Below are 143,404 nucleotides of genomic sequence, written 5' to 3'. Positions count from 1 at the left end.
TTGCTAAACTAAAGAAGTCTCTTGTGAAAATAGGGCTTCCTTTTCCACTGAGAGTCTTTATAGCTTCCTACTGTGTTCACTCTAGTTGGCAAGCAGTATGCAAGGTGAGGACCAGTATCTTCCCCTGTGACATTCATACTTTCCTCTCCTCATTGCATTTGTTATAATTTCACCTGCCTCTTTCACAGACAAGTCACACTGGTGGCTGATAATCTTACTGAGAATGAATATATATATTTGGTTTCTCTTTTCTTCTGTCATTTCCTACCACTAAATCCTGACTTGCAGAAATTCTTGCTGTTACTCCCTCAGTGTATAACTTTATATCTTGCAGTTTTAAATTTAATCTCTTTTCTATTACTTCAACCTTCAGGATCTCCCAGTTCTTTCTGGGTGATATTCTGAGCCTCCTCTGTAATGATGAGGTCTCCAGACTTAATTTTGCCTCTTTGTCTAATTTTGTCTGCACTTTACTACTATAGTTGTTAATGAGAACACCAAATAAAACTGGTCTCAGGATGGATCTTGGGGAACTGCCTGTAACCTCCCACCACCCAAAAAATCCAGGCAATACAACCAGCTCCTGTTTAGCAAGTTTCTCACTAGGTTGCAGTTTGGTGCAGGCTTCCATCTTCTTCCCTTTAACCAAGGGCTTCCTATGAAGCACTACATACTTTCTCACCTCTGTCTAGAGAATGGTTAAATATCAAGGGAAAACATCATCTTAGAATTACCTTGGGTAAACTTGCATCACGTTTTCATTCTTCTCTATTTAATTGGTGTTTATAATCATTCTCATTCTTGTCTTTTTTTTTTTTTCCTAAAGCTTTTCAGATTACTGAGGACAGCCACAGGGGATCTGTAATTGCTCAGGTCACCCCAGTTGGATAGATTTATTTATATCGTGGGTAATGGACTGTGCCAGTTCTTCTACTATTCTGGGTGATTTTTTTCCCTCTGTACACTGATTTCAGCATATTGAATCCTCTGAGTTTTCCTCCCACCTCAGATGTGGTAACCTCCATTCCTAGCCACTCTTTCCTATTAGCTGTCCAGCCTTTACCCCATATTCTATATACTCTTACTTACTGAAAACACATGCAAAGTATTTATTTAATTTTGGGAGTTATACTTAGTTTCTTTTAATCTCAGTGCTATCCTTACTTCATAGCATCCCCACATCTTCTTTTCTTGTTCTCTTTTTATTCTTCTGGTTAAAGAACTTTTGTTTATTTTAATATCCTTTGCAAGGTCTAACTCAGCTTGACTTTTGGCAGTTCTCACTTTACCCCTATGCTTGCTGACCTCTAAAATGCAGCTTCCTTTGCAGATTCATCTCTTTTTCCATTCCTTCCAGGCTCTCTACGTATCCCTGACGTCCTTTATGAGGGGAGTCAGTTAGCTCTGAACCCTTCAAGTTTTTCCTCTCTTACTTGCAGTGTGAGCTCCCCATCACTTTCCCACTTCTGGTGAACAGAATTTCCAAACATCCAGCAAATACAAGTCACCAAAAGCTTTGCTTGAGCTGATTTTGCTAATTAGTCCCATTAACTCTTTGAAATAAAAGCAAGCAAGCAGACATGATAGCTGAAACTTTGGGGGTTTTATTTCATTTCATTCATACAGTCAGCTCACATTGACTGAAAGTCTGTTCTAATTCTCGATCTCCTCTTTTAGAAGGTCCTTTCTAAGTACAAGAGCAAAGTTTAAAATAGATTTTCCTTTTGTGACTCTCTGGTGAGGGAATCCATCGGTGATCGCATCTAGGAGTAATCAGCCCTTGCAACTACTAGCAGTGTTTGTTCTCCAATGTGTACATGGCAGTTATAGTCTCACATGTTGAAATAATTCCCTGTTGTGCTACCCTTTCTAATAATATTTCAGATCTTTACCCATACCAAACTCTTAAATGGGAGTGATTTTCTGTGAATTAAAATATATGGCACTTCTATGAGCTTAGCACTACTGCCATGATGATACGTAACATGGTGGACCTTAAATAATGGATCATGGTATTATGAGGGAATGAACTAGGATGTTATGAAAGAAATATAATAAAGCTATCTCTGATTCAGGAACTTACCAACAAATTCTCCCAGTTTCAGCATTAAAGTTGAGAAGAAACTTCATATGATCTGGCTGTTTACGTCCACTGTAACTTGAGTTCCTGTGCTTAGAGAATAAACACAGTTACTCTCTAAATCTCACATGCACACATTTGTATAGCAAGACCAGGCTGTATAATTAGTGGCTTCAGAAATGCTTTCTCACTTGAGCAAAGAGCTGTTCCACTGCCTGAAAGCAATAACAGCTTCCCTGCTTGAAAGTTCTGCAAGATAGTCTAATGGCTTGATCTCTGTAAGGAAGTAAAGAAATGAAGTTACTTGTTACTTGCTTGAAAATATTCCTTCAAACCACTATTTAACCAAAAATTAAAGGTTTTAGTTCAGTGAGTTTTTGTGAAAGGTGTCTGCTTTGGCGGGTGCCTTCACTTTTAATTAAAAGCTTGCCTTTTTTTAGTTATTTTTCACTTTTAGCATTTTCATTTTGCTTTTATGGCAAAGGTTTGTAAATGCATGAGTAATTTTTAGGAAAATCAAAACTTTTCTTTTTTGTCCTTGGGAAGAGAATGTGCTCTTCCCCAAATTCTGCACTGGACTGAGCTCCACTTTTCTTTTCCAGTGACGCTAGTGCACTCAGTGGTGAAGAAAACAGAGCAACACACAGCCTGTGTCCTACAGAAACGCCAAATTGCAAATGAAGCGGAGCAGCTGAAACTCCCATTGAGATACATGAGAGCTGAGGTTGCACAATCATGACATAATCCTATGTTACTATTTGTTTTATGCTTGCAAAATCTGAATAAATATCCAGAGATCATATTTATTCAGCATCTCTGCCACAGAATGTTGTGGGGGCCAAAAGAATGCATTCAGGAAAGGATTAGACAAATTAATGGTGGAGAAGTTCACTGGTGGCTACTAAACATGAGATTCTGGATGCAATGTCTGGTTTGCTTAGTTCCTAAGCTGCTGGAAGCTGGAAGGACAAACCTGGGAAAGGATCATTCTGTTCTTGCCCTTGTTTTTAACTTTTTTTCCTTAAACAGTAACTGTTGGCTGCTACTAGAGCCAAGACATTGAGATAAGGCCATTGCACTTTCCCTATATTCAACTTTAAATAGTCACATAATGCTGTGATAAGTCCAGAGGCACTTTCTTGCAAGCTGTATGCTAGTGAAGTCATCTCCCTTAGTTCTTACTGCCCAGTTGCCTGGATCGTAACATGGACTCAAGATTGAATAGCTGCATATTTTTTTTTAGTGATATAAATGTTTTCATTTGCTTTACCATGAAGCTTGCTTGTATCCTCTTGTTAGCTCCAGTCTTTTAAGGTGACCTCTGAATATATCAATGGGTTCCTTGCAAAGCTATGAAGTTCTACTTGAAGAATATGGGCATCACATCTCTTTTATTTGGATCTTGCTTTTTTTTTAATCCTGGAAAAGATTGGCCTTTTATTATTATTATCGTTCCAAATGACCCATGTGTAATTTCAAAGTAAAAGTAACACTGTACTGCTGTATCTTCAGGCACATTTGTATTTTCTTATGCCTTCTGAAATTCTGAAGTCTTCATATCAAGACTGGGTTCTTCAATCATACCTAATTTTATCAGAAGAAAAATGATTCACAATAGCACAGTGAATGACGTCTCAATCCCTTCTGACTTTGAAAATCTGTTACTGTAACCTCATTAGAAATAAATCACTTTTATCATTGCTCAACCATGGAAATGTTTATATGGAGGCACTTCCTGATTTTGACGTCATCCAGATATTCTTGGAAGCTATCAGTAAAGGGCTTGATCATCCAGCTGTTATTTACCCCATTTCTTCTGTCTTACGACTACTTTACCAATTTTACTCTAATAGCTATGCTGGGATGGATTTCCCATTGTCCTACCAAGACAGCCCCATGATCATCAAACACCACTTTTCAGCCTAAAATGGTTTGATGTAAACATTAGTATGACAATAGGTTGTGATGGAGTTCATTATGATTATGAATATCTTGTCTTTTTCAAATAGTGCTCTTTAAGTTGCCTTTGAGAAAGCATTAAAGGAGGCGAGTTTGGCATTGATGTCTCTTCTTTTCTCTGTAAATCGGAAGTGGTGTTGCCACCAAGCCCCATTCAAGAAGTATCAGATTGAGCAAGGTGTAACTAGAAAGTTGTTTTGGAGGAAAAAATGCCAATTTTTCACTGGTGGAGAAAAATATAAAAATTTCTATTAATAAATTCCTACAAACATTCTGAGTGAAACATTTTTGAAATATGGAACACTGCTTTTGTTTATCTGTGTTTTCAAAATATGTCTATCCATTTTTTTTCCAATCTTTGTGAAAAGATGTCAATCCCAGGACTACATTCTTCACTACTGCAACTTGATCAGCTAAAAGGAAGAGACATAATCCAAACCCAATGGGACTTGAGCAATATTGATGAAAAAACAATGGTAGATACCAACTATCTGATACAGTAGCAGTAGTTCTTAGAAAAGAAAAGAATTAAGAAAATGTAATTTACAGCCAGCCCACATGATTCTATATCTCTCTGTATATAATGGTTTCATACTTATCCCTGAAATATATAAGTGTTTGCAGTACTTTACTCAGATTATTAAAACTGCTTTCAGAATATATAATGAGTAAGTTGGTTTCTGGTTTACCAAACAAAAACAGAGCAGGAAGAAACCCCTTCTTTTTTTAACTGGCTAACATCTAGCCAGACAAAACTGGATTGGCAACCACAAAATATCATTATAATCAAATCTGATATTAACAAAGATTTTTTATTTGCTAAATACCACTGGTATTTTTATGCCCGCCAGCAGATAAAAATTAACAATAAATACCCAATAGTTCCTGAAATATGTTCTTCTGTTGGCTCATGGAGTATCTATGAGCAGTTTGCAATGTCCTTGAATGTATTTGTTCTCCTAGTTTATTTGATAGCAATCTACATGGATTTTTTATTCCATCAGCCCATAAATCTGTTCAGAAATGCTGAAATTAGAACTGTGTTGCTCACTTCTGATAAACCACATAGTGTTTTTCACTGAGAAATTGCAAGGATATTTGAACACACAAATTTAAGGTCTGGTTTCTATAATACCTTGCAAATTGCTTTCCACAAATATTCTCCCAGTAAACTTCAATTCTTATAGTCCCTTATTAAGCAAAGTGCTTAAAGATTTATTTAGATGCTGAAATGTTTTGATGAGCAGGAGATGGACTTAAGAACATGCTTAAAGTTAAGTACATAGGTAAATAGTTTGCTGAAGAAGCCCAAATGATTGCAAAGTGTGATTTTTCTTCCTAAATTCAAACGAATACTCACAGAAATATTTTGCATTAATTTCCCATATGGTATTTGGACAAGGAAGAAGGGAGGCAGCACAGTCTACTGTGCCCACAAGTAAATACTGTAAAGAAGGTTTCATGCTCTGGATCCTTTTTTAATACTGACAGACCATTTGGGGAATAGGGAATCCAGCAGGCCCAAAGGACTGCCTTAGCTTTGCTGACCATTAGTAATTACCTGGTCACCACCAATAAGGAACATTAGCTTGATCCAAAGAAGATGCATGCAGAGATTTGTAGATATAGTAAAATGTATATATTCAATAGGACTTATTTAAAACAATGGTCATATGCATAAAATTAAGATTATTTAGATAACTTGCTTAACTGGGACCTAATTGTGTAGCTAATTACTATGCTTCCCAATGCCACTACTATATAGTTTCCTGTATCATTGCACAGGAGCCATAAAATCATGGCCTTGCTAGAATGAATGTTAACCAGAAAAGTAGGATTTAGCTTGATGGCCTTGGGCCCACTAATGTCATCCTCATTCGGGCAAGCTTTCTGTGGACTCCAAGAGCATTTTGCCTTAATAAAAGAATAATTAAGAGCTTCAGGATCAGGCCCCGGGCTGCTTCCAAACAGCACAGCAAGTCTTTTCGAATGACTTAGTCTGTCGTACTTCCCCTCTGCCAGAAGTTTGTTTTGCAGCCCCTTGGTGGAAAGAGAGCAGGAGGAAGAATTTCATTCCAGAAAATGAAAGATTCCTCTAATCCTTTTGCAGTCTGTCATGCTCAAAGCATAGCAGCTCAGGGTTTCTCGTGTTCCTGCTCCTAGAACTGGGCAGTGGTCGTTCACTGCTTTCCTTTATTAAATTGGAGACCTTGGTGGGCTGCTCGAAAAAAGAGATTGGAAAAGGGGTACCAGGGAGGGGGCACTGAGTGCGTGAGAGAACCACATGTTAAAGTTGCCTGTGTATAAACAGCAAGCTTTCTGGCTTGACATTTATTGAAAAAATAGATCTTACACTGTATCCACCCAACACCTGTTGAGAAACACTGACCCCATTACAGAGGTTGGATTTACACTGGCTCTGTATAACACCCTATAAAGGAGGCCACTGGTGCAAAAGATTAAAGAATGCTGTTAAGTAAGTTGTTTTATTTCTTTTGAGACTGAAAGAAAGCTGCAAAGTGAGAGAAAGCTTTCCTCGGTTATTTACTCTTCATTACTGGGGATCTTGAAGGGCCTTATATAAACTGCTCTAGTCGGGTCATGACAACACTTTATAAGGTGCAAATGTTGAGGTGGAGCCAGTGCTATACTGTAGGGGAAGCAAATGGAACAGTCCCTCCCGACTAAATGGAAAGTTAGTGCTAATAAAAGCTCATGACTTTGGCATGGCTTCCAAGGCACAAGGGGCCTATGAACAAGGGTTTGCACCAGTCCTGTAAAGTCCCGAGCAAGTGCCTGAGTACAGCATATGGTCGAAGACAGTACACAGTACAGTTGGTGCCTCTGGTGAAGTTTCTCCACGTGAACTTCATAAAGTCCTCGTCGGAGCTAAAAATCATATGTTTAAGGGCTGGGGAAAAATCCCTTCTTTTTTACTAGCTGCTTCATAATGAATAGCCCATTTCAAGGAATGTGTGAGTTCCTATTAGGGCTGAGTGAATGTTGCAAAATATTTTCGGTCAATATGTGTCCCAGTTTTCAAACAAATGGCTTTCTGTGTATTCGTTCCCCTCTGCTCTCTGCCTTCCCCAGCCATTTGTGAGATCTGGTTCTACGTCTGCAAATGCTCATGGAAACAGCTTGCCTGCTTCGACCAGCTGTGGGCTAAGGCTGCATCTGCTCCTGACCCCCTTTTCATTCTGCGAAATATTGGTCATGATGAGAACCTCAAGTGTTTTGGAGGAGAGCGAATGGTCTGGAATCGGCAGCAAGGCTTTCAAGAAGTTGCAGACACTGCGTAATTGCATCCAAGTTGGATGGAGGATTGACTCTGACCCAGTCATAGACTTTGGGGGCTTGAACGTAGTGCCTGGCGACATCCTGAAATATCTGAGACACCTCCATGGGACTGCCAGATTTGATACAGGATCTGTGGGGGACCCATGTCCCTCAGGAATACCTGTGGAGGCCAGGTAGGCCCCTGAAGACATATCAAATGACATTACACACCCACTTGTGGGTAGCTACCTTGAGCCCTTTATTACTCTCTGTCCAAAAGCTGTCTGGAAATGTTGAGGATCAGAAAATCCCTAGCCGAAGAAGATGATAAACAGAAAAGAGATGTGTCCACTGCTAGAGAGAGGAAAAAAAGGAGGCACAGAGGCAGGAGGTGTATGCTTTCATCAGCAACGCTGAAAGAGTTTGGAGCGGGGAGAACTCCAGCAGGAGACTGTGTTTCACTCAGTCATTGTTTAGCAGAAATCTGCAGCTCTACCTCAGAATAAGCTCCTTGCTTTGGAGCAGATATTATGCAAAGCCTAAATTCCTTTCTCTGTCTGTCCCATGTGTCTGAAAAACGGGACCACAGCTAACACAAGGTCTGGAAAAGCATGCAAAGCAGTTCAGATGCTCTGGGAGGTTCTCTACTGGCTTTGGGGTGTCTCGCATTTGAGCTGCAACACGTTGCATCAAAAGGGCCACTTTAGGCAATTAGTTCCTGTCCATCCCCCCCGGTCACAAGTGCTCTGTCCTGCTGCAATCAGAGATTTATGGGCTCTGGGCAGCAGATGTCAGAGTGTGAGAAATTCTCCCTTTATTCAGAGGCTCTTTGAGGCAAACTTTTTCTCACCCCACCCTTTCCATGGCTCTGTTTAGACATAAACAATTTTTGTGTAAGAATAATTCCTTCTTGGCCAGGAAGCATACAGTCAATAAGACTTCTTTTAATCCAGTTTAGTCCTCCAGGGCTTTGAATAGACCCTTATTTCCCCCATAGAGATGTATGGCCGGCATGTGCTCTGCATTGCAATATAGTCAGAGCAGCTGTGTGAAGCTTGCGGAGTTGGGTTCCTTGTGCATTTGGAGAACTAAGCCCTGCAGGTTCAGTTAATAGGTTTTGGACATGAACCAAGGCCTGACGATCCCCAGGCTTGTTTTAAGCAAAGGAAGGTGGCCACTGGAGAAGAACGAGACCTGCCTGGGCCTTAATGCAGCTGGGGACACACAGTGACACTCTGAAAAGCCTCAAGTCTGGAACCCGAGTTCCAATGGCTTTGGAGCCAAAAAGTCACATTGCTGGGACAATAAACAAACAAGAATGGTCTGTGCAGATGAATGCCTTGTTTTTTGATTTGCATGGAGCTTAAATCCATGTCTCCCAAGTCACAACCCCCAGCATTTAGTTAAGTTTTTTAATGAGAAGGATGAACAGCATAAATTTTCACAAAGCAGGAGAAGGGCGGGATTAATAGTAGAGAAAAAAACAGTGCTTTTCAGACACTTAAGGGCCCATCAAGTTTAAAAGTTTTTCCATTACTAATTTCAGTTAATTCCCCTCTTAAACAAATAAAGACCTTGGTTACTAGGATCAAAGGCTGGTGCTTCAAACTAAGGCAAATTCTCTTGAAGTCACAGATTTGGAAGAGGGCCTAAATACACAGTGGGAAGCCGGTGATGCAGAAGGACAGGGAAGGTGAGCATCATGACAGCTGACAGGGAAGACAGAGCTGGTACCGCACCCCTCTTCACCTTCCATGTGAGGCATCGACATGCTCCCGTGTTGTTTTGAACACATTGCAATGCAGAACAAATCACAGGGATATTTGCTGGCTGCTGTTTGATTAGGTGTTTCTGTTCTCATCCTTCCCTTTAAGCCTCTGCATTTTGGCTCTAGCAAAACCCAAGTTGAGAGCAAAATGTACTCAGTTGTTGATGACTGATGACTAATTTGGGGTGAAAAGTCCTGCATAAGGAGTTTTCCACCCATGAACCTAAATCCTCCACTCTGGCACTACTTCTCTTAAAAGAAGTCCATTCAAAAGTTAGATTTCAGGAAGAACTGACTGAGCAAGAGGAAACTGGGATGCTTGTTGAATGTTTAATTATTGTATCAGTACAAGGAGGAAAAGACAAGCAGGCGGGAGGCAAGGAGGGAGGAAAAGAAATACTCTGGGACCGCTGGGAAAAACACAAGTTTTTATTTATTGACTCTATTTACTTTAAAATGCATCCAACTGGAACACTAGATGCAGACACAAAAATTAAAATAGAAAACATCCTGGGCCAGGCTCTTAGAGGATGTAAATTGGCACGGAGTTCCCATGGCTTCCAGCGAAGTCCAACGCATTTACACCAGCTGCGCTCGGTTGCTCTTCGTTAAATCAAATAAAGTCAGCTCCACCACTGCCGTTGATTTTGCAAGGAGAGAGGGAGAAAGAGAGGAGGTCTCTGAGGTACCTGTGAGCTAAACCATTCGGGGCACGATGGGTCTGAACTGCAACCGGAAAGGAATTGGAAGCCAGCGCAGGTCAAGGAGCACAGGTGTGCTCCAGATACCAGAAGTGCTGCTAAGCAAGCCAGCAGCTGTGCTCGGCTCGCCACGGTTCCTGGGTGGTCCAGAGGTGTAGTTCCACGCAGGGCTCGTTGCAGTAAACCAAACCCATGCCTCCTGGACCTACCATTGACTCCAGGGAAGCAAGTTCAAGTGGGGTCACCAGAAAGAATACGGTCATTGAGTGGTAACAATGCATACAAATTACCAACAGACTGTAAAAGTCAGCCTCAGTCTGTTAAAAATGCTGGAAATGCGAGCAAAAAAAAGAGTGGAGTTAAACTTCAAGTGCCCAAAAGGTGATATTGAGGCCATTCTTAAAGTTGGCACTATATTTGTTGCATATTATTTATACAGTATTTAATGGAGGAATCCCAAATTTCATTACAACATGGATTAATCCCATGCCGAGGGGCCAGGCTGTGATGGGCCTCTGTGGTGCACCAAGAAAGCCTCCAAGACTGCAGCAGGCCTGGCAGATTTTGACGATCACACGTGGCCAGATCTGCAATGGGAAATACATTTGCTCTCATCTCAAACAGGCAGGAGTCTCTGGGGAGACTGGAGATGGAGAAAAGCTGTTTTCTGCAGGAGCCTGGATTATAAATCATGTTTTAGGATCATCTGGGTATTTCCACCAATTTATAAATACTTTGTCTTTCTCCTAGCAAGGCTTTTAAATTTGCTGTGGGATGCTGGAGAGCTTTTCACAGGGAGCATGTGGACCTTTCTGGATTAATCATCTGTTACAGAGGTGCTAGTGGCTGTGAAGCACTGAAACTGGGACACCCAAAAAACGCTTTACAAAATGAAGCCCCTCTTGTTTTCAGGCAAAGCAAAGTGGACTATGTGAAACTGAACAAAAGATGTAATAAATAGAATATTTACATTACAGAAAAGGCTCAAACGAAATTACGGTCAGTGAACATTTGATCAGTTTTGCCTGCTTAATGCACCTTTATTAGCTGAAGATGAGAGCCAGCCGACTGCACTTGCAATAACACAGTCACAGAAAAATGCCCCAGTGAACTCTCCCTGTGATAACATCTTCGATAATCTTTCCGGTGTTAAATAAACAGCCAGAAAGGAAAACAAGAATGGATCCAAACACTCATTTCTCCCTGGCAGTTGTGTTTTGGGGAGTGGAATGGTTCTGGATGGAGGATCCTACACATGGCTTAGTTAATGGATCATGATATAAGTGAAAATCTTCCTGAACAGGAATTTTAAAATGACGGCTCGAAGCAGAGACTTTCTTGTCATAATTTATGGGTTGAATGATTGCTTAAGGAGTGCAAATAATCCTTCACAGACACAGTTGCCAGGAGCCCGTTGACATCTATGGAAATAGGCATTACAACCCTGAGAGCTGGATTTGGCCTGAGATAGATATTAGAGAAAGGTGGCTACATGTGGTAGTGGCTTTAAGGAAACTATTAGCTGAGGAAGCAAGTCACAATTTTCTAATTTTATTAGTATTGGCCAAATCTGGGAGTTCTCACCTAGACTTTAACTGGCCAAAATTTCTCTTGAAGTTGGTTGGAATTTGCCCAAGTTAGGGTCTGTGTAACAGCTGAAAAAGGTCTTCAGGAGTAAAACCTGCTGTCCTTTATTGTACCAGATGCTCTGATTAAGTGTCAAGAAGTTCCCACAGGGCAGTTTATAGGCATGTAAAGTATACGGGTTTGTCAAGCTGTACAACCACTGTGGCTGACAGTGAACAATATTTTCCCCTATGTCTGAACACTATTAAAGGCAGAAAGGAAGACAGAACCATACTTTAAAATGTGGAGCAGAAGCAAAAAACGATGGTGACATCTCTGGGTCTGCCAACACCATTAAGAACACATATTTTGTGTTTCACCTCCATTTCTACCATTTCCCATAAGAAAAAAATGTTAAATTATTCTGGCCCCCATGAAAAATAGCAAGCTAGACAGGTAGATCTCTACTTAGGGTGAAGACAGAGAATATAACCTGCATGAAAATTAACCTTTTGAGGAGCAAGAAGAGTAATTCTTGTTCTTTCTTTTTTATGGGGTTTCAGATTTTTCATCTTTGTGATCAAAAAGTTGATTCTCCAAACAGTACCTTCAAAGAAGAAGGGATTGAGAGCCTGTGGGAAATAATCTACGCCCACGATCCTTCAAGTACTAAAGGCAGTTTATCTGCAGGTGGAGTTTTCTCCTTCACAGGCACATTTGTAGAAGGGGACAGTGCATGAAGTCCTCAATATACTCAGTCCTTTCAGGGATTCCTCTGAGTTGGAGGTGAGTTAAGGTTATATTCATTTATGACAGAGCCAAACTCATGAACCTTCTCTCAAGCAAGATGCCGAAGTGAAGACTGCTATCCATTTTTAAAGGAAGGTTCCAAACTTAGAAACCTGCATCCCATTTTTTTAAAATAAAAGCCTAAATGATAAATGACAATTTGAAAATGAAGAAAACTAATCAGAAAGTGGGAAATTTTGGCAAAATCTGGAGAAAAGATTGGGTGAAAATTATCAAGAATTTATTTTTTTCTCACTGAAAGCAGTTATAATTTGGTGTCTCCCTGGAAGCCACTTATATCTGACATTGGGGGCCTTGGAAATTGGTCCACAGTAGATCCAAATAAACAAATTTGGAAGGAAAATGTTATGGGTACATTTGGGATTTGTGATGAAATTTTTTAAAGACTTTTAAATAATGTTAGGCACAGTTTCAACTCCTTTGAGCTATACTACTCATACCACTTTTATGCTTGACCTAAACAGCTGTTTGATAGCTTGTATTTCAGCATGTTTTATGCACTGATTTTTTCATTTCCCCATAGATTTTGGTTAGCAAAACATCAGTGCATGTGTTTTGATTTAAAAAAAACTAAAATGCTGGCTTACATTGGTTATTTTAAATGGTTCAGCCTTGTTTAAATGCATGGAACTTTCCTTTTCTATGGAAAACTGTAGGAAATTAAGAAAGTGTTCTCATTTTGGACTCCCTAAGCTTATATGTTAAGATTTGGGTGTTAATCATGTGTAAGTATTATGTAGGTATACATATATATATATATATATATGTATGTGTGTTTGTGTGTGTATATATATATGCATGTATGTATGTATATGTGTACATGTGTGAATAGAGGAGAAGAGCCTTAACATTTCAGTAATTTCCCAGCAGTAGAAGTAATAGACTATTTCTTTAAGACTTTTATTGGGATCTTTTTGGGGGCTAAGGTGTGAAACTTGGCAGCTCACTGTATTTTCTGACAGACTGCTGAAGATTGGCTAATTAGAAATCATGTTTTATTCCAAGTCAAACAAGCTGAGGCCACTAAGTCTTCATAGGGTGTTTGTCTGAAACTTTTCAGTGAGCCTTAATATTTTCAGAAAGAACAATTTTATTAACCCATGTTCACAAGTGCGGTGCTTGTGTAAAGCACTTGTCGTAAAGCAAAACTGGTATAAAATCTGCTTTATGTGAGTGATCAGTCTTCACAATCCTTCCAGCCAGGAAATAAAGCCCAGACCACATGATTTGTTTGTTATTTATGTAAGTGATAACATTGATTTAAATGCAGAAGCTGGCTTTTTAGCACGGTCCTGACGGTCTATTCCGTTTCCCAGCTGGGGTGATTAAGGTTAAAGGATTCCCCAAAGGTTGCAAAATTCAGTGATGCATCAGCCCTGGTAGAAGCCCGCATCCTCCGCCGCCCGGCATTCAGCCTGCTCCTCTGTGCTCTAACAAGCACCACACTGCTTCGGCTGAGGACAGGATTTTGGCCTAGACTTCCTGACCTTACTAATTTCAAAGCGTTCTTCAGCTAAATATATACTGCAGGCTTCATGAATCCACATTCTGGCCTGAGAGATCTGGGGGACAATGAAATAATTTTCCCCGCAGAAATGGTGGAAGCCTCATAACTCACACCATGCAGAACTGGGTCTGACAAAGCATGGGAGAACATGATAGTGTGAACAGTTACTTTGGCAGAAGGAGTCAGAGCAGAGGACTTAATAGGCAACATGCTCTCGTGCACCATTACTCACCCTGTGGTCTGCGAACCACTGGTGGTCCATGAGGCATCAGAACAAGGCCCACAAAATGATTGCAATTTTTTTATATGTAAAAGCACATTCTAAAACAAAAATAAATGGAAGGGAAGGAAATGCAAGCCCAGAGCACTTAAAATTCAGCCTCATTTTTATTTGGTTGTAAAGAAAAAACCTCATAGCAGCACCACACAAGATGGTCCTTAGATTTTATTTCCTGTAAAAATGAAGTTGTCCTTGGATTAAAAGATGCTGAAAAGCACTACAGCAGGGTGGGTGAAAATCAAGGCTGGAATGAAAGAGGCCTTCTGCTCTCCTCCTACCACTGGTCACCAGGAGTGATATCAAGCTATTCAAATGACTGGGCTTGTGTCATTTCTGAGTTCATGTTACAGCATTGGGTATAATATTACATCAGTTTTGGGAGTCAAGAGTTTGCTTTCTTCTCATTATGGCTGCTTTAACTTGGCCTGTCGTTTATACAACTTCTTGTGGCTCTATTTGCTTGTTGTAAAATCAGAAACATTTTGGTGATGGTCATATCCTCCAGCTGTTCTGAGGACTGGCTAAATTGTGCAGACCATCTGAAAACATCTGGCATGCTGTTGGAAGGTCTCATCCAATTGTGCTGCCTGAATCTCTAGTGCATCACAGTCCTTTAATATTATGAACAATGCTGGCCAAAAGTTTCTGGCAAATCTGGATTTGGTGGGCAAGGGAGATTGGTGGGAAAAGCGAGATTATTGTGAAAAGGAACGTTGACAATTTTTACTGCCAGTAAGCTTTGCCACAAGAAGACTAAATAATAATTTCATGAATTGTGATGTCTACCTGGATTCACAATAGCAAAACAGTGGGGAACATTCTAAAGTATTTTAAGAATGAAACAAGACTTTAACTGGAGGAAAGCAAATAGGGCAATTGTCTGTCCCTGCGATCAGCTGTTCTTATTCATTCAGTGCTTATACTGAAGCCACACAGACAAATATATGCGTTTTTTCACTGGGAACAGTTAGCCAGAATAATGTCAAAAGAACAGGATAATCCCCCATCCTTTCACATCAGAGCTGTCTGATTCCTTAAGCTCTGTACATTAGTATACTAGCTGATGATATTAAAGGGTCTTTAATGTCATGGCCACTACGGGGCAATGCCGAGGTGGCCTCGGATGCTATTTGCATTCTCGAGATGTGTGGTCTGTACCACGCAGGCTTAAGAATGTTCTTAATGGAGTATATGTTAGCCTTAAGCATGTTTTATTTATTCTGACCATTTAAATCACTATCTCTTTTTGAACATAGCCATTTTTAATAGATTGTGGAGATCATTATTTGTATAGTAAACTGCTCTCTTTTTCATTTTTAACTGTTTTTCTTATATACATATGAAGTACTTTGGATCCAGCAGAGTTCATAGAGTACAAAGACTTGTGCTGGAAAAAAATATTTGCATTTCACTAGTATTCAAGAGAAAGGTCAATAAAATAAAGCAAGAAAAGAAATCATAGGGTGAAATCCTGGCCCCACTGTAGTCAACGGGAGTTTTGCCATTGACTTTAACAGGGGCCAGAATTTCACCCACGTTGGCCTAAGATATGGAGAATGACTCCTTTTTATCCACATATTTCAAACCTTAGGAGGCAAATGAAATAGAAATAAATCAGTATCCCATCAGAAATGCAGATTTCACCTTGTCCTCTATGTTTCTGAATCCATAAAACATAAGTTCTGGGTAAACTTTGAACTCTACATTTGACTTGGATTATTGTTATTCCTTTGGATTTCAGGAAGGCTGAATATTACCGAGGTTGCCTGGACAGGCTCTATAGGTGGACCAACCTGAAAGACAGAAATACATAACATTCTTATAAGATGAAAGCACTCCTCTTATAGATCCAGGACTGGACAGGCTGTCTGCTGCACACAGTAACAAAGAATGAAACCATATTGGCCTGGTGCCTGATACAACACTAAATGCTTCCCTGTGGCTTTCTACTCCCAGGGAGAAAGAGCAAAGAAATCAGCAGGGAGACCAGTGGAAGTCATGGTTTGACAACATCAAAGAACAGCTTGGACCCAATCCTTATAGAGAGAAAAAGGCTGCCAGGATCCCATGAGTTGGCTGACTAATAAGTGAAGTGCTGCCAATGCTCCGATTCAGGACGACTTGGGGTGACCCAGTGAGTGATGACCATTGCTGGTGGAATAAGCTAACAGAAAAAGCAGAGAGATAAAGAAAAATAACCAAGCAAATACAGGAACTGAGAATCCATAGGAGCACAGGGGGAGTTGCCGCGTGAATCAGAAACGTCTGTATTAGTAGTAAGGTCAACAATCACATCTGAGAAGGCATTTGCAGTGTACGTTACCACTTCTGTCCTCTGACAGAGATACATTGGTGAGTGGGGTTATTTGTCTTGTCCACACTGCTCAGAATAATAGACAAGATGGGGAAAGGAAGAAAATACGTAATTTAAAAACCAGGATGATCAGATGCAGGTTTGCACCAGGACTTCAAGTACTGCATGCGGATCAGACTCTTCTTGTTATTATAAAGGATCTTGTGCTTCTTTATGAAGACCGGTTCCCCAGTTAGGCCTGAACGATTTGATTTCTTTGTGTGAGAGAAAGCAGTAACAGCACATGGAAGTCCAAGTCACACCAGTATAGTCAAGGGTTGGGCAGCTGCCTCTGGGCAAAAAAAAAGCTTAGTGCTGTTTATTGGGTGAAGGACTGCCCAGAGTGAGTAGAGAATGTTTCCTAGTTTTCCTAAGGTTGAAAAATCCATAAAACAAGCATAAAAGGAAATGGATTAAAAGCATCGTCATCTTGAAGATTTTCTGAAAGGAGGTATTTAGGGGGACATGACAAGCTGGGTGGCTCCCAGTTTGTTGTAAATCATTTCTCTTTCTGAAAAATGCTCTGATGTCAAGCACCATGTTAAAATACTCCTCTCACCTCCCCTTCCTTTGATCACCCTTGGTCCTGTCTGTCCCCTCAGCTCCTGACTTCCAGCTCATGCTGGAAGCATTGCAAGAGCCTGTTTTCCCTGAAGAGGATCCCAACACAGTATCAATGCCAATGTCTAAGAAAGAGAAATGGTTTTACTAGAGGGGCACTATGGCCACAGGCATGCACAGGTGTGGCAGATGGGTCTGGTCTTCAGGTGGACCACGAGCTGGCCAACATGATAGGAAAGGAGACGTGTGCTCTGCTCCCAGGCTTACATGTTTGGCAAATCACTTCCCTGTATTTGCATACCTCCAACTTTTGTCTTAGCTGTTCAAATTATCAGCTCTTCAGAGCAAGGGCTGCCTGGTTTTGTACAGCAGCTATTGCACCAGCACCTTGATCTCTTCTGGGGCCTCTGAACACCGTGGTAATATAAATAATAAGAAGGCATTTATCAAAGCATAAAAAGGAAACTCTCTGTGCTTTGATTTAAACCATGTAAAATGAGTCTTGGAAAACATTCCTCCGAAGGAGTAAAGGATTAATTAACACTTGCCCAGCCCGTTACAATCACAAGTGGTGTTGGAAGCTCTCGGCACCCCCTGACTGACCACCATGAAGAGCTTTTATCAAGATGGGCACAAAAAGATACTGTATCTTACAGGGCATTGTGGAAGTAATGGTATCACCTTGCTTTCACTGGATTTGCTTTTCTGCACACAGAAAAGAACACAAAAGAACCCACAGGAAAATCAAGTGGCACAAAATTACTTTTTATTTAAAGAAATCAGGAAGGAATAGTTTAGCATCCTTGAGATTTAGGCTGCTCATTACCAAACTTCAGTGCCCTGCTGCATATTTAATTAACAACTTCCTTCACAAATCTAAATCAGTGCATCTCCTCCCGGGTAAGCATGCTGCCCAGCATAGGGCAGGGTGTCTGGCTCTGGCCCCACAGCTTCTCAGCTGTAGGTTTGAGCGAGCTGCACCGTGGCTCCGGGCGTTATCTGCGGAGACATCAGGAAACCTCGCAGCTGCGGAGGACTGAATTCCAAAACGCCGTTTGGTCAAAGTTCATCAGTCTTCCTCGCTGAAAGACTTGAAGTTGGAGTTTATCGTCTCAGCTGGTTCAAATTGCAGAGCACAAGAAGGGAAAACCGTTTTCCAGATTTTAAGCCAGGATAATTTGTTTGCTTTATTTTTTTTTATTGCAAAAATGGTTTAAATCCATCAAGTCACTCTTCAGAGTTACAGAGCTGCAATAAACCCTAATCTGTTTGGACTCAGTTTCCGATTAATTTTTTTGCCAAGCACCCTAATAAAAATGGATTAATTTAAAGCTATGCAGAGAAAATATATATAGAATTTTACAGCAGCCATTTCTTTAGCTGGACTGAACATTTTTGTATGCATGTTTGAATCATTATAATAGCAATAAAAAGAACAGGTAATTACTTTGCCTGTAAAAAGTCATTAGACAGGAATGGAAATTTATAAAACCCCACGATTAAATGGTACGTGAATGCATACACACACACGCACACGCACACATATGTATTGAAAAAATATTAATATGTAAGGTAATTAAGGGGTATGGACAGGAAAGGAGACTGCTCTAAGGACTAAACAAATTATCTTTCGGGATTATGGGATTCTAGTGGTCTTGAGGAGCCTCATATATTCCTTAAAAATGAAATTCATTATTGTGCAGAAAAAGAAGGCAAAGTCTACACACCATTTACCTCCTATTTTGAGGGCTTCAGTGGAGCACTGACCCAGAGTTCTGCACAGGCCCTAAGTCCATCAGCAATAAGTTTTCTCCCCAGCAACTACCGAAAAAAAAAAAAAAAAAGGAAAGAAATAAATCACGTGATGATCTTCAACCAGAGAGAAGATGGAAGAAATTTTTTTCTGACAACCGACATGGACTTTTGTTCCACATCACAAACACAGACTTTTAAAAACCCAAATACAGCTAGAATTAGCCATTTTTTTTTAAGGTAAGTCACAATACATCTCCAGGGTCTTTTAGAGACAGTCCAAAGGCAGCTGGGCACCTGCCATGGGCCAGGTGGGCACGAGGATTTTGGAGCTGGGGAGCTGCAGCTAAGAGAGGGCTGTGGGCAGCCGGCGTGCCGGGATCGGCGTGGGCACCGGAGCGTGTGCGTGGGGCCGAGGAGCTGCTCTGCGTTCAAGCTGGAGCAGTGTCGTCGTGTTTGCTGGGAGTCGGATGGAAGTTCCCATGCTCAAAAGGAAAGACAAAACGACCAGTGAACGTGCCATGAGAGCAACCTGCCCTCATTTCTTCAATGTGCTCCGTATATAGAATGATAAAGGTCAGGGCTCAGCATTTATTGCTTGCAATCTCCATCCGTGTCGCGAATCGGGGACAGCAAGTAAACACGCTTGGCTGAAAAGACTCAGTTGTCTGCCAACATCCGAGTATTTCTCACCGAGAAAATTTATGAACCCAGGAGTGGCAGGAGGTGCCCAGCCACCGATCAGCACAAGGTTAGAAAGCCAAAAAAAAAAAAAAAAAAAAAGGAAAAAAGGTCTTGGGAGATGTGGGGAGCAACCTCTGTCTGCTGTAGGCCTTTAGCCGGGGCCGGGCCGTCCCCACCATCCCCTCGCGCAGCCCCCGGGACCCGGCGTCTCGGCATCCCCGCTTTGGTCCCGGGCAGCGGCTGCGAGCGGCCATCCCCTGCCGCCGGAGCGGGAGGGAGGCGGTGAGCTCGGGTCTTGGGAGGGAGGAAGGAGCGCGGTCTCTGTTTAACTACTCAGCTTCTCCTCCTCTCAAGAGAAACATATTCAGGAAAGATGGGAATATATATTGCTGGGAGTGAAACTGAAAAGAGATGGGCTCCCATCACCTGAGCGCGGAGCAGGGGGACCTCTGGGTTTCGCTTCTCGTAGGTGGTCTGGGTCAGTATTAATGAATAATGGGGAAATGAAAAGAAAAAGGCCGGGGGAGAAAATCATTCCTCTTCTACTCAGCCACCACGGTACAAAAGGATTATTCTTAAACTTCTATTTTAAAAGCACTGTCAGTCCTTGAAACCAATTATTAAATGTTAAAAGATGCAGCATACGCTCGAATATAAAACCTAGGGGTTCGTTTAAATGTTCAATTCAAAGAAAATAAAAAAAAAATCAAACTTCAAGAAAAATAATCTCTAACAAGTGACATTTTCTTGCCAAATTCATATCGGTTTCTCTTTTATCCAAGGGTAATGTTATTTTCCCATTTTTGGAAAAGATTTGGACTGACATTTGTTTATAATATCGTCTTAGAATTTACTAAAATATTTTCAGCATAAGACCCATGGCGTCAATTCATCTTTCCTCACTAAACCAATAAGCACGTATTAAGGCGCAACGCATTGGACTTCCTGTTTACATCAGCAGATGGCAAATTAATGCTTGCTCATTCCTCGTATGTATGAATATAGCCTTTTCCCACATAATCCATAAATGAAACCCAGATGGAAAGAATTAGTCTGCAATCTCTCCCTTTCCCCACCGCCCCAAACATGGGGGGCCATGAGTTTTGGTAGCACTGATGACACTGCAAAATTGTTCTGTGATTCTTTCAATTCTTAAGAATATTGCTATTTCTCAATACCAATATACTATTATGTAGCTAATGTAATATAGCATATAATATGTTACGTCTCATACGCTACTTGTCTGCCTTTAAGGAGAGGGATATTCAAAAGAAACTGCTGAAAATTTGTAAAGCTAGAAAACAATAGATCCTAATCCAAACCCCAGTGAATTCAGTGGAGATACTCCCAAAAAACAGACGTGGGATAAAACTTTCCAAAATCTTACAAACCTAGACTGAATTTAGATTGTAAGCTCTTACGTCGTTTATATGCCTTTGACAGTGGTCTCTCCGCATGTAAGAGTACGTACCATATTCTGCTTTCAGGGGAACGACTTTTTGTGAGATGCCTGTGATGTCTTTTATAGGCAGCTGCTTCGAAGGTTTGGATTGCTCTTTCTTACAGCATCATTGCCAGATGACAGACTATGCAATCACAGTATTATCAGTGACATTTTAGTCATGCTGACACTTCAAGTTGTTTCTGTATATGTGTTTGGTGGTTTACAGGACTTAAAGCATGATTTAACTAAGGAAGCATTTTCCACGCGAATCAGAAGTGAGACTTATGGCACGACCTTGCACCCTGCGAAGACGCACTGGGGAGAGCGTTGGGTTCAGCCCGGCGTGGAGCGAGGTAAGTCCCGTGGGGACCCTCTTTCGAGTAAATTGGTGAGCAGCCTGGCAGCACTGAATCTAATTAATGGCAACAACAAATGTGTCCCTCCTTCTCCTCCACTCCAAACTTCTTGTGCCTCTGAGGGCACCCCTGCCTATTAACAGCAGTCACCATTTCTCAGGCCTCAGGGGTATACCTTGACTTTCTGCAGTCCTCTCTCCACCTCCTGCTTCCCTCTGTCCCCTCCAGAGATGTTGCATATATCCACCCTTCACTTCTGGGTAAGGATACCGCATATTGTTCAATTCTCGTGACCGCAGTTATGTCGTGGCCAACTCCCAGTCATCCTTCCGGGGAGAGCTGAACCTTGAGTGAGTCTGTGCTTGCATGAAGTCTTTCTACACTGACAACGAATTTTACCTAGACAGAGCTGGCCAGTGCATAGCATGGGAAAAATTCATCAAAGGGGATTTAAGATCTGGTCCAGCTACACGTTAATCTCATCCCAGTAAAAGCAAAACCACAGATACATTAGTTTAATCCTCAATTATTAAATTGCTTAAAGGAGTTTACGGCACTGGGGAACTCTGAAACATTTTAAACACAATGCCAGTAATTTGTCTGAAGGTCCTGCACGCTGCTACATGCACTGAACTATCCGTGAACTTGCGATTGCTTCAGCTTTCCCAGCAGCCAGGTAATGCAGCAGGTCAGACCCAGGAGGAGTTTGAATCTCAGGGGGGAGAAATCACCTCTCAGGGACTGGCACGGGGAAACGTGGTGGCGGGCATCACTCCGAAACCCTGTGCTCAGGGTTCAGCCCCGAGCCAATACAAATCTGAGGCAAGGAGCCTCCTCTTTTCAGTTTTATATGCTCATACCCAGCTTGAAGCAGTGCATCTTCTGTGGACGTTTTACTCAGAAGTCAGGGAATGCGATGATGGGAAGACTCTTTCTTTAGTAGTTAGCTAATGGGAAAAACAGAAAGATCAAAATTAATCATCTTGAAAATTGCAATATTTTTAAAAGGTTTTTTATTTTTATGATTTTTAAGCGCCTTGATTTCTTTGAAAGCATTATAATATTCAGAAATGTTATTGCTCTGTTTGAATCTGGGTGTTTTATTTCAGAACTTTTCTTTTTTACTTGATAAACACCCCCCTCAGTGAGGAAAGTGAGCAATGCAGGCGGGCAATGAAGAAAAAAGATCGAAACCGAAAACTGAATGAAAAATAAGAATCAAAGAGAGCAAACGAAAATTATCAAAGGTATAGATGTAAATCCCAGTTTACGAATGAGCAGTGATCTTTGGCTTAACCATCGAAAAAGAGAAAAAAGTCTAGACAATCAAAATGTTTGCAAGAAAATCTCAAATGAAAATATTCATCTCTAGTTCACTGAGTATCAAGGTAGGATCTGGTGAAGGGCTCATTGTTTCTCATCCACAAATACTCTGAGAAAAAGGGTAAAAGAAAAGAGTTATGCAACTCGTGTCTGAAAAGTTAATTGTTCGAGGAAACAGAGTTTCCTCCAAGACTGATAAGTACTGTAGGATATTTCAAACAGTTGGGTAGTAAATCAAGTAGAAGAGCTGTTATATTATACAATGAAATCAAAGTGATTTGCAGAACCTTAAATGTGTCTTCGTTATCCTTAATCCTATACCATTAAAGTAAAGAGAAACTCTGATAAGGTTTTCAGACAGTGACAAGGGAAAAGGAAAACTACAGGCATTTTTATTTAAAGCATTTTCTCTCAATGTTTTTGGTTAAAAAATATAATGAAATGTCGTAAATACTTTTATGAGGTTATAATAAAAAAAAACTTAAAAAAACCTAGGGTTTATCACAAGTGGAGAACCAAACAGACGGAGTCATGCTGCTGTCTTGGATAAAGAATGAATGTTTTATATCTTAGTATGCTTTATGCTGACATAAATATTCACAGCAACAAATGCAGAGTATTTTAAAGAAACAAACCATTATTGTAAAGTGGCACATAAAGCAAATTTAAAATATTATTTAAAAAAATAGCTTTTTTGTAACCAGCATAAAAAGATAAATGATAGTATTATATCAATTATTTGTGTTTCCCTTAAATCTCAAAAAGATCTGTCGTTTGTGTTTTTAACACAATACGTAATATAGACACACGTTACACCAGATCTGTGTTGCATATAGATATGTACATAGTTGCTTATAAAGATATAATATAGTTAATACATATAGCAGATGTGCTAGGCTAGAGATCATGCCTATTTCTGTATAATCTAATTGTGTATACACATCAATATATCTCGTGTGAATGAAACTGATATGCCTCCTTTATGCTACAGACTATAGACTTAATGACATTATACATACAGATATTTTTTATGTACAACTATACACACGTGTGTAGAGAGACACAAAAAGAAATTCAGGGCATCGGGAATGACTTTACTTTCATTTTTTCAGGCTGCTGGTTTCATTTCCCTGGCAGAGAGAGGGCGTTGCTGACTTTCTGGTTCGGTCTGGACTTTGCCAACTACATGGAGATTTTCACGGTAACAGATGATTTTCTCTATTAAATCAAGACGGGGCTGCGAGTGCCATTAAGTCTGTGCAACACATGTCTCTATGCCGTTGAGCGGGACGGCGGTTGCACGGCACACCGATTGCTATCTTTCTATCCGTTTCAATGTAAGCAATCTTTTTCTCTGATTCAGTGCCACCACTCGAGCTCAGTGAGATTTGAGTGGGGCGAGGGGAGAGCGGGATTTGAATCCAGGTGTGAAGAGTGGCCCTTTATTTCCGACTTACTCCGGTGACCCTGCATGGGAGCGGCTCTCCGGGTGCGGGGTCCCGTGCAGCAGGAGCTGGCTGCGGACGAACGGTTGTGACTATCGCCGACAGTAAAACGTTGTCTGGGCAGAACGTAATCTGGACAGTTTATAAAACATCCCACTCCAGAATGCAGGAAACACTGCTTTAATTCTTCTGAACTGGATTAACAGAAACATATGCTAATAGAGGGATCGCTGTTAGTGCAGCTGCTGTATACAACCCCATGTAGTAGTGACAGAAAAGCCATAACTCACTGCTACTAGTGAGCTTTCTGCTATTTATTTATTGAGTTCAGCCAACAGACTTCTAAGTGATTTAGATGTTCCTCAAGATAAAAACAGTATAGTAGTTGGGATTTTTACAAATCTAACATTGCATCAGCAACTGAAAGAGAGCAAGTTGGAGGGCAGAGGGGGAAACGACTTCTGCATTTACGGTCACGGTTTAGTCTTCCTGCTAACTAACGTTAGCGAACACCAACAAGTTTTACCGCTATTTGGGCATGTCTTTTATTTACTTTTGATACAGCAAAAGAGATGTACATATGAACAAAGGATTTGAGTAACATGCTAGTGGAATGGTAAACGGTCTCTGAGATGCCAAATAAAAAGAAAAGTAACAAACAGCAAGAATCAAAAGACGGGAGGCCTTGGGGAAAGGGGAAAAAAAATCAATTACTAAAAGGAATAAAAATGTCACTGAAGTGACATGACCAGAGGATGACAGGAATTCCAAGCATAAGGGATTTAACGGTGAAGGACAGATTCCTTTTTCTTTTTTTTCTTTTCTTTTTTGACTTAAAGGCAAAATATAAGTTAACTCTGACGAGCATTTTTGAACTTTGAACTCTCTGACCTTTAAAGCCTCCAAAATAAACCCCAGCTGACTCGGAAGAAGGGGCAACAAAGAGCAGAGTCAGTCCCAGGGGTGGCTCCGTTCCTGCGCCCGCCACAGAGCTCGGCTCCGGGCAGCGCGAGCGCGGAGGCAGCAGCTCCCGAGCGAGCGGCCGGCAGCCAGGCTCGGCTCCCACGCCCCAGGCTCCAACTGGAGTTACCCGCCGGCTTTTTTCAGGATTATTCCAGTGTTATACGAGTGGCTGAAAGAATTAGACAGGGACGACAGGCTGTTATTATCTTTGTTTTACAGTAAATGCAAGAAAGGCCAAGTTTTGCCCTGGTTTGCACCCTTCTTGCCTCTCCCAATTTGCCCCAGTGAGGTTACGACACAGGATTAATCTCAGAAGAATTTATGCCAAGATATAAAATACACAGAGCCATTTTACATTAGAGACCTTTAAATCCAGCCTAGCTGAAAAAAGCTGTTTTCGATCACTCCTTGAGCAACTGTGGGCTCCAGAGGAGTAAAACTGTCACCCTTTCTAGCACAGTTTTAGCAAAGTTCCTGGGAGCAAACGTCCCCTCACCAGTGGCCACGCTGGTATTCGCTGCTGCCTGGGGCCAGCCTGGGATACAATCCACAGCACTTTGTGGCAATCCAAATATTTTCCGAGCAGAATTAGCTAGAGATGTTTAATAAGCATATTAACGCGTCTCTATCTTCATGTGGTAACGGGAGTTTATCAGCGTGAGAACCGTAAATGCCAGCGCTCATGTTGACCTGTCCTTAAACCTTAACCTCTGCAAAAGGCTCAGTGCAATAAGAGAGAGAAGAGGAAGCTCCACAGAGCAAAAACCTCATCTCTTGTGCCCTGGGCTTGGTGGGGCATTTTTGCACTGAGTGAGAAAGAGGAAATCTCTGTCTACAATATCTCCTGAGCTTTACGTGCTCCCTCCCTACCTGGGCTGTGTACTCATAAAGTATATAATAGTGCCATCTACTGACACCGCGTTTGAATACTCTCCCCAGCTGGCTGAGACAGCTGCAGCATACGTAGCATGAGACCTCGAGAGCTGATTTTTCTGTCCCTTCATTTTTGTGTGAACTCTCTAGCCGGGGCATGTTGCTCAGATGGTATTAAAGGAGCAGTAAACTGATAGGGGACGCAAATATAATGATATCTGCAGGGCTGTTGTAAGAGATTAAACTTACAGATGTCAGTCCAGAGACCCTAATGGGAAGGCAAAGACATAGCGGTGGTCTGCATTTTCCTCTGCAAAGTATAGGAAGACGGACCTAAGAGACATGGGGCATGAAAAGACGGTTATTTGTCTTCAGTAGTGCTCAAAAGCTCCAGCCAAGAAGGCATGTTATTGTGCAAGGTGTACATGAAATCCCTAGTCATGTTATCTAAGACAAGAGGAAACACCTGAGAGGAAGGACCAGAGACAAGGAGATATTGCTCGCGGCAGAAATGTGATTGGTGCCACCGGCATCTTACATGTGGGAAAAAAAAAACGTATTTGGTAGTTGCACACCTGGGAAAGAAGATGCATCATCTACTGTCGTCCACTGTCCGTTAAGGTACTTTGCAGAAAGTTTAGGTATTTGTAGATTTACATTTCCCAGATAAGTGGAAAAAAAAAGAGGAAAGGTAGCATGATTTCGCTGATTTCTGGTTAGCGATGCCCAGCCAACATCACTAATTAACTGAACACTGATTTCTGGTAACATCAGTCACAGAGTAAAATTGAGATCAGCTACAAAGGTAGAAATACCCTGCAGAATTTCACCAGTGCTGATAACCAGTCTATCATCCAAATGCCAATCACAATAGTAAAATAATGTACCACTTTCACAACTAATACTTCCAAAAAGTGTTTCTTTTGAGAGATATATATCTAACCCAGGTTTTCAAAGCATCTAAACTACATAGCAAAAATGTGTTCACATCCCAGGACAACCTTGATCTGGCACTAAATTTAGCTTGCAGTACCCAAAGTAGCATGTCCCAAAGGCTGGTTTTTGGAGGAGGTGTGTGTTTCCCAGAGCCCGGCAGAGTTACTGAGGACCTGGTATTTTCCGCAGTTTCTCTCGCTGGGTCAGGCGCGTCCCATGCCCCCCAGCACGCAGCTCTCCCAAGGCTGGTGTGAGCAAGCAGCGTCTCCATTCGGTGCGGGCACTGCTGCTGGCTCCTGCTCCCACCATCTAATTGCAACGAGCCTTGGCTCCTTATCCACCAGTCCCTGAGTGACAAATGAATCTGGGTAACTTTCCATTTACCAGCATCCTCAGAAAAGGATATGCAAGCACTTGATTAAAGCACGTTATCAGATACCGGCACTGGGATTTTTCCCTCTCCTGTTGTTTTTACGATGAGGATAAGTTGTTACAATCTTTATTTTACAAGACAGCAATTGTTGGCCAGGCTGACTGAGCTGGATCCCTGATTGCTGTGACTTCCCTGCAGGTATAAAGGGCAGTGATTTATGGCAGGGGAAATTCATCTTAACCATAAATATCTTACTAGCCATTTGGAGAAGAGAGCGGGCTACGCATCCAATGCAGACTAATTGCTGTTTAATGGGCAGGGATCTGCAGTATTTGTCGTAACAATGTTTTTGGCAGAGGGTGTTGCTGAGGTTATAGAAAGGGCTTTTAATCTGTAAGAGGAAATATGCCATACCGGAGCTGACTGTTGCTCGGCGCTCAGCCTGCCAGCCTGCATCCCGCATGAGCTGATTAGCTCGTGTTAGACGGAGAGACGCAGCCTCCCGCCCCTGGCCAGCAACCAGCACCGAAACACCCAGCCGCAGCGAGGGCCAGGCCTGACACCGTGCCAAGGTCCCTGTCAGCGCAGCTAAAAAAGGGCCTTGCATCAACTTGCACCTCCAGCTGACAGTGGCAGCGTTTGAGACCATTGCTTCAGCGCTGGGGATGTTGGAGCAGGGTTTGAAACTGTGCCCTTGGACCTAAGTCTTCTTGATGCCACTTGCTTCCTGTCCCAAGGAGGGACTAAATCTGTATGCAGCACTGTTTTCAGCCCAGCTGATGTGCTTCTGCAGTGCTGCAAGCCCGCTGTGCAGCCGGAGGCTTGCCAATGTAACACACCTCCAATACATCGGGTCCCTTCCATCCAGAAAGGCTTACAGGTAGTTTGCTGTGAAACTGGGAGAGGAAAGGGAGGGTTAACTCTGGGATACGGGGGTTTTCTACATGACCTTCCTGCACAGGGAGATGGGAGGGCTGCAGGCACAGCCCTGCTGTGCGCAACCACCCTCCAGGCCCTGTTTCCCAAAGGAGCTCTTTCTTACCAGGTTGCCCCACCACTCTTTCAGTCTTAATCCAGGAGACACCATTCGCTGGAGCAATGCCTTCCCCCAGGTATCTACCTCCCTGTTCCTCCCTTAGCTCAAACTTCAAAGGACCCCCATCCCTGTGGCACTTTCACTGAAGGGAGAGATAAATGAGTTTGAGGAGAGTTCTTGCTTCATAACATAAATCCCATGGCTTTTGGTTCACGGGATCTCTTTCAACCCATGGGGAGGTTTCATCTGTATTGCATCCTCTGCAGAGGTCTAAGCCAAAGGACCTCCACAGTATTTATCCCCCAAATTAAGGTATTAATGAAAATAATATGACTGTGATGTGACCCATGATTCTGTCTAGAAGCAAGATCATTTACAGTTTCTTTGAGATCAGTTGAGGTCTGGCAGGAAAACCTGCTCATATATTAAACACATCTCCTGTCTTTCTATTCAGGATTATTGTTATGAGAGAGTTGTGCACAGAAGTGAATGATGAGGAGCTGCAAAAATAGTTCAAAGGTCTAGCTGTTTCGCTGTTTAGCCACACTGTTTAATAGAGTGTAGCTGAAGACACTATTAAAATCTTCCACTATTTTAGCAAAACTCTTTGAAGTTCCCTGGTTCAAAAGGGGAATAGCTTCCTACCAGTCTTCCCTTTTCTCACTTCTGATGAATTGAAAAGCAAGAGCCACAAAATAATTGTTATCAAACTGTTTGGACTTCAAAATTAGTCCGAAGTTCTGAATAGATTCTACAAAGGCAACATTGACTAAATCCACAGACAACAGCCACTGTGTTTTTCAAAGCTGGATTTGTATTGGAATATCTGTCTTGTCATCTGGTATTCTATCTGAATTGCTTCACTCAAACACCACAGAAATAGAATTTTAGTGCTTTCCATACCTGATCTTGCATTTCTTCTTGAGGGATGACACCAGAGTAGATGCTTCAGGCAGGACATCAGTTGCCGTGTCGCTGTGAGTTCATGTGCTCCTCTGCTGCCTTGTCCGCATCGTATCCCAGCCTCCTGGTGTAAGACTTTTCTGGAGAAATATTTACGGTATTAAAGATTATTTGGATTATCTATGGTAAATGAACAGTAGGAACAGATGAAATAACTACATTCTGGGGTGATTAGAAGAGTCCCTTTCCAGGAAAAAAGAGAGCAGAGAGCTGGTGCACACTGGGAGAGCACAACAGGCTCTTTGAGATGTTCATAAGGCACCAGGTGCTCTTTAAGCTGAAGGCCAAAATAAGACATCGCCAAGGAGCACAGCGGTGAGCAAAGCACTGGTGCAGGGTGACGGATGCTGCATCGTGCTGTGCTCATTTTTCAGCCCTCTGGCTCATCCGTGTATTCTGCCTGCACAGGGGCATCTTGGAGCCAGCAGGCTCCTCGAGCACACGTCCTCAAGCACGCCAGGGCCATAAATGTGGATCATAGATGCTGGTTTATGGGACACTCACACAGGCACAAAAAAAGCCTTTCTGATAAGCACAGAAAGTGTGGAGATGTTGCTCCTCCTTCTCTACACCTCTTTTTTTCCTGACTGCTCCTTGTAACTCAGTTCTCACTCAACGCTTTCCCTTTGAGCTCCAGTATCAGCAGGCCAGTGTGTTGCTTGCAGATAATTATAATTGTTTAGGTGTTTAAGTCCTCTCTCAGTCTTCTCGGTATCACCCTGAAGAGTTTAACATGTCAGAACCTGATAGGAAAACTGCCACATTCACCACCACAACGTGTGAAACCAGCCTCTTCCTTCCAGCACCAAACCACCTGGAAAAATAAAGCCCAGGCCCAATCTGCCCAGCAGAAACCTACATTTCCTGCAGAGATACTGAGGCCTCCAGCCGAGCTCTGTAACTCTGGCACAACGCAATGGCAGATGCTGCCACCCCTCAGTGCTGATTTTCATGGGCTAAAAAGCAACTTTTTCAAATCTTCTGGAATTGAGCTGCAGTGAAAAACCTCATCAAGCTATAAGTTCTCAAAGTGAAGTCACTTGTCTGTGCTGAAGGCCAGTTAAACAACCATATTACCCACACGAGTAAATCCTATTTGGTATTATCCAGATTTTGGTGAGAGGGGAGCACTTCAGCCGTAGTACTTAATTTCTTTCTGCCGGGGTTGCACTTGTTTACACCAGGGGCTAACATTGCCCAAGGACTTTCCTTTAAAGACATTTGTTGTAACTGAACACATTTCTTCACCATCCCTATTTAGGTGATCAAAATGGGGATGGCTGCACTGCAGTTGCTCTTTGGCCTTTTGGAAGTCACTGCAAAAACACAGAGAATTAAAGTCACCTGTCATCGCCAGATGAAATGTGCTCCTGGACCGTGCCACGCCACAATCCTGCACCAGGAAACTCGAGGCCTGTGACTGGTGGGTGACGATATCATATACCATGTTCATGTCATGTTTTTTGGCTCAGCGCTCCTACACATCAGAGAGGGAGTGTGGTCCCACCCTGCTATAAAGCTCTGAGCGTACCCCTGGTGGGCACTGTGATTAATATCATGTCCTGCCCCAGCGTGTTGCTGAAAGCAGAAGGAGGACCACACACGATAGTTGCATCTTGGAGCCACCTTCCACCTCTTACTTCCAGGAGAGGCCAGCTGTGCCGTAGCCACCCCTTCCAGACCAGGGGCTGTGGGAGAGTTGATTTGTTCCGCTTTGAGGACGGCTGAGGGCCCGAGGGAGCTGGGCCAGTTTGTGTTCACTGAGAAATTGGCCTTCACTAGGTTTCTGACAGCCGGCAAAAGGTCTGATTCCAAAGCACAAATTTCACAGCAAACATCCCCCCAAAGTACTGCAGGCAGAGCCTTGTTCACTTCAAGGAGATGTGAAGTCTGACTAGTGAATAGCTTTTAAATTTTCCCTCCCTCCACAAACCAGAGATGAACACATGACGCGCATCAAGTCATTAGTTAGCTAGCACCAGCTCTGTCTAACCATTTTTTTATGGCCCTTGCCGACTAGTTTCCAGGTCAGACACCATGCGATGCTCTTTGCCCAGGGAGCAGGCCAGCCGGCAGGGCCAGCTGAGCACGGGGAGCGTGCAGATGCCTTCCTCTGGCCTTGGCCATCCCCAGAAGTCCTGGGAAGTCCCCAGAAGACCTAGAACAATGCTGGCCTTCCATGGACATTGAGGTGCCTGGGGGGTTTGCTTGTTCTGTTTTGTTTTTAAACACTGAGATAACAAATGCATTATCACGCTGTAAAATCTGAAATGGAGGTGAAGGAGGCAGGGTTTGTGGAAAGAAGTAATGGCTTTTACAAGATGGAGGGAAGCAAGGTGAGGCACCAGGCATGCTGACCATAAGGCCACCTAGATGGATCGTGCTCCACCACAGCTGAGCTCACTGAGGTTGCTCCACAGAAACACTGAATTTTCTCTTCTCCACTCTGTTTTTGCAGTGGAACAGATAATATTTAACCCAGGGGATTGGAAAGTCAGCCCTGCTGTTTTCACTAGCAAAGACCAAGACAGAGAGACAGTGGTTTTTCAAGCAGCTTTGGTGAGATACCCTCCCAAATATGTGCATCAGCAGATCTCGTTTTACCAACTTTTGTCAAAGAGCTGCAGCCTTTGAGGGAGATCTCACAAGGGCTGGCGATGCCAAAGAGGTCCAGACTAGAGGTGAAGGCAGTTTGCCAAAGGCTCCCTTGCGTAGATCTGGGGCTTCGCTCTAAAAGGCTCATCAGAACAAATATTCCTAGTGATGGTTTCCGTGGGCTAAAAGGCATTTTCTGCTTAAATATTCCTTCAGTCTTTGCCAGTGAGACTGATTTAACACCCCACCAGTGTGGTTCCCATGTCCTGGTGCCCCATGCAGACTAAAAATGCAGCCTGGATTCTGCTTTTCAGCACACTGCAGTTACAGCACATCCCTCCAGTAGCCTTGGGGACAAGAGACACCAGTTAATTAGCTAGCCACAGCTTTCTTCATCAGCTTTTCCTCTACCCCCTGGTAAATGCACAGCAAATGCAAGAGGCAGTTGCGTGCCTGCTCTGTGTGCATGCTGCGGTGTGCCTGACCTCCTCTGAAAATCTGTTCTCTGTTGCAAGAGACTTTATAGCCCAAGCCTTGTTTTTTCTTTTAAATAAATCTGACTTTAAGAATTGCTATGATAAATGCATGAGCAAATTCGTGGCATGGAGGGTAATCCGTAAGAGGGATGGAAAGAATACAGTTTGGCAATAAAACACTGGGCAGTTGGTACATAAATTTCGCACAAGCATGAAGACAACTGGCAGGCAATGTCAAAGGCATTAACACCTACCATTGAGTGTAATTATTTCAGTCTGTTACCAGTCTCAGGGTTAATATGCATTTCAAAAACTCTGCAAGAAATCAAAGCCTGGGAGGTCTGTGCAAGCCATTTCAGAAGGCTGTAAATTTTATTTAAAAAGGAAGAATTTAGAGTTGCATAAACAGTCAACCTCTTTCCACCAGAGAGCAGAGCCTTTTACAGCATCAGCTTTAGCCAATAATTGAGTCTTCTTTTGCATTAAAATGATCTTGAAATTCAAAGTTTTATGTACATTTCAGGGTAAAATACCTATAGTAAGACTAAAGCACTGAAGGAGAAATCCTCGACAAAACGTCTCCTCCCACATACATGTTTTTCTCATTAAACACAGCGTGCAGATTGTGATAAAACCCATTTGTAGATGCTTTACTCATGCAAGTCACTCCTACTCCTGAGAACAGGGATTCTCAGCTATAGCCATCTTGGCTACACACGAGCACTGGAGACTTCACGCAAGCTGGCTCATGAAAATGCCTTCTTCCAAATAACTACTAATATGATACTTCAACAATAGAGGCAACAGCAATAGGAAAAACTCAGTTGACTGCTGCAGGGGAATTATCTTCACTGACTATGTATGCTGCAGGGAAAAGCTACACTGCTCAGTGTTTTACACTAGTTTGGGCTAGTTTTACATCTGGAGCTCAATTATACCTAGCTATGGCTTGGTTTTAGTGATATCTTGAGATTTTACAACCTGGCAATATTCTCTGCAAGATTATAGTCAATCTTGTATGAGCACGCTGCCATTGCTGCAGGTAGGCAGGGAAGAGGTAATAAACTCACATCTGGTTTGGAGGGCAATGCCCCCCCCCCTCCTTTTTTTCTTTTTTCTAGAAAAATGGGAAATGGAAACTATCCTTTGCTCTGAAGGATGATCCAGGCTCATTTCTGGAGAAGTTTCTACTAAGTAAAAATGACAGAAGCCCTATCAGGGATGGCCTGTGACAGAACTGAAGTGCAGGAACTCCATGCATCAGTTATAAAGTGTCTTTAATAAACTTACACATTACAGAAGTGGCCAGAGGAGACTCGAGTAGGAGTTTTAAAAAAAACTTTTATTATTTCTCCTTCGTGAATTTCCAAAAAAATCCTGACACCCCTGTTGCGAGACGAAGCCTGACACTGCTCTTTCGCTCTTGCTAAAGAGAAACTTTTTTATGTATGAGAGAAAATCTATCATTTTTGTAGCAGTCTTCCAGTTCTTTCTCCTTTTGAAGTAAGGAATCAGAGAAAGGAAACGGACGAATCTTTGTCATTCCTTCTGCAAGACTCTTATCTGGGTTTCTCCAGTTCATTTCTGACATGGGCAGAAGCAGGAGATCTTTTCTCTTCAGCATGCAGGAGTCCCAAGGAACTTAGGGCTGTAGAAACATCAGTTGCAAAAAATTGTCTTTATTAGTCTCCACGTAACTTAATTTCTCATTTCTAAGCACATTTTTACCTGGTTCAGAGACCGCTTTCTCCAGATAACATAGTTTAACCTCTTTTTCATCTCTTATTTTTTTTTTCTTCCCAGCTTAGGACAGCAATCTGGCCACACTTAAAACACTTCACTGCCCATCTTTTATCCTTTGGAACGGGGCTTTGGGGGTTTATTGCATACTGCGATCTTATCACCGGCTACTCCGACGCAGACCTTGGCAGTAATTCGGGAGGGCATCCAAGGCCGCCGTGCTCGCCGCGTCCCACAGCAGCTGTGATCGCACGGTGGCACCAGGGCAGGAGGACCTCGCTCACCACAAGCTACTGCTGAGCACCTCAGCACCTATATATGTATCACCATTTTCAGTGTCGCCAACTTATTTCGGGACCAGGTCTCCGAATGGTCACTGAAAGAAGGTTTTGACAGGATATTTATGAGTGCTTTAAATTATCTTGCCATAGTAATGGTCATGTTACGCTGCATGGTGAAAGCCCCTCCGGCCAACGGCTGTTCAATGCTTGTAGCGCCTATGACAGCTACAGCAAAAAGAAATTCATCTCCTTATAAATTATCTGTGTCATGAATTGCCAGCATAGCCAATGGGTTCGCCTATCAGTCACCCGTGAAATAGATTAATCTCTGAAGAACAAGGTTGAATAAGGTAATAAAGTGCACTGAAAAATATCTTCATGCGCTGTGTTCAACTCCTACCCAGGATTTGTTTACGTGGGAGAGGATGTAATTTCTCGTTTTCCAGTGTACGATTTCACCAAGACTAAACATGATGAGCCAAATTCTTGTCTGACATAAGCCAGCTTCTGTGAAATAATGCTGATTTACACCAGCCACAGAACTAATCCTCTGAATCTGACCAGAAAGGTTTTTCAGACCTTTGAGGGAAATAAAACCAATGACAGTGATTTGCTTTATTATTAAAAAAAAAAAAAAAAAGGATAAAACAGGATAGATAGATTAAATGGTACACAGGAGGAGAAAGAACTCCCCCATCCAAAATCAAAGCTCAGTGCAATAGCCAAAAAGAAACGGTGTCATTAAGGGGCAGATGAAAGAACATATAAGTTCAGCATGATGTCATGGCTGTTTATACAGTTAAATCGCTCTTTATCATACACCAGACACATAACGACTTTCTAAGGCTCCCACTGGACAGATGGTCCGTCTCTGTAATAAATGTTGACAAGTTTTATATAAAACTGTATATCATTTTCAATTCCCAGTGTAGCCATTTGAACCTGTGATTAATAACCTCACAAATCTTATCTGTTTGAAAATAAGAGGAGCTGGGTTTGTTTCCTTCAGATTAGGGTTCAGGGCTTAACAACAGGAAAATAGCCTGCTGAGATCACTATGGTTTTCATGGCACATAAAAGTAAAAACTAAGAAAATAGAATTTAAAAATATGTTAAACATTCATATCACAAAGCAAATAAGATACTTCATGAGTCGTGATAACATTGATTCATGAAGTCTGTAACCAAACAATTGTTTTATATCGGGCAGAATAACTGTGAACGGAGAGATAGGCACTTGTACGTTTAAATTAAAACACTAATTGACCGATAAGATGTACCACTAAAAATAATATCTAGACTCATACTTCTTGGTGGCTTGTCAAACTGAAATGAGAAAGCTTCAGGCAAAGATAGAGAGCAAAAATGAGGTGAGAACTTGGGATTCCAGACCCGCGTTTGGCCAGGCTGTGGGCAATATCCAAGATTGCAATAAGGGGGGAAAAAACAGAAAAAGTGAACCCAGACAAAACCCCACTAACCTATTGCTACAGATTTCCCTGCTCTGTCCTAAAAATACCCAGAATCCCCAGATTTTATTGTGAGATTGCGATGGTTCGCAGACAACATAGGACCAGAGAAGAGTAATGTAGAAAGTAGTGTTAAAATTACATGGGTGGAGGAGCTGAGCAGAGAAACCCCCAGAAGAGAAAGCGTTCCTCCAAAATCCAAATTGCACCTCACGCAGAAAGCCAGGAGTTTGCTTCTGTAGCTTCGTGTCTTCACTAAGCAGAATCTCTGGGATGCTATCGTGTAGAGGACAAAACTCTGGCACTGTAAATCTGGTGGGTGCTCAGCAGCGCCTTCCACTTTGTTAGTTTGGCTTCAGCGGTGGAAGAACGTCCCATCCTCTTCCGTGATCCTTCCTGAACCGACTGCAGTGACAAATTTGTTTCATTTTACACTTGAAGCTCAGGATTGAAAGCATTCCTAGGACTACCTGAGAAAAGGTGAGCTAGCTCCGAAACTCCAAGCACTCTAACAGCTTCTGTGCTGTTCTTCTGAATTCGCCCATTATTGCTTTGGACCCACAGAGCCATGATTCACTGAGGGGCAGTTAAGAGGCATTGCTCAGCTCTTTCTCCTGCATAAAAAGGACAAAGAAGAATTAAAATGAAAGCATCAAATCTTTGTTTTTTCTCTGGCAAAACCATAACCTATTTAGCTAAAATATGTACTGCTAGTTTGGTTTGCAGTTCTCTGGTACATCACATTTTTTTCTAAGAAATCAGGCACTTTCTGCCAAGATTTTAATTTATTTTGAAATGTAGCCTTCTGCCCAAAATTGTCAACAGATTTTCTTTTAAAAGCGCCTAGAGTTATTACCATATTAAAAAGAAAAATTACCTTACCTTGGACTTTTACACGGAGGACTGCTCACAGAGTCCAGAGATAAGCACTGCAAACTGAGTGCACTTTTTCCTTCTACCTCCTTAATATAAGACTTTTTGTCTGCCTGTAGTTTTATGGGACAGATGACCAAATTTCATGCAAAGCTGGGGCAATAAGAACGATAGCCATTTCTCCTTTTAGCTTTTGCTAAGTGAAAACATCAAGTGTCACCCATAATGCCCATAAGTGAGACAAGGATGGAACTTGAAAATGAGACAGATCATGGAAAAATAGAATAACCCCCCCCAGAGAAAGCAGCTTATCTCTGCACCAGCAGATGGGTGAATAAATGTACTTTAGGAGCGATGCTTAGGAGGAGAGGGTGGATATTGCTGGGAACCACCTCCCAGGATCGCACAGGGCACTAACAGCGGCAGCATCTTGCAACACCCCCAGGCACTGCCTGGCTACGCATCCACAGTTTTTCAGGCAGGACCTAGGTTTTCTCATTTTGTTATACATACTTAGCCATTTTAACCACTTCTTTTATTTTAGAGTTGTCTCTAATTTGCCTTTCTTTTTTTTCTTCTTTTAAGAAAAGGCACATTTCTCAGCAGAGATTTTTTAAGAGTTTTCATCAGTAAATAAAAATCCAATTGCTCTTTTTTTTTTAAAGAATGTTGGCTTTCAACCATTAAGCACCTCCTGCCAGCCTGAGAAATGCCCAGTAACCCCTGGATTTCTCTCTGGCAGATGGAAATTTCCTACTTTGTGATATAGGAAAAAATCTTGAATAAAAAACAGAAATAATGAACAAAATCAAAGAATTCTGGATGAAGTGTGAGACAAAAAGCACATTCCAGATAATTTCTATTCAACAGTAAGTATGTCAGAACAGAATTTAGTGCATCTGTTTTAAATCTGCCTCCTATAACATCTATATTGTCTAAAGATAAGGATATTAAGAAAAATTCACAAAAACTCTCAATCATATTTGATAAAGGGCAGTAAAACAGCTCCATAACTTTGAATGATTTTAACAGCTACATACTACTTAAGAGTATGAAGGTCATAACATAGAAGTATATTACAGAACAAGGCAAAGTGAAAAAGTCAAAAAATGACATTCCAAATGGCATTTGCTAGATCAGCACTGCAGAACCAGAATCAGCCTTTGGGTCAGCGTAGACCTCGGATAGAAACACCAGACTTTGTAAAGGCTTGGGAGATAAATGCAGCCCATCTCTAACGCAGACGTGTAGCGCAGAGGAAACAAAAGTATTTGTCCACGAGAGGTCTCCAGAGCCCTGTATAATCCCAGGATATTGCCATCAGATCCTGTCCTCCTGCCGTGACATGACACCGATGTGTGCGTTGGGGTTTCAGCTCTGGTGGTCTGTGCATGTCTGGGTGGAGGTGGAGATCCCCGCTAGCGTGGACTCGCGTGCTGTTGGATTAACCATCAATGCTCCTGCGCAAATGTGCCTGTAAGAGTGACTGGCATTGCCGGAGGAGGAGGGCCAGGGCACCCCAGGGACCGTGGGCCAGGGCCCGCTTCTGCATCTTCTCCTGTCCCCAGGGAGCACCCCGGGCACTGTACACAGGCTTTGGGGAGCCTCAGTCTGCGGGAGGGATGGATTGGCCCCCTCCAATTCCCAATCAAGCTGCTTTCAACCCCCCCTTCCCCTCCCTGGGAAGGCTGTAAAGTTCTGTGGGGACCAAAAGGAATGAGGCAAAGAATCTGCAGTGACAAGGGGTTGCAGTCATGCTCTCCCTAGAAAGAAAAATATAGCAGTCGGTGGCTTAGGGAAGCAGCGTAAGAAAGAGAGCAGGTATTGTTCAGTCTGCCCTGCGTGCATCCCCAGTAAATTTAGAGAGATTGCATTGCTTAGTTACACATTTTACAAGTTTTAGGGCAGATTCATCACAGTCAGTGTTTGGTTTAAGGTCTGTTTTGATGCTGTTGAGGACCAGAGCAAGCCAGCATGTCACAAAGCCAAACCAGAAGGAGCAGGTCACTAAAAGCTGTCCATGGCTTTCATAGATAAACTGGGGGAAAAGGTATTCTTCCTTGGGAAAACATCTCCTTATCTAGTACCAAATAACCAGTCAATCAATGCTGGCACTGCTGGCAGTGGAAGCTGAGGGGAATATGGGATAAGTGCCAAGTCGCTTTTTTAACCTTTTTAACTGGGGATCTCTAATATGCTGGAGGATATTTGCAAAAGCTGCTGCTTTAGCAAATTAACTTTTATTCTAGCAATTTTTCTCCTGAAATAATGAGAACTCCCTAGGAGTTGTTGAACTTTCAAGACAGTCAAAATTTTCAGGAGCTTGAGCAACTTTATTATTGACACACTAATAGTGATTTTGATCCTTCTTATGAACATTTGTCCTGTATGCATCCCACAGAAATATTCCTAGAAAATACATTTTAATTTGGAACACTCAGAAGCCAAATGAAAGTAAGTTTTGGTTGTGCAATTGCCAATTATCTCTGCTTTAATTAGTTCCTGGCCAGGAAGCAGAAGAACCACTAGATGACTTATAGCACAAACATTTCTATTTGTAAATTCCAGTGCAAGAACTCTTTGTAGAGCAAACATGTTCCTGAAAGTATTTATAGATGATAATGGCTGCATTTTGAAAATCTGCTCTCAAAACATCACAAGAAAAGATTATATTCCTTCCTATTTGTCTAACTGTAAGTTGCAAATTATTTGCCAGTCTCACCATTTACTGCCTGTGGGATGTTGTTTCTTCAGTCTCGGTAACAACTCTTCTGAGTACATGAAAGAACAAAATCCAGTCCTCATATATCATTTCCACAAAATATATCTCCTTGCTGAAGTGCTGTAGCTTCCATTTTCAGCACCTAGCAAGTCTTTTCATTGCCCGTGACCAAAGACAGTATAGATGACTAAAGCAGAAGAAACATATGAACCAGATCATTTAAAAGACAACAGAACACTTTATTTTTGGAGATCTTTCTTTTGTCTATATTAATCACAGTGATTGGGATTCGCAGAGGGTATGAATGGAGAGTTTGAAAGAAACACAGAAGTCCCAGTGTGCAGAATTAGTGCCGGCTTTAACCAAGCGCAGATGATCTCTTAAAAGCAATTTAAGCATAACTGCATTGCAGATAAATGCAAGTTGTGAGTTTGGGCTATGGTTTGAAATATGAGCTGCATGCTAACAGCCCAGAGAAAATGGGAAAGTACCTTAGCTTTCTCTCGCTGGCAGGCCATAGACCAACACAAAACACTTATGAAAATAACAGAAACAATTTTTGGCTTGGCCAGCCTTTGTGACTGTTAAGTATCATCAGAGGATGTCATGAGGATAGCAGAATTTAGCTCTAGGAGTTTTAAAGAGGAATAAAATAAGTCTTTACCTCCTCTAATATGCATTTAACCAAATCCCCATTGGCTGTCATAAGTAAAGCATAAATCTCCATAGCTAATACCTTTAAATATTCTGTCTTGGAAATCTTTTTCCTTGCTTTCCTTTACCAAAAATGGAAACATATCCCTGAAAGATAAACACTGTGTCTGGGAGCATACGCCCCAGCACACCCGCACGGCTCAGTGAGCCGAGTCTCCAGAGTCGACTCACAGCACAGACTTCCTCACCCGCTGCCCCGGGAGCCCTCGCAAAGACAGAGGCCTCCAGAAGAGCCGGGCTTTGAACAATGAATGCCTTAAGTGTGGCTTTCAACTTTTTCCTGATTTGTGGATCATTAAAAACGTTCCAGCAGGGACACAGGATACCCTTTAAAATATGGAGATTTTTGTGTAGCATATGTGAACTCTTCTTTCTTACTCCCCTTTCATGGAGCCCCAGGGACCTGCTGAACAGAGGCTGGAAATCCCAGCCCTGGGAGATCAAACAAGCTCAAACTCTGTGAATCAGAGAGGGGAAACAAATTCAAGAGAAAAGGCCCTACCAGAAACACCCTCCGGGGTTGCTCTAAAAGACAAATTTGAAGTGCAAGTCGCAGCGGACTAAAGGACAAGAGACAGCAAAACCATCCCAAGCTTATGAGAGGAGAAAGCAGCAACGTGCCATGAGCAAATCGGCTGCCCGGGTGATGCTTTTGTGGGGGGCAGCATCACTGACAGCTTTTCCCAGGACTCACCCACTGGGCTGTTCAAATCCAGTTCCATCTACATTCACTCAGGGAAGGCAATGAATGCATCGGGATGCTTTCCTGCTCCTGGCACAAGTTCCTCCATGCACTTGCATGAGTATCTCCAGGGTCCTTGCCCTTCAGTCAGCATGAACTAACAAAGCGCCGTGGACTATAGCTCTTTCTAGGCACCATGAGAAATTAGTAAACGATGATAGGCAAGGCAATGGTACAAGCGCAAGGCAATGATTTCCAACCCATGACATGCAATGCAGCTAAAAAGCCTTTTGTCATTCTTTGCAGTCACAGGAAGTTTTAACTACTTGATGGGGGGGGGGGGGGGGATTGCACAGCATTTACATGGTGCAACATGCACAAGGCATCTACAGCAGGCTATACCTTGTTTTATTCCTGGGTTTGTTGTGTTTAGGGTTTTTTTCAGACTTTTCTCCTTCTTCGTTTTCCCTGTTCCATCTCCCACCCTGGACTGTGTAAGGCTGCTGTAGGTCTGGGTCACGCTCACGAGGGCCTGCTAGGGCCAGCAGGAATGTAATGACAAATGGAAAGTAAACTCTGATTTTCACATTTAAAGACTGCTCCTACAGAACTGGCTAGACCGTTTCTTCCCTGCAGTTTTCCCGTGGGTAAAACACAGGCCGTAGCTCTTCCTTCCCATGAAAGGCACTTTGATCTCCCCTGATGAAATGCTTTATGCATATTGGGAGTTAGTACAATTGACTCTGATGGCTCAAGGCGCTTCCTCATCCACAAAACTCTTCTGTGTAAAATATTTGTTCTAAAAATCTCGCATAACATGTGGCTGTTCAAAGTGCACACCAGATCAAGAGGAACGTATTTACAGCATTGGAAAAAAATCTCATTGCATATAATTTAGAATATTCCTTCCTCATTATGGAAGTGTTTTGTGCAGCTGCTTTGTCTTAATGGGAATCCAACCCCATGTAGTCACAAGGCTACTTTATATCCACAATTAGCCCATGTCTGTATAAATACCTGAGTAATTTGTCATGCAAATGGAGTCTATGCATAGCTATTATTCACCGAGGGCTGTTCTTAGGTTTGGGCTTCTTTACAAGGCTCTCTCCTGCCTTGTAAGAAGAGCAAGGCTCGAGCCTTACGAGTGTGTTCAGAGAAGCAGCAGGGCCCTGTCGCTCAGCAGTGCCTCTGCCTTTCGTATCAGCTGTCTGCCCGTCGCATGGGGCTCCATGGCAATTCCTCTTCTGAGTTCACACGCTATCAGCAAGTCATTAAACGATGGTGGGTTTCAGTGCCTACGTCTTGACTCATCTTGTGAAACAACCGGTCTGTAGAATGTGGTACTACCACGTTGTCCTGGGTCTCCCTGTTGGTTCACCCACAGGTTGTGGCCTCTTCACAGATTTCAGCTTTAGAAAAATCACTTTCCCATTCTCTGCCTCAATTTCTCCTGGTCTGGGCTTGCTACCATTCACCGGTCACTTATTTTCATCGAGCACATGCTGTAGCAAAGCACGCTGTTATTCTTCTGGACCAGCTTGCCCGACAATTGCTGCAGAAGGAGACAGCCAGGTCTCCTGGGAGGCTGACTCTGTTCACAGATAAATTGGGCTAACCATGACCTCACCCCTCTTGTCGCCACGTGAGGGTTCCCAGGACGGCGGCGTGGGGCTCGGCGCGGAGCCGGGCACGGCTGCAGCCCACAGCCAGCCAAGCAGGACAGTTCTTATCAGCACTGAGACACATAGATGCATCTTTCCCCTGCAGTTATGCCAAGCCACTCTTACCTTCTCACCTCTCTGTGAGTTATTACACTTATTTGCAAGTGTTGTTTTGGTGTGGACAGGATGGTAAACAGGGCTGTATCTGAAAACTCACTCATTTTGTTAATCTAATAGAGGAAAGAAAACATTCCTGGCATTATGGTTTTATCAGCTTACAAACATGTGATAGAAGGCTACATGCCTTAGAATAACAGCAGAAACAAGACTGGGAAAGGAAATATTGAAATCTGGATGCTTTAGTAAAGACAACCAGAAGCACAGAACATTGTGTAACCTTCAGAGCTTTTCCCACTCTTCGTCTTACCAGCTCTGCAAAACATCATTAAATATTCTTAAACGTTTGGGGCCTGTAATTAGTTTTTCCAATTCCTTATCAACTGATTGTCCAGCCCATGCTTTAAGGACAATAAAGAATGACAACAAAAACAATAAACAGTGGAATTTCCCGTCTTTCACCCAAAAGGAAGGTTTAAAAAGTTAATCAAGTTAATCAAATGAGCACGATCTGAGTTGTTTTGCAGAAGGAAAAAAATGTGGTTTCCAGGGAAAAAGGGTGAGAGGAGTTCAGTAGTTCCAGTGTTAAAAACATAGAGAAGACATGATAGCTCTCTCCTTTATAACACTTAGGATTACATCTCTCTTCTTCCCAGCTCTAGGAGAAACTCTTTTGTGTACCCTAGTGTTCTGCTCACTGTGATTTTTTTTATTGCATTATTATATACTTATAATTTTGTTAGTTGTCAAAACTATGTTGAGTTATGGTTTGTTTTGCTGAGTTTAAACTGGCTTTTTCATAAAAGATAGTCTCGAGACCCTGAGAAATAACAAAAGGGATTTGCAAGTCTCCGGTTTTGATGGTTGATAGAATGACCTTAAAAGTAATGTAACTATCCAAAAGTGTTGTGTGGTCCTCATCTGAAGATACAAAAATCATGTTTCTTCAGGCTAGTCAGGAAAACCATGGGCCAAAGCCACTCTTGAAAACACCATTCAGATGCTGGTTTTGCCTTGTGAGTGTGTTTTTTTTGCCAATAGTTGAATTTGTGCTTTGGCAGAGTGTTGGCTAAGAGCCCTTTTCAGCCCTATTTTGAAGTGTCAGACTTTACAGGGGTATAGGCAGTTATTTATACTTCCAATTGAAAAATTCTAATTAGCCTTTTATAAAGACAGTTTTATGGGGCAAGCTCTCTATGTGCTGCAGAAGGTTCCTCCATAACCGTAAAACCACAAAGGCTATAAATTTACAATGGACTTTTAGAAAAAGAAAAGGCAAAAAGAAATAGGTTTCAAGCCAAAGGCCAGGTGAGAAAAATGAGGTCAGCTCTCAAGCAGGAAAAAAGAGGGCACAGAATGAGTCGAGATGATGAGGTGCTGGACCCATCAGAGATACCCCTGAAAGCAGACAACATAGTCACTTGGTCACATGAAAAAGATGTCTCCAACCAGCTCCACCTTGTAGCATCCCTCTAGAGAAAATGCTAACTGAAACTTCACTCTGCCCCGCTTCGATCTTTCAAGAGCAGCAGAGCCCTGGGCTACACCCAGCTCTTCTCTCCTATCAGCAGCTTATTGCTCTAACTGCCCCTGGGGGACCTCCTTCTGCCAGTTATATTTCCAACCCTAGTAGCAATTGGATATCCCTTGCCTGGGAGTCCCTCTCCTGTTTTGGCTGTCCCAGGGGAGGTGGTGAGGACGGCAGTCAGGGACCATGACCAGGTTCACTGTGCACAGTGCAGTTTCTGAGTTACTCCCACCGAAGCGTTGGGGATGCGCACACAGACGTGCTGCCCCATGCACAGCTGCCAAGCAATTTAGGAGGATGCTCCAGAAGATATGGCACTCTGACGTTCCTTGCTACATCTTTCCTGGAAAACACAATAAATGTTTGAGAAAAGCTGTTGGGGCATATCAGATTTTCATCTCCTCCTCCCCCCTCCTGTGGATTAGGAAAAAACCCCGAAACTATTCACTGCTGAGCATATTTAAAAAGTCTCTTATACACAGAGCAGACACCTTTGCTTTAGTATGTCTCCATCGGTGACGTTATTTATAAGTGGACCAAACAGCTTGTTAGGCTAATTGCTCCTAGAGGGATTTAATTCTATGGAGGAAGCTTGAACAGAGCTCAAGTGTTCAGAGCACTAGCTGCCACTCCTCCCTGTGATTTACATCCCTCGTAAAATTTTATAGCCAGATTAGAATGAACTTCACTTGCACTGTGTTTTTAGTAAGGCTTTTGTGCTGAATAAAAGCTAAAATCAATGCTGTGACTAATTATAACCCCAACCAGGGAAGGAAAAACCTCCAAGAGGGGGGAAGCTCAAAAAGCCCCCCGGAATAGATCCCTTCGGAGGCACTAGCTCGAACTCCCGAGCTCGTAGTCTACGTATGTTAGGGAAGCAGCAACAATAAAAAAGCCACAATTTAGGGAAGAGCAGTTTTGGACTGAGAAAGACTAATATGGCTTTTTATGGTAAACAAGAGGGAGCGTGAGGAAGCCAGGCTTCCCGTAAAAAGGAGTGGGGAGTGCGTGGTTATCAGTCATTTTGTCGGGAAGGTCTTTGAGTCATTTGGCTGGTGAGCTCGTTTTTGTGGAGGGAAAAGTCTACTTTTGAAGCAATTGGTTGCTTTTCAGAGATAATTCAGCCATTCAGTGCATGTTTTGATAAATTATGGAGCTCCCTGGGCTTCAGTTAATCAGTCACTTTGCTTGATGGACTGTAAAGCTAGTACATAAATCCAAAGAGAAAAATGATTTTTTCTTTCTTTCTTTCTTTTTGCCAATGAAATACAGTGTCAGTGTGAATGTCCTTTATATCAACGCTATGCATACTTGAAAGATTGCAAAAAGGAAGGAGAATAAATAAGCTTGGTAAAGTATTTATCGTATTAGACATCAGTAGCCAAGGATAGATTGATGTGAAATGCTTAGTTTGGGGCTGACAGCCTTTCAATGACCTCTTTACAAGTGCCTGAATCTTGGCATTTAGCATGCTTGCGAGCTCCAGGGGGACGTGCAAGCATTTTGAACAAGTATTTCACCATGTCAGGCCCTGGCCCACTGACAGCAACAGGAATTACAGGTGTTCAGGTCCTCCCAGACATGCAAAACCCAGATGCTCGGGAGCAGCTCATCCCGAGCCTCCAGCCGCCTGCCTTCGTGCCAGACGAGAGCACATCGTACGCTACATTTCAATTCTGGCCAGGACTTTCCTCCGTTTACTGCTTTTTGCTCAAAATTAATGCTTTTGGGCTGCAGAAACATTTCCCAAGACGGATTTTTTTCCACCGAGGAAGGAGCCGGGAGAGAAGGACCACTTCATATGGTCAAAGCGTGGGGCTTGGTAGATTTATTTTAAATTAAATAAGTTCTTCCATGTGTCTTGGACACGAGCTCACTATAAACTAATTTGAAATCCACGGAGAAAAGCCCTGACAGTCGATTTCTCAGTCCTTCAAACTGAAATACCTTCTCAGTAGTTCATTACCTGGCAAATAAACCTGCCAGCTCAAAACTTTATTAATCATCTTCTGTACCCTACGTGAACTTTCCCAAGCTGGACTCAGGAGTGCTCTAATTCTGCATCCACTGGTATCGAAAGGAACAAGCCAAGAGCCCAAAGGGTGAAGGACGGCCACAGCGTCTGCTTCTGCCTCCCACGCCGCAGGACCTCAGAGGCTACAATCTGGGGGAGAGACCTGTTGTTTGTACCCCAGTATTCCAAATTATAACCCACTTTCTGCCAGTCAGGACCAGTCAGACCAGTACCTTGCTAGTGGGCGTTTCGTTTTTGATCTGGAAAGGGAATTTTTACAGCAGCTTCTCAAACTATCACTCCAAAGTATAATTAACAACCCTTTTTCTTCCTCTCATTTTCTACATTCTCTGACCTGAGTGCAAACCCCCAAAGCCACTGCTAACATATTTTGTCTTTGCGGATACGCTTGATTGTGTCCCTTGATTGTGTATTTTCTTCTTCCAAATGCTAATATTTTACCCACTGAGAAAAATGCAAAAAGGGCCTAGAGAGATGATAAAAATGCCACAGATGCTCCTGAAACCATAGTAAAACAAGCCACATATTTAGTAGGAACAAACTGTGATGTATAGCACTGTTATTTTTGTAACCTTTCTAAAATTACCTATTTGACTGATTTGTTATGTGTAAAAAGAGGCATAAGGCCTTCATATCTGTCAAAGTACCATTGTCTTGAATAATTTAAAAGCTCCCTGTTTCAGTGCATTGGGACTTCCAGTGCACAGACAGATTTAAGACATCTTTAAATTTGTGCAAGACTCCCAGGAATGTATTTCTGAATACCACCGTAACTAGAGAAGGATTTATAGGAGAAGTCAGGCTGAACTCCAAAGCGCCCGGCCAACGCCTTCCCCCGGGTGAGAATGGCCACGGGCCGCCCTCCAAGCATCCCCGCTGCATTAGAGGCAGCGCAGGGTCATTTTATTTAATGCCTGTCCTGAAAGCCGCTGAACGGGGAGCTTGGGCTTGCAGCGGTCCCTGTGACACCTTTCCACCCCCAGGTCAGGGGTCTGTCAGCTAACACGCATCCACCCCCAGGGAAAAGCTATTGCCAGTCATAAAAAGAACAACAGGCACAATGTTAATAATTAGAAAATGGTGATTTATTTCACTGGTTTGGCACAACTGGCTGCAGTGACATCTTTGGAGCAAATTCTAAGGTGACAGCTTTGCGTATTGCTCAGTGACAGGTGACTGGAGTGAAAGAAGTGGAAGGAAACCAAAGCGCCCAGCAATACAAAGGAGGAAAGATGTCTCTGTCCTCACGCACAGGTCCAGAGCAGAGTGCTGATGATACCAGCCTGCTACCTCATACCAGCCTCTGACATCACACGAGCCTCTTGCATCACACCAGCCTCTGATGTCATACCAGCCTCTGACATCATATCCGCCTTTTACATCATACCAGTGAACTCCTTCACAGCTCTCTGGGAGGAAATTATTCTGCTCCATCCGATGCTCCAGCTCTCACGTGGGGACACCACAGCCTTGGGGAGCGAGGGGCCGGGAGGGCTGTGCTCCTTACAGAAGCCATGTGCCGCACGGGAGCCTGCGACACTCTGATCTGCCCAAAGCCCTTAGGGTAACGATGCGTCCCCAGTTCGAACATGCAGTGACTGCCATTGCATGTGCAGGCTCAATATTTCTGCATCCAAGCACTAGATAGATATGTAGTCTTTTGCATATAACGTTGCTATTGCATATAACATTGCTATATAAGTTGCAAGAACTTTCTCAGAAGTGGCGTTTCTCCTTCAGCAGCAGCCTAAGCAGAATCGACTGAAGTTGCCTTTGGCCAACTACTACCAGGGACCAAGAGGGATGTTGTGATTAGTATGGCATCTTACTTTAAGTGAATGAGGAGAAATTCAGATGATCTTCTAACTCGGACTATGGGACCCTGGCTTCTCTGCAGTCAAGAGGAAAAAAGTGCTTGTGTCATTTACTTTGTTGGCCACTGTGTTAGAGGACACCTCATTCGGATGTGCTTTCTCTTACTTCTCCTAGTTCAGCCTCCCACACAGTTAGAAGGGATTATGCCCATTTTTTAATGACTAATTACTGGAGAGTTCAGAAAGAGAAATTTTATTCCAAAAACAAACCTGAAAGAACCAAAGAACTGCCAGATTGGGTCAGAGATCCATGTAGCCCAGTTTCCTGGTCTTCACCGTGGGGAGCAGTTGATACCTTAGGAAAAGTGCCAGAAGAAGACAGAGCGGAGAGTGATTCCTTCTCATGCACTCTTCCTGCAATCAGCTGTTCACAGATCGCCTTTCAATTGCTTCCAGACGAGCACAGTTAGCAGCCATTAAGAGCCGCACATCTAAAAATTTATCTAATTTATTTCCAGATCCATTTATCCTCTTGGCCTCTGCAACATCCTGTGACAAGGAGCTCCACACTCCACACTGTGCATTTTGCAGGGAATAAAATAGTTGGAAAGCTGCTGCCTGCTAACATTGCTGGGATAAGCTCAACTATATGCCTGAATTCCCAAAGCCATCAGAAAAGGTCACAGCAAGTCCTGCTACCTGCTAAATGTGCTGCTGCGAGAAGTGGGCTTTTCCTGAAAATCCACCCCGGTGCCCAGCTGCTGCCAGCGGAGACCGAGGTGCCGGGGCCGGTGCCGTCAGCTCCTCGCAGATGCGGCGGCTCAGTCGGCTCCTGCGCCCAGCTGCAAGTGAGGAACCGGCTGGGTGGCTTCATCCCTGCAAGGACAAACGGACAAGAAGTTAGCATCGCGCAGCAAAGCACGGGGACCAGGCACCCGCCCTCTAATTTCCATCGTGGTTTTGATGTAGAAGTAGATACGAGAGAGGAGCCTGCGGGAATTTTGTCGGCGTTGCCAAACCACGCCTGCCTGGGGTGGGTGTAGAGGTGTCCAGGACTGTCCGGACTTGCGCCCTGCTCATGGTTTAGCTCGTGGTTTAGGAAACCCTCCCGGCGGGATGGCTGCGCGGGTGCATTTCCCCACAACGTGGGTTTCACACCTGGCAAAGGCAACGGACTGGACACCTGGCCAACAGCCGCAGGCCGAGGGTCTCACGGTCCAGTGGGTGTTTCAGCATTTAGTGGCCCATTCTACACGCTTTAGAAGTGTCTGTTTTTCAGAAAAAGCTGAGCATTCAATCTCCCGAGAGTCCTCCGTGGCATCTCCTCTGACAGCCCACAACTGATGTTTATTTTAAAAGTAAATGACATGTAAACATGTAAACAACCAAATTTGCCTTTTTTTTCAGAAAAGACTCAAGATAAAAAAGGCTCCAGTAAAAGACTGTGATAATCATGTGAGAGGAGAATTCGCAATTCACCTAGAAGCACGTATTTTGTCACTGTAATCCTTTCCCCTAGAAGAGGCATTCCCATATCAATTTTCTCAATATTTATCTGTTCTGCGCTCTAGTCTGACAAATATTTGTGAGAGCAAATTTCATGCCATGAGTGGTTCACCTGTCGTTTGTGACAGAGGACTCGTTCTCTACATAGTGCAACAGATTGCCTAAATAAGACATTCTCCAAAATGGACCATCCACCAACTCCCAACCCTATAAGGAGAGTCCATAAGTAGCAAAGAACTGAACAAGAGCCCATGGGTGGTTTGCATGTAGAAAGTGCTTCTTGCACAATCAATCCTTTTCAGATAATACATACTACCTTTGTTAACTTAATTAACACTTTAAACACGAAATGAATAATATTTCTTTAGATCAAATAAAAGCTAACAACCTGTGCATTTATATTTCTAACACCTGTGGAGCTTATTTACCTTTTTTTGCCCGCCATTATTTTACCTGTAATAAAACTCCACCAAGCCCCAGCCTGGCGTCAACCCGTTCACTTGGAAATCTGCAATGCACTCGTGAAACACTCCGCTCCTGCGAAGGCCGTTGTACACCACGGGGCGAGCTTGCTTATCGAGCGTGGCAGACACATCAAAGCACTTGCCACCTTCATTAAGAGAAAAAAGGGAAGAATGTCTCTGACTTTCAACAGTATTTAATCCCCATATACACAAAATCTATTATTTTTACCTGTGGTTCCCTTCTTAAACTTTTCTAAAGGACAATGGCTCTCCTGTCTGCTTTGTGAATTAAATAAAAACTTCTTTGATCAATCAGTGTTTTCAAAGCGGCCAATTCCAACTCCTAATGTACGTTTTGACCCCCAAAAGTGAAAATCACATCATTTATCTGAATTAACATAAGCAAGAGTCACCACAAATAGAAACTGTAACCCTGCCTCCGATACAGCTGCCTATGGCCAGATCCTGCAATAAACAACGCGTGCCCTTGTACTTATTTGCACAAATAGTTTCCCTGAGGACAGACACACATGACTGAAGTTAAGAGTCAGTCTTCCAGGATCTAAGACGATGCATTTAGCCTTTCGAATTTGTTTCAAGAACCGCATGGGAGGATGGGAAAGAGAGAAACAACACAAAGATGGAAGAACGTAATAGCTGGGACATAAAATACAGTCAGGTGAAATAAACACCAACAAAACCACAGTTTTGAGATACAGCTTTTTACTTCTAACAAAACGCATGACCATGCCTTTCTCACTTTCACTGAACAGTCTTTCCCCCAGTCTACAGAAACCAGCTGCATGCCAAAAAGCTCAAGGTAGACATAAGCAGGCTACCTTTAACTTACCGGCACTAAAACTGACTCCGTATTCATCTCCAATAACCCCGTCGTCAGCCATCTGGGCCAGCGAGGCATTGGACCACTCAATCCCAGCCTTCCTCCCATCGGGGAAAAAGACGTAGCCTACGGTGAGGCTGAAGGGGAGAGAAATGGAGCACCGCTAAAGTTCAACCAAAATTCAGGCAGAGCAGCACGCTGGCCTTCCAGTGAGGCTGAAAGTCGAGCACGGGCTTCAGCCCCGGCCGGCAGTGGGAATAAGGAGAAATGGTTATGTGGGATGTTGTGAGCTCCAGGCAGGGGAAGCCATGCATGCAGGAGAGGGGACGAGGTTTGCAGGACGGAGGACTGTGAAGTGGGCAGAACGGACTGGCAGGTCAGCAAAGGGAACTTCCCATGAAGTCTGCAAGACGACTGCATAGCTGTATCCCTGCGGGACTCTCGGGGTTCAGCTTTTCTAACAAAACATGGAATTAGGCCTGGCAACCATCTGAACGTGCTTTGTAATCTTCTGATTTCAGATGTGGTGCACTATGGCAGCAACCTGCTGACTTCAGCCTTTACTGCCTGTTTCCAGCTTCTCACATGCATGTTTCAAAAGGCAAAAATACAGCACAAAGTATGTTCCCACCAGACAGGGGAGCACGCTGCAGAGAACCCCGAAGCACTCAGATAATAGTGCCACACCGAGATTTGAGCTGCAGCCACGCTAACATGGCTGAGTCTTATTTTGCTTCCTCCACTATGGAGAGAGACACATTCTTAAATAGCTGGAAGTGCCCAATTTGTACCTTTAAATCATATAAATGCTAAGCCACGCAGCTGCATCAGCTAAAAAGTAATTGCATGTAAATGAAGCAATTGAAGGTAAAAGCTGTCCCTGTGACGAACTGCAAATGGAAAACCAGGCAGAGGGAGTGGAGAGCATGGGAAAGAGGGGTGTGGACAGAAACCGGGCTATGCAGGTCTAAGCAAGGACGCATGCACAGTTGTCCTGCAGAGCAACTTCCGTCACATTTGAGATGTATGCAAACAGCAGTGCAGACTTCCTTGGTTACTTACTTGGTTGTGGTTGCTGGCATATTAATAACTGTTAAATGTATGGCAGTCCCATCCTGCAAGAGAGTGACGGAGAAAGAACCAAGTCTAAGTTGTGCAGGCTAATGCTGCTGATCGTATGCTGACTTTGCCAAGAGGACCCTGGGTACAACTCAGGTTATGTAGCCTGTTAGTAATTTTTACTTTCAAACCCTCTTAATACACCTTCCATGAAGGTCTTGCTATAAATAAGGGTCCAAGGACATAAACCAGGCATGTTAATTAAAAATTAAGGACATTAAGGACAATAGAAAGACCATAGCAAGCATATGTAAGAGAAGAAGGGAACTAATAAATGCAGAAACTTCACCTAGTCATGTCCAAAACTGCTGGAAAAGGTGTGAGCAACCTGATCAAAGTCGGCCCTGCTTTGACCAGAGGGCTCTTCTAACCTGTATTATGTGATGTCCGAGAGCAGCACACAGGAAAAATGTTAAAAAAGAAGCAACTGGAATCCTGTGCTTTTGTTCATTACTCCTCCACCCTTAAGCCTGAATACCTTCATGGTCCACTTGAGCTGCTTTGAGGCAAATATAAGTCTACGTTGTGACATTATACATGTACAGACACTTAGGACTCCAGCCTTCAGTCAGCGATTAACCTTAATTCCTCCTTAACAAACACTCAAATGGCATTTAATTAGCGGGGGAGACAGCAGCAGTCATTTTGAGTCCCGAGTAACTCCAAAGAAAGGGAGATGTTACTATCTGATGATGCACAGCACAGTGCACAAGCACCGTCTCATTAAAAGGCAGCCTGCATAGGTGAAATCACAGCAGCTCCTGGATCTGCACGTAGGTGGGATTTTCCAAGGTGTGTTTTTAAGCATAAAATATGGGGAAAGAACTTTTATTCTGCCTTCACGCCTGAAATGCTGCCTTTAATAGACAGTTTAGACTTCCTTATGCCTTTTCATAAGCATCTGTCAGGCTGTGTGCTGGCCAGCATGGCCAGGATTCAGGATGTCCCCAGGCTATGTGCTCACAGCAGCCGCAGAGCAGACGGTCCTCCAGCACAGCCACTACAGCAAAGCAAGAGAATTAAAGCCAAGGACAGGCAGAAATATTTGCAGACTGCCATCAAGAGGGCTTAGGATGCTGTCGGGCATTTCTGACTCCCAGCCACCAGGAATCAGCACTGCATCAACTCCATTGAGCTCTGGGCATCTGCAGCAGCCAAGAATCTGTCCTGTAAAGCTACCGATCTAATTTTTCTAAAAAGGCAAAAATAAATGGTTTCAAGTTAAGCAAAATGATTTTTTGGTTCAACCCATGTAGCAAAATCTCAGGTATTATTCATGTGGCTCTGCACGCCATGGTTCCCCCCAGTGCACTACTTCTGCATATTCAAGTATGACTGACAAGTTTAGACATACTTGCAATTTCATGGTTAAGTTGTGTAATGGCATGTTAATACCTACCTCAAAGCGTGCCAAAATCATGACATAACGGTAGATCTCAGACCAGTTCCGGATACCTGCAAAAGAACAGAACAAAATCACCAAATCTGAAGTTCACCATTGCTGGCCAATGTGAAATAATGGTACCAGACATTAACTTTTCTAAAGAAATTCTCTAGTAGTTGATAACATGCTAAGCATATACATGTCCCAAACAACAGTAGTGGAACTGTTTTTAACAGCAGAAAGAAATAAGATAAACCTGAATGAGGAGTGTTCCTCTTTCTCCATTAGTTCAAGGCCTAATGGAAAGGGAAGCAGAGTAGTTCATCAAGTCAGACTGATGGCAGGTTTATATGCTTGCCAAAACTAGGAAAATGTCACAAAACATTTTAACAGCTGCAAGTGTATCAGCGCCCTTGCAGCAGCTCATGAGACATGGATGGACCAAATTCTCTCCATCATGTCCTGTCACCGTCAGCCACAGTGACACTATGTAGTTTGCCAGGTAAGCAAATAGTTTCTAATGTTGTTACCGTAAGAGTGGCTCCGAACACCTTTGAGGGAAAGTTCTGTTTTCTCATGATTTATTTCGATTTCTCCAACAGACTGGCCCCACTGCTCATGACGAAACTGCTCCCCTTGTCTGGAAGAAAGGAAAAAGGAAGAGCGAATCAACACAGGCAAAATCAACAAGGCTGCTATTCACACTGTCCCCAGCGCCAATCTGATGCACTGAAATCCCCAAATGAAGCAAACATTGCAGAGTGTCTGGATCATGGCTATACCAGAGTCTACAGATTATCAAACACACTTTTAAATTTCCAAATTATTGCTACTTAATGCCTATGAGACACCTAGGAATAAAACAACAGCAAGTTCCCACCTTGAGAGACTATAAAAAATCCCCTCTGTTCTATAGAAATAAAATACTACCCAACAGTTGCTGCTTAGAAGTCAGCATATATCAATAAAGACAACACACTATTTGATGCACACATTTTTTTTCTTGTGTTTTCAGTTCTCCAAAGCCTGCAGAGTAATTTAAACACTCACTTTTGCCCTCCATTCACATGGGTATATTCGACCCTTCCCTTAGATACACCAATACTACTGACTGCAGAATAAGCCTAAATCAGGCTGTTAAACAATGAAAAGAGACTGAAAATGAAATATCCCTAATCCTCAAGGTTTTATGGCCCAAGACTTCAGCCTTGGAGTGGGGACATCCCTCCACCCACATGGCAGGAAGACCCCATCCATGTGCAAGAGCCTCCTTAGAGGTCACCAAGAGCATTGTGGTGACCTAACCCAGGAGATACTTGAAAGGAGCCTTGTCCTTTATTTGCTCACTTTACTAAATTTGTCTTCCAAAATCACCTGTAGCAATACAGGACAGATCCTGAAGAGGTCTGTCGAAAAACTACTATTACCCCGAGCAGAGTTTAATGTTGTCTCTCACTTGCTGAGCCTTCGGAAGAACTCAGTGCTCCATGGTTCCTCGGCCACAGCACATGCAAACGTGCGGGGGTGACTGTCGACGCTAAAGTTGAAGGCTTCTGTGAAGTTCTCCCAACTAGCAAAAGAGGGGCAAAAATAAAAGCCATTATCAGCTTCCAGGCTGTACCAAGCCAAGTCATGCACTTGTCACACTTACAGTGGCAACCTTCATATTTTATCATGCTTGGGAACTTGTGATTTTTGTCATTTTTTAGTATGTTAACAGTTTTCAAGAAATCCGTTAAAAGGAAACAGAGAACGGCAACAACACCTGCATAACAGCACAGTGAGGGTCAACAGACTGCTTAGGAAGGGAAGCTGGACAGGCAGAGCCACGAGCCACGGGTAGTCTATTCAGAAGTACACACACAGCACCACGCCAGAAATGCTCTGCTACTTGGACAGCAAATCATTTTTTGTGGGACAAATAGAGCCCATGAAGCAGGTAGTGTTTGCACTGCAGGGATGCAACAGCAGGAAGGGGAAGCAGAGGAAAGGTCTGCACACAACCTGTGCATTTAAATGCAAAGTATCTTTGTGCATATGACCCTGCGAAAACAGTAACTGTGTGGATAAATGTAGTAAAACTACAAATATGTATTTCTGAATACAGAATGTGTCTTTGTGTGCGTTATCTTGTGTACTTCTGCCTAGTCGAATGAGCAGAGCTCCTGTACAGGTTCATGCTAGAATCATTCCTAAGCTGTGTTTGTTTATTACTTGGCCTTTATTTCTACTCCTAATAGACGAAATGTAGGAAACAGGCCAGTGAGCAGCACAACTGTATTTTGAGACCACAGCACTTTCTTACAGGAGCTCTAAAATTCTTTTAAAGCAGCTTCCTTCCCAAAAACATGCCAGAAATTGAGGTCTCAGCTGTGACAATTTCCTAAATAACAAACACGGAGGTCCTGATTGTGTTGTAACTTTCGTTTCATCTATATATTCTTCAAAAAACGAACCAACCTTTAACTAGGAACTTATTACACATCCCAGCGCAAACTGAAAATGCTCTTACTGGAGGGAGAAGTTAACTGGTACAAGTTCGCCTGCCTCTTCGCTCCACTGCTGCCGATAGGGTCCTTTTCTGTAAAGCAAAGCACCATAATTTTGCATCATTCCTAAACCAATAGCAAAAATCATCTTACGTGTTTGGAAACAGATACAACAGGAGACACCGCAGAAGAAGGAAGCTGCTATGTGCTAAGGCAGAACAACAACACAATCACAACCCCATGCTGGATGCGGGAATTAGCAACTGTGACTGTTCCCTTACAGCTTTTGCTTCACGTTGGTTAAATATATTTCCAGGTAGTGTTCAAAAAGCCATGGTCTAAAGTCTAAGTTAGATTGCAAAGCTTAAACATAGATAAATGAAACTGCAGAGTGCTGCAGTACCTAAGCAGTCCCTCGAAGCTTATTTTCCAGCGGTTTTGGGGCTCCAAGTACTCAATGGTGAGCCCTCCGCCACGCCAAAGCTCTCCAGACTCATCGCTCACCATCATGTTTGGATGCTGCGGGTGCTGCGGAGACATTTCAGGAAAACATTTGTTTAATGCAGTTGTGGGGGTGAAAGGGTGAATTCCAGCTCTGGTGGGCTGTTGGAGGAGGAACATTAGACCCAGTCGGCTCTTCAGTCCTACCAGCTTTATGGAAACCACAGAATGGAGAGGAAAATTGCATCTAAAACATCCAAGTTATTGTATAACATGTTATTTTTTCAGATAACACAACTGATTTACTTGTGCGAAAGGATGCAGCCCTTATGCGGTTAGCCCAGCTAAGCAGATGCAAGGCTTTGGGGGTTAAAAGTTATTTTCAGGCTGAATTTGATGAAAATCTAAAATGAACTATATTTCTAGTGAGCACAAGACTCTTCAGCTACTCTTTGAAAATATGTCTTGTTTTCTAAACTTCCTAAAAGAGAGCTAATACCTGTTGCTGTAAGTAAGCATCTAAGAAGGTCCCAACCTTGATGGGCAGCTCTAAATAACATAGCCAAAGAGAAGTATTGTTATACTACTAAATATTAATGGAAAACCAAACAGGGCATCTCAATCTTCTCTCTTCTGGCTTTCTGCAAATAGGATGCCTCCTGCTTTTTGGGGTTCATGTCTACTTAGCAAACAAATATGTTAATGTAAAGATAGTTAGTTGAGTGCAAAGGGATTTATGCCAGATCTTTCTTCCTCCTTTAAGATGAAGTCAGCTACTGACAAAAAGAAAACCTACAGGCAAAGCATATTATTAATATTCTTCTCTTTTTAATAAGAATGAAGCGGATGAATATATAACTCCGTTAAACTTTCTTTTCTCTTAGAAAGCGGCAATTCCACAATGACTTTCATAGCATCCATTAATTAAAAGAAAAGAAAGAATAACCATAACCATGTAACATAACTTATTAACCACATGCCGCATGTTATCACGAGGACTATATGCTCAAATTCTTCACTGGTACTCGGGAACATTTTTCTTGCTTTCATGTCCGTTGCTCCTTGGTTTAATGAATCATTTGAGATGAGCTTTGCCAGGTCTCATGGCATATTTTGCTTCCAGTGATGGCTGCTACTATCACTGGAAGAGCGCTACAGAGAGATGGGGGAGCTAAGGAGGCGTTTTTTTACTGCTGAAGAATAATCAATAGACAGTAAGATGCATTCATGTTTTAAGAAGGAAGAAGAAACTGAGCATCGCTAGTGTCCTACTTACTTCAAACTCTCCTACTCCATCCACTCTGAGGAAGAGCCACATTTCGCAGATGCCACCGGGACGTCTTGCAAGACGAGCAATCACGAAAGTCTTGTTGGTCTCTGCAAACCCCGTGAAGTAAAGCGAATCCAGCGCCTAGGGAGAAGGAGGCAGATCCGAGCTCCAGCCGGAGGCAGGAGGGGAGGGGGCAAGGTGAGGAGTTTGCTTTTTCCCATGGGCTGCTTCTCTAGAACTGAATTTTACTTGCACTCAGTAATTAGTACCATTCATACCAGCCAACTGAGATATATGTACATAGGACACTTTTTATTTATGGGAAACTTAGAATTAATAGAGGAAAAAGAAAGTGAAAGAAGGATTCACAGGAAACTGAGCACTCCATTATTGTGACTAGCCATGGAGCTGGCCTTGGGCCAGTTAACAACTCATAGCTCAAGCTATCAGGCACAGAAGTCCACATCTTCAACTTCAGATGTGTATCTTCACGTAATTGTGCAGAACTCACTCAAAGTGAACTTTACAAGTTGGAATACGGAAATTAAGACTTGTTATCCATGCCCAGACATGGATACAAGTTCTGCTTCTGCAAGATTATCCATCGTGAAATGCCCCAAAATACTCATATGAGATGATTACGGTCCTAATGCACACAGGTTACCAGGTATTTTGAGGGCACAGAGTGAGCACAGTGAGGACTGCTGATCCAAAAATTCAGAGACATAATTCCTGGAAGGTTTTTCCACATCCTTTTTAGACCTTTCTTGTAAGTGTTGTTTCACTGCTCCTGCTTTGGGGAGGAGAGAGGAAACCGCAGACCCCTCGGCTATAACTCGAACCACCCTGGGAGTCTGATTTGGAAGATGAGGCCACTTTGCCCCCATCAAATTTGGTTGAGATGGGCAAAACATTTTAAAAAGTTCTTGGGAAGCAAAACAAGGCCAAACAGGCAAAATGATCTTGCAGGCCTGACTTCTGAGAAAGTCCCGCAAACCTGCAAACCAGTGAAGGCTGGTCTTCTCCAGCTGAATACCCGGCGCCCACGTCCTTCCCCGGGGCAACAGCCTCAGCTCTTCCCACGTCTGTGACCTCTCTACTTCTGCTCTGTCTCCTGTTTTGATCCTGCTTTCCTTCCCTTCTCTTTCTCCCTGAGGAGCCATGTTATAACCCTACCCTCCTCCTCACGGCACCGCCAGCCTCCTCCCTGCCAGCGGGAAGAGGCAGAGGCCAGGGCCATCGCTGCCCGGCCAGCGGGACACCAAGGGGACCTGCGGGATAACTTTCCGGGCCGATCCACTTTTCCTGGATTTCTGTACGTCTCAGGCAGGCGCTTTATGAGTAGAAAGGAAAAGCTAGGGAAACAAAAGCTTTTTTTTTTTTTAAGGGGAAACGGAGGCCCCAACACATGCAGTAAAACTATGATTTCAAGACTCCTAGAAGTCTATAGGAAATGTTAGGAAGTGGTTGATTTTTCGCAAAACAATAACTTAGGACTAAAAATCTCAGCTGGCATCCACAAGCTCAATCTTGACGAAGCAATGAAGATTGAGGGAAACCGCAGCCCACCAGCCTTTCTGCCCCCCCCTCCCCCCCCATGCACCAAATACTATATAGCAAAGCCCACCCGAACCTCTCTGTTCAGGGCAGCGAGATTGTGGCAGGACAGTGTATGAACATGGGCAAGGTAAGGTTGTAGATAGGGGGTTTATTATTTATTAAGCAGACTAGTACACCTGGAAAACTAGATTATATTCTCCAAGTGCATTGAAATAAAAGGCTTGGGTGCCCCACAGCATATCTATTTTTTCCCACCAAAACCAGCTGGCCAGATTAGAGGTAATCCCTCTCCCTGCAAGGGACACCCATGGCAACATCCCCCCCGTCTCCCCGGGGGGATGCAAGGCGCTGGGGTGCAGGGGGTGCCGGGGGATGTGAGCCCCAAGGAGTGCCAGGCACCGGGATAATGGGGAAGCAGGTCCCTGGGGGATGTGGGGTGCCGGGATGCAGGCCCTAGGGGATGTGTGTCCCTGGGGGGCTATAGGTCCCCAGGGGATGTGGGTCCTGGGGGTGTGGGTCCTGGGGGGATGCAGCCTGGCACACCAGGACGCAAGTCTCGGGGATGGGGGTCCCCAGGGGATGCAGATCCCTGGGGAATGTGGGTCCCTGGGGGATATAGCTCCTGTGAGGGAGGTCCTGGGGGATGCAGATCCTGGGGGGGGGGGGGGGGGGAGGTCCTGGGGATTGGGATCCTGGGGGAGGGGGGTGCAGGGGGTGTGAGCCCTGGGGGAATGGGGGCCCTGGGGATAGGGGCCCTAGGGGGGACACGGTGCTGGAGGAAATGTGGGTCCTGGCGATGGGGAGTGCAAGGCTGCGGGTCCAGGGCGGTGAGGGACCAAGGCAGTGGGTGCATGTGGGTGCTAAGGGAGGGGTCCCCGTGGGAGCAGGGTCCGGGGCCGCGGGGTGGGGGAAAAGGGGGGGGCACTCACGTGGGGGTCGGAGCGCAGCGTGCACGGCCGCCGGGGCTCCGCGGGGCCGCCGCCCGCCCGCTGCCGCCAGCCGCCGGGGCCGAGGAGCAGGAGGCAGCTCAGGACCCAGCGCTTCAGCGGCGCCGCCGCCCACCGCGCCCCGAGCAGCGCCGCGGCCGCCAGCGCCGCCGCCAGCGCCAGCACCAGCATCGCCGCGGGGCTCGGGGCTGCGCGGGGCTCGGCGCTGCGCGGGGCTCGGGGCTGCGCGGGGCTCGGGGCTCGGCGCTGCGCACCGCCGCCCGCCGCCGCGCCCGGCCCCGCCGCCAAACCCCGCCTCGAGGCCGCTTCCCAGAAGGGCAGGTTTGCCGGCTGGCTGCGCCCATTTCCGCGCGGGGCCTGGCCCTGTGCGCTCTGGGAAGCTGATGTTTTTCCTTGTTTGTTTTCCCCGGCGAAGCTTGAGCCGAGCCTGTTGCACCGCTCCGGAGCGGAGGCGGTCACGGCGGAGGGCGGCCGGGTCCTCTGGCTGCCTGGACGGGGCCTGCCGCTCTTCTAGGCGACCCAGGGACACGCGGCGATCCCGGTTCACCGTTGCGGTGCGAGGGAGGCGGGTGTGCGGTGCGCAGCGCCGGGCACCGCGGGCCGCGCTGGCTGCGACGGCTGCCGCCCTTCCCCGGAGGTTGCGGCCGCTGCTCCCATCGTTGGCTTGGAGCTCGGGTCCTGTTTGGGCTGCTCCAGGTGGCAGCCCGTGTTAGCCAGGCCACCGAAACACCACGGTGGGCATCCGATGGGAAGGTGCACCCCTAGCCTCTTCTGCAGGTACCGTTCCCAAAAGCTGTATTTCTGGTGGCTTTTGGCTGGCTGCAAAAGATGTATTTATGATTTTACTCCTTTTGCAACTAGCAACTGTTTCATCTCCCTACACTACCTTAAACCTAATTTCTCAGGAGTGATTTAAGCCTGGCTTTTCTTGCTTTGGACAAAGATGGGACTAAAGGATCTCTCTAATCTCATCTTTCTTCAGCGGTCTCACCTCTTGCAAGTGTTTCGATGGTGTGTTAGCTCTACAGACTTCTCTGCTCCTTGAAAAGGGGTTTTATTGTTCATATTGTTCATTCATTGTTATGTCTTGTGACAACTGTTTCTCAATTTTGTTCTATAACCACCTTTACTGTGTTTTACCTTTAACCAACCACAGTTTATGGCTCTTTCCATTTTCTGCATTTGAAGGTTAACTTCAGCTTTGGAAAAGATGCAACTTGCTTTTAATAACCTCCTTAGCCCTGCTGTTGAGCCAAGCCAGCTTGCTTTTGCCATTTATCCGGTCTTTTCTGGTACTGACATGCATTTACTCTAGGATCGTGTTTCTATCCATCCTTCAGCAGCCTTTCACGCCTTAGATGGCCCTTTCACCTTATTCTTAAAAAGTTTCCTTATTTTTACGCAGTTCCCTTTTTCTGGGCCGTCGTTGGCCGTGGACCACATCGAATCGAAAGCAGAAGGACGGGAGCTGGAAGGCAGACGGCACCGGGGAGCAAGGCGATACGGTCCGCATTTATTTCTGCCAGTCGGGATGCAGTTGCTGCTGCCGTAACATTCATTAATTAGAAATTAAATACAACATTGGCACAAAGTATTCACTAGGAAAACAAATCCACGTGGATGACATCTTCGGGGCTTTACGAGCCTGCACCTAGCTAAACCCTCAGCATCGGCATCAGCAGCTTCAGAGGTGCGGGCCGATGACAAGTGACATGTCCCTGTGAGCTCTTCCTTTCCTTCTGCTGCAAAATTTTGCCAAATTGCTGGCGTCCGTATACAAATTGTTCGACTTTCAGGGTTTGCATTTCGGAGGGCACGACCCAAGGGGCAGGAATATTTCATAAGTGCTTCTGCTCCGTGAAGCATTTGAAAAATCCCGTAGCCTACGCAGTGCCCGGGTGAAACGCCGTGGCTGTCCCGGGGGAGTCCGCAGCAGAGATAAGCCCTGTTCCTTCCTACCACAACAGGAAGCGGGGAAACAATTTGCTTTAGGCAGCGGTGCGTTTTGCCATTTCTTAGGTAATTTGTTTGAGGACTCGAAGTTATCTGTGCCAAGCGATTTGTCTTGGCAGCGGAGCGTGCTGTGGGCTGCGGTCCCAAGGCGCAGGACTCCCAGCAGAGTCTGAGTCCCGCCATGCCCGGCAGTGCTTTTAGCATGGCAAAAAACAACACTGGGTTTATTAAAGCAACTCTGCCTAAGATGTGATATATGCATCTTGTGGAGGAAAACATTTGACTGATTTATTTTTTTTAAGTTTAGGAGGAAATGAGAAACCTGCAACCGAGAGTGCTAAAATACAGATAGAAAGCAAGCTGAATTTAAGACTTTCCCGTTAGCCTAAATTTGCTGATTTGCCCTTAAGCATCTGCAATATTGGCCATTAAACTCTCTGTTGCATTTCAAACAGCACTGCCTCTTATAAATCCTTCGGCCTGACAAACGAACATGGTGCTGATAGGACTCTCCCCTGTCGGAAGAAATGGCTTCGAAATCAAGGTTACAGATGTGCTAAATCTGGGGGTAGCTCTCAGGTCCAAGCTGGTTCTGAAGATTTTTGCCCTGCCGTGCGAACTAGCCAGTCCTCCCAGCAGTGCGTGAGCACAAAGCAAAGCCAAAAAGAAAGGAAAATGCACAGCCTCTCCTCCTCTGCGACCTGCAAAGCGGAACTGGGTTTTCCGAGCGACATAACGGCAAATGACGGCAGGACTCGCATGCGCGGCACGACGTCCAGCCCTGCCTCAGCCTGGAGAAAGCTCGGGTCTGGGAGAGACCGTCTTGGTTTCAGCCGATATTTAGGTTACCTGCCATTATGTGGCTATTAAAAAATAATAATAATCCAAGGAGCTGCTTTGTCCGTGCACCTTTGCTCCGCGCGTTGGCGCCCGGAGGAGCAGTCGCTGTTCGCCGGGTTTGGAGGCTGCAGCAGTAAGTCAGGCACCATCCAGTGGGCAAACGCACTCGTTACACGGTGGGAACAGATCCCAAAACGTCGATTCCGCCGAACTGATTGCAAAACCGCAGCCGAGCGAGAGGCTCTTACTGCCAAAGCACGAGCGGGAACTGCCGCAGCACATAACAGCACGGCCAGGGCAACACGCACAGTCCTGTCGAGCCGATACTTCCAAAAAAACCCCGCAGAACCTAACGTTTTTTGTAACTCCGGAGTATTATATGTCAGCCAACCTGCAAAAAAATTTTCATCAAGAGTTCAGTTCGTTATAACCAGCCACGACGCACCCCACAAGCATGTCCGTGAGAAAATGGCTTTCCTTCACTTTTTTTAACCTCTGGATAAATGATACATATTCGTTATATTAAGCTAAACCGCGCAGGGAAAGGGAGGCTTTAGAAAAAGATCAGGTCTTCGGGTGTGACTTTGCCTCATTTATACACCCTGATTTAAACGAATCGCGTGGCCTCCACAGGCAGGTTGCCGTTGGACTAACTGGTTTCTCGTCGCGCATGAAACCTACCTGCCCGTCGGGACAGAGAGGACACGTGGCGGCTGAGAGCAAGAGCAAGCTCTCCCGCAGTCCCCGAGATCTCAGCACAGAAGGGGAAGGAAATGCAAAAAATTAGAAAAGCGCATAAACACATAGCCGGGAGACTTATGGAGCAAAAACTGACACTCTTTAACCGTATCGCTGGAATAATAATACGAACAGGGTTTAAACCGAGCCCTGTTGCGTTGCATCGATACAAATAGGGGAAGTTCTCACTGTCCCCGTTGGGGAATTGCCTCCTCGCTCTGCACCACCTGGTAAATCCACCGCTGGGATCAGCAGCCGCAGCCGCAGCCCCTCGGCCCTGCCGACGGCGCCCCGCTAGCTGGAGGTGCTGCTGATTTTTTTTACAAAATAAATAAATCTGAGAGGGAATGATGCCTGGCTCTACCAAGGGGCTCAGGGAACGCCCTGAGGAGGCAGCCGGCGGGGGGAGGCCGCGCCGGGCTCCAGCGTACCCGGCTGCGGTGCTCGGCGCTGCACACGCCGCCGGCGGGCTCCCGTGCGCATGCGCGCCGCGCCACCGCCGCCGGGCCGTACAGCCGGCACTAAGGACGCCCGGCCGCGGGCGCGCGCATGCGCGCGACGGGAGGCGCCCCCCCCCCCCCCCCCCCCGCCCGGCTCGCGGGCGCCTGCGCAGCTCTCGCGGGGGCGAGCCCCGCCTGAGCGCGGCGCCTGCGCAGTGCGGGCCGCCCGGCTTCCGTCTCCCGCGGCGCTTCCGGGACTCGGCGCCCCTCGGAGCGGCCGGGCAGGGCACGGCGGTGGCCGCGGCCCAGCGGCATGGGTTCGGCCCCGCTCCCGCTCCCGCTCCCGCTCCCGCTCCCGCTCCCGGCCCGCCGCACCGCTGAGCTGACCCCGCTCCGAGCGGAGCAGCGCCGCCGCCGCTGAGCCAACCCAGCCCTACCCGCCGGGCCGCCCCCCCGTCGCGCCCCCCCCGAGGCAGCGCGTCCCCGAGGGGCCGGCGGGGCTCGGCCGCCGCGCAGGCCCGGTCCGGCCCGGCCCCGCGGGGCCGGAGCGCCGCCGCCGCGGGGAAGGTGAGTGGGGACGAGCAGCGGCGTGCGGTGGGGTCCGGCGGGTGTGTGCTGCGCTCCCGCCGGCTTTCACGTTATTTAATAACAACAATAATAAATGGCCTGTCCGCGGTGATGGGAACAAGCGTCCCCGGTGCCACCGTGCAAGGGCGGCCGAGCTCCGCTGGGAACGGGGGGCAGCGGCCATTGGGCCCCCCGCGCCCTCAGCCGTATCCCGGCTCTGGGCCGTTTGGCTGAACTGCGGGGTGCCGGTTGCCCCCTTTCTGGAGGGGCAGGCGGCAGGTCCGAGAAGCGGGAGTGCAAACGCTCCGCACCCTGCAAAGTGAGGGGGAGATTTGTGCTGACCGGTGTGTGATGTGTGCCATAAGGGGGAAAAAAAATTGGGAGACTCCTGGCGGTTTTCCATGCTGCATATACAATTGTGTAATGGTTTCAAGTACGGAATTACACTGATGTAGCCTTTTGCTTTGAAGACATAATTAGGTTGAAGTCACTGGGGCTGTACACGTTAGCAGGTTTAAATTAAATTTTTGAAATAGATGCTCTGTGACTTTCAAGGTTTTCAGATCAAGTAGGGTGCCATACTGATTCATCAGTAGATGAAACTGATATGAAGTTTTATAGTTAGAGTTTAATAGCTGAAAACTCTTTGTGGCTAAGTGAAACTGATAATACTTCTCACCTCTCTAAAAACTTTCTTCCTTTTGCTCTGACTTAATGTATTTTGTACCATCTATAGCTGATGAAGTTCTTGTTTATGCCTTTTATGGAGATATAAAACTTTTAAGGGAAGCAAACTAACAGTGTACTGCAGCAGTCAAAAATCTGAAAACAAAGAACGGAAAGTAACCGTCAGACTTCACATGTATCAGATGTGAGGAGCCATTAAGACCATTAAATGGACTTTAAAGTTCTCTTAATCAATATTGACAATTGAAGAACCTGGCATGCTTATGAAAATAGTCTGGATTTGATTGTTATGTTTTGGCACCTGGATGGAAGACTCACGTCTGGGTGTGGATATAGTAACTGGTGGAAAAATGTGCTTGTCAGACTGATGTTGCAGTGCAATCAGTGAATGGGATAACCAAGCTATCTTCAAGTGAAGTAGCATAAATTGCTGAATACAAAAATTAGAATGGAAAATTATACTCTGGAGTAGAATTTGGTGCATCCAATTGTTATTGGCAAAAGAGGAAAACTTCCATTTTCACTTAACAAAACTGATATATGTGTACATGCCTAGCTTTCTGGAGTCTAATCTGAATTTGTTTGTGTCCCTGTTTGAAACTGGCTAGGATATGAAACCCAGCCATTACTGACATAGATTGTGCCTGTGTCCTTCTCTCAGTTAAAGGGTGATCTTTAATTCAGAAATGTTTTCTCCTTGCTGTTGTAGCCCAGTGAGCTGAGCCCATCACATATTGTATGGTGGGTTGTGCGTATTGTTGGTGGGCGCTGAAGTTCCGTGAAATATATCCTTTTTGACTTCCACATCTGTGAGAGGAGAGAATTGTTATCAAAAAAATGCTTTACTGAATATCTCAGATCCTATTTGGAATTTTGGTACTTTCTGAAACCTAACTTGGTGTTGCAAACCTGCCAAGTTTATTGCTAATGAGCAAAGTCCATTAATACATTTTATAAATATATGTTCTGAAGACATGCATAATTTTTCTTTCATTTGGCACAACTTGTTCTTTTTATCCAGAATTCTCAGTGCTGTGGTTTGAGATGTTTATAAGATACTACTAACATAAAGACATAAGTAATTAAATGACCAGCTTTCCAGTAAAACGTCCATACTTAAGTACTTCAGTTTTTCCCTTTTTTGAGATTGTAGAAGCATATCTTCTTTTCAGAGTTGAAAAGAAACACTTCCAGAGTTTTCCTATGGCCTTGTGCTTGCTTTTGGAAAGTTCTAATAAGAGATTAGTATAAGAAGAATCTTTAAAATAGCTTTAAACTTGACCATGTTAAATGCTTGCTCACTGAAAATTGTCCTTTGAATTCATAGGTAGGTGTTTACCTGTAAACAGCATCACATTATTTGTGTGCTTACACTGTAAAATAACATTAATGAGGACACGTTACTGAGGACATGGGATAGATTTGAGAATAAGTTGGCAATGACACTTTGGGGTGATATCACTGGGTGCCAGCACAAGCTACTTAACCTGCTCTTTTTCCGAGGTGTGTACACTGGTGCGCTGTATTGCTTATGTCCCAGGTTCTGGACATCAGATGTATATCTCTGTAATTACAGACAGCAAAAGTTGAGCGTGTCAGGGCTGATGTGGGATTGTTGTTGATGGATTTGCTCTCCTGAATACTTGCAACTTGAGCAGTTCTTGCATGTGCTGTGGTTTCTGACAAAGTTCAACCTTGGAGCTCTAGCACCTTTCCTTGTCCACAGCCAGGCTGCTGCTGGAGCTGAGCTGAAAGATTTTCAATACAGATATTGGTTGATGTAGTTATTGGAGTAGTGTATTTGATGCTTGCAGTGCGGCTGTTTGCTAAACCAGTCGCTGAGCAGAAGTTGAAAGCAGCCACAGTTTACTTATTAAACGGCTTTGCAGTTTGGAGTGCTTGTATCTGTAATGAAAATTTAGTCATCTAATTAAACATGATTATGTCTAGACATTAACTGGTGGATTTTTATGTCAGCAATGAATGGTCCACATTGTCCCTGGAATTGTATGCAGTACTAGGTTTACCCATTTGATTTATTTAAAAAATTTGGTGTTACTGAAACTGCTCACCCTATAACGTTTTGGTGAGACTACAGTTGTTTGACCTTGATTTGATCCTGTGCTTTCTAGGTAGGATTTAAATCCTTCATACGTAAGCGGTATCTGTTAGCGGCCCTACAACTATTGAGCTATCAGTACGCAATCAGAAAAGTTGAAATAAAGGCATTTTGTTTACGGCATTGTAACTGGAAAGGAGCAATCTTCAAAACTGTCCCTTTCACAGCTTGAGAAAGTAAGCAACCAAAAAAGATGTAAGCTTTGACAACTAATGGATTTTTAATCTGTGTTTCTATTCTTATCTGTATATCTGTTCTTATCTGTATGTCTGTAAAACAGTAGGAGTGGATTTTTCTAGAACAGTGTTTTTCCTTTCTTCCTCAAAAACAGCAGAGAAGAGGATTGTACTTACTGTGCTTCACCTGAAAGTGGGGTGGTTTTTTTTTGGTCTTTCCTTACTTTAATGGACCTTGTGTTAAAGTAGTTCCTCTCTCATCTTCCTAAAGCCTTCAGTATCCTTATTGCGCTAAACTCGGAGAAGGGAGAACTGCTGATGCAGTGAATCTTCTCTAGCCCCATTGGAAAACCCTAAATGCATTAGGAACAGGCGTTTTACAAGACGATCTTACCAGTGATCATGAGTTTGTAATAACTTCTTCCGTAGTTGTTTTTATATTGTCATGTGCTTTCTAAGCAGCCTGATTGTCATTTGTGAATATCATTGTTATTCCAGTAGTTTTTCTGCACTTTGGGCCTGCATTTCAGTAACAGTGAGGTGCAAGACAGTAAAGACATATTCCGTCCAAGAATTTCAGGTAACATCTAAGGGTGGAACTGAGTTGAAATTAGGTTTAAGATAATCATCTGTGTAATCAGATAACATTTTGCATGGAATATGTTGAATATATTAGTGTTATTACAATAGCTAAACTGCATTGCTCTTCCATGCAAACCAATAACTGTTGATGCTGCGAGACACACTGAAATATTGAACGGAATTGTACTGAGGGTTAGAGAATTAACTGAACAAATCATGAACCTGGCCGTTTTGTCAATGTATTCTGTCTTATTCATTTTAAATGATTACTCTGACTTTAGTATTTCACCTGCAGAGGGTTAGCATGTCTTCTATTTCTTGTCATCCCTGACTCAGAGAATGGGTGGGTAGCATTGCAATTTAATGTGATATGTTCAGCCGATCTTCTTTTTTAGTTTCTGCTTAGCTTCCACAAAATGCCATGTCAATGACAGCTTAATGATTACAAACTTCACAATATTGTGAAAACTTATTTAACAATGGTATAAAAGGTTCTTTATAAAGGAAAACAAAAAGCAGTCAGTAGCTTCACTCGGATACACGTACATAATAAGCATTTGCATTGCCGTGTAGGCTTGCAGTAGAGTACACAAATTTGTTTAAATAAAACAGGAACCTTCTCACTTTCAGGAGAAATCTGTCTTGGTGTAATTAGAAGGTCAAACTGTAAAAATTTGAAAACATGTAGTGAAGAACCCCATCAAATAATATTGCCTCTGAAATAATTTTTGGAACAGCTAGTTTCAGAAGCTTTCAGTTAATGGGAAGTGGCTAAGTATTTGCTATAGCTGTTGAATAGCAGAATCCTTCTATTACTATCAAAATACGAATTTAAACTAATGTTCCAAATAAAAGAATGAAGTCGCTGTGTCAGGAAGTTAATGTAAGTAATGTAAAATAACTGAGAAAATAAACCTAGATACTTTCTAGCCAGATACAAATCTGAAATTCCTTCTACAAGCTCGTCGTCTCATCCTGGGCTGTATAAAGCAAAGCAAGAAAATCCTCCTTGGCTGCCTCTTGGGGATTTAATCACAAGACACACATTATAATTGGCACTGGCAGGACTGGGTGAGACAGTGGCAATGGCACTCGGATCTCGTTGCACAGGGGGTCCCAAACCTAGTTTGCCGGGAATCAGTGCCGGCAGCAGCAGTGTACTCTGTGCGGCATGCGTGTGCTTGTCCGCTTTTTGAGCCAGGACTTCAGGTCCACACCTCTTCTGTTCTCCTTCTCCAAACAGACATCCAGCTCAGGGCTCTGTGCCGCAGTCCTGCTCCAAGTGCCATGCGGTGACTTCTGAAATTCAACTGCTAAAATTTTCAAACTTCAAAGTACTTAGTTTTCTAAGTCAAGTATGTTCCCCCTCCTCTCCTTTCATTATAGAAGGGATAATTTCCCAGACTCTTAAAATCATGATCTCTCACTTCACACTGTGTGGGGGGTTTGGGTATTACATCCTTGTAAAAAGGAAAGAATGTGATTTAAGACTCAAGTTCATGAAATATTCATGTTGTAAAATTAAACATAGTTAGAACAGCTTATGCCAGCATTTCAGTCATTTTACTAATTTGTATATCATAAGTAATATTATAATTATTATTTGCCTATGTGATGGAATTCTAGCAAAGAGAATCTTCTAAGTGCACATTTCCATAGGCATAATTTTGGGCAATCTTTTTTATATGCAGATTCTGGAAAGAGTAGCTTGGTTACTTTAAAGTAGCCACAACTCAATCTAATTAAATTTAAAACTATTCTAATTTTTCCTAGCCTATCCTACAATTATAAAAATAGTAGTAGGCGTGTTCATACCTCATTAGCTCTTACCAAGCGCCTTGCTCTAAGCTCTGAAGACAGTGGAGTAAGATTTTTCTTTTTTTGATACTGTATCTTTTTATCATACAGGAATGGCAAACATGCAAAAGAAATACTTTTTTGGATACTTTACTTTGTAATGCTAAAATATGCATATCTAACTCATCTTAAAAAAAAAAAACATGAACAGGAGTGATATACAGGTTTATTTGACATCCTGCTGTTTAGAGTTTTGTAGATTGATCAAGCTAACATAAAGAACAATCTATAATGTTTTTTCCCCAGTCAAAAGTTTGCTTGCTATATGTGCAGTATATTTCAAAGTAGTCCTATCATAGTACATTATTTGTGCTTAACATTAATTCCCTGAAGCAATAACGCGTTACTAACCAATTTGTTGATGATGTCTTTTCAGGTTACACCAGATATGACTATCTGCATATCCTAGTATAGCCTAAAGGAAGGACATGATGTCAGAATAACATACAAAACATTTGTGAGGTATATGTTTTTTTCCTGTTATTTTACCTTTTTGTTGTTTTTAATACATTTAAACAAAATGAATACAGTAGCTTTATGCCATTTCATTTTCATACTGAAATAGTTGCTTGCAAAATTAATCAAAAGTTCACATTTGTCATGGTCTGTGCAGAACTGTTGATTTTTCAGCATCTTCATGATGCATTTTCTGGACTATGATAACTTGTTGACTTGAACTGCTGAAGACTTGCTTTGATGGAAAAATCATTGCATATTTCTTCTGCTAAGATGTTACATCCTAGATGGATGGAATTCAAAATTTGTATGAAGCTTTAGAATGAGGAACTTGATTTTTTTGGTTTGTTGGTTCCTCTCAAACACTTCCAAACATCTGAGCAGCAGGAAGGCGGGGGGAGAAGGAAGTGATTTTAGACAGCTCTTTGGGGAAAAATATTAAAATTTTCTTTGGAGAAATGTTTCAAAATTACTTATGTATTGACCTTTTAAACAAAAGCATAAGTTTGAAAAAATACAATACCAAAAAGTTGAAAAATCTAATGCTTTTGCCATTAGAAATTTAGTTGAATTTACCCTAAATTTCAGTTAAATAAAAAAAAAAAAATTGCCTATGGAAAATATTTTAACAAAATGCTAACATCTGAAAGCACTGTAATTGACTGTTTTCTGCAGCAGTGCCACTTAGTTCTTTAAAGAAGGTTTGGCTCTTCGAAGCATTTCGGTGGGTATTTTGGGTGTGTTATAAATTTGCTTGACTGTCAGCTTTCATGTGCTTTAAGGCTTATTTGAAAGTTTATTATGCATCCCTTGGGGGTTTGGCAGGGTGGTGGGGGGAGTCAGACAAGAACTTCTAAGTTTTTATGTGCCCATTTTTGATGAAATAATACCTGTTTTTACTTAGCTATCTTCATATTCCAGCTGCTAATTCCACAGTCGGCATGAAATTTGACTTTTCTTTTACAAGTCTTGACCACAAGGAATGGTTGATGTCCCAGAGTGCTTTGGAAGTTGATTGGCGTACACTGTAATGTTAACTGTAAACACTGAGAAAGATTTGAGTGACTTTAAGTAGCTGAAAAGAGAGGGCCATTACTTATCCAGGTTAACTTAGGTTTGAATTGTGTATGAGGAAGGTGAAGCTTATTCTAAGGCATTTTTCTAGTGTGCAGCTGCCTTCATCCGTGGTTTAATAGCTGCATTCTAGTAAGAGAAGAGACTTTTGTGTTTAAAAAATAATTTAAAAAAAAGTTTGAATAGAAAGCAAACATGATCTACCTACTAGAAATTGTAACATTGCATTCCCTTAGTGACTAGAGTAAGTGACCAGAACTAAAGTATCTAAAAATACATAACTTCATCTGAAAGCTACCTCACATGTGAGTCTCTTTACTTGGTAATGGTCACTTTGACCGTTTGAGCCTAGCAAAGTGATACTATACTCAAGACCTTGGCATGTAACTTAGTGTCGTAAATCCTGCCAGTCATGTAGAGGCTACTGTTAATGCAGGAAAAAAACTGAGACTTCTGTTTCGCTATCCCCAATCAATACAACACTTTCAAGGTTCTCTCAGACATGGCCTTTAATAGCATGAATCAATAGGATTTTTCAAGCACAGTAACTTCTAAGGTAGCAGGCTATTCTCGGTGCCTAATGCTTAAATTATAATTTGTCTCCTGCTTGTTGATAGCACTTCAATACTGCCATTCCATATCTTTGCTTGTTAGAGATCTCTGGAAAATATTTCTGTTTTCATGAAAACTATAAAGGTTTCAAGTCTTGTTTTTGTTCCACATTTGTTCCACAACAACAACAAAGCCTTAAAAGGGTTTTCATGAAGCTAAATTAATTAATGTGTTCTTTGAAAATCTGATTCATGTAATCCATTGCTGTGCTAATTCAGCCACTGCCATTTGCTTCCCTGAAGTTTGATCTGATTGAGACCATTTTGTCAGTTGTCCAATACATTTTTGTAACAGGCTTTTTTCCAACACAAAAGCACTTTTGTCAAAAAAATTAGCTGTTTTCTAACATGCTGGTTTTTGTTGTGAACAATTAACTGGAACAGGTGTTTTTCCATTTTGTTTTTCTTTTGCTCTTCCCTGGGTTCCTGGAGCAGTTTGGAAAGACAGCAGCCTGGTGCTGTAGTTCGCTAGTTTCTGAGACATAAGCTGTAATTTAATGAAAGCTTTGCTGTTTCCTTTTGAGATAAAAGGGGGAGACTGTATTTTTAATGAAAACAGAAGAATGGTTTACAGGTATCAGCAAGGTGGAAATGAAACCGGTCCCAACTCTCTTGGTCAAACACTGAAGTTGTATGGTTAAAAGTGAAGTTATGGTGTCATAATGCTTAGTAAACAGTTAACCAATTTTTGATGAAACTTTGTAAATGATTATCTTTTGATTACAGAAATATTTCAGCTTTATGTAATCATAGAGCAGCTTTTGATCAAAAAAGCCAGGCTCAAAATAGATTAACAAGATATGTTTCATCTTATAAAAAAATGGCAGCAGCTGTATTTCAGGCTTCTTTATGCATAATAACGGCATCTGGTCTCTGCAGGGCAAGTCCAGAAAACCATGCAGTCATCAGGGCACAGATTCCGTGATGTTGAGCACCACCCGCTTCTTGCTGAAAATGACAGCTACGATTCCTCCTCCTCAGAGGCCGACATGGCAGAAAGGGTTTGGTTCATCCGAGATGGCTGTGGTATGGTCTGTGCTATAATGACATGGCTTCTGGTTGTCTATGCAGACTTCGTAGTGACTTTTGTCATGTTGCTGCCTTCCAAAGACTTTTGGTACTCTGTGATCAACGGGGTTCTCTTTAACTGCTTGGCAGTGCTAGCTTTGTCATCTCATCTGAGAACTATGCTAACTGATCCAGTAAGTATGCAATCGTTCCTTGACACTGCACTTTTCTCTCATGTAACTCAGTCAGCTGCAGAGAAATTTGAAGATGTGATGTCTGTCCCTTCCTGATAGGACTAGTTGTGTTAGTTGCACATTCCTTAAACTGGAGGGATTATATCTGTGCTTTTCCTGTTCTGGTAATGAACCATAAATGCGCTTTGACTTGAGGAGCAGGCAGTGTAAAAAGAATTATCGGGGAGGAAGGCTCCTGAGAAATACTTTTTTTTTTTTTTTTTTTTTTTTGTTGAATATTAACCTAGGCTCTGAGGAAGCTACTAAAGCCTTAGCTGTTTCTGTCCTATATTTTCTTACATTTTTTCCTAGTAATATTTTCAAAACCTAATAAAAAGTTGTGGTTTCATCCTGTTGTATCATGTGAAATATATCTTCCATTTATGGAATGTGAAGAATTTTTAGAGGTAGGTGTGCTGGAGTCTCATTCACATACTGTGATACCAAGTAACAAGTACTACATCGTAAGTTATTGCATTTAAATATATGGACTCAGTGGGAATTGAGATTTAAGCTGAACTAGCATGCAGTTGGAACAGTGTAGATGTGAGAGGTCTTAAATGGATTTATTTCTTTGGACTTCGTCAATTTAAGACTTCAAGAGTTGAAATTGTTTATTTTCTACTAAAATCTATTTCCCATTTTTAAGGGAAGATATCTGGAGACAGAGGGAAGGAAAAAGTCAATTTTCTTTAGATTTTGTGACAGTAACAGTTAATATCTAAAAGTTATGGGAGTGTTCCAATAAACACCAGGGTGCTGTAGTTAATGGTTTGCTAGATCTTTCATTCACTTCTCAGCTCACACTCAGTGGTGAGACATTGACTTCTACAGGCTGTGACAGCTATGAAAGTTAATAGCTTAAGGATAGATTGCTTAAAAATATGTACTGGAGTGTCTTCCTAGACCCAGGTTGTTCTTTATGGAGGAATATGAATTTGAGATGGATCACTGTCTTTTTTCTTTGCTCCCCTCCTCCTGACTCCCCATGTAGAAGGCAAGACAATGTGTTATAAAGATGGAAGGGAAAAGGAATAAACTGTCTCAAAACACATGAATTATAACATACTATCATAAGTATAAAAATAGATTTTTTCATTGAAAGGAATTGGCAATAGTGTGAGATTATGAAACATATTAGGGAAATAAAGCATATTTTTGTCAGCAAAGCAGTAAAGGCATGGCCTGAAGGCATGGACCTATTCCTTATCGACAGGTGAATAGGTGAATTCATGAGCTGTGTTTTATAAGCGTAAATTTATCTGGAACTGGATGAATTTGTGCTTATAGGAGTCCTCTCTGTCTTTGAGGTAGTTCGTGATGCCCACACTGAAGCAGTTTCCTGACTTCAGTGAGAACACTCATACTGCAGAAAACACTCCAGCAGCGCAGCAGGAGTGTTTAAGAAGCACTCTTTCAGCCTGTACCCATTCACAAGCCAGCTGGCTCAAGTTTTAAGCACCACTTAGCCAGAGAGCTTTGTTTTGGTGCACAAGAGTTCCTCTGGGGCAGAACTTGGACTGTGTCTCAGGCAAGGTTGTTATTCCATCCCATAGGCAACAAAAACATTCTGCTTAGGTAAAGAGGTGTTTTGCAATTCAATGTGAAATGTCTGCTAGTTGGTTAATTCTGTTCCAAAAACTTCCTTAAGGTGACTGCATAATGCAATGACGTTGCCATTGGCTTTTGTTCATTGAGAAATAATTACAGAATGTTGCAGATGACTTAAGCCAACCTGGAGAAGGATATTCCTGCGTGAAATAATACTAACTCCTGCAGGAGTTAGTGCAGAAAGGCCATTGCACTTTCATTTCACATCCCAGTTTATTTCACAATCGCTTCCTGTTGCAGATAAGCCTTTAGCTATATAAACAGAGTGACAATGGTAATTTCCATTATTTTCCTCTTGCTATCCAAAGTTAGATTCCAATCTTGCAAGACTATAGATTGATATTGTTATTGGAAGAGGCAATCCTGCTTATTCCTGTTCTTTCATCACCTTCCTCTGTATATCAGCACAGCTGTTTATGCAGCGCTATGGTGAACAGCTCAGAGAACTAATCAGCTTAAAAAATAACCTCTTTTTTCCTGCTGGATTATTTTTCTTCTGGATTGGTTCCTTCCACTGTTCACCATGTAGCTACACAAAGTTGCACAGTAGCAGAAGGGAACGTTGGGTGCAGAATGAAGAAGCTGACAGTGAGAAAGCAGTGGTGGTTCGTGCCAACAGCATCCAAGCTACAAACTTAAATGTAAAGGAAAAACGGATGACTCATGATTGTAGAGAAGTTGTATACGTAGCGGGGGCGAAATCTTGGATTTGAAGAGTTCAAAATAAAAATCTTTCAAGTAGTTTGCTTTGCTGAGTTAACTTTTGTGGATGGTTTGGCCTAATAATAGAACCTCACAGTTCTTGTATGCCACTGTAAAGAAAGCATGTCTCTCTTAGCAGTGCTTGCTCAGAGTAACTTCTGCGCAAATATTCTACCCATAGTGCTTATGTCTGCATGTAAAGATGTGTATTCCTTTGTTTTAGGTATGCTGGTAACTGCAGGTTCTATCAGAATTATGTTAATACTTGGTCGTAGATGTGTCTTGCTCGAGTGAAACAATTTGAGATCAGCCAGAGGTAACTTATTCATCTGGAAGTGGTTCTGGCTTATGGCAGACTAGCTTTAAGTAACTTAATTTTTCAGCAGTTCTACTGAGATGACTGGTATGAAATCTGTAAAATGTGCTTTTAAACACTCTCATATCATTTAGAAAGCTTTCTCTCCTTTAACTGAAATGATTTCAGGGGGCTGTACCCAAAGGAAATGCCACTAAAGAATACATGGATAATTTGCAACTGAAACCAGGAGAAGTGATCTACAAATGTCCAAAGTGCTGTAGTATCAAACCTGAACGTGCACACCATTGCAGGTATGTCATAGTTTTCTTTAAAGCAGTTATGTTTATTGGGTCTCGGGAATAATCTCCTGATATTTATGTATTAACTTTTTCCACAAATTTCTTACTGTATAATAAACTTTCAAGTTCATGTATTGCAGAATAGCTTGTATATGTAATATACTGCGATCAGAAAAGAATGTGGATCAGGGGAAAGAAGCAAGAGAGTCAAGAGTTTTTAAAACCTTACTGTGGTGTGGTAAATCTTTTTTCATCTGTGAATAATTTTTCCTGTGCATCGTTCTAATTATTGTGCCATGCTTCTGATAATGCAGGGCAAATGGAAAAATCTCAAGGAACTTTGATAGAAGCCAGTGTAAGAAATGACTCCTGCAATCTTAAATTTAGAAAGTACAGATATATTTTAAATTACCACTTTAGTTTGTGTTCTTCCTGTCTTCATCATACTTCATTTGAAATGATATGTGAATTGGTAGCCTATTTTCCCAGAGTGGTATGCATAATCAGTTAAATGTGCTTCTGTTTGTTGACAATTCATTTTAGTAAGGAAAAAAGTGATGTTCATTTGGACTTAGCATGTTATGTAAAAGGTAGTGAATCTATCCTTTTTTTAATTAATTCTCAGCCTTTGGAATTTTCAGCCACTGTGGAAACATTTGTTGTAATTATACAGGCATATCGATCTTCAATTCTCACATAATACACAAGACTTACATAAATATGTTTATCATTCTGGTGGCTCTTTCTAGGTGTGAGGAATGATGTGCATTGAAATGTGTGTCAGTATTAAATTTTACATCTCTGAGTTGGTGCCCATCAGAAGAGCGAAGGTTTTGTCAGGACTCTAAAAGTATTCTGCAAATTTGTGGTTTTTAAATTAAATGTCTCGGTGTTTGTCACTTTATCTGTGTGAAAATTATGGCTGAGGAGCTATTTCCATTACAATTACTCTGCCTTGAGGCTGAAATCTTGTTTTTATCTCAGATGTGAGTGGGTTTTGTATCTGGAGTGCGAAGGGAAAAGTTCTATATATAAATAGGCAAGTATAGAATTATCTCCAGTTAGTTTATCTGGGTCACAGATTAGCCGTGGCACGAAGGCAGATACCGGGCTCAGCTTTACGTGCAGCGAGCGTGGTCCTGGCTGGCTTTGGCAGTTCAGAGAGGGCTGTGCGAACGTGGTGTGCCGCTCGCAGGGCAGGCTCGGGTGCGGAGCTGCACAGCAGCTTTCTTGGGGCAGAATATAAGCTGTTACGCTCTGGGGATCCAGGACAGCTTTGCACAGGCTGCTCGGATGCCTTGGCACTGTGCTCCTGGGATGTGGCGAAGGGACACCCCAGAGGCTCTGCTCAGTGCGGGTTGGATCTTGCTAATTTTCTCGTCTTAGATTCAGGCTGGCTCCCACAGAGACTTTGCAGCTCTCTTTCCAAAGTGTTTCCCACGTCTGAAACGAAGACATCGTGTGTTGAGCTCTGTGTGTGAGCAGAGAAGCTGGAGTACTGGAGAGCCTGGAGCCCGTGCGGCTCTGCGTAGGCAGGGTTTATCTCCTAGACCTGGAGCTGACAACGGCACAGGCTTCAGGCAGGCCCTGCAGAGTTACCTGGCTGCATCCGGGCCAGCATCCCCAGCAGGTTCTGTGTTATCTTGGATGTTCCAGCAGCCTGTGATCACAGATAGGGCAGTATTCATCGAAATGTTATTATTTCTTCATGGAGGAGGAGTCATCTAAATAGGGACTTCAAATATGCTGTTTATAGCAAGAGTTCACGAGACTTTCCTTGTTAAAGCAGAACAAGACGGGTAGTGTCTGTAATGAAGGATATCTGTAATGCTTTCAGAGGGCTTGTTTTCACTATCCCAGGGTTAGGGACCTAACTTTGTAGGTAAATACTTTTCTGTGCCTTGGTAAAATGCACTGACATGTTCCACAGGGGTGAAAGAGATGCGTTCTGATGCTTAGACAGCACATAACTGGCTTCACAAGGTACCTAAGTGATAAGGCAGAGTCTGAAAGTGTGTGTGCCTAGCCTTTGGCAGCCTGCTCACATGTTCTTCTCTGCCCGTGGCTGTCTGGTTTAATTGCCTCAGTTTGTTACTGTTACCCATACTATATTTGCTACTATGAGCTGCTCTTAACCTTTTCTCAAGAAAAACAAAGGATGGTTTCTTTGTAATTTTTTGAATGTTGAATATTGAGTTTACCTGCATTGATAGGAAATGGGCTGGAAATCAGCTACCAGAATCTGATTCTTTTCCGTAGATTTAGCATTGCAGAAGTGTACCAAAGAGAAAAAGTGTTTATTCAGCTATGCTGCCAGCTTTTTAGTGGCTTACAAACCCATTCCAAGAGCATTAAAAGGGTGGTCTAGTCCCAAGTAGTCGAAGTGGCAATTTGCTGATAGAAGAGACTTGAAAATGAAAATTGAAGTTGGTTCCTGTTGTGAAATAGTTGCACTCAAAGCCGCAGTGCATGTTTTGAGTAGTAAATTATTAACAGAAGAGGCTCTTATGATGCAGTTATGAAAATTGTTGTGCAACACTGCACAAGAAGTTCTTTTGAGGAGGAAAAGTAGTTTCATAATACACATTAGTGGTGGGAAAAAACAACAAGAAATCTTTATTTACAGCGAAGATATCTGGCTTCAGAGAAATACATTAAATTCATTTTTTACCGCAAAGTTAACGTTTTCAAAATAAGGAAGAGACTTATCTTAAGTGAATGTTATTTAATTTTCACTGAAGGAGAGCAGCTGCCATTGTTTCCAGCCGATCCGGAGCTCCTGTGTTTGTGTATGGGAACTGCTGTGAAGAATCAAGTCACTGAGATGTTTGCATCGGTCTATCCGTGAAATTCTGTTCTCCAGACCAATTTCTCTTTTTTTGTTGTTGTTTTTATTGTCTTTGAAATGCAGTACTCAGCCGTTAGCTGTGTCTTTCTGAACACCAGCTTTGGCATTCAGAGCTGAAGCGGCACCTGTAGTTCCCTGAAGGCATTCAGCAGCAGCCGCCCCAAGTTGGAGAAGTCCTCGCTTTGCGTGCAGCTGCTTGCTCGCGCTGCCATCCTGCTCCTGCCGCCTGTGTAGGCGGGAGCATCTGTGCAGCTGCACCGGGAAATGACCCAGGCTCCAGCTAATGGCCTGACTTCCCCAAACTGTTCCCGCACGGACATCTGTGCTGCGGGGACAAGGCAGGGAACGACGCAAGTGGCCTGGGTAGGAAGAAGGCAGCACTGCTTTTTGAGCATCACTGCCAGGTTGTTGGCTGGAAGCGCTCGTGGAAGCGTGGTGTTAGATTAGAGATGGAAAAGGCAGGGTTCCAGGCAGCTGGTGGCTCGGAGAGCTCCGAGTGGGCTTGCGAGAGGAAAACGAATGAGGAAAAGTGTGTCCTGCCCACCTGACGCCCTTCAGTGCTTGGCTTGTTTGAATCTCATTTCACTCAGTACTTGCTTTAATTTTCTTTTTGGAGTGACAGTATGAATACTGTTTTACACTGAGGCATGGATATGGTGGCTATAGTTAGCCCACCTTTCCCACAAAGCTCTGAAAGTCATTGAGAGGCTGAACTTACTGGCAAGCTGAGAAGGGAAAACGTGTTTTTTGGAGAGCCTTCTGAACACCTTGTCTTGAATCATACTTGTTTCTTCTGCTCTAGGGAATGGTTGCAGTGTTTGGTTATAGTATTGTGTTTTTTACATGTAACTGGTACTATTTAAAAAGTAATTTCCATCAGAAGATGAGTCGTCCTTAATGTCCACAAAATGAGAAGCAGTGGGAATATAGAGGCTGGGCTGTGATAGCTCAGGACAACGGGAGCTTCTGAGGAGCAGGGGGAGATTTGGGATTCTCACATTACCCGCGCAGGAGTATGTTCTGCTTCTTGCTGAATTACACCATGCATATATGGCTGCTCCTAGGCATAAAATGGTTTTTAAGTATTGGGTCCCCCCCCCCTCCCCCCCGCCTCCCTTCTGAACTCTAGTGATGATCGTCTGGTTTTGCTTCATGGTTTGTCACTGCAGCACTTGTAGGAATCATACATAAATAAGCATGTGTTAATAACAGAGGATTTTGAATAATAGTACCTGAATATGTGAGGCTGATTTGACTCCATATCTGCTGAAATGAAAATGCTTAACTGTTCGGATATTCTGTAGGAAAATCTTGAAACACTGTGTGTGTGGCTACCTTGAATACAAAACTAGGGAAACAAAACATGAGCATCATTTGAACTATTCAGCACAACCTATGTTGTAACTGTTCTGCTCCTCTTGTATGACTGTTTTTGTCTGGCTGCAGGTGGACACAAATATAAGAGAAATGAGCCCTCCGATGCTTCATGGCCTAGCAAATATAAAAAAAAAAAGTTACTGAAATATTTGCCTTTTCTTTCTGGTGATAAGCTTGACTAAAATCTTTGCAGAAAGTAAGCCTTTAGTTTGGAACTAGCAAAGAGCAGTAATGTTTAACAGCATTCATTAACAAGCAGGCAAAGAATGTGTGCTGCTTATAGTTGATTTTTTGGGGGGGAAGGTATTTTATTTTGGAGAAGTGAGGTGTGACTTTGTAAGCTATTCTTTGATTGAAATTTTGATTGCAAGTGTTCTGAATGTTTAGAGATGTGTGGCTGGTTAAAACCGCCTCAAGAGGGAAAATTTCTCTCTTGATGAGACTGCTGTTTCTGACTTGTAAACCAGATCTATACATTGAAAGTCTGTAAATATGAAATAATTACTTTATCTTAAAACCTTCTCTAAAAGGGAAGGTTTTACTTTTCTAATCTGGCATCTAGAAAGGATTGCTGTTTTGCTCATTCAGTGCCACAGGTGTCTAAAACAAGTTACTAGATGTGCTTGATTCTGTGTTTAGATATGCAATGATCCTCTTCCAAGAACATGTCAATACTAATTTTCCTGTGGTCTGATTTATATAGGCAGAAGCTGAGGCATAAGTTAGTAAAAGGTTTCTTTAAAGAAATGCAAATACAGTGTTGGTAAAATCACCGTCATACAGTTCATCATGAAAGTAGGTGATTTCTGCACATTACCTTTTGGCTGCTGGGTACCCTCATTTCCACATTAAAACATGTGCAGTATTGTTTTGCTACAAAAGTCTCTTTTCCTTTCCTCCAGTATTTGCAAGCGATGTATTCGAAAGATGGATCACCACTGCCCATGGGTGAATAATTGCGTGGGTGAGAAAAATCAGAGATTCTTTGTTCTGTTTACGGTAAGTGCAAATCAACAGCAGCTTGATCCCAGTATGAATCTACCTTGATTATAGCAATTTTGGTCATGTTTATTAGTGAGTAGTATGGGCACATACTACACTATGGGCACAACAGCTTTCTCCCTCCCTCCACCTGTTCTACCCAAGATATTTTCTATGCAGGAAGACATTTTTGCCCGTATTCATTTTAATTAGTATTTTGTAAAGTGCTGTTATCTTAAATCACCTAATTTTACTGTGTTTTATATAGTAACAGTTGGTGAAATTGCAGTATTGATTGAGGTAGCTAATCTTTACGCTTTCTTAGTTGCCCACATTTTTAGATTCAAACTTGATTAGAATTTGTTTTTACATCATTTTGTTAAATTAAAAATGGAAATAGGAAAGTACATTCGCTGTACAGTGGTGAAGGCTGGCTGTAAGGAATGTCTGGTTTACTACCTGGCAACAGTCAAACGTAAGCACTCTCTCTTATTTCCAGATGTATATAGCCCTAATTTCAGCTCATGCGCTCATACTGTGTGGGTTTCAGTTTTTCTCCTGTGTCCGAGGGCAGTGGACTGGTAAGCACATACTTAACTTTCACCGGCATAATCAAGCAGATATTAAAGGAAAGTCATGGCGTTCCACTTATTTTAACCCCATATAAGAAATATTGGACTTTCCTCTTTTTAAAGTGAGGTCCTGAAAATCTTTCTGTACCTGTTTGCCAATAAGTCCAGCTAGCTTAGGTGAGCTGTGATTTTTAAAGATTTACGAAGTCTTCCATCTCTCTCTCTCTCTCTCTCTCTCTCTCTCTCTCTCTCTCTCTCTCTCTCTCTCTCTCTCTCTCTTTAATCATTCACTGTGGGAGCTGTGGTTGTCAAAGGCATTGTCACTTGCTTCCCATGCAGAGAAAATTTATCACCTCTGTAATAGGAAGAAAACGGGTACCCAGGCCTCAACCATCTCAGCACCATATTAGCTGAAGCTACCAGCTGGGTTGTGTGTCACACCACAGATCTGCGAACAGCTGAAACTTAAGCTTGTTTCCTACCTAGTTGTTTGTTTAGGGCTCTGACTTGCTTCCAATAATATGCCAGTGCTGACCTTGTGCCTTTGAGAGAAGATGGTTATCAGGAGTTCTTCCCAGTACCTAAAGCAACAAGGGAATCCATATGACTGCTTTCACTGAGTATCCTGTTAAATGGATGGTAACCTAGTAGCTTTTTTTAACCTGAAAAATTCTACTTGCTGTATGTAATCCCACTTCTTTACTCAACTGATTAACAGAGTTAATTAGTTGATCAGAGGATCTCCAGAGATGTGACTGAGTGCAAGTCATAACCTTACTGCTTTGTGTGATGCTGGAAGGAAAAAAAAAATTGCAGCAAGTTGGAAAATCTGGATTAATTAGCAAGTCAGAGCTGACAGTGGTGATGGTTTTTACAACCTTTGTCATGCATGAAACTTCAAGCTGCTGTCATCTTTGTACGTGTGCAGTTCCGAGTGCTGTTTTAAAGAGTCTTGTGCAAACATTTATTTGATATCCCGTTTGCTGTAGCCTTGACATACTGAGGCAGGAGTTCAGTGATGCAGTACCACATGCTGTATAGAAAGCCAGAAGTGTAACTTTCTTAAAATCTTTATTTCCTTGGACAGCAAATAAAGCTGCTACAGTGATAGACAGTAAAATTTGCTGTAACTGTGGTGAAATACTGTTTTAAGTGTCAAAACTACTTAGCTTTTATTGCTGTTTATTGAAGAGAGGATGTATATTACTCTGGACTTGCTCTTCAGATTTTTTTTTATAAGTACACTTATCTTTTTCACAGAATGCAGTGACTTCTCCCCACCTGTAACTGTGATCCTGATGATCTTCTTGTGCCTTGAGGGTTTTCTGTTTCTCACTTTCACTGCAGTCATGTTTGGCACCCAAATTCACTCAATATGCAATGATGAAACGGTAAGGACCACTATTTTCATATGCTTTAACAATTCTACTGGAAAGATGTGATTAGGTGTAGTTTATTTGCATGGGGGGGGGGGGGGGCTCTTATTCTGGAGAAAGCCAAAATCTGAAATAAATCATAGTTTTTATTTTCTACTGTTGTAAGAATAGAAATGTTTGTGGGTTTGCTTTGTGACAGATACTCTTGCATTATCTGCTTTTCTGACATATAATTTATAGCTAGGTCTTCAGCCACACAGATTACACAATTTCTGACTTTATTTTGGACTTGTAGTTCTAAACTGTCACATTTTTAATGTGTGTTACAAGAAATGACTACTTCCCTCAGGTGTATGCTTAAAGTAGCGATCTTAATATCAGCCCTTCATGCTGTTCTTCTGCTTTGCTGTACTTTATTAAAATATAAATATAGTTTGGACATTTGACGCTCTTGCCTGCTTCTGTCTGCAGTGTTAAGCCTTGAAAGGGCATTCTTTGTGCTGGATAATTGACTGGAAACATAAGGAATTTGAATAATGCGGCTGCTCAGAATTTTCTCATCTGATGCTGTTGAATAGTGTTATGTATTGAAGAGCTTTTGTGTGTTACCGAGTTGAAAAACAGTTGGTTAATATCCAGCCTTCATTAGTGGGAAGTCAGTACAAAAAATGATCAGAATAATGCACTTGGGAAAGCATACCTAGCTTCAGTAATTGCAGTAAAAGAATCTTCCTGGAAACCTTCTTGCCTGGTTTCGTTAACCGAGTAAACATCTTTTAGCATAGGGGTATTGTTTGCTGATCTTCTAGCTTTCACATCAGCCTTTCTGGTCATTCTTTTTTTCTTTTAGTTTGGGATATGTGGGGGGGAACCAACCTGTTTCATATTCATTCTGTGTTCGAAGTCTTCTGTACTTGCAGGGCTAAATCAGCCATGCTTATTTCTTCTTTGCTAAATAAATAACAGTAAAACTAATCTGCTCACTAGCTATGAATTAAAAGAATGCCAAATAGCTATCACTTTTGGTAATTGCTGTTACACTTCACTAAACTGTAGACTTCAGTGTGTCACTGCATGTCTTTATTTGCAGGAGATTGAAAGACTGAAGAGTGAAAAGCCAACGTGGGAGAGGAGACTACGTTGGGAAGGAATGAAGTCTGTTTTCGGGGGCCAGCCTTCGCTCCTGTGGATCAATCCTTTTGCAGGATTTCGAATCAGGCGACTTCTACTGAGAGCAAAGAAAGGAGGACCTGAGTTTTCTGTTTGAGTTTAACTATGCTGGAACTTGCAAGAATACTATATAATATTTATTTGGGGCCAGAAAGGCTGTCTACATATAATCTGTGACCAGGTGAAGCTGATACCAGACATTTGCTTGTAGCAAGCAGAGTTTTATACGTTTGTCACAGACATCTCATTAACTTTCAGAGACACAAACTGGATCTGTAATGGTCTTAACAACAAGATGACAAAGAAAAAGCACGTGGTCACACTAAAGAAGCCAAATGTTGTCATGCTACTGTAATTTATTTTATGAGATTAATTATGCATTTTTGTTAAACCCTTTTTATTTGGTAAATGTTTGGGGACTTACCTGTGTGTTTTTATAAAAATTATGTACTTAGGTGCAGTTGTCAATCATAAGGAAGAGAGTTATAATGAAAGTTGATCTCAAATGAGACCCAGCCTGCTAAATCCAGTTTTCAGGGAATAATGGTTTGTTCAATTTTAATTTATATTTCAACTTGTCCTAATAAACAGAGCTGTACTCTTGTGTCCCACTTCAGACACACATTCCTCATATGCAAATGATTTAAGGGACTTGTGCACATGGCAGCATAACACGTCAGAGGCACTGTTACACCCCTGCCAAATGTCTTCCCAGGCTCACAAAAGCATGTCTCGTGTTTGGCAGTACTAATCTCGTATGGCATTTAGGTAAGTTCTAAAGGTTCAGTAAACAATACTTTTAACTTACAACAGTGGGCCAAATTCTGCCCTCAGATATGTGTCTCCAATTCTTAGTGCATTGATTCTAATGGAACTTACGCTTAGGGGTCTGAGCATGGTATCTAGTCCTCTGTGCAGGAATAAATGGGACCAGTGACTGTATCCTCACGTGTGGGATTAAAATGAATGTACTGCAAACTGGAGTTAATTAACTGAAAGAATGGTTGTTTTTGTAAGGTCTTGCTCTGCCCCTTGCAGACTCTTCGTAGAAGGAAAGCTGTTAATGATCCCTTGAACAAAGACATCAGTGGAAGGAGGGAGATTTCTTCTAGTGCTGACAGAGCTTGCCTCCTTCTCAAGTACAACAGATCTTAAGCATAGAAGAGAAAAAATCTGCAACAGAGAGGGAATTATTTTTAATTTAGCTGTTTTCCAATCAAAACTACTTTCAAAAATCAGAAGAGAGCAGTATAGATCCAGAACTGCTTTATGTGGGCCTGACAAATAACAGTAGTGCTAAGATATATTTGTAAATTGCAAGTAATGAAATTCAGCCAGAAGTGGATTATTTAAACATTACATTTAGAATATTTTTTGTATTATTGCTGATTTGTTCTATAAATTACCAACAATGTAAAGGATAAAAAAGGAGCCTCGATGCATAGCTCGAAATCGTGCCTAGGAAGTAAACAGCTCCCAGTTCTTGGGACTTGCCTTAAACTTGTCCAGTCTTTGCTTTTGCTTTGCCAGTAGTACTGATGATCTGTCCCACCTCAAGCAGTTCAACGTGCTGAAGAATCTTGTATTAGTAAGTTTACTTACTACAGAAGTTGTACTTTCTTTTTCTGGTGACCTGCTTCTCCATTTCTTTGTAATTGTCTGTGGCATCTTGATTCCAGCTTCATCAAGTTTTATACCACTGGGTGGGTGAACTTACTAAGGGATCCATTTATTAGATATGACCCTGCAAACAAAACTGTGCAATATTGTATAAAACGCTCCCTTTGCTTGGGGGAGATGGTATGTAATACTGGAGCATTTCTAGGTGGGCACATCCGATGAAATTGCAGCCAAATGAACAAAACTGTGCGTCTCATACGAATGAGGGAAAAGTTGGAAGTTCCACAAGGATCTTTGCATATTCAGTTGCACATCTTAAAGACTGGGAGAAAATGTATCTGGCTTTGTCATGAGGCTCTTAATATGTATATTGTTTAATAAAATATCCTGATGAAAATCAGAAAATATCACTTAAAGCAATTGAACCTGTGACTTAGCAAGTGTGTGCGTGTGTGAAATCAAGTTTACTTGGCTTTTCAGACCCTTGTTACATTGTAATTTTTTAATGTAAAAAAAATAAAGTGATGAATTGAAGTCTTAAAGTTGATTAACCTCTGTATATGTCACTTTTTTGCACATATATGTGCATATTCACATATATTCGGGTTATAAGAACTTCAGGGTAGCAGTCTTGCATCATTTGGCTTCTGATCTCTATTTACATGTATATTGAGTAACAGTTGCTACTGTTTCAAATTAAAGATGCTATTCCATTTTCCTTACTGTGGGTTTTAAATTATGCTAACTATTTAGCTGCTCATAGGCTTTTCACCTTCTGCGTCCTCTTGTGTAACTGCTTATCTTTTATTAGTGCCTGTTTGTCTACGGCCAGCGGGAGAACACGGGGAACGCTTCCTATTTGAAAACTCTAATACAACTGGCTTTGCACAGTCAAGGCATTTGTGCGAAACATCACAGGTTTGGACCCCCTAGCTTTTCTGTCCAAATGTTAACTTTTTTTTCCCCCCTAATTCTGTAGTTTCAGATATGAAGACAGCTACTTCTGCAGCCTTGAAAGCAGCACTTCAGACAGATGCTTATAATTTTGGAGTTGTAAACAGAGCAACTGACCCAACGACACAGCACAAGGAGGAAACAAGGTCTGCAAAGGCACAAAAGAAGGGAGTGCTGGAAGCTGTTTATTTCTGTTGCGACAGGAAGCTGTTATTGTTGCAAACAAATCCAAAGAATAGTGTGGGGTTTTGTTTGTTGATTTCACTTATCTGTGAATGTTTTCACTATTTTCTATTGGCACAAGGTTAATAAGCAAATACTTTCAAAGTTAATGAAGAAGTGGCAAGCCCTGTTACTCATGTGTCTTCAAAATGTTCGCTGAAAGTGGATAGTATGTAATAGGTTTTTAAAGGCAGAAAGTGGAATGCAGAGTGATTCTGATATCTGTGAATAATGCCAAACTGAAAGGCACTGACCACTGCAATTCTGTGTACCTTTAAACCATTATTCCATGAATGGAGCAACAATTCAGTTTATACAATGCGAGCTGAAAAAAGTAGTAATTTGTGGCGGTATATGGTTTAGTGATTCTTTATTTATATGTTCCTTAATAATTTTTGTGTCACCTATTTAAGATAAGTGAAAGTATGAGTATGTTCTAAATTTCTTCAAGGGGAAATACTGCAAAAGCTGAATGACAGTGATTCCTGAATATATCACAGTAGCAAATAGGCTACTGGAATACAAATGACTTGCCATACCCAAATATAGCTCTGCAAAATAGCCAGCATGTATCAAAGCAAGCACAGTCTTAGTCCCCTAAAAAACATAAGTGAAACTTTGCATCTCCTGAAGATTTCTGCTCTTTCCCTTCATACTGTAGCACAGGATGAAGTTAAAATAAGACCTAGATTCAACCTTAATAAAGCCAGTGTTACAACTGTGGATGGCATTTATAAATAAAATGCATCACTTACGGCGAAATGGGCAACGCTTTACCTGAGATATTTCACATAATTTTGCAAACCAGCCAGCATCTTGCCACACCACTATAGAATCTTTTTAAACAATGGTTTTGTTCCTCTTTTCTTAACAAACTCATAATTGGAATAAAACAGAATTCTAATGAAGTAGTCACGCCTGAAGTATATTTGCACAAAAATATTAATATTTAATTTGAAGTGGGGTTTGACAGAGGGAAGCCAGGAAGAGATTTTTTTTATTATTATTATTTTTTTTAATGAAAGTCTATTCTGGCCCTAACTGTGGGCCTCTTGTAAGGCAATAAATTGTAATTACAATTTAATTACAATTTAATTACAATTGTAAGACAGTAAATTATTCTTGCTGTGAAACCCTACCAGACCAACTGAACTTTGGAGACTGAATCAGATTCTCTTTTCAAATGCATTTGCAAGATGAAATATCTGCTTCTTGTGGACAATTTTATTCTAGCAAATAATATGTCAGACTGCTAATTAATCAGTCTCAAATGAAAGCTGAGCTTTGCAGCCATCTATGATTCTTTTTTCTATGATGTGCCTGAAAAATCTCTAAAGGTATTTGCATTTGAGAAGTCAATAGAGAAATTTGATTTTGAATTAAAGGAAAAAGGCAAGCTGTCCATTTGAGAAAGGTGGACCATATGGAATTTATTTCCCCTGTAAATTTTTATTATCATTAAAAAGTATAAATTTACATTTAATGTCTAGAAAATTAATTTAATCGACATGATGGAGGAACTGGAAGCAATGTTACACAAGTACAGATGCGTCTTTCATACAGCAGGACTGTTTGCATTGAACCTGTTTTCCAGAAATACCTGTTTAAATCAAAGCTACCGGCATATAATATCAGATCAAATTCATCATAGACAGTAGAAAAATAAAACACTGTGCTCCTAGGTGAAATTCAGCCCTTGCGTATCCAGTCTTTAATGATTTTCAAGCCTCTGTGTTGTAGAGTGACAAGTCTAAAATGCCTCCCTAACCCATGAAAGATAACACAAGCACAAAGTGTTCCCCATTTGATGAAGGTTCGGATGCTCTTCAGACTCCCCTTTCGGTCAGGAAGATAATTGCATTTCCATGGTGTCGTCTATCAGAGGATCTCAAAGTGCTTTACAAGTATTAGTGGAATAAGCCTAAATCATAGCTGGGGATTGCCTTCTCGTTTTTGCCACGAAGGGGAATGCACCTGAGCTGATCTGCACAACGTGGCAGATTGAGAGCTCTGCTGCGTGTCGGACTGCTCAGGACAAGGCCGTCCGTAACGCCTCAAGCTTTCGAACAGAGGTCATCCGACCTGCTTTTCCAGACACGAACGTAACCTTTGTAGCAGCTCTTATGAATGTTTGAGGTTATATAGCCATTTTTGAGTTCATTGTACATAGCTGTAGCTTGGTTAACGGTCACCTACTGCTGATTGAGATTTACATTAAGGCAGAAACACCTTGTATTATAAACTGCAAACATTTTTGAAAACACATAGCTCACCTACAGGCAGCTTGCCTCTTTTTTTTGGCTAATTCAGACTTGTGAAATTTAGGTAGCAGACATTAAAAAGATATTTAAAGCTACAGCAAAATCATATCTGTGCACTGGGAAAAGTTTTGTAGCGCTTTCTTTAGGCCTGCTGCTTTTTCCATATATAGTTACAGTAAAAGTTCACCTAAGGTACAAAGAGGTGATTCGGTAAGTCAGCAGCTTTTCGAGCTTACTACCGTTGTGGGCTTTATCAATCAGACTTACCAACAGTGGCCTGATGTAGAGGTCCTAGGTGTTGTCTCATACTGGTTTGTTAGACTTGCGCACAAGACGGTAGAGATTGCAGCTAACTTGACCCAATGGGTGAATTCTAGCTGCTACAAGCAGGTCCCACCTTCTACGTATAGGTCACCAAGCCAAATTTCAGATGAGAATTAAGAATGCTGTTATCCATTCCTGGCTGTTTATCAACTGCAACAGAAGGGATTTCAGTACTAAATTATGGAAAATAAGAAATATTGAGACCTTGGTGTTTCTGATCATACCTGTGTCTAAATTAAACTAGGTCTGCAAATCATAATTCAGCAGCACTGACTGCTGGCTGGTTTATGTAGATTAAGTCATGTCTGCTTGGAATAAGAAAGGCTTGGCCTGCTAAGGGTTATGAAGATCATGTTCTTTAAACTACAGCAGGAGAAATGGGAGTGTAATTCAACTTTTAATGGGAATAGACTTCTCATACTGACAATTCAAGATATGTTGTACTCATTAACAATTAACAGGAGCTATAAAAGGCATTTGTTTTTATGACAGTAGTGGCTGAAGGTTTTAAAAAAAAGTGGTGATCACATGGTGCTAGGTGATAACAAATGCAATCAAACGCCCTGCTGCGAAGCGCTTACAGTCTTGGTCCTCCTGAAAAGCATATTAACCCCAATCACTCGTGAAAGGCGGGCGGTAGCGCGGGAAGGCCGGCGGCGCGGTGCCGTCGTTCTGCCGACCGGTGCCCGACGCGTTACTCACGGACGGGAAAGAGTCTGACCGACCGATCCGGTTACAAGCAGGGAATTGCTGTGCTTTGCCTCTGCAAAAAGAAAGGGCCCGTTTCATTTTCAGCAAGGTTTCCGTACAGCTCCCAGCTTCTCCTTCCACCTCAGCCTATAAAATTTCCTGCTTTGGTATAACTGTCTGCGGCAAGAGCTGCGCTACAGCGGCGGGGCCTGCGCTAGGGCCTAGTTTATAGTCTTCGCTGCCTGTGCTTGTAGAGGGAGATGGGAGGGATGCTTCAGGAGATGCTGTGGGAGAGAAAAGAAACAAAGAGTTAAAATGCACGTGGAGGCTGTTCAACAGAGCGGGGTCCAAATAAAATCGGCAAACTGTCCTATGAGCCAAGAGCAGGTGCGTGGGGTTGGGTGGGGGGCAGGTTCCTTCCAAAACCCAGGCCTCCGCTGCCTTCCTGGCTTGTGAGGAGGCACAGGGTGGAGAGTTAAGCATGTGCCAAATCTTCCAGTATTTTGCATTTGGGAAATGCTTTCCCCGGCTGCTTTTGAAGCCCTTCTCTCCTAGTCGGAAGAAAGCTCAACCTGCTGGCCACTATACTTCATTTACAGAACCAAAAATCAGGTTCAGCATCTCCCTAGGGTCCCTCGGTGCAAGGGCACTTTGGAAAAAAATGCAGAGCGAATATACGCAGTGACTATGTTTACATGGATGAGAAATAGCAAAAGCCGCTACAAGAGGTCTGTGATCATAACTAGCAGGAGACTGTGTGCATGTGGAAGACGTTATGATTACACGGCAGAGGCTGCGAAATTGCAGCTCTTGTTCTGCATTTTTTTGTAATAGCACGGTCTGTTTGCTATTACAGTGGATAAGTGCCGTAACAAAAAGCCTTTCCCCAGCAGCAGTGCCAAGAGTGGCTGACGATGGTCTTGTACTCAGGTCATATTGTGTTCTGGTTGACATTAACCAAGACGCTTTACATAGGGAAACTCTTGCCACTAATAACCGTGTGTGCTCCTTTGTGGTATTTCCTAGTGCTTTCTGTGCTCATAGAAACATACTGTCAACATTCCCGGTATTTCTTTTTTTTTTTCTTTTTTTTTTTTTTTCACTTTTGTGATGTTTGGTAGCATCTCAAAAGTCTGAGATGTGATCATCTATTATGTGAAAATCTCAGCTTATTTTTGGAAGCGTATTTCTAGATTTCACAGTAACGGAAATCAGCAAGGGGAGGATATGAACTCTGATTTGACTGTAATGCTTAAATATATAAATAAATTTAAAACTCTATTTCTTGACTGCTTCTCCTATTCAGACCCTTCACTGTGCTGCCACTAGCAGTGTAAAAATGGAGACGTACGGTCTGGAGCGGTGTGAATCACAGAACTCATGCTGCTTGGGAGAACGTGTCCTGGCAGAGGGTCCAGGGTGAGGTTGGGAGGTCCTGACTGGTACTGGAGATCGATGGTAGTTCCTGCAATGGAAGACGGAAGAGACATCGTTTTTTGCATAGTTACTAAGAAGTCAGATGAACTGTATCGAGCCTTTTTTTAGGAAGTGTGGGAGATGTGTCTATGAGTGTGGTTAATTGCTTGGTTAGTCTTTGCTTCCTCCTAGCTCCTGCTCAGTGAGACGGACCCAGGTGTGAGCCAATATTCAACCCCAGCCTTCACTTCCCCCCCTCCCAGGCCAATGTTTTGTTTTCTCTGCTATATGCACTCCTGTTTCCTCCAAAAAAAGGACCACAATCCCAGGCATGGTGCCCTGTCATGGCTTTGAAATGCAACGACTTTGCTGTTCTTTCTCAGCAGGGTTTGTACCTCCCAGCAGCATTTCCTGCAGCAAGCTGTCAATCCGTGCCACACCGAAGAGCTTCACGAACTGGACCTGCTCTATCATCTGCCAGGTGATGCTCTGAAGCGGTGGCAGGAGGAGGAGGATGTCGCTGAACCGGCCTCGTGAGTCATACTGGCGATCGTTGATGTAGTCCTCCAGGTTGACTTGGACCTGGAATCGCATGTTCTTCACCTTCCCGGGCTCACTCAGGCCTTTGCAGTCTGGGAGGGAAAGAAATGAAGTTAATTGCTGGCATGTGTCACTGAAAGGTGTTATTCTGTCAGTTGGGCTCTGTAAAGGGAAAAGGAAGAAACATCAGTGACCCTTTGACGGGGATCTCTCAGTGTCTCCAAGTTTGTCTGACAGATTAACATTGGGCTGCCGCTGTTTCATATCTGATGTGGAATAGGCTATTTGATGGGAAATAGCAAAGAGGAAGGATTTTGAACCTGAACCGTATTTATTGTCTAAGTAAATGGCTTGGATTTTTTTTCCCTGAAAACTCCGAGTCCTCCACTAAATCCATGCGGGTTTAGTGCTTCTGAAAAGCAAACCACTGACCTATTTTCTTTCATTGCATCCCTGAGGATGGAAGACCATCTTTCTGGCTAATTCACCAGCACCTGCCCCACACCACAACTTCTCCTGGACAAGGAGTTTCCTGCAGCTCCCTAACTCTTCTCCACAGGAACAGCATGGACACAACTTCACCCAGAAATCTTTACATTGCCACAGTCTTGCAAATGCTATGTAGCGTTAGATTGTTGTCTTGATTTCCTGTGTCTGACCTGTGGTCAATCTATTTTTCATAGACCACTGGTCCAGTTTTGCTTGATCAAGTAACTGTGCACTCAAGCAACAACTCATAAACCTGTTTCCTTCCAGGACCTCACTGATGTCTGAATGAGTCCCTGGACTTCACCCATTCCTGCTCAGCCACTGTCTTTCCCTCCCACCTGGCACACTACACAACTTCTTCTCCTGCTTCTCTTCTCTTTGACTTCTCCAGCTTCTCTTCTCTATCTCCTTTCTTAGCAGAAGGATAGGGTGTAGTGCCAGGATTTACAGCTCTCCTCTCCTGCCTTTCCTGCTATATAAAATTGAGATTTCTGTCTCATTAAACAGTCTCCTTCATAGCCTGCAAAGAATTCACGAGCAGCACGTTTTAGAGATCATCATGCCAAGAGATTAGATAAAGTGGTTAACAAGTTTCTGCATGGCAGCGTGTCACTCCATGGGTATGCCCATTTTTTAATGTGGAAGAATTTCACCTTTATAGAGGTTTGCACTTCTTCCTTTCAGATGAAATCACAACGCCTCATGTCTGCGATGTCCTAAAACTTCACCCAGACACTGATCAGCTGAGAAGATGATTTGTCAAGCTAAATAACCTGGTAACATGCCTGGTCCTTATACAGGTTTACAGTAAGCTCTGCGGGTAGCCAGAGTTCATAATGTTTGTTAAACTCCTGTATCTTGATTTCAAATCAGGGAACACAGCAAAAGATAATTAATGGAGGATACTGTAATTTCTCCACGATAATACATGGCAAAGACAAAAGGGCATTATTCTGGGCTTAGAATTGTTCCCCCTTCTCCAGGCTACAGGGAAATACACACTTCAGGGGCTTGAATGCTGTACCAAGAGGGGATCATGTCTGCACTACAGGCATGTAGAAGCAGAAGGCCAGGAAAGAAACTTGCATGCTTTGAAATAAGTTTCAGGACAAGCTTTTGTTTGATTCTGTTTCCCCAGTCTCCTCTCCACCTTCTGCTACTCAGTCTCAGTTGTATTGGATGCCTGCAAGAGCCATTAACAAGCAGCCTTGGTATTTCTGGGTACTCAATACCCTGCACGATCCAGCTCTCTGTGGTTTTTAATGCTGCTTTCTGAACCCTGATGGATGCTCCATACCGCTGCTCAGTTGACTCACTTCTCTTATGCATAATTCAGTATAGGCATGTGTGTCCTTAATAGCTGTCTCCTTCATTTCAGGCCGATGGGCTTTCCTGAAGCCAAGTTACAGAAGCAGCAAAACTCCTCCAGGTTCTGCAAAGTTTGCACATCGGTCTGGCTGGAGTTAGCACTTGCTAAATAGTAAAGAAGCGCTCAGGAATAGGTCACTTCCAACATGTCCTTGCTCACTACAGCAGGAGACAGGGTGAAATGCAGAACTGCTGCTGAGGGGTTGTCCTGCTTATCAGAGATCTCTCAGCCACCCTGGGATTCACAGCCTGCCTGCATCTCTGTCTCCTTCCCCCAGTACCTCTGTCGCCTCTAATATCACCTTCTTTGCAAGTGTGCTTTTCAGGCAGGAAACAAAATAGTTGGGGAGCAACAACAGCAGCATTTTCCAGAAATGCCATGACGGATGTTACCCTTCCCAGACCTCATGCTTTGCCATGAAGAGAGATGCAGTAACTCGCTGCACTGCACGTGCTGCACATGCCAAGTTACCATCCATGCTGTGAATCTCTGCAGAGATCGTGCTTCATGCAAGAGCCAAAAATGCCTTCCTTTATTCTGCTGAACAGATGACCAACCTTGGAGTGAATCTGAAGTCTGGTATTGCTTCTAGAAATGCATCCACCGGAGGGAGAGGGAGAGGTGTATTTCTCTGGCTGTTGCCCTATTTCCATTATCCTTTCCTAACACATTAACTGCTTCGCAAACCCTGTGCTTACCTTCATAAGTAGGAAGGAAGCTTACCTGGATCAAAGAAGATGATGGCTTTAAGGCAAGCATACTCGTTGTCGTCTATCTGGATGTCTCTCAAGGGCTTCACCAATTCGTCCAAGATTCTGGTGGCCACACGAGCAATCTCCAGTTCTGGGCAGTGCATTGGGATGATGAAGTCGTTCCCTGGGAGAGGAGAGAAATTCAGCATCAGACGCTTGCTCTTGCTTTGCAGACATGGTGAATTAGCCAGTCAGAAGTTACCCAGAGACATGTATTTGATAGTCCCCGTGCCCGTGTGCTGCAGATTTCCAGCATGCAATTTCAGACTCAGATTCAGGATTGACAAGGAAATATCTAATTAGAGTCTTAGGTCCTTATCTAGTCTGCATATGCTGGTGCAACCAGTTTTTTTTAGATAAAGTTTTCCCTCTCTCCTTTGTTTGAATGTGTAGCTGTCAAGGTCAGTATTTCTTCTCATTTTTCCAAGAATAATCATGCCTGCGTTTTTGGTGGCAGAGGGCTACATGAGAAGAAAATACTTATTTGCACTGTAAATTTTAATGGACCAGCCTGCTAAGTTTGTAAGCACCAATACCCAAATCCTCCGTTGCCTGCATCCTGGCAATTTCAGTTACAAAAACAAGGCTATGCAGTTTGACATGCCATTCAAATACTGTATTTTTTTCATCCACAATTTCAAATCAGTAAGTGAACAGTTTTAAATGTCACAGTGAATTTGCCTGTTCCTTTTTACTCCTCTCCAGAGACCTTCCCAAGCACTTATTTTCGAGCCAGATGTGCAGACTTTGTCCTTTCTATCCGTGACAACAACACGGCCTTCTTGGAGGGCAAGAAGTCTGGCAACGATTTAAAGGCATTCAGCAGAGAGCCAGTGAGCTGTTCCTTGGCAGGGTGAATACAGAGGGGATTGAAGGTAGACAGGGTACTTGGCAATGACTTGTGTGTGCAAATTAAAAAGCAGGAGTGAATTTCACTACTTTACCTAATAATAGGAAATCAGTGTATGGTATCGACCGCTTAGCTACCCCAAGGAGCAGGTGTTCGCCTGCATGGGCTCTGAGCAAGGCAACCTGGAGACGGCACAGAAAAAAGAAAAGATATTACAGTTTAAAACCAGCGAACAGAACAGTGAGCTTTTGCTGTTTAAATTAAGCCAAAGTCAGCTGGTGTTTAGATATGTCAGATCTGCAGATAAAATACTATTAAGAGCTAGAAATTATTAGTACATCTTGACTTCACTTTTCAGAAGTGCTGTATTCATGACAAATGAAACAAGGAGGTGTTTTTCAGCTGAGAGAGCAAGGAGGACTGGGCTGCCTTAGTTCTCGGGAAATAAATGGCTTTTACATTCAGCTCTCAGGCATCAATAGGCTCTGTCTGATGTCTCAGACATCAAATAGTCCCTCTCTGCTGCTGTTGCTCTGCATATGGTGACCTGTATATTAGTGCCAAACACCCCAGTAAACGGCCCAGCTGGGAATTTGTGTCGGAGGAGATGGGTTCGAGGGCGAGGCGGTGGCGCGTTACCTGGTCGTCAAGCGGCAGCTCGCAGAACGCGGGGATGTACTTCGCCCACTCCACCAGCACCAGAAGCTGCTGCTTCATGGACTCGCACACGTCGTTGATTGTCGCAACCTTCTTCATGGCAATATCCGTGCTGTGCACTGGGCTCAGCGATGAGTACTGAAAGAAAAACCAGCAGGGAGCCTTTGGGCCGGATCGGTAGTGTGGTGTCATCCAAAACATCTCATCAAACACGCCCAAACGTATTCTCCCTCAATAGCAATGGTTTGTCAGTGAAATGAGGATCCCCCAAAGGTGTTGATGCCATCAGGGCTCTGACGCGACGCTGGGGTTGCAGTTGCAGGGTTTTTCGCTCAGCGGCGCGGCTTGCGCGATGGAGAGTCGGCCGCGAAGCCTCCACGAGGTGGTGCTCGGTCCCAGCAGACTCCCTCCACCCTCCCTCCTTCCCCATCGCGGGGCCCGGCGAGCGGCCGGTCCTCCTCCTACGCCCTTCCCGAGCAGTAGACAGCAGCACCGGGTCGCAGCTCCTTGGCAATAACCTGAACCGGCAAAACGCATGGCATGCGTTCATCCTTTCCCTCCAGCAGCCGTCTGGGATACCAAATACACATTTTGATCCCTAAAGAGCTGTGTGTGGGAGGGGGGCTAAAATGTAGTAAATTTTTGAAAAAGAAGTGGAAGGATTGTTGTATGCAATATGCAAATCTGGACCATATGTCTCAGTGGAAAGAGCATATTTGCATAGCAGTTTAAATGACTTCCAGGGTAATATTCATGAACATGAAATAAGAAAGGAATTAGCAATTAGTTTAAGCAATTGTATGAGCTTCCCCCCCCCCCCCCCCACTAAACTTGTTACCCTAGCAATGAAGTTACAAAGATATAACTGACCATGGGGGCAGTGTTATGTTTGGGGCAGATTATACTGTGTAGCAATGAGGAAGAAAACTTGTGCATGAAGCACAGAGACTTTTCAGGGGTGAAGCAACAATTTAGGCTTGGTGCAGAAGGGACCTGGGGTCTTTAACATCCCTGAGCTGTTAGAACTTCAGTTTTGCGTCTCACATGCCAAAGGCTGCATCTGCTCCTTGCCGGACAAGCTGTCTTGATAATGAGCCAAGGATTTTTACTGTCTGCTTTTGGATATCTTTAATGTATTTTCTTCCCAGTGCCAGGTTTTATGCCAGAGCCATCCAAGGGCAGAAGTCCAGCCCTGGTTGGTTTAGTGAGTTCATAACCCCACGTGGAATAGCTGAAGGCCATATACTCTTTTAGCAGGTTGTTCATGCGTTTCATACCTGCTGGGCCATGGCTTCAGCCTGAGTGAGCACGCTGATGGACAGCGAGCCGTTGTCCTCGTAGCTGCTTCTGCGAATGCTGATCCTGTCACGCTCATTCTGCACAGCTGAAAGGAGAGGGAGCAGCGGTCGCGTTAGCTGCGCATTTCCCATATAACCAACAGTTGCTGTTAATTACTATTTGCTATCGAGAGAACCTGGCAATTAGCTAGGCATTTTCTAAGTCGATAAGGATGTGTTTTCAGCGCTCCACCTCTGAACTGGTTAACTGAAAATTGGCAACCATTTCAAAACTCACGGGATATATCACCTGCAATTCCACACTCTCTGCAGAGGTCCCCAAACAACAGTGGATGGGGCTTCAGTGCCTGCAAGACCTTCCACCCTTGCTTGACACTGGAATGAGATAAACAGGTCCCTGGGATAGGAAAATGGGAGTGAGAAGGCCAAGCACAGGAGCGAAGGAGGGAGTTAATGCAGCTTGCCTTGGGGAAGGTGCCCTCTGCGGGAGGTTAGCTGATTCCAGGGAGGTTTCCTGCAGCAGCTCGTAGGGACTTTGGTCGTATAAGAGTTGACCTCTTTTACTTAGGCCTGGAAGGGCACACAGCACCGTTAGAGTGGTGCCTTTTCCTCCCTTTTTGCCATCTCCACATTGAGAGGACTCCTTGCCTGACCTCCAGGTATGGCAGAATATCTGCTCTGTAGGACTCATCTCATGTTACAGCAGGACTGGAAAAGCCCTTCTCCAGCTCCACCTCAAAGCAGCCTCAAAGCACCACTGAGGCATCCTAGATAGTGTTCTCCAGGGCGACATCACTGAGAAGGAGCAGGCAGAGTTGTTTCATTAAAGAAACTCAAAAGAAAGGAGGCTTAAATTCACTGACCTCCTTCAAACCTTTCCTTCAGCCTTGTTCATCATGCTGCTGATTTCTTAGATCACCCCTAATCAATGAGCCCGTAACTCAGAAGACGATGCCCATACATAATTAAGGAAATAAACTTAGCAGGGATTTCTTTCAAGATCTGTTGGAAGCCTATGGAAATCGTTACCTCAGATCTGTTTCAAAGTGTCCTGTTTAGGAACAGTGATATAATGTGCTTTTGAATACACTATAAATTCCCTTAAGCAAGGAAAATCATTCACAGAACATAAGGCGTCAAGCATTCAGAGACCTGCTAAGACACCAGCAAAAGCCTCCCCATCTCCATTGCAATGAGATGGCAGGAAATTAGGAAGATATCAGGAAGCCTGAAGTCTGCCATGGATCCACAAATGTACTAGTGACCATTGCACAGGGAAGATCAGCCACAGGGTTTTTGCAAACAGAAAGGTACGGTCATGTCACAGTGAATCAGAAAAAAAGTGGTTTTTCTGAGGTCCATTCCATCCCTTTCATCATCCTTTTCCCTGAAGCACAAACCATATCTACCTTCATGCTCAGTGGCCCCTGCACATTGAACATAACAGATTTATTGTACTTTAGCAGATTGTTTTTGCAAAACAGACTCTGAGAACAGAATAGGCTCTACTGCTGCAATCAAGCAAAACAGCAGCAGACTAAAAAGCAGGATTTAGTCTTAGAACAACCTTGTTTTCAGTGTTAGTCTCCCTCCTGAACCCTTTTGCCTTGCCGAGACTTCAGCCCAGCAGAGACCAACCCCAGATGAAGCTGAAGGAGGGAACTTGAACATAGACTCAACATTTTCCTGACAGCTCATACATCTTGGCTACATACAGTTCAGAAATACAGTTGTCAGTTCCTTAATGCTGAGGGAGCAGAAAGATTTAGCATGTGGTGATAATGCAGTACATCCCCGCTCCTTTGTACAATAATTCCAGACTCCTTTTGGTTTTATTTAGAGGGATGACTCAGACTTAGCTGTCGAAGTGCTACTTGCTCTGTGCTTTAACTCCTCGGATGCCACAGAGCACGGTTTTGTCACAGAAGCGGACAGTTTGCGGGTCAGCAGAGCTGGGTGCTGCTGCAGAGCCAGCTCCCATCTCGCCCCGGTGCCGCGCTGTCCCCCGGCCGCCCTCCCCGCGCAGCCTCCAGGACTCCAGCCAGTGTTATTTTTGCAGATTCAGCACAACCTGAACTATTCAGCCATCCCTGTTTAGAGACTTTTCCTAACGCCTTGCAAGATGCCTCGCTTCAGAGCAGACATCTATCTTTGGACAGGGCATATGTCTCTGACCGGATTCATGGTCATACTGATAAAGCTGGTGCCTCCCTGGTGCCTTCCTCCCGCTGAGCCTCTATGAACGATGATGGTGAGGTGACCGCTGCTTTCGTGTTTGCTGGGCTGTCCTCATCATGCGAGCAGCAACTCCAAGTGATTCCCTCTTGCCGCGCGAGGGTGGGTCGCTTCTGAAGGACAAGCTTCGTTTTTCACAGAGGGTGGGAAGCTGGGGGTTTTTTGTGAGCTCAGATCAAACCACTTATCTGTTTTCCTAACCTGCCTCTGATGGGAGGCCAACAAAGTGAAAGGGCAGAAAACAGGCAGCCAGTGACAAAAATCAATACCCTGTTATCGGCAGAAGCATAGTATTTGTTTTCAAGGATTTGGGGTGTAGCCTTGCTGTTAAATCCCGGCTGACCCAGTCCCGAACAGGGCGTGCTGTCATGGCTTGGTGGGTGCTCAGCCTGGGGGAAAGGGTGGCCCCATTAAAGCTGCTTTTGATTTTGCCCATCCAAGCAATTGAATGACTCCTAGCAGTACTGTGTGTCGACTGCAAGGAACTGGATCTGTTTTAGAAGATGCAACACTCCCATATGCAGCACAAGAGCCTTTTCAGGCTACAGATATTACATAGCCATAAATCACAGAGAAACAGCCTCTCCAAAGCATGGCTTTCCCCTGCTTTTGCCTTCAATGACATCATTCGAGGACCAGGACTCTCTTACACCAGATAGTGAGCAAACCCAGAACCCCTAAGAAATATTTCCCCCAACAAAATCGCAGTGTAAATCGTTTATACTGCACTGGTCATGTCAAAAGTAGTTGAGAGAATACAGCTTAGGGCCTGGTTCCTCTGCAAAACTGTTCGAACGAAAGCAGGTCTGCAACACCGTCACCTTGCTTTTCCACCCACAGAAGCTAGCAGACCGTATTTCATGTCAGCACTGGTTCAAAGAGAAGCAACCACAGGCCCTGCGAGGCTCTGCTAAGCCTAGCTTAGCAGCACACGTCACCCTGTGCACGGAGGGGAGGTGGAAGAGGCTGTTCGGCCAGGGACACCCACCCGTCCGAAGGTGAAGCTGGTTAGAGGAGATAAAACATACTGTGTGATTAATCTTCAGACTATATTAACACTGCACAGGCTTAGCTGCTGCTGACACACCAGAAAAACCAGCCGCAGCGTCCAACGCTGAGCAGAAACGAGCCTGCCTGAACTCACGTTACCGCCGCCTTTCTTGGAACGTCCCAAGCCAAACTTCTACGCCTGGTTTCACAACAGACGTCCCCCCCAGTAGCTCTGTCTCACAAGAAGAGATAAAAATTTTGGCTCGCTGACCAAGCTATGCATCTTATTTTGCGTAGGACCTACAAAACCTGGCAGACGTACTGCTAGTCCCCGATGCCCAGACGCCTTTAAGAGGCCTCGTTCCCTTTTCCTCTCGAGGTCCTTTTATGGCACATATTTCAGTGCTTCCCTCACGCACTGATAAGCTCAACCTCCAAGTGCAAGTGGATGGCACAGGCCGACTTTCTCAAGGTGATTTTGGCGTTATCGCTAAAAGTACCCAAGATGCTATGGAATAAGATACAAAAGGGAGTTAATGTTTCACCTGCCACCAAATTAATCTATTGCTATGTGGTAATTATATTGCTCTATTTATTGGGCTCGTAAAAAAAGAAGGGATAGGCCGTTTGCGGCGAGGCGTGGGGACTGCCGGAGGGCACCGCGGTCCAAACGTGAGCGTGGCCGGCGCTTTGCAGTAGCGGGAATTGGGCAAACTCGCGGGAAGGACTCAATCCCCGGTGCTGTCTCCCGCAGCCCACTGTTTCCAGCCTGTGCCGTGGGCCGTTTCCCCGGGGTTGCGAAAATAAACACATTCTCCACCCGACGCGGAGGAGCCGGCGGTTGAGTTTTCGTATCGGGAGCAAGCCTGGGCCTCGCTGCCACGGGTTGAACACACCGAGAGGCTGGCAGGCTGCGGGGCACACGTGGGGGCTCTTGAGCAAACAGCCGTGTGTTTGTGGAATTGCAACAAACCCGTGTTTCCCAAACATTTTGTCCTTGCCACCTTGCCACATAGGCACGGAGCATGTGACGAGGAACCTCCGGGGAAGCCAATAAATGAGGGCGCAGGCATTGATTTGAAGCGGGCTGCAGCAAACCAGTAACTTTCCATGGTAACTACACAGGTTAAAACCCTCCTCGGCCAATGAGTTAATGACACGATACTAATAAACCTCCTCATTTAATGCTGATGGGTTTGGAATCATATTAATAAATGAGCTGTTGGTCACCCTTTCTGCTGCATGGGCTGAGTAGATGAGTCTGAATAATTTACACTCACAAAACAATTTTTTTCCCCAAGCTGTCACTGATACTGTAGCTGTGATATATTGCATTTGGAAACAAACCCCAGTGGTATATATACACTTAATCCTTTCATGTGCGATCATCCGATTTATGATTTTATCAAAGTAGCAAAGATCCTTTAACTTTTCTGTCTTTGCAATGACTTGGGATCCCAGACTTTCAAAAGCTGGCAGAAGAGATGTGAAGACCGTAGGCAGGACGCAAGATAGAGGTCCCGTGAAACACTGACAAAACAGTCCTATAAACCTGTCCGGTTTAACAAAAATAAATAAAGCCAGCCTCAAATCCTCCTACCGTGGTGTGACAGTAGGTGGTACAGTAATTCTTTTTAGTTCTGCATAAAGCTAAAGGTGCTCATAAACATTCATAAATTACTTTAAAGGGGATGAGAGGTTAAATATTAACCTTTTTTTCTTCACTAGCAAACTGACAGTGTAACGCTGGCATTTCAAAAGACTCCAAGGTTAATAGATGCTTGACTCAACGGGATTTGATGACCTGGCTCATCTGAAAAATCATGCTCTGCTAATTTATTCAAGGTTAAACGTGTTCTCAGTAAGATGCTAAAAGTAGTATCCTACTGTTTTCTTTGGGTGTTTAAGTATCTGGTGTATTCCTCCATTAATACTATACCCACCAAAATCTTTAATCCTGATCGTAGCAGCACCTCAGGAGACAAGAAAGCAGCCAAGCAAGCCCTTACCTCCCCTCATCCCAACTGTAGTGGCTGTTAACGTGTCATTCCTGAAGTGAATTATTAATCAAATGTAATTGGGATAGAAGTGTTTCTGAAGTGAGCTAATTTCACCTAGAGAGTGGATTTTCCACAAGCCTCAAGTTTTGGCCCTTCCTTGCTCCAGCTGGCGCCGATGGGACCTGGATCCCTTCGCGACGCGGCTGACCACTTCAGACGTTCCTGGGCCAAATATCCTCTCTGGAGGCACCCAGCTCCCATCCAGGACAGTCCTTGGTCCTTTCGGAAAGCAGGATTAAAGTCCCAACCGCACCAACAAGGAAACCTAAAGGAAGTTGATGATACCTCCCACCACAGCCCCTGCTCAGACCCCCAGGACCCGTGGCTTGGCTGCTCTGCACCCACCGGCTTAACTGCGCTGGGAGCCACGGCCCTGCCGCTGCACCGCTTCCCCTAAGGACGCTAAAGCAAGGCTAAAGCTAGCTCATGTATTCACATTACACAGCTTCTACTTTAGGGCAGAAATTTCCACTCTACAAAGCTAGATAATATATCTCCTCTTGAACTCTCTTATGCGTTAGAGTCGTTTCCAATCAGCAAAAAAAAAAAAAAAAAAAAAAAAAGAGAGAGAAAGAAAGATCCAAATGTGTCACATCACATCTTACAACACAGGAAGATTTGGGGAAAAAAAATCCCTCTGGTTCAAAAATTCCAGCTTGTCAGCTAGTTTTTGCCTGGAGGAGAACATTTGGGGACCACAGGGTTTTCCAACATTGCGTGCAAAGCCAGGGTGGTAGTGGTTGGCGCGGCTTCTGCCACGGAGGTGACGAGGCCCCGGCCAGTCCCACCCCAGGTGTATCAGCAGACACCAGCCGCAATAACGATCGTTTCCAGTTTCTTCCCCTCTCCTGTGAGTAAACAGCATTATTACCACACCCTGGAAAGTCTGATTGTTTTTATATGGGCTGGCTGAAAAATGGTGTGCCAGAGGCAGAGCATGTCAAACCACTGTGTGCTGGTGCCGTCACAGCTGGACACAACCGAGCGTGTGCATCACAGCTCCGGTCCCCGACATAAATCGGTGCATGCCACCAGAAAAACATGCACAAACCTTTGTATGGTCCTAATAATACTCTATCCCAAGACACAGTTTCTCTTCTTCCCTAATGCTTCGCAATACTGTTTAATATTAATCTAGAACCACCCTAAAGCAAATAGCTGTGTTCTTTTTGTGCACACAGTTGTGCAAGAAAATTTCCCTCACAGTTCTGCACACAGGCTGTGTACAGGGCTCCGTTCAGCTCAGTTCTGTAAAGCAATTGTTCAGCTCAGTTCTGTAAAGCAATTGCTCAAGGTGCTTTAAAATCTGTCTTACCACACACATGAGCAGTTTGCTAGCACACAACCTGACTGTGCACTCATAAAAAAGTTTCAAAGAATGTGACTATGTGGAACTTGAAATGAGTCATCTTCTATGGAGCTGCAATCGATAATGAATGAATGAGCCAAGGTTTTATAACTTTTACCATAAAACTGATTTAAAAAATCATGCTTCAACCCAAAGAACGGAGCTGATAACCAGATTTCACCATTTCCAAGCTGTGGAGCTTGCTACATCAATGACTGATATCATCCCTGTGTCAAACTGGCCAGATCCTGACGTTCAGCTTTGCTTTGGTCTTTATTACTTTAAGGTCTACTTTTTTTTCTTTTTTTTCTTTTTAGCTTCTGTATTTACTTCTTTCCTCTAAACTAAGACAGCAGGCATTTTTTGCTGCCTGCATGACCTATGCCAAATTGCACGATATCCCTGTTCTCTAGGAAAAGCTATGGGCAAAAGTTTGGAAAGAAATTCTTTTCATCATCAGTGCAATCCTATGAATTACCAGAAATTGGTGACAAATTTCCCCGTGGCTCCAGTGGAACCATGATTTCACCCCTTATGGTGAGGGACGTTTAATCCTGTGGCATGGATATTCACTTTCAAATTCCTTTCTAGCTCCCTCAACCTCTAGCTGTCGGGGGATTGGAAACCAGCATAAATGAGGTGTGAAGAGTGTTGTGACCATCACCCAACTACCTGCACTTGAAGAGGACCTCCCTCCATCATGGGTTGGGCCCCCAATTTGCTAGGTACTGTACAGACTTGGAGTACAAAATATGTCTCTACCCAAAAAGCCTGCAGTAAGTAAAATGGTATCATCAATGCTCTCCCACTATGCAAACACTGAATGATCAACGACCAGAAATGCTATAATAGGCACCAAACTTTCCCAGGAAGAATGGCTCTAGGAAGTTAAGGCATGTGTTAATGGACGTGTTTGTTTCTCACCTAGCATTAGGCTCTTCCAATGGCTACCAGAGCCCAGGTGTCCCATCACGGTCCGCCTGTCCCTTAACACGCAAATAGTGTGAAACGCGACAAAAAGCACCAACTAATACTTGACTGACCCACCGGTACTGGCACTAATAGTCACTCTATAGTCATGCTGCCACCGCAACGATAGTAACGCTCAAGGGCTTGACTCTGACCCAGTTCCGAACTCAGCAGGACACAGCTAGGATGGACACAGGATCCGGTTGCCTTCGGGAGCCCTGCCCATGTGCCCTACGCCCCGGAGGAACAGGTCTCGATCCACAGGCCATGGTGTTTAGCCTGTGCCTCACTCCAGGGTTTGCAGCAAGTTACAGGAGCATCAGCCGAGGCCATCGCCAAACACCACGCTGCAGTAGTCCACTGTTAGCGCTTAGGAGATTTATGAGGGCAGGTCCTGGCTGAGATTGTTGCAGCTGAGATTAGGAGTCGCCCTATTAGGTATGCAGCAAGGAAATTTCTGTCGTGAAGCACTTACGGGCTAAATAAACAGAACTACACCTGAGAGTGGAAGCGAGTTGTCAAGGCCAGGCGGTGACTCCACTACCCTGCCCAGGAGCCACACGCATGCCCTGTGCTGCACAGCCTCTCCGCTTCCCTCCCACGTCGCGGGGCGTGAAGGGCACCCTGTGCGACCCCTTCCAGCAAACCAATGAGAAACAGGTGATCTAAATGTCTGCTTAATAAAAGGTACTAAAAGAAGGGGTGTACCAGGAGTAGCTTTGGCCTGGTGAAGATCATCTATAGATTCATCTCATTGAGAAACGCCTTCCACGGGCAATTCAGAGCTGGAATCTGGCTTTGGATGCTCTGAAGTGTTCCCTGAAGAAGCTCATCCCTTTCCCAGTATAAAAAATCCTAAAGAGACCAGCCGCCCCAAGATAATTCAGTCTGAGCGAATACTGGCTCAGGGCTCCAGCTGAAATTCCCGCCCGGTGAGATGGGAAACGGGGTTTTCTTGTGAGGACAAGAAATCTCTCGCTGCGACCCATGGGCATGGTGTCCCGGTGTCAGGGCTGCCATTGCTCTCCACTGTCCGCTGCCATGGTGGAAGTCATTCAGAGGCAGCAGGCAGTTTGAAACCACACTGGGCCCCGATGTCCAGTCGCACCTACCTTCTTTCTTCATGCCGGCCCTGAAGCATTTCTTCAGCCTGCAGTATCGGCACTGGTTCCTCTTGTCTTTGTCTATCACGCATTGTCGGCTGAACCTGGGAGGAGATGGGAGAAACATGGAGCAACCAACCTTGCTTGCACCCCGCTAACCCTGGGCAGCCCCAAACGCAGTCCCAGTCTTCATCGTGCTACGCACTGTGTGAACCCAGGGAAGAGGCAAAGGGGTTGTCAGAAAGGGGTCGTATCAAACGTTGGCTTGGCCTGATTCCTCACCTCCACCACCGCCGGGCTTCTGCCAGCTGAAGAGCGCCTGAGATCGCCCACCCTGCGAGGACCGTGAGGCTTTTGGCCGTGAAAGCATGACTCTGACTCAAGGTGTCCTGGTGCCTGGCAGGACATGGACTCCATCTCTCCCTTTCAGCCAGCCGTTGGGTATCCTGACCTGAGGCTCGTTATGCCTTTGTTAACACCAGCCTACTTTGTGTGGAACAACTACGCTATGTCCCACAAGCCCTTTCACATCTCTAGCTCATTTGGAGGCATACAGCCTCCTAACTCTTCTCCATTTCCATGGTGGATATGGGAACCTGTACGTGCCACGAGGGCTGGCCTGCGTAGGCCTGTTGCAGCCTTTGCTGCAGCGGGTGAAGGAATGGAACAGGAATCTGCCGTGGAGAGAAGAGACAAGGCAGGTTGCTCGGGGACCATCATCAGGTTGTAAAGGCTGAGGCCGTTTCACAGGCTGGTCTGAAGCCAAAGGTACAAAGGCTCAAAGACTTTCCAAGGAATTCACGTCTGCGATAAACAACAGAGCTCCGAGTTGTGCTAAAAACAGCACTGCTCACCAAATAAGGATTCACAGACAGGGGAGTATTTGCCATTTGCTTGGCTTTGACTCTGCAGCCCTTCCCTGAACTGCCAAATATCGCGCAGTGATTCACGGATTCCTGGGGAGGGGCAACGACTGTGCTCCCAGGAGGAATTTCAAAAAAAAACCAGTAGTAGCTATTTCCTCCTCCTGCTGGGATCATACAGGGCCTGGGATGGTCGTTGTGAGGGTGGGCAGCACTAGCAGTCAGGGTGTCTGTCGTGGCTGGTGTGTGCTGGAGTGATAAGCACCCCAGGAGTATTTTGAACAAACAGGGTGACTCTTCATGCAAAAATTTGGAACGCCCTTAAAGAGGAAGAACTTTGGAACAGAAGGAGAACTTCCAGGTTTTAATTAGAGATGAAGGGCTTCCACTCTGTTTTTTTTCCCTCCTGCTTTAAAATAAACATCATTTTTCTAAGATCAACCAAGATAGCTGCTGTATAATTAATACCCTCCTCCTGGCAAAAAGTCCACTCAGATGTATACCTGTGTATATGTGGACAGGAATCATTACTGGTCCATGGTGGGTTCTCAGGGAGATTGTAAAGTAGCCAGTGATATGTCAGTGTATGTATTTTAATATGTTTGACAGCAAAAATGGAGACACTATGGGGGAGATGGAGGCTTCAGAGGTGACAGGTTCTTGGAAGCTTGTTGCTTTCATGTCAGATATTACCAGGAAGAGCAGGAAAGGTCTTATTTGAAAAGAAATTTCTGGATCTTTGGTCTTTCACCACCTCGGCATTTCCTTGCTAGATTGTGATGAGGTCACAGTGTCACTCCACACCCAGAAGTTGTACCTACGTTGTATGCGCACGTCAACCCTCAAGTCTGTAAGTTTCCTTTGGTTTATATCATGGGTAAAATAGCAACGAGAAACTCATGAAATGGATTGCTCAGTGTCACGAAAGGTGTCATGGTCTGAGACGAGCTAGGAGCCCCTAACTCCTTAGCTCCCTCTCTTCTGGTCAGAAATCAAATTGCAGTATTATGTTAACACTCACATCATGTTAATTCATCATCTGGGGGCCCCGTTGTAAGTCCTGATCTCCACGCCAACTTACGTACAACGCCAATAAATTGTACGAATTTATAACAGCGGGGGTCAGTACCTGCAGGAATAGACGTGGTTCTTGCGGACGCTCCTCCTGAAGAAGCCCTTGCACCCGTCGCAGCTGGACGCCCCGTAGTGTTTGCCAGTCGCCCGATCCCCACAAATGGAGCAGAGGGAGCCGATGCCGTTGGTGAGCAGGTTGGTGTTGGTTGACTCAGCCGCGATGGCCTCTGCGGGCAGAGCACAGAACCCCTTAGACCTCCCCGTGAGAGAAACCAGAATCGCCTGATGGCGAATCGCGGGCCATGCACTGAGCCTGCCCTGCACACCCATGCACACCCATGCACACGTGGTATCCATCGGCAGCAAAGCCTCCAGATTGCCTGTCACGCCCTTCTCAACCACAGCTAACAGTGTGACTTGCTCTCCTGTGGTGTTTTCCGTTGCCTCAGTGAACTGCAACATTTCAACCCACGTAACCTCAGTGCATTCACGAGAATTGAACAATAACTACTATTTTTCATGCTGTGTGCGGAGAAACCTTGTCCAGATATATGCATTTTAGGGGCAGAGCGCAACCTCCCCAGTCACAAATCAGAAGTACGTGGTCCAAAGCTGGTGCCCACAGAAGACAGTGGAAAGGACATCGTCAGCCTCAATAATTAGAAGGCAGTGGGGAGACAGCAGAGACAGGAAGGATGAACTACTTTGTGCACATGACGAAGGTGTCTGTGATAACGGACTGCTGCCCTGAGCTCCTCGGCAGCCAGAAGAGAGGGCAGAAGCTCTCACAAAGGTCATTTTAGTTCTCCTAAGTCTCGGTCGTTCTCTGAATTGCCCTCTGAAGAGGCCCATTGCTTTCTACTGCTTTCAGAGGGGTGCAGGAAGATCCACCTTCTAAATTAGGCACCTAAAATTAGGTCATATGAATGCCCTCTGTCATGGCCTCTGTTTGCACTCGCTCATTTGGGGCAGGAATAGCTCTGCCCCTGCCAGGCCGGGGCCGTGTGTGTACACTGCTGAAAATCCGCCTTTAAAGCTCTCCCTTAACCACCAGACTTGCTGCCCTCTTAATCCTCCTAATTTGAGGCACAGCTTGGAAAAAAACCCGAGACATTTGAAAAGACCCAGATGACACTGTTTACGTCTTGCTCGGAGGTGGAATGTGTGCATAGTCTGTCCTGACCTGGGCACTCACTGCAGGACGGTTTTATGAAATTATTGTTCCTCTGGGAGCGTGATTTTCACTCCAGAGGAGCCGATCTCGTGCTGCAGTGACCTGGGCAAAGTTTTTGGGACAAGCAGCATCCCGCCCCGCGGGCGAGCCAGACGGGACCGAGCAAAACCCCATTGCTGTTGTATCGAGCAATGAGAAAACCTTAGAGAAAGTTACTCAAAGGGGAGGAATTGGCATGACGGGAAGGGCACTAATCCAGACAGTCTAGAGAAAGTTTTCTAAAGCATAATGCATAAAAATAGCTTTGGATCATCCCCACACGTGTGTACATACAGAGCAAGAGAGAGAGAGAATGCTATTTTTGTATATGAATACACAGCAAAAATTTATAGTGAAAATATTTGCTATTCAATAAAAATTGTAATCAAGAGCCAAAAAAAAAGTCAAAACAGCTTTAGCTTTTCAAAAACTAGACACTTTTTTAGCTAGGGAATGAAGTCTTTAACACTAAATGAACTCTTAAAAACTTACATGTTTATGCTTTCAGCAAAAAAAGGTTTTAAAATGATTTTTTTCCCGTAATTGTTTTTGGATGAAAAGATATTTAAATTTTCTTTAAAATTTTTAATCATTCTAGTGACTTGTTAGTTTTTATTTTTAATATTAACCAGTTATTTTCTCATACTGCCTAATGGAGAAGGTCAGGACCAACTGTGACTCATGCTGTACAAACATGAAAGTCAGTTCTCCGTCCCTCACCCCCCCCAAATGTTTTAATCTACGTGTCACCTTCTAATACAGGCATGAATAAATAAGTAGATTGTAGTGAGATGGAGGTAACACAAGAAGAAAAATGACAGCCTTTGAACCTTTCTTAGTCATAATGACAAAAATTTACCTCTTCCCCAAATCCACAGGAGTTGCTCACAGATCTGACCTTTGTCAGTGGGAAACTTAGTCTATGTCTGAGGTGCTTAATGGTGCTTTACACTGATTTTCTCAGGTCTTATAGTGCTTGATAATCGAGTACAAAATGCGCTGTACTAGAGTGCTCTTTCCAGCATAACTGTACTTACTGGTAAATATTTATATATCAGTTACTCCATCCATTTGTTATTGTTTTTTGAACCAGCATGTGATCATAAACAAATGCTCAGAGTGTGCTGGATTCCATTAAAAAAATTGCACAACAGAAATGAAGATAAGAAAGCCAATTTTTCTCCCCACTCCACCCATGCTTTCTCTACCGACTTCAGAAGCATCAAGCCAGAATGATGCAATTTGGGTCTCCAATGGACTCTTCATTCCTCAGCTGACTCCAGATTGCAAAACGTCCCTTGGCGCTAGAAAGCATTTACTCATCAGAGAAGCCTTTTTCCTCCTCATGTCAGTAGGACATGTGAGGAACTTCTTGCTAATGAGGAAGAAATTCATAATCTGGCCCTAAATCCAGTTTTACCTGGGGAAGAACAGTCAGCTCTGAACATGTGAGGGTCCGTGGAAGTTACTGAGCTAAATTTTGCCCTCATTTGTACCCGTGAAAATATGAACAAGCCCATAGGCTACAATCCAGCTGGGTAGCTATACATCAGGGCAGACCGTGAGCACATATATCTAAAAGTCTAGCTCCTGGTAGGTAGTCATGTGTCTTTTTCAACAGGGATGGAGTTGACTGGAAAGTAAAAAAAAAAAAAAATAAAGAAAAGGAAAGTCCTCAGCCAGCATGCACATGTTAATTGTAATGGTTAATTTTAAGTAATAACGTTAATTTTAAAACCAGGTTACTGACTAATGGTGAGTTCCAAATGCAAATTAGCACAGAGGAGAGCAAATGCATAACAAATACCATGAGCACGGGAAGAATGTTTTGGCCTGGCTTTCAACCCTACCCAGGATTTGGGGAACATCTGGGTGTTTCCTGGACAGCCCTCTACTACAAAGGGCAGAGGAAAGCCAGACTCCCTCCCAGCGCCCTTCCCTGCCTGTGAAATCAGCTGAGAACCGGAGACCATCTGCTTCAGCCCTGATGGACACAAGTCACCAACATCCTCAGAGCTGAGCTGAGTTTCGTTTAACTCTGAGCTCAGCACCGCGCTGAGACAGGCTCACAGGCTGGATCTGGTCCAAGTGCAGCTGGCTCACAGCAACTGAAACAGACTCCCAGCTGTCCTCACCACCCCAATTAGAGATGCTCGGAGACATATATCAGTTATAGATACTCATTGCCACAGTATAACCGAGCAGGTCCTAACCCAGGCCAACGCAACAGCTCTGAAACATCTCCTGGAGGGATGCAGCTGCTGACGTACAAGCCCAGGCCATAACTCATCTTGATCTCACATGGGTCCTAGACTGAGCTGAAGACCTGCCACTGTGGCCAGAGTCCTCACTGGGACTGTCAGTGGGATAGGCAGGGGCAGAAAAATCTGGGTTTCCGTCCAAGAGCACAGTCTGCCTAGCAATGACCAGCTTATCCCAGCGGCTTCAGGAGCTTTTGGGGGGCATCAAGCTCACAGCCAGAATGCACAGCATTTTTTGTTACATACTGCTCACGCTATGATGTAAATCATTAGCAAATCAGGGCTGAAATGAAGATGTCAAGTTTTACAGTTATAAGAATCGACAGGATGGTCTCGTGCTGCTGGCAAATGGTGTCTGGCTTCTGGTCAGAGCTGGGGCTTGGCTTGGTCCAGGCAAACCTCTCTGCCACTTTTCCTTTCCGTTATTTTACTGGCTACTGAACTCTTCAAGGCAGCTCCCATCTCTTCTAAATGCACTTTGCTGTAGGACAGCTACCTTGCAATATTTTCCAAAATAAATGGCTTTAGCTTTTACATGCCCAGAAACAGAAGCTGGCCTTGTCCCTGGTGCGTGCACTTTGCAGCTAACAGAGACACATCCCATGCGCCAAATCACATGTGCCGGGCTAGAATGCAAAGGGCACATAAATGCAGTTTTAGGGCACACATACACACTCAAACTAGCTGCCCAAGACCGCCGTTGCAAAATGTGGGCACATAAATGCTAGGCCAGAGTGGGGCTACCACCGAGAGCTGGGCCACGCATGGGTTGGACCAACCAGAAAGGCCAGAGCCCATCGTGGGCATGCATGCTTGTGGCACAGCCGGGCACTGCACCTTCTGCCTGGAAAAATATCCCGGATGGCTTTTTCGCAGGCTGCGCCGGGGTCTGGCTGCGGCTGGGATGGGAATGGGGTTCCCCAAGGTCGCGCCGGCGCCCCGGGGATCGGCACGGTGCCGGCGGGCTGGGACAGCAAAACAAGCATCACCGCGGGAGAAGGCGTCCGCTGACACCCGGACAGAGAATCAGTGCCATATGTTAAGCAAAGTGACAACTCTGACGAGAGCACGAGGAAACAGGTATTAACAGCACATAAAAACAAAGTGAGAATACGCCTTGTCATGGCAGCCAAGATAAAGGAAACGAGTTTGCACCAAATGGGAATATTTCTGCCGCTACAACACATATTTTATAAAGGAAAGGCAGGATTAGCCTTGATTTTCATTCGTTTCCTTTTGCCATTCTTTCTATTTGAAACAGACAATTTTTTCATACTCCTCCTCCACTCCCATAATGGGTTCTATTCTTTATTTTTGAATTAATCTCAAAATATTTGGCAAATTGTGGGCTACTTAAAGGTGGAAAATCCAAAATACATATTAAAGTATAACTCAAAACTATAGCAGCTTTCTGAAAGCTTACCACCAGAAGTGCTCCGCATCATTAATCAAAGCAAAATTTTGATGAAAAAATATCCCAAAGAAGGAAATAATTAGTTTAGAAAAATTGCCTTATTTGAAAATATTCCATTTTTCACTAAAAAAAATTGTTCAGGATGTATGAAACAGTCTTAATTCCATTAAAATACATACTGTACCCCATCCTGTTTGTGTTCACATATAGCACAAAACCGTCATTAGATTCGATAAGGGAGATACAGAATAATCTTACACCCTGAGAAAGACATAGTTTAAAACAATACATTATGTTTTAGAAACATTACCTAAAGTGAGCTTATTTCTTGATTTTAACAAATTTTAAAAACATTTCTGGAACTAGCGTATCTGTGTGAACTGCCCTTTTGGGATGTATGCAGGAACCAAACTAGGCTGTTTAGTAGAATATTTCCATGCATGGACAATTCAGCTCTTTTTTGAAGTTATTTTTACAAACTGTAGAAGAGGACACTTACCCAAGACAAACAAGCTAATTTCGAGCCAGTTACTCATTAACAGCTAGGCAAATAACCCAATACTGATCTAGGTAAACTTCAGAAAAACTGAACCTGTCAGTTCCACCAAATGAAACAACATAAAGAGCCCCAGACGGATTTTGGTAGTTTAATTTGCAAAAATATAGTGAATTTTGAGAATATTTGTGCCACAGTAAAAAGCAAAAAGGATCTTGTTGTTCAGAAACAAAGGGAAACATCTGTGTTGAATAACATTTCTGGAGTAGGACGGCGGATGGAAATCTTCCGGCAAAAATAACGAGAAATAAGATCCAGTCTATCTGGCACTGGCAAAAGAAATTGAAAATCCTTTACAAAGGGACAGACAGAGCTTTTCTTGAAGTCAGTTTTAAATTCAGATTTCTCTGGGCCTTTTAACTTTACTTATCTACTGACATCCTCCATGTCCCAGATCAAGAAGTCTAATCATTTTACGTTGTCGGCAAAAGCCATTCTGAAACCCTGATTTCTTTCGATGAGACAATTAATGAGCAAATGCAAGACAGTGAAAAGCCCTTCTTAGTTTCACTCAGATTCTTAACAAATTAAACGAAATGTTGGCAAAATGTTCCAAAGGCATTGCTGACATTGGAATTTTGTTCAGTTACATGATTAGTTGTATGTTATATGACTAATATATCCTTATTTTTCAGGCAGTGAATAGTTAATGTCACAGAATAGTACTTGCTTTAAGTCAGACTGCTTTTCGCTATTCAAATCCCAAATACCATGCAGTATGTTGTATTTCTGCGAACAAAGAGGAAGTGCTTGTATATAAAAACTTAAGTCTCAGAGCCAATTTCTGTGTGCGTTGTAAAGGCTTTTAGACAATCTTGGTAGCAAGCATATAAGACAAGTATTCATTTGGACATTGCTTCTCAACCTACATACCTACTGACAAGTAAAATCAGACACATGGTCTGTTTTAACAATACAGATGGCGTCTTTTTCAACAATTAAATTTGAACCTCAGCCATAGAGGGGAATGGAACACAATTTTTAACAACAAAATATTAACAACAGCATCTCTCGTAAGTCGTACAGGGGGACAAACTTGTGGTGTTCCATCAGGAGGTCCACCAACATTTGCTATACCTTGTGGGCTCTTCAGGACGTGGCACTTAGCACACTGAGGGAAGGAATAACTCAAAATATGACACTTAAGGGAAGGGGTCCCATTTCGGCCCAAATATAACGGCAGACGCAACAGCAGTTGACAGGTCAGCTGCTTAAATATTACCTCTTCCACCCTTTGCCCCGCACCTCCTCTCTGCCTTTTCTAGGCGTTCAGCTTTTTGACAAAGGTAGTAGAGGTTATTCAAGAGGAAGTGAACAGGAATCTCACCAGTGTTATTCGGAAGCACCCGCAGGTTTTCAAATTCCAGCATGGTGTAAGAGGAATCCAAGGAGTCGACGTAATCGGGCATATCCATGTCCATGATGGACTGACAAAGCTTCATTATTACTTGTGAACAGCAAGGGAAGAGGCGAAAAAGGCCCTGCTGTCAATCACGGCCAAGGTTTCCTCTGCGAAGAGACACCCCAGCCCTTGAAATGACAAATCATTACCCAGCTCTGCCCGCAGTCCCCTCCCCATGCCCGTAGAGGGAAAGGCTTCGTCCCTTCTCTCTCTCACGCACAGTCCCCTCCCTTCCCGGGGTGCATCTGGTCTTCGAGTCCTGATAATATGATGTAGATAAGGCCTAGACTCAAACAACTTGGATTGCATCTTTGGGTCAATACAGCCTGGTTTATGGCTGTCCCTGTGCAAACGTTTTGAAAAGGGCTGTGGAGAGGCGTTCACGCACATGAGCTGCTCTTCCAGCGCAGAGCAGTGGTCACGTCAAATAATGCCCACGCCGCGTCGATATTACCTTTCTCGGCTACCGGCCCTTGGAGAAAGAGCGAGTGATGTCACTTGAAGCGGGAGAAGAAAATGAGTCAGTGACATAGCTGGCTAAAGGTTTAAGGTAGGCCGGCACTTAGAGCCTGTGGCACTGCCAAGAGACACCAGATGCAGCGATGCTCATCGGATCACACCTTGAGTTACGGAAGGGAAAAATGAGGACTCGTCACAGCCAGCTTCATGCTTTTACCCTCCCCACTATGCTGAGGAGACATGACGTTACCCTCATCCACCATCCCTATCACCCAGGTCTTCCCCCTCCTGACCCCAGGCCAGCCACAGTGTCAGAGAGCTCCCACCGAGCAAGAGCTTGGTTGCAGCTGTAGATTGTTAGGGCAGAAGGTTTCAGGCAATGGCAAGTGAGGAAAATGGAAAAGGCTGGAAGTAATCAGGCAGACTCCCAAGCAGGTGTGTGGGGTTGCATTTCATGCTGACCTGTGCCGGGCTTTTCTGGGAAAGGCCCGTCTCATGGAAGTGCAATTCCAGTTTCTCCCATAGGACTCTGGGTTTTTTTAATTTACTGAATTTTGCACAGAAAGTTCTTTCATTGTTAAGAGTCATGAGTTTTACTGCAAATAAAACACAGTCATGCATTTCACTAATGCAATATAGCTTGAAGTGGTTGGTTTACTCTTGGTTTCATCTTCCAGACACCTACCTTGACATTAACGTTCCCTCTCCAGTGACGTTGTTGTGTGTCAGAGATCCTTTCCTTTCCATGAGCTGTTCTGTGAGATCCAGTTCAACATCCTGTTGAATCTGGAGGAAATAAGTCTTGAGAAATAGAGAGATGTGTTGCCAGAAAAAGAGCCTTGGCCAAAAGGAGAGATGTGTTGCCAGACTGCCTGAACTCTCACTGAACTGAGGAGTAGGGCGGCCCCGTGTATCCTAGCAAACTCCAAATAGCAAGAAATATCCCCAAACTGGATTTTGAAATATCTTAGATACACTCATTTTGATTTCATCTACACAATCCCAGCGCTACATGCAGGCTGCCAGGATTTGTCTGCATCCTGGGTACATATGGCAAGTAGACTTTGCAACGTGTTAACTGTAGATGGGCTTTTCCCCTATAAAGATTGGATGCAGGAACATTTAGCTTTATTTTCTTATCATTTGTGGGGCATAAAATAATTTCATGTGCAATAGATATTTTTTTCCTTCTTTCCTTTTTTAAGAACATGCTGTAACTAGTGGTGCACAAATGACTCCTTGGTTAGATAAGAAGTTATGTTTTTATCCTTGGACTATGCCCCTAGGCTTTCAGTAATGCCAGCATCAGCTAAGTTAGCATCTGATTAGTCGTTCTTGCCTCTTACTCAATGTTGGTCGTGATTATGCCTATTAATCTGGCACATTTTTGTGAACTGAGGTATGGGCACAATCCTGCTTGATTCTCAGCACTCTGCTACTCTTGCAGTTATGCAAGGACACTCAGACTGATTTCTACAGTTCCAGTGGGATTTGTACGGGTTCCTGGCCTTTAAAATAGCCCTACTGGGGGCATTAAAATAGCCCTCTCCATGCTTTTGGAGAACTGTGGCCCAGAGAGAAGATGCTGGGCTCAGAGGCCTGAGGTCAGCAGGCATTAGGTTTGGAAATGCCTCCATGTTCTAGACCCCTCAGTCCAAAGCAAGGGTTAAGGCCCATTTCCAAAGACTGCTGGGTGGTGAGGACTTGCTCAAACCCTTCTTGTTCTGGAACGAGAAAAGGTTATAGTGCAAAATTCTCACTTCAGAACTGGGCTTTCAACACCGCATCCATACCAATGACCACAACTGACTTGTGATTGAAGGTGGTGCTGCAGTGATACTACACACACATTGCTATATATCTCAAACAGATGTCAGCACACTGCTCCAAACCACTCCAGCACAAAAGCAGTCCTGACCATTACTGAAATTTTGCTGAAGTCTGAAAAGTTTCTTACTTTCTCTCTCCCTGTTTTCGTACTGCACTGAGTCACAGCTGCAATTAAACTGAGCCATCCAAAGCTGAGACTGAGTTTTATTAACATCAGGAGAAATCTAGCTCACTTTGAGGTGTCCTCACATCCATCAGCACCGTTCATTATCATGAAGCAGACACCTGTCCTAGCCAAGAGCGAGATGATCTCTGATATCTTCATTACCTTACAGTTATTTTACCTGACAGAGCAGGCTGGCTGGGGAGCTGAGCCTCCAACTGACTTCAAGCAAGTGTTAGACGTACAAATCTGCCCTTGAAAAAGCCGCTTCTGATGCAGGAACCAGGCAGGCGGCACGTGTGGGAGGGCTGGTGCTTGCTTGGCTCTGAGGGCTGTGGGCAGCCCCCCGAGAGGCGACGAGCCTCTGTCCCCTGTGCTCTTCCCACCAGCATCTCCCAGGGGGTCCAAGTCAAGCACATCAACCTAAGCTGGTCTCAGGTGGAAACACATGACAAGCATGCAAAAAGCAATCAGGAGGCAGGAGAAAACGCAAATCCTTCATGGAGAGGGACATCAGTGAGGAGGGATTAAGGTGGAGATTTAGATCCTTTTCTGCTGTGTACTGCAGAGGAAACTTTCTTTTCTCTACATCGGGGTGAGGATGACCAACAGTGCACTGCTATGATGCTGTTTCCAGGACTTGAGCTCTGCCATGGGGCAGAGATCTGGCAGCTCTCTTAGGTGTATGGGTATCTTGGGTGTACGGGTAAAACCTGGACAGTATAACATCGTCTTCCCAGTTTTCAAATGGATGTTAATCATCCTCTGTATGGAGACAAGCCTCTTTCTAATACGTTTTCCATTTATTCCTTTTTTGACTGCCCACAGCTGCATTTCAGTGAGGCCAGGGATAGCTGGAGGGGGCAGGAGAAAGGGGAAAAGGGAGGAAAAAGCAGAGTTATGTTTAATAAAAATAGTCCAAGTTTTCAAAGATAGCACTCTGAGAATGAATCAATGTGGTTTCTTATATATACTGTGGAGAGGACAGAGGGCAAGCTCTGAGAAACACATGGTTTCAGTAAGGCAACACACTTATTCCTAGAAATAAAAACGGATGCCTTTGGGATTGTTTATTAGACAAGGTAAAGCACAGGAAAGATAAGAACCCTGATTAATTAAGAGAGAATACTAAATACCAAGAGCATGCTGTTAGGAGCAACATTTCTTTGGCAAGGTAAGTGGTATGAATAAACATTTCCAAGCTGTGGCATTTGTAGATCCTATTTTTTAAAGGAGAGTATTCTGCACATCTAAAAGCCTTACCACCACAGGTTGGGAGATTTTCTGCACTTGAAAAGCAGCACAAATATAACTCTCTCTTTACCTTGTAGCGTCTGTGAGTATAAACTCACCACTGTCTATAAAATTACCTACTTAGAGAGATGGTGTCTGGATAAAAATGCTAGTGGAAATACAGAAGCCAATAAGGATTTTACTTTTGATAACGTGTAATTAGGAACACTATGCTGCTGAAATTATAGGCAGTGTGAAATCAAATCATTAGCATATAACCACAACTGCAGACATGACAAATTTATCCAGACCAGACATCTATTAAACCAGTTCCCTCCTTTCTTGAGTGTAATTTCTTATAGTATGATGTACATAACATTGAATGAGACTTGTGATGGAGCTAGCAGCAAAATCCCTCTTGACATCGTCAGGTATTTCTTATTACTACAAACATTTCCAGTGCTGTGAATTTTATGGTGTAGTGAGGGGCCGGTTGCTCTTCCAATTATATCTCCTAAAAGTGTTCTGTCAGTCTGGTAAGTTTTTGTAAAATAAAAACAGTTTAGGAAAAGTCTTGAACAGAATCTTTAAGTTTTCCCAAAAAGCATCAAGACAGTTCATTCACTGTGCTTTAAACTTAGTGTACCTTTAAAAGCAGAAGGGCAGTCACGCCAGATCTTCCTCTCCACTGTGGCGGTGGCCTCTCGGCGTGGGGACGCAGGGATCCATGCTGACGTCTGGGCTGCGTCCCCATGGTGGCCTGGTGCGGGCACAGCCTCCAGCTACGGCCCCGCAGCTGCATCCCTGCCAGGTGAGCCCAAAAACCACGTGGGACAGATGGAAAAACATGACTTACCATTTGCAAAGGCTTCAGAATACAACCAGGGAACAGCAGGCATCACTGTTACAGCCAGGTACAGTGACACAGACCGTCACTTCCAGCTTCGTCCACTTCGTGAGTTTGCCTCCAGCAGAGACAAACTACTCAATCAAAGTCAAATTATTTAATCCTTCCAGTGCTGCGGAAGGGAGATGTGTAAGTGGACAAGGATGGGGAGATGAGCTGTGGCTCTTGGTAGGTCCGAGGGCAGTGAGTATACCGTGAAACAGCATTTAAAAGAACCATTTGAGGTAGACCTGGGCAAGCAGTTGAGCACTACTCTTGCTAGTGGATTTTGGTTTTTGCTGAGCACAATGGGGTTGAGGTCTGGGGGTCATCAGCTCACCTGTGATACAAGCAACACAGCAAAACTGGCAGGTGTCAGTGCCGATGGGACATCTGATGGCCTAGAAACACAGAGTAGACAGGGATGCCTGCAGAGACAAAGCCACGCACTTAATGCTACAGCTCTCAGAAGGCCACACCACCCCCAGGTAACAGCATTCCCATTAAAGCTAATGGCAAATGACCAAGCTGCAACGTGTCCCAAACAAGAGTTAGCCAAAAAAATCCTCAATAAATCTTGGCTTTGGCTCAGTGGCAGTTTTGCATTAGCACTCCTTTCATCCCCTGCCAGAAACCCACACTTTGGTAGCAGTGGCTCAGTTCTGGCTCAAAGTCTTCCTGACATCATAGAGATCCTTCAGGGTCCAGACTCACCAAGCTTGGGATTGTTTAGAGAGAGAGCAAATTTCTGGAGCAGGGCCAGTGATCAGGCCAGTGAGTCACATCCTGAGGTGGTGAGCAAAACCTGAGGCAGGACATGTGCCGTTTCCAGACTGACTTGCAGTTGGGTATCCACAGCAGGGATGGCATTAGCTGTACAACCTTCTTCAAGTCCCGGTGATGGATATGGGATAATATATCACCCATCGTGCAGGAAGATACTTCCTTTGCCAGAGGAACAGAGACGCGGAAGGTGCAGTACCCAACAGCACCTGCTGTGAAGGAGAAACAACTCCGGCTATGTTGCTTTGAACCAGAAGGAAAACAGTTGAAAAAAGTTAAATAAGGAGATTCTAGTTTTCCTCTTTTGGCATTCCCTACCAGCAATCATCTTCAAATGCTTCAGATGCAATTCAGGCTGTGGGATTACTAACAGATGCAAAATTTATTCAGGCAAATGGATCCTTCTGCATGTTCATGACCAGCTTGCTCCAATCCTGGGGCTGGAGCCAGCCCTGGGACAGATGCTTGGACTAACATAATGGTGCAAGCAGTAAAGATACAACCACATAGATTTTGGTGTTTTGAGGAAGTAATCTGCCTCACTGGCAAGCTGTACCGCAGCTTCTCCCCAGGCACCACACCTTCTTACCGTGTGAACCAAGCAGGTAAAAGCAAAAGGTGTGATGATCAAGCCATAAGTCTCCTTTCTCTCCATACAAACTTATTTTGCCTCACCACTGCCTAACACATTCATTTAGCAATTAATCATTCTTGATTTAGATCAATTAAATTTAATCTTCCCTTGCAGCCCTTAGGGGAGAACAGAGAGTTAGGCAGACTTCAATCACTACGCGGAACAAATTCCTTCAGGATGATGCTTTGTTTTGTTTTTAAACTTTCTGGGTTTTGGATGCGTTTTCCACCAGGTTTGAATGATGGATTCTGGTTTTTAGGAACTGTCAAGTACAAATCATACAAAGCCCCCAGTGCCAGCAACAGCTTCAAGTTGGTGAATTTGTGAAATTCCCAGTTATGTCATTGTTGTACTGACTGTTCAGCTCGGGTGGAACTTGGATTGGATTTGGGGAATAAATCTGAGATGTTTTACATTCTTCCAGTGACCAAAGGTTAACCTGATGGTTTATTCCCTCGGAGTTATAACTTTCAATCTTGGGTATGGTGTATTTGGCTAAGGCCAGAATTTCAGAAGTGCTAAGTGCTCATTAAGGTTTCTAAAAATGAAATAATCTGAATATCAAATCTGTTGAGAAACAGGAGCTCCTGCTGAGAATAATGGCTGGATTTGCAAAGATGTCCTCGTGTAACTACAGGTCACTGGTGTTTTGGAAATAAATCCCATTTTTTGGCCACCTAAGGAATATCTGAGCTCCCTTAATGGTTCTTCCACTCATTTCCCAGGCTCCATGGGGTCTTCTCAAGTCCGATGCCTTTTGCAAACCTGTTCCTTACTGGCAAACACTTTGCACCAAACACCTGACCCTGCACACACCAGGCTGAATTAGCTGGAATCTCTCTTCTTTGTTTTCCACGAGCAGGAATAAATTCTCAGAAAGAGGAAACGCCAGCAATATTTCTGAAACTGCTAATTTTTCTTCACATCAACAAACACATCCATCAGTGAGAATTCTCTGGTGATATTTCAGAGAACTTCTTGGGTTTCTTCTTTCCTGAAAAATGTTAGTTCATCAACACTTGAAATTGGTTTTGAAAAAAGGGAACAATTTTCTCTATTAAATACTTGGGGTAGGGGGAGAAGGTCTGTTTGCTTTGAAATGACTTCTCATTTCAAATCAGACTTTAAAACAAAAGAAGAGAGGGAAATCAAAAGATTTAGAAAAGAACAAAGTGGAAAGTACTGAAGGAACAGAAACAAAGCATTTTGTTTGTTTTTGTTTGCCAGGCATCAACCATGGTATCAGCTTCTGACTAAAATTTCAGGTCCTTGGAGACTTTCTTTCTGCTCAGCCCATGAGCAGCTTTATTTTACCTTCTATAGGTAGATGAAAACTCATGTCCCATGTGGCAAACCCCACAAATTTTGAGGAACACCTCCTTATGTCTGGAAAGATAAGGATTTCAGAATAGATCTAGTGCCATGAGCTCATGAAAGTATTAACAGGTCTGTGAAGCTCTAGCTCACTCGCCAAAATTAGCACATAACTTATCTTAATGGGTATCTTACCTGTTCAGACACATGACTTCTTAGCAATGGTTCAGTCTTTGGCAGGGAAATATTCTCTTTTCACCTGCTTTCTACTAAGACGTCATCCACTTGCTAGGCTGGGTTTCCTGGGAAAATCCAGACTCAAGTAATCAGAAGAGTGTGGGCTGAGCTCTGCTCTTCATTAGATCTATTCAGCCCCAAATCCCCCAAATTATCAACATATTCAGTGCAGAATTCCTCATGGCTGCATGGCTTAAAGTCCACACATGCAATATGCAGGACCAAAATATGTGAAGAAAACCCAGGAAGAAGTATCTAACCTGGCAGAATAACCCTTCCCTTATTCACCCACTTTATTGCCCTTGGAATGAGATTTTTCCCAAGGCACAAGTCTGGATTTTTGCCAGGCTGAGAGAAATACAGGCTGCAGCCCCTTTATACAGAATCTGTTTCTTGCCCTCTAAATGCACCTGGCTTGCTCTCCTTGGTGTACAGGACTGTGTCAAGCTGCCCAGGAGGTTACATCTTATTCCCGATCCTTTAGTAGACACATTCAATCAACTCTCCATGGTCCATCAAAACTGGAAGCGGTATATCCGCCATCTAGTGTCAAACAACACACTGGCCATCATATGCCAAAAGAATTAAAATATATATCTGCTTTTTCCAGTTTTGTCCAAGTCCGAGGCCAGGAGAATATCTCAGGTCCCAGGCCAGAAGCTGCTTCCAGCCACATTCACCGCATGGCTGATGAAGGACCCAAGGGACATGAAAGCCAGTATTTGTCCACAGCACAGCTCTGGGATTAACTTAAGCAGTTCAAAGCACTAAGGAGTATTAGGCAGAAAGTGGCCACCAGCTTTTTGGCTTTTCTGGCCGAAAACAATGTTCCATTAGTCAGGAGTAACCAACCTCTAAAACCACATTTGCTACGACTCCCATCTCTGCTGTGAATGACGTCCCTGCTGCTTCATGCTTTTTTGGTTGCAGTGTTGACAGTTCCTCAGATCTGTCATTAGCTCAGTTAAAGAGAAAACAGAAAAGCTATTCAAGACACAGATGCAATGTGGGAGGTTAGGAGTACAAATTCCCATCTCATGTTGAAAGCACTAGGAGTGTTTCAAATTGCTGTTGTTCTGTCGGTTTTAGGGGGGGTGTCTTCATTAATTTGTAATATCTTTTTATTATACAAAGCACCTTTTTAAAAGGTACTCTTCTATCAAAGTCATGCTTATATATCTTAAAATGTAATCTCCCACATTTCCAGAAATTGACCTGGAGACTTAGGTTTTACTTTTATCTTGCAAACTCCCAGCACTGCATTTACAAGTGTCTACCCCTTTTCCTGGTGTTCTTTGATGTTTTAAGCTGCTGTGAAGAAATGTACACCCAGCTGAAGCTGACTGGATACATTACAACCACGAGGATTCAGACTTCTCTAAAATCCACGTTTTTGGCACTAAGCTATTGATTCCAATCCCCCCTCTGTATCTTCATGCCATATTTGCATTATATGAGATAAAGATCAAAAGATGTGGCTCAGATTAAGAGAAGCATCAAGTATGTGAGCTGACCTTTGGCTGTAATCATCTGATGCGTCATCCATGTTATGGTAAACTGAAGAGCTGAAGTCAACGTTTCTATTAGGAAAAAAAAAAAAAAAAAGATTTACCATTTTGTTGCGTAGTTCTGGTTTCTATTTTTTTTTCCTCCCCTAGATATTCTAACTTCGCTATTCTTCAGACAAATTAATAGCTCAGAACAAATGTGAAATTCCTCCAAATTACTCCTTTGATGTTGATTTCTAAGTAAAACGTTCAGCCACATCACTTCCCTTAATTGGGCCTCTGGTTTCCCTTCCACCCTGTATCTTTTTCCAGCTCATCTATTTAGGAGAGAGCCTTTCCAGCTAAGGATCCTCTCTTTCTCTGGGATGTCACAATACATAATTTAACCAGGCTCCCCTATGGATTGAGGTCTGCTGGCACTTCTGAAAACAAAAGCTAGTGATAAAACAACGATCATTCCAAAACCCCGGGTTTGATGCTGCCTCAGCTGCCAGGTGAGCTCTCAGCTACACTAGACATCACAGCAGACATTTTCAGCTGGGTACATCAGACGATCAGAAACCATTGAAGACCAGCTGAATATTCTCCTGGGACTTGCCAGAAGGACCGCTGGAAAGTCAGATGAGTTTCCTTCTGTTTTTTTGAAACATTCACTCACTTCCAGCAAAGAAGGAATGTTTGAACACCTCTGAATAGCTTGTCTAACAGCACAAAATAGAGCCATCAAATGCAAGTATAAAGAGCTCAGAAAACATACCACTTCAAGGAAACCAGGTCAAGTTTACTTTGACTGAAATAATCCATTATACATTTGTGTGTCTGATCTTGCCCAGACGCAAAGCGCTCCTTGGAGCTCATCAGCAGGAAAGGACTGAAAGAGTACATCTTTAGTCCGTATGCATTGACTGCGCTAGAAAACTGCCTCCCGTTTACGCAAGGGATCAGAAAGCTGAAACAGGCACTCACCTAAAGAAATACTGATTTTCTAATGATGGATTATCTAAAATGATTATCTTATTGAAATGAATGCAGCTTGGGGGGCAAAAGGCATGAGTCTTAATGGATAATGTCAAAGGGACAAGCCAAAAAGAAGCAAGAGAAAAATCAATATAAAATAACAGCTTAGCCTAGAGAACTGAAACACAAGAGCAATATCCATTTTATCTGCTTTTAAAGCAGTAGATGAGAAAACATAGTGGTCCCTGGGAATCACTACTTCTTTCCCCTCTACAGTCATGTATCCACAAGCAGTCATTATAAATCATCCATTTCAGCCAGACATTTACAGACAGAAAATGAGTATTTTCAGCAAATATTTAACCCAGAAATGTCATTCAGTAGCTTATCCTGTGGTTCTGTCAAGAACCAAATCTCTGAGTAATGTTAATGGCTGTCCCATATCTGTGAAACTAGACAGAATCGTTGATGTTGGTTAGGACGTATATACTCTTGTGGTCTTTAGTATCATCTAGAGTGCCTATCATCTCCCAGAAACCAGCAGCCATACATTCCTTAAGGACCTTTTCTTTTTTTCTTTTTGTAGTAGGTGTGTCTTTAAAAAAATACCTTAGCGGCTGTGATGAAATCTGATCTAACGTAGTGGTTCAACAACGTCCTCAAGCCAAGAAGTGGTTCTTCTAAGTCAATGAACACCAGATGCATCGTACTCTATTCCTGGCATTTCAAGATCACTCCATTCATCTATAGGTAGGTATATTTTGCCTTCCTTATGCAAAAAGAGAAGTTATTTTAAAAATGCTTGGGGCAAATTCAGAGGGATTTTCTTCCTAAAAGATTCTCCCACAAAAAAAAGTGTTAAGTAAACATGTTGACGTCTTGGAAGGATGCTTTTTTTATTACTTTAAATTGGAGAAATTACTGTAAACATCCAGCTATATTTTCCCCATCATACCCATTTTTGAACACTTCAGTTTCTTCCTGACTGCCTTACTCATAATTGCTGCTGTCTTAGACTAGCGGGTATAGTAAAAGAAAGTGACTGTTTACTAAGTGACAAATACATACATACACTAAATTCCTAGTTTCACAGATGTTTTCAGGAAGTTATAACCCCGATAAATCTTTGCAGACCACTGAGATGAATAATATTTGTGGATGCATTTTTGAGGCTACCAAAACGGAGAGGTATTTGTGGCTGCTGGCTTTACCGCTCACATGGAAAAGTATGTTTTCCTTACATCTGTCATATAGGCTGTATTTTGCACATGTGTCTTTAATTAGACTGATTGCATATCTTAAAGAGTATGTGAAATACTTCAAAATTGGAGTTAGCCTGCAAATGGCGCAATCTCTTTCTTTCTTCACAGATAGTCACAGTGTCAAAATTCCCTCACTGCAGAGACTTTAGCAAATCGTCTGAACCCAAATGCACAATAAGCGTCACAATCTCAGGGACAGATCTTGTAGGCACATTTATGCTGTTGACCAGTTTACATAACCAGTGGTCACACTGAACCAGCTCTTTCATGAGGGAATAGCACTGAAATCAGTAGGTTATTGCAGTTAATAATCTCAGCCACTTAGTTTAATAAGACTGTATGAATTCAAAAAGTATTAGCATCTCGCCTAAATCTAATCCAAAGGGATGTACTTACCGGATGTACAAAAACAAGTGCACAAAAATCTTAATTTTATCTGAACGACTGCATGGTTTTGAATCAAGTTTCTCAGTCCTCTCGCTCTCAGCCCTGCACCAGCCATTTAACAAGCAAGATGCTTCCTAAATTTGAGCCTGTTCAGAGGTACGTATTTATCTAAGAGAGGCTGATGGGCATAATATTGCAGCGCAGAAACCAGTGTGGACTTTGGCCTCCATTTTAATAGAATTTTCCACCCAACATGTCCGATAGCTCAGGGAACCCATCTGAGAAGAAGGCAACAAAGGAGAAAACTCCTCTCTGTTCATCATGGCCCTACTTGGAAAGCGATTCTTTTTTGTCATTATTACCATGACCGCACTGTTTTAGGCTGAACCAAATACAAACTATCCCACAACACCCTCCAGCCAATTTGATGAATCAAAAATGACCATCTGCAAGCCTCCAGATGCTGAGGCCGTTCTCAGCCTGAATAATTTCATGATCATCTGCCTTTGCCTAAGAGTAAAAGAGGGGTGAGGGCTCAAGGGGGGGGGGGGGGGAAATGTCTCACCCCAAACTTCAATTTCTAAATAATGACAATGTTTTGCAAGACATTTCTGTCAATTCTGCAGTCCATGCTGCTCCACACTGAATTGCAAGAATTAAAAACAAAACAAAACAAAAAAAAGTTTTCCTCATTCCCCTTCTCCCCCAGCTTGGTCATTCAGTCAGTCTGAAGAAATGTTGCTGGAAAGCTCAGCACTGGCTTGCCCTAACAGCCAGGGCACTTACCATGGAGCTGTTGGTACTTCTGCTTGTGCAACAGTAATATCAGGGGGAAAAATCCCATCAGCCTTACTGAATCATTGTCTCTGGGTTACTTGCTGTAAATTAGAAACACATTCAAAAAAATTATTTTTAAGGCAGTGACATTTACTACACATCTTGAGAGAGAAAGAAGAGAATATTCAATGTCTTACGGTATTAGGATTTTGCAATGGTTTGAGAACTAACTACTGGCAGAGACACATGGATATGAGAGTCGTCGTTCCCGTCCTTCACCCCTCTCCACTGCCTTTGAACACCCACTGCCTCGACAGGACCAGGCTGTGACCGTGAGGCTGTTGAACATCCTTGCATGGCTCCTGGATTGTCATTGCCCAGAGCAAAAAGGTCTGGGAAGCCCTGCCCTGCCCTGTTCTGGGTTTATGCTGTGACTGGTGTTGCAGAACCCCTAACCTGGAGTTAAACGCATAGATTCAGCTTCTTCCATTCACAGAAAAACCAACAAGCTGGTAAGGAGGGCTCCGGGTTCTCATCCTGCTTTTCCTCGTGCTGAGGAGTGACAAAATACCGGGTACGACTGCATGACTCACTCACAACCTGTGCACGTGAGTTGTCCTGTAGCTGATGAAGTATCAGTGAACGAGACCGACCCTGCAGCCCGTGATCAGGCTCGTCACCCGCACAGAGGGCTCCCCGTCAGCCTGGAGGTGCTCGGGACAGGCATCTGCCCAGCCTGCAAACAGCCCTTTCAGGCCTTTGGGAGTCTGGCAGAAAACGGAGGTCTCAGAAACTTGGTAGCCACTAGCAAGTGCAAGGCTTCGTGCCTATATATAAAAGTGCTTAGAGGTGACCAGAGACAATTGCTTTCAGGAATCCATGTGCAGGGGTCAGGAGGGGCAGGAACGGTGTTAATGGGATGATCTGTAGAGGCACAGCAATAGCAGATAATACACTCATATTCCCAGCTTCAGCTACTTTTCCATTGCCCATGTGGAAGAACCTGATCCCTGTCCCTCTGTTTTATTTCCACCCCCCCAGACATTTCAGGAAAAAGAAGTTAAATCCTGGCGGAGTTCTCAAACCCAGGCTTCGCTTCTGATTTCAGTTATGTTTAGAGCATAACATGGGTTTGTTATTCTGCGGTCCTATGCTGAAATAGGTCAGTGTGGCCTCCCAGTTAAAAGCTGCCTGCCAATTATACTTTTCCCCAGGCCAAAATTCTGCATAAAAACACCCATGAAATATTAGCAGAGGGAAAAGGCTCTTTATTGCTCTTATTTATATTTCAGCAGCACTTAGGGGGTGGATTCTTCCAGACCAGGTGCAGTTCAGAAATAAAGTAAGAGCCAGGCCCTGCCTACAATAAACAAAGCAGACAAAAGGTAGAAAGGAAAATAGAAGAGGGAAGCAAGCTGTCCAGGAAGCAGAAGCCAGATACCTTCCATCCCAGATGCATCTTTCCCGCTGGATCAGGCTACTGTGTTATGAGATGCACCTGAATCCAGATTGCACTGCGTATGAGGGAGTTTAATAATGCCTCTAACCACTTTAAGAGGTACCAAGCAGCTGACCTGCAGTACTGATTCCTTTATGCAAAAGAAGAGAGTCCATGGCAATTACTGAAAATAATTTAGCTTCAGATCCAACAAGCTGGCCACTAGCTTATATAGTATGAAACACCATCCATTTGAAATTAATTCGTTTTGACCAGAATTTCACTGACACATATAAAAGGTACTTATAAAAGCACGAGAAATACCACCACCGGGACTTTGTTTTCCCATTTTTACAACATAGGCCATCTCATCTTTCTGCCTCTGAACTCTTGACAACAATACAGAAGACAGGAGCTGCTTCCTCAGACGGTAACTAGCCTGAACCACGTGAATTCTGAAGTCATGCTGACTGGCCACCTCCAATACCTCTGCTTACTCCCCTTTATGACTTTCTAAATTATGTTTGCCCCCATGAATAACCAGGCTGACAGCAGTAGATGATATGCATTCAATAGTTGCAATATTCTGTTTAAGTCTTTTGGCCTAATTTTCTACTTAGAAGAATACGCAGCATTAATTACGTCCATTCTTTTCCAGGAGAGTTGATGGAAACACAGCCATAAGGCACATTTCCCCAGGCAATAGCGAACTTTAATGAATTCTTATTGTACTAGAAATATTTGTATTTTATTCTCCCTAAAACAGAGAATAATCACAAAGAGTCCCATTGCTGTTTAAACATTTCATGCCAAACAGCCGTTGCATTGTACTTTGAACTAATGGAAGAGAGTGATTTATTAGTTTTTGTGATACTGGAGGAAACTGGACACATTTCTTCGCCTTTTGCATTTTCATTATCAGTGATGCACAGCATATTGCTTATATTTTCCATGAACAATCTAATGTGAACACCCTCTGCACTTCTTTTTTTCCACTCTGCTCCATATTGCTGCCAGTCAAAACTGACTTGGGAATACACGTGTCAAATCCCAACCTTGCTTTTCTAGAAGTATAAATGAGGAGTAACTCCACCCATATAAATGGAGTTATTTCCAGTCTAACAGTTGTATAATGGCATAACTGATAGCTGAGTTTAGTTCAAAGTATTAAGAAACCAATCAGTATTCACTGCATGCGCTGGAGACGACAATCTGTTATGCATTGCTAAACCACACTTTTCTGCTCCAGTATATTTAATCTTTTACAGAAATCTAGTCTAATCCTTGCTTGAAAAATAAATCCCAGACAAAAGCAATAATGATAAGTGGTTTTCAGAGAAAGCAATGCGTACTATGCCAAAACCGCAAGTTGTATAAATTAAATAATGAAGTCCATATCTTCAAAAATTACTTTATTGCTATACTTTAATGGCAATCAGAGATCTCTACAAACCTTGAGAATCTATAGACAAATCTTCAGGGTGCTGCATAGCTGACCACCAGGGTGAAATGACCAGATGTAAGGAGAAAAAACATATTCTTAACTGTGCATTTGCAAATCTACACCAACACTAGTGAAATCAGCTCTCCTAAAGCAGGGTTATTCTGGATTGACCATAATTTTGAACAGAATTCAGTGCAATTAAATCCATTCAGGGCTTAAAGAAATCATGTTCTTAATAATGCATGAGGCAGGCACAGAAGAGCACATAAACCGCATGATTTACATTTCATTTGCTGTTAGCTTGTACTAGCAAAAGGACACTCAGCGTTCAGCCACGGATACCCCGAAGCACTGCTGAACATGGTAACCCTTCCTGGTGCAAACAGAGGCTTCACAACACACTGCACATCAGGTATCAGTTTGACCTGGCTAATTTAACAAAATCCACTTTAAGCAGTTCAATCAAACAGCAAAATGTTGATCAGATGCTCAGGCTTTCCTCTTACTCAAGATGGCAGCAGAGATATGAGTCATTTAGCAGAGCTGATTCCAAGCTTTATTTCTTGCAACTTTAATATGCCTGTTCTCTAGTCACTGGAAACAGATTCATTTTGGACTGGAACAAAGCAGAATCTCATAGAAAATAAAACAAGAGAGTCAGGAGATGTTTCCGGATGTTACTTACTGTGCCCTGTTGCTCCTGGCCATCTCCACTTCTTTCCACGTAGGAACACATGATGTTTGCACAGCCTCATTAGAGAAATGACTTGTCTCCAGGTCGCAGTATCAGAGAGACAAGCTGGAGGAGTATCCTGGAAAAGAAGAAATGGATGATGTGGAACAGATTTTTTTTTTCTTTAATTGCTTATTGCAGATACAGCCCAGTAAATAAGCCACCTGCTATCTTCCCATAGGGATAATTACTCACCCCCTGATCCAGGCCAACTGAATTTATGTTTCCATGCCTCATTATTCCCATCGCTACTTCACCCATCAGAATGCCCAAAGTGCTGGGCAAGCACAGACTTCTTGTAAGTAGCTACATCTTTCTGCACCTCTATGTGCAGTTAGGAAGCTTTCCCTTTCTTCAGGCTTCCACTCAAAAGTAAAGCCTTTTGTACAACTCTTCCCCCAGAGCATAGCACCTGCTGGGCATTTTGCTTTCATGAAGCTTTCCAAACAAGAGAAAGGTGTCTAATCCTAAGTGAGGTATCAGTAAAAGAGAGGAATTTTTGGTGAGGATGCTTTTATGCACAGATTCATTTGGGGAGTAGGGTTTTCTATGCACACTAGTTGGAATTAATAGTGGAATCAGGACACTGCATACGAGGGCATAAAATAAATGTCACAGCAGTAAACAGCACACGGTTCACATCTGAAATCTCTATTTCTTTTAAAATTATCTTCCGTTTCATCATAAGAACTGACCAGAAAGACACACATCATGATAGTTTCTGAATATTCAGGTTTAGTTGAGGATGATTTCCAGTTTGCCCATATTTTGCTATTCTAAAAGGCATTTACCTGAGAGCAATGGCCAGTGTTTATGTATCATTTTCCCTACACATTTCAAAACTTGCACTTAATAACGTTAGACTAAAAGCATTTGTAGCTAATCATGCCTATGTGCAGGTCACCTAAGCCAACCCTCCCCTGGAAGCAGGTCAGCTCACTTCCCTGACCCTACTTGATGTTGCTGGCTGTTTTCTTCCTCACCATGGGAGAAGATGGGGGAAGATATCTGGAGCAAACAAAGTGGTCATTGACTGAACATGGCAAAATTGGAAGAAGAAAGTGACCTGAGGTACAAGCTTTGTTATGGTGCTCATTAACTCAGCCTTCATCTTCTCTTCTTCTGAAGGGAGCTACTTATTTCTGTGCCTTGGGCAAGAGCCGGAGCCAGCTGGAGATAATTTAGTTCTACTTCACTAATGTTGATGTCTCTGGATTTAATATTGGCTTTTCTGGAACCCCGTTATGACTCTCTGGCTTGGCGAGGTGGCTCAGGTAGTTATCTATCTTGATCATAATATTTTGTTAACCAACCAGCTGCAGATCTATTTCAAACAAGAAACAGGAATCTGGTCGGCCAGTACTAACAAACCTCCTCAAGCCCTTCCACCACTTGACGCTCAGCGGCCACAAATGCTGGAGAACGTCTTTGAAAGCCTTTCAGTGAGCAGTTTAACTGGTGCCTGCTGGAGAAACCCACGCAGCAAAATGAAACCTTCAGAGAGAAAGTCTGGTGGCTGGAAAGGTGCTGCTGTGGACAGCAGGGAGGGAATTGTGGGGGCATGTTGGTGGAGGTCACCGCAGGTTGCACTCAACACAAGTGACATCTCGATCCAGCTGCCCTGAATCCCAGTGACGTCCCCACACCTAGCAGTTCCCAGTAACTCTGGTGCCTATAGACGATGCCTGGTTCAAAGCCCCCAAGCAACGGCCCAAGCAGAAAGCCCAGACACAGCATGTCTTAAGTAGAATGGACAAGTAGCCGAGACACTTCATGGTGCCCTCCATTCCCTCTGCCATGCCTGGGGACAGTGGCGTGGGACAGACACAGAACCATGTGCTGATCCGAGCCCAAAACCTGGAGAGGTAGTGGAAAACCCCTCCATGTGGGGCTCTGCTCCAGCAGTATTTTACCTGTGCTGTTGCTCTTGGGCACTATCCAGGTGATGGTATTAGGTTCCCATTGCCCACTGCCCTTCAGACACAGGATAATTTGGTACAGAAGGACATCAGTGCTGGATTATTTGGTACAGAAGGACATCAGTGCTGAAAGGGAGATACCTGATGGGTCCTCATCTGTGTTACACAGATTTTCGGTGTTCTCAGAGCACGAGGACAAAGAAGGGATGCTCAGAGACAGGATGATTCATGGCCTAAGGGCAGCTCGGAGGAGCCAAGCCACCGTAAGCTGACCGTACCTTTAGCCAGACGTAACAGCACTTTGACTTCCTGCAAACCTGCTCAAGCACAGGAGCAAAGCCAAATTTAAAATATCTTTTTAACTCCGTTTTGAGCAAGTTGGCTTCAATTCGGTGCCCGGCTGACACACAGCTGTGGTGAGATAAGCAGGTATGACATATATCAAAAATTGAGATATATTTAATTAAAGTGTCTCAAAATCACACTCAGTGGCTGTTATTACATGCAGTTACAGACTTGCCTATGGTGTGGAAAAGCCCTAGATATGACACAGCAGCTCTAATGTCTGCAGTAACTGTACTCCACCATCTCTTTCATGAAGCAAAATTTGCTATGCTACTTGAGGTAAAAGAAATAAGAGCAATATGAAAAGCCACCTAATCTAATTAAATGAAAGTAGCCTTTCAGACTTCCTTTTCTGCAAATAACTTTATCTTCATGTTTACTAATCATTTGACAGAAATCTAAATTATCCCAAATTTTATTAGAATAAATCATCTAAACAAAAAAAGAATCCATTCTAGAAAAGACAGACATTCTTAATAGCCATCTGGAACAAATTATTCCTTTTCAAGTAGCATTGTTGACATTGAAAGTGTTGTAACAATATCCTTTTCTAATGTGGTTCTGCAGCGGCTCCATCCATAATAAAACTTGTCTTTGCCAAAGAATCTATGTAGCATGACAAGATCCCCCAAACCTGGATTATTTTGGTAAGACTCTAGCTTGACATTCTGAGTTTCATGGTCTGGTGAAATTTTTTATAATATTTTTAAAGGAGACCAAAAAATGAGCACAGTCTAATCTAGGGAAATGCTTTTGCTGAACAATACACCCTCCAAATTCTTGTAAATCTTAAACCCCACCAAGGAGAGATGGAGGCTGAAAATGAGGAAAACCTTTCCCATTTCCTGTCTTGTAAAACCTAAAACAACCATTTTCTTGATTATTTGATCAGCTTTACATTATGGCTATACTCAAGGGTTACCTGGATACTACAGAGAGGGAGCAATATACATTACTGTCATGGATGAATGCCACTCAAAGTGCAACGCCTTTATGGCAAGATACTCAGAAAAGTCAAACAATATTGAGGAACCAGACAGAGGCAGCTGAAATAAAAATACCCAGAAGAAAGTGCTGAATACTCACCATTTTTTAAATCAAGTCTATCAATGAGCGGCATGCTAGGTTCCCAAAGAAAGATACTTCTAGCTCAACAATCATATTCAATGCTGAGTAAGTATCTTTGCCTCTGCCTCCTTGCAGATATTTATTTGTAGCTGTGTTTCCCAGCACTGTTCCCTCTTAACCCTTAGAGAAGCAGTCAGGGATAAAGAGAAAGGTGCTGAGAAACAAGGGCCCGACACCCTGACTGCTGCAGCTGCTTGCCTACAACAGCAAAGCATTACAGTTACCACCCAGGGAACTTGTCCTGGCACCAAGGACAACCCGGTGCAGAGGTAGCCTCAGGCTGTTCATGCTGCTCTTGGTCATCACTCTTGCAAGAGCAGGCGGTGGGGGGTGACACTTCAGTATCACAGCAGACACCCAGCAACACAGCACGGAAGATTAAGCTCCCTAGGAACTCAGTCTAAAAATGATAGAAGGTCCCTGGACTTTGCTGCAGCCAGGTTTGCACACCATTTTTTTTTTGCTCCTCCCTTGCCTATGTGATCCTGGCCTAGTTGGATAAACCCAGTTTGTCTAGCTGTGCATATTCACGATTACGCAAAAATGGTTTTCCTTTGTCAAAACCTTTTGGAGCATCATGGGGAAAATAAGGAATGATTGCAAAAAATGATCATCAGAAGAGAGCCTGTTGGATGCTGGAGATTACCAGTTCCAGCTGTTCTATCAGCCAAACACTTCCAAGCAATTTAGCCCACAGCAGCAAATCTCAATGAAAAGCTGCTCAGAAAAGGGATGAGAAGAGCCATTTCAGAACTTCTTTGAAGTCTTAGTCTTCACCATCAGTCTGCTCTTCCCTGAGGTCCCTCTGCTGTACTTAAGCCCAAATGCCATCCACTAACAGAGAATTGAAGAGCCCTGGGTGCAATTTTGCATTATTGTTTGCCCACACTGAGAAACAAAGCCCATAATTCCCAAGCAGCCACAATACCAGCAACAACATTTTGTCTGTGTGGTTGTTGGCAACCGCTGGGACAAAACATGGCTTGAAGTCATAACAGGACCTGGAGTCCCCTCACTGCCACCCTCACTGAAATCCAGCTGTTAGCCTTTCTTCTGCTTTTCTTTTTTCTCTGTGTTGCCTGATAGCAGAGGTTCTGCTGGTCTACAATTAGAAACCAGAGAGCTGTGGCTTTGTGTTCTGACTGCCCGGAGATAGGGCAGTAATTTATCTAGCCGATGTGCCAAAGACTTGCCAACAACGTCAAAAGCAGGTCTCTTATATGTGATTCTTCATGGGGCATTTCCTTCACTCACTAGTGGAGCAAAAGCAAAGGAAAATGACAAAGAGCCCTGCTCCTTTTCTTTGGACAACTGAGATTTATTATAGAGGAACCAAGGAGGACTCCAAAATGTTATTCCTATAAGGGAAGGTAACTCAATCTCTAACAAAAATAAACAGCGACACTTAAATAGACTTTCTGGGATTTGTTGCTGCTCTTTTCCTCATAAGTCAGGGCAGCTTTTCTTTTCTCTGATATTGTGCTGCTGCTCAAGATGCTGCTAAGTGCCTGCTCTGAAGAGACAGGAATCTCCTCTGTTTTGGGTGGCCTGTTAAGTCATCAAAGGATAAAAGGCAAAGAACAAAGGGAAAAATTAAACTATTATGAGCTGGCAGTCAAAGTGCGTGACAGATGCTGGTTCCCTGCTCATGAGAACGGCCTTCCCGCACCGGGGCAAAGGTTCGCCCAGCCTGGTGCCTCGGCTCCTGCTGCGGCTGATGCCGGAGTAAGGAAGGGAGAATGTGCGAGGCCTTTCCCTGATGCACCTTCCTGGAGACCAGTGGTCTAGGGACTTCCCACAACTCTTCCAAGGGTAGAAAAGCCATTAAATCATAGGAACACTGAGGCCATATAGCCTGCGGGTGTCTGAGGACTTTTGTAACAGCAGTGAGTGATGTCCTTCATGAAGCCTTGGGAGAAGGAACTCACGATAATGAAACAGAAGCGGAAAAACAAGTGTCCCATTTCACTGACGGAGAGGACTTGCCCCCCACCCCCTCTTTAAAACACACCTAATAGAAGGGAGAGAAACCTTTTGGTATACAGTAACCTACCTTCCTCACTCAGGAAGCTGGGCACCTTGTTGTTGGCTCTCTCCACAACCAGACAGGGTTCAGATAAGCATCTCTTACTGCCCAGGGGAGCATCACATTATTTTCTGGGTTCTGGGCTCTTCTGGGTGACACCATGTAGAAAAAAATCAAGCTTCTTTAGGCCAGAAAAAGAGTATTAGCAAGAGAATGACTGCAGAGTGCCAGCTAAGATGCTCACTGGGTAGACAGGTACCCTAAGTTTCAGATCCCACCCCTGAGAATCTGTGTTTTATATTACTCCTTAATTATGGAATTAATTAATGAGCTTGAAAACAAACACAGACATGCAAGAAAAGTCAGGTCACGGACATCCAGCCCAGTGAAGCTAACAGAGAAATGGAACCTACCTGACAGTAGAAACTACAAACCAGGATTTAGATCATGCTTCTCCTTCATATCATGCACACATAACCCTAACCGTAATCCCATGAGGTCTGCAAAGCCCCACCAAATTGCCACCTTCCTCAATGCTCCTTGAGCAACTCACCATGATTTATTCCCTTGGCTAAGTGTGATCCAATTTGCAAGGATAGGCCTTGTGACTCCTTTTTTTTTACTGGCATTGTTCTCTGCTTCATTTTGTTTTGTTCTCAACCTTTTTTTCATTAGCATGAGCTATTAAGAAGACACACTAGAGTATTGTGAATCCTACTCTCCCTGCTGAGATAGATAAGACATAATTAATGACAAAGGGCAGATTAGTCATGGAGTTGCTTGGGACCGTAGATGTCCTCTTAAATGCTGTGAACAGTCTCCTAGACTCAGGGCAGATTTTCTCTTTTTTAAGCCTACCATGCTCCACAAAGTTCATTCCTTCCCAGTTCATTGACAAGAGAAAGGCAATTTCAGCAGTGCTTTGTGTCGTACTAAAAAAATAATAGAATAAAGGAATGGGAGGAAAAACACCAAATTCTCTCTTTATGGATTTAAGTGATCATGAAAAGACTGGCACAAATACTTTGCTAGTGAATAGTTAGTAGTGTGCTGATCTCTTTTGGAATCAGTGTAAAGACCAAAGGCCCCCCAGCTAGGATGGTGCAGCGGCTCTGGCAGAAAGAGAAGACTCATGTGCAATCCCCTCTCTGTGAGAGGCCTCCCGCATAACTTCAGGCAAATTAGGCAGTGTTAAATCCATTGACGAGCCAAGGCAGCCAGGGCATCCTGCAGTGCAATGCAGACTGCTGCTGCCAAAGCTCCTTTTCCAGTCTGTGGAGACAAAAAGGCACCTTGGACTAGGCTTCAAAATAGCTGGCACTCGAGCAGGGAAGGACTGGCCCAGAGAAAATGCCCATGGAAGAGGCATGCCTGCAGCCCCATCCCTCAAGGGGAGTTAGGTGCTTTAATTGCCGGCTGCAGGGAGGTGTCTCCCAGATTCACTGCGACAGACTGTGGCAGCTGCCTGGCACCTACTTATTCATTGCCCAGAGTGTGACAGAAACAGCCTGAACGCATACGTCCTTAGGGGACTCACCTTGGAGGCACGGATGTGTCCGTCATCCCTGAGCCAAAGATTAAGTACTTTATGCTAACTATGCATTGCAACCCGGCTGAGAGCCCCGTTCTTCCTCCTCGGAGACACATGCTCTCACCGCTCGGCCATGCCGAGAGCCACGCTCTGGCTGAGGACACAACACACCAAGAAGAGCAGCAGCACGAGAGGCTCGAGAGTGCCCTCCCCATGTAGCCTGATGCCTCTGGAAAAGGGAGGCCCAACAGAGGAGAACCCCAACGCTTTGTTGAGGGGTGCCCCTATGCCAAGGATGCAGACGAGGCAAGACAGAGCATCCGTATTTCCGCTGCCACTTTTCTGCTCTTCCACTATTTTTGCTTCCACAGGGCTGTTTTGAGCACCTTGCCCAGACACACCAGCACGGCAGAAGGGGACATGCTGATGCCTCAGGATCCTTACTGTGGAAATGGAGGTGCGGGTGGACTTCAGGGGCTTTCTGGCTGGGCACCTGCCAAGCAGGGGCAGATTAGAGATCTATATTTTGGACTGAGACATGCTGAGCTAAGCCCAAATTAGGCAGCTATTTCCTTTTGTGGCTTCAGCCCTAAGAGCCTAAACTGTCTGCTTATGAGAGGCAGATCATTGTCTCAAGTCCCTGTGAGGCAGGAAGCTAACACCTGAAACCCTGCAAGTGCTCCTAAACCACACTGGCTGGAGAAATAACCCAACAGGAAAGCTCCATTTCAAAATATTTTGCAGAGAATGTAAAATACTTCAGCATGAGAGTACAACATGTTCTTCGAAGTACATTCTTGTAAGTACATATTGTTGTGATCTTGTATCATTTTCCAACTTGATTAAGAATGTATTTTTTAAAAAAAAATAAAAAAAGATCTGCAGAGTTGTTGGAAAAGTCCCTTCTGAATTATATCATTTGCTTCTAAGTCTGTGCTGACCCTTGATGGCTTCTAAAAGCAGTGTGAATTGCCTCATACTATCTAATGGAGCTCCAAAAAAACCACTTGAAAGACCTCAGAAACCATCATCATAAACTTACTAAGGGAGTATTTTAAGAACTCAGCTCAAATATCTTTCAGAGACAGATATATCGCAGAACTACAGGGCTTTTTTTCTTTGCAGGATAGGTAGTTTTATTCCCAAAAAAATAGAAGGCTAATGCTTTTGATCCCAGTTCTCCCTGGCACTCTTTCAAGTTTCCATCATTTTGCAACCTAGCAAGGATTAAGAGACTTCCTGATGTCCTCCTCCTCTCTGAAAAGGAACACATGGCTGACGTACACCCTTTTTAGGCTGTAATATTCAGGCACACAGTCAATGGGGATGTCTTGCCTGCTTTGCATTTGGTGTTACTTCTTGTACTTCTCCTGGGATGGTCCCCTGCCTGCTGGCAGTAGTCTGATAAAATACAGTGCCAACACAATAGATTCACATCAGAGAGGGCTTTACTTTAGCCAGGCAATTAGCTGCTGCTCCCTGTATCAGTTCCCTGCTCCTAAGCCTTCCAAAGCATGTGAAAACACAGCACTGAGCTCCTTTTAATAGGGAAAACAAAATAGAGGAAAGATACCATAAGTCTATGTGTCTAAAAGACTTCTGATTTTGCAGTCAAAACATGGAGCAGACCTGGATTACTGTACAGAGTCAGTACCTCCTTAATGGTTCTGGTTCAGAAAGTATTACTTACCTTGGACAGATTGCCACAGAAAAACTCAACAGAAATCCACCATTTAAAAAGAGTGCCTGCTTGCAACACTAGAAGAAACACACCCACCAGCCATAAAACTGCTGTAAATTATCATTTCACAGCTGACTGCTGTAGCATCCACCACCCATCTGTGGTACTCTTCAGTCTCTGCTCCCTGGCATCTTTTATGACTGTATCAGCAGATGTTCACAATATCCTCGTAATCACAGCTCAGGCCCACCTGCCTCTCACCTGAAGCAACCTGCATCCACCCCTCGCCAGGCCGTGCAACCTCACCACGCTGTGCTAGGAGCACCCACTGCAGGAGGGACAGCGGAGTGGTTTTAGCCTCTCTTCCAAAAAAGGTTTTATACAAAGCATCTGCGTGCTCAGTTGAGCGAGGACCCAAGCAGGGTCATCTTCCACACATGTTCCCTAACCTCTGGGTTTCCACCTCCTTTAGGTCAGCATTTGCCTGGATGGCTCTGAGGTGGTCTACCAGATAATCGCTGCAGGTGAGACAGCCTTGTTTTGTTGTCCTGTTACTAAGGTTAAAGCTTCTGACTTCTCAGCACTGTGATATTATAAGTAATTTCAAGGTCTCAGGCACAGAAATTTAGCCTTTGAGAATGGTTACTGATGGAAAGTTAGGCCTCTCTGGCAGCTCAGCATGGATTTTAAGGCTCTGAGGTTTAATTAGGCCACCTTAGGAGTGGTAAGAGAGGACTAATTCTTCTGACCCACCTTAAAGCAACTGCTGATGTCACCTGGGCACAGGATAGAAGAACAAGATACTCAACAGACATCTATGTTCAGGTGAAGACTTTGGTGCAAGGAAAGACAGGGTCCCCCATTGACTTCAGTGAGTCTGTCCACACGCATTCTTCACATCATGAACAAGAACATTAAAACCTCTTAAAAACTATGGACATCTCTGCCCTTGAGGATGATTTTTCCTTTTTAATTTGATGGCCCTAAAATTTGTGAGTATAGCTGCAGTTTCAGACTGGTGCTTACCTGGCAGCTGAGTGAACTACAGCATTGCAGGACCCTGAAAAGCTAGATCACCACATAATCTTTCAATATATACTTTATTCATATTTACTTTACTCTCTAGAGAAAGTCCCAAAACTTGAAATAAAATAGACAGGAGAGACAGCATGAGGAGAAAGTGCAAGCTAAGTGCTTTTTTTTTTTTTTTTACTTTTAGTTGTTGCTTTGTGGGCAAGAAGCCAAGAGTGAATTATTCAATAAACATTAAGCAATGTTATGTTTTTGGTGTCTCACTGCAATGGTATTCAGATGGACAACATAAAACAATCCCCCATCAAACTATAATCGAGATATGTGACATGCTGGTTTTAACCCTTTGTGATGTGCTCACCATTAGGTATGGTCCAAGAGCAGAAGAAATGGAGCAATCAGGGGAAGGGAGGACAATTAGGATATCCAGTCAAAACTCAGTCCCTGTTCACCCAGTTCACTTCAACAAGCCCTGAAGATTATTAGCATCTGCGCCTTGCCACGCAGTGTGATATTCTTCGGGAGAAAAACTGTCAAGCAACATTCCCAAAAGGTCACAAGTGACAGGTTCCCCTTTCCGAAGCCTACAATCAAAGAGCTGCAGAACAGCCAGGTTTTCCAGCTGCAACGAGCAGCTGGAATGGGCATGAGCTGGGCAGGAAGAAGCTGCGGAGAAGACCCAGTGCGCTGAACACAAGCCCCCAGAAGGAGCTATGGCCATGCAGAAGTGGAGGTGAGCAAAGTGCTCTGACTGCTTAGATCCAGCCTGGGAGCTGGGAGCTGGCAAAGACTGCAGCTGACACTGCTCCTCTTGTTGAAGGAACATCAGAAAAAGTATTCCTGCACGTCCGAACAGACCTTTGGCCAATCCAAAAATGCAGTTAACCAGCGCTCGACAGCTTGGCAGCAGGGAGAGAACTACATTATTAATTGCAAGAGAAGCACCTATTCACCTCAGTATGAAAAGGCAACAGACACTGTAAGCTCTCAGAAGGTCATGACTAACACTTTATGATGTTAAAAATCAGCTTTCACTCTCCCAATTGCAAACACTCCAGCAGGCTTCAGTTTGTACTAGCTTTTACTGTTATGATATAAACAAGAAAGCCTGGCTGGAAGTGCCAGGCTCCAGAACAGACCACTGTGTTTAGAAACCAAAAAAGTAACCCACACGAAAAACTTTGTGGAGCCTCTTTTTTTGTTGTTGGATTTCCAAACATATTGTGGACAAGGAACGTGGTTAATGGAATTGCTACATCTGGTTCTTGACCTGTTTAACTGAAAAGCTACTTTAAAAAAATCTGAGTCCCTTTCATCCCACTCATTCTTTCCTAACAGTAACAAAGACCTATAAATTACAAATAAATGATATTCAGCAAAAACACAAAATTGGAAAAGAATATATCTGTTCATATATATATATGCACAGAAATGCAGACATACTGGTATAATGTAGGTCAGATTTGTAGGACAGACTAAATTTCTCCAGACTCCTGCACTCCCAAAACCAGACTGATGTATTTGCAAGGGATTTATATTCCTCTAGCTGTGACCAATAAGGTGACAAAGTGAAGCAGGTGTGCAGCCACACATGCATCCACAGCATGCAGACCCAAAGGCGTTCATAAATATTTGAGATGCAGTCCAAAAGTCACGCGGAGTCTGGGAAATACCAGTGTGGATTTGAGGCATTTGTTCGCCCCCAGGTCAAGCGCAGAGTGCCCAAAGACGCTGCATAAGAAAATAGCCCATATTGAATTTCCTTGACTAATCTGGAATGATGACACATCTCCCACTACCAGCACAATTTAATGTGTACATGACCGTGTGAGCCATCCTGTTACTCAAAGTCACCCCCCCTCTGGAACAGAGCGTGGCTTTTGACTTGCACAAGGGCATTTGGAGAGAAGCAGCACCAGGCTAAAATGTCCGGTGTAAAGAACAGACTGACCCAGAGGAACTGATTCAGGGCAGGGAAGGGAGTGAATTCCAGAAAACACAGCAAATATCCCTTGCAGGGAATATTGCAGGAAGAGCAGTATTCCTGTCCCTCCCAGCTGTTCAAGTCAAAGCCAAGCTCTGCCTATTCAAGATCATCTGTTTCAACACTTCTAGGAAACAGGTTACCCATAAAGTTAAACAGGACACTCTGAAGCCCAGGAACAAACCACTTTCATCCTAAAAAACAAGCAATAAGGAGATGGAAATTCTTTCCTTGCCTTGCCTGAAATCTGAATCGCTGTTAACAGTAGCTCTTAGCCGAACAATAAATCCATGGCCATGCCACACACAGCATTGCTCCGGCACCAGCAGATGTGGGCAAGGCAGCCTTTGGTTTCTCTTCCGTCCTCCTCGTTACTTGCCATCCCCATGTGATAGCAGGAGACAGGGAGCGGGACGACCACAGTGGGTGTGCGGGAAGGACTCGGTGGCCTTCAGCTCTTCTAATATG

General features: G+C 43.6%; 3 protein-coding genes and 1 long non-coding RNA gene across 5 annotated transcripts; 1 reads left to right on the top strand and 3 right to left on the bottom strand.

Moving 5' to 3' along the window:
- Window positions 1-46,968: 46,968 nt before the first annotated feature.
- LOC112978852 (uncharacterized) lies at window positions 46,969-60,032 on the bottom strand. Its single transcript, XM_064519761.1, has 11 exons — window positions 59,723-60,032; window positions 57,240-57,374; window positions 55,926-56,050; window positions 55,546-55,614; window positions 54,490-54,603; window positions 53,564-53,673; window positions 53,049-53,104; window positions 51,593-51,645; window positions 50,540-50,667; window positions 49,679-49,835; window positions 46,969-48,595 (listed from the first exon to the last, which is right to left on the bottom strand). The coding sequence occupies exons 1-11, from the start codon at window positions 59,909-59,911 to the stop codon at window positions 48,541-48,543; spliced, it is 1,191 nt and encodes a 396-aa protein (XP_064375831.1). The 5' UTR covers window positions 59,912-60,032; the 3' UTR covers window positions 46,969-48,540.
- Window positions 60,033-60,199: 167 nt separating this feature from the next.
- On the top strand, window positions 60,200-86,482 carry ZDHHC7 (zinc finger DHHC-type palmitoyltransferase 7). Of its 2 annotated transcripts, XM_064519762.1 has the most exons (9): window positions 60,200-60,517; window positions 61,146-63,501; window positions 70,076-70,161; window positions 72,720-73,042; window positions 75,879-76,003; window positions 81,119-81,215; window positions 81,697-81,778; window positions 83,030-83,160; window positions 84,236-86,482. In XM_064519762.1, exons 4-9 carry the CDS (start codon window positions 72,737-72,739, stop codon window positions 84,410-84,412), a joined length of 918 nt encoding a protein of 305 aa, XP_064375832.1. In that variant the 5' UTR covers window positions 60,200-60,517; window positions 61,146-63,501; window positions 70,076-70,161; window positions 72,720-72,736; the 3' UTR covers window positions 84,413-86,482. The 2 variants fall into 2 exon arrangements, with proteins under 2 accessions (XP_064375832.1, XP_025948360.1); XM_026092575.2 differs by lacking the exons at window positions 60,200-60,517; window positions 61,146-63,501 and adding an exon at window positions 63,912-64,278.
- A 2,029-nt stretch (window positions 86,483-88,511) lies between these two features.
- On the bottom strand, window positions 88,512-117,277 carry LOC112978831 (hepatocyte nuclear factor 4-beta-like). The gene is made up of 12 exons (XM_064519760.1): window positions 116,390-117,277; window positions 115,700-115,865; window positions 115,171-115,352; window positions 108,455-108,626; window positions 106,472-106,566; window positions 97,737-97,843; window positions 96,442-96,597; window positions 95,897-95,984; window positions 94,924-95,076; window positions 92,198-92,434; window positions 91,738-91,851; window positions 88,512-90,670 (listed from the first exon to the last, which is right to left on the bottom strand). Exons 3-12 carry the CDS (start codon window positions 115,283-115,285, stop codon window positions 90,534-90,536), a joined length of 1,374 nt encoding a protein of 457 aa, XP_064375830.1. The 5' UTR covers window positions 115,286-115,352; window positions 115,700-115,865; window positions 116,390-117,277; the 3' UTR covers window positions 88,512-90,533.
- Window positions 117,278-119,579: 2,302 nt separating this feature from the next.
- Window positions 119,580-136,844, bottom strand: LOC135329738 (uncharacterized). The gene is made up of 8 exons (XR_010391345.1): window positions 136,736-136,844; window positions 131,243-131,369; window positions 127,685-127,776; window positions 125,859-126,018; window positions 123,637-124,364; window positions 122,743-122,849; window positions 120,157-120,244; window positions 119,580-119,734 (listed from the first exon to the last, which is right to left on the bottom strand). It is a non-coding gene; the product is annotated as an uncharacterized LOC135329738 (long non-coding RNA).
- Between the last annotated feature and the right edge of the window lie 6,560 nt (window positions 136,845-143,404).

This window comes from Dromaius novaehollandiae, chromosome 13, assembly GCF_036370855.1.
Source record: "Dromaius novaehollandiae isolate bDroNov1 chromosome 13, bDroNov1.hap1, whole genome shotgun sequence".
Taxonomy (NCBI): Eukaryota; Metazoa; Chordata; class Aves; order Casuariiformes; family Dromaiidae; genus Dromaius; species Dromaius novaehollandiae.
This window is presented reverse-complemented; position numbering and strand designations above follow the sequence as displayed.

Bases quoted from the DNA above. Each gene is read 5' to 3' on its own strand.
- LOC112978831 (XM_064519760.1), bottom strand. From the start codon at position 115,285: ATGAAGCTTTGTCAGTCCATCATGGACATGGATATGCCCGATTACGTC. The intron at 106,567-108,454 runs GTACTGACCCCC...ATCTCCTCCCAG, and splicing joins AACCACGTCTATTCCTGCAG to GTTCAGCCGACAATGCGTGA. The intron at 91,852-92,197 runs GTACAAACCCTG...CTTCCATTGCAG, and splicing joins GCAGGAAATGCTGCTGGGAG to GAACTACCATCGATCTCCAG.
- ZDHHC7 (XM_064519762.1), top strand. From the start codon at position 72,737: ATGCAGTCATCAGGGCACAGATTCCGTGATGTTGAGCACCACCCGCTT. The intron at 76,004-81,118 runs GTATGTCATAGT...CCTTTCCTCCAG, and splicing joins GAACGTGCACACCATTGCAG to TATTTGCAAGCGATGTATTC. The intron at 81,779-83,029 runs GTAAGCACATAC...TCTTTTTCACAG, and splicing joins TGTCCGAGGGCAGTGGACTG to AATGCAGTGACTTCTCCCCA.
- LOC112978852 (XM_064519761.1), bottom strand. From the start codon at position 59,911: ATGCTGGTGCTGGCGCTGGCGGCGGCGCTGGCGGCCGCGGCGCTGCTC. The intron at 51,646-53,048 runs GTAGGTATTAAC...ACTCTCTTGCAG, and splicing joins TGATTTTGGCACGCTTTGAG to GATGGGACTGCCATACATTT. The intron at 50,668-51,592 runs GTAAGTAACCAA...TCTCCCCTTCAG, and splicing joins ATGCCAGCAACCACAACCAA to CCTCACCGTAGGCTACGTCT.